At 56.4% G+C, this 118,166-nt stretch overlaps 5 protein-coding genes and 1 long non-coding RNA gene across 19 annotated transcripts; 2 read left to right on the top strand and 4 right to left on the bottom strand.

The window, feature by feature from the left end:
• Window positions 1–903: 903 nt before the first annotated feature.
• Window positions 904–16,403, bottom strand: IL27RA (interleukin 27 receptor subunit alpha). Of its 3 annotated transcripts, none has more exons than XM_039514428.1 (15): window positions 16,042–16,403; window positions 12,305–12,414; window positions 10,030–10,162; window positions 9,561–9,721; window positions 9,057–9,205; window positions 8,359–8,512; window positions 7,558–7,637; window positions 6,808–7,003; window positions 5,667–5,867; window positions 5,148–5,249; window positions 4,880–5,041; window positions 4,368–4,496; window positions 3,468–3,558; window positions 2,232–2,328; window positions 904–1,843 (listed from the first exon to the last, which is right to left on the bottom strand). In XM_039514428.1, exons 2-15 carry the CDS (start codon window positions 12,369–12,371, stop codon window positions 1,538–1,540), a joined length of 2,028 nt encoding a protein of 675 aa, XP_039370362.1. In that variant the 5' UTR covers window positions 12,372–12,414; window positions 16,042–16,403; the 3' UTR covers window positions 904–1,537. The 3 variants fall into 3 exon arrangements, with proteins under 3 accessions (XP_039370362.1, XP_039370360.1, XP_039370361.1); XM_039514426.1 differs by lacking the exon at window positions 16,042–16,403 and adding an exon at window positions 15,143–15,966; XM_039514427.1 differs by lacking the exons at window positions 5,148–5,249; window positions 16,042–16,403 and adding an exon at window positions 15,143–15,968.
• A 2,707-nt stretch (window positions 16,404–19,110) lies between these two features.
• Window positions 19,111–21,841, bottom strand: RLN3 (relaxin 3). Its single transcript, XM_039514432.1, has 2 exons — window positions 21,383–21,841; window positions 19,111–19,833 (listed from the first exon to the last, which is right to left on the bottom strand). The coding sequence occupies exons 1-2, from the start codon at window positions 21,540–21,542 to the stop codon at window positions 19,565–19,567; spliced, it is 429 nt and encodes a 142-aa protein (XP_039370366.1). The 5' UTR covers window positions 21,543–21,841; the 3' UTR covers window positions 19,111–19,564.
• A 2,794-nt stretch (window positions 21,842–24,635) lies between these two features.
• On the top strand, window positions 24,636–69,789 carry RFX1 (regulatory factor X1). 9 transcript variants are annotated; one of them, XM_039514419.1, is made up of 22 exons: window positions 24,636–25,394; window positions 34,261–34,585; window positions 40,775–40,884; window positions 41,462–41,545; window positions 47,537–47,632; window positions 50,609–50,704; window positions 52,134–52,229; window positions 53,950–54,300; window positions 55,741–55,835; window positions 57,120–57,432; window positions 60,187–60,368; window positions 60,923–61,042; window positions 61,336–61,451; window positions 62,173–62,291; window positions 64,210–64,277; window positions 65,209–65,360; window positions 65,896–65,993; window positions 66,288–66,437; window positions 67,437–67,645; window positions 67,737–67,890; window positions 69,109–69,154; window positions 69,509–69,789. In XM_039514419.1, the coding sequence occupies exons 2-22, from the start codon at window positions 34,312–34,314 to the stop codon at window positions 69,673–69,675; spliced, it is 3,096 nt and encodes a 1,031-aa protein (XP_039370353.1). In that variant the 5' UTR covers window positions 24,636–25,394; window positions 34,261–34,311; the 3' UTR covers window positions 69,676–69,789. The 9 variants fall into 9 exon arrangements, with proteins under 9 accessions (XP_039370353.1, XP_039370356.1, XP_039370351.1 ...); XM_039514422.1 differs by having other exon boundaries at window positions 24,637–25,394; window positions 54,178–54,300; window positions 64,210–64,319; XM_039514417.1 differs by having other exon boundaries at window positions 24,637–25,394; window positions 53,950–54,264; window positions 64,210–64,319.
• LOC120391095 lies at window positions 36,275–52,581 on the bottom strand. 3 transcript variants are annotated; one of them, XR_005591224.1, is made up of 5 exons: window positions 52,444–52,581; window positions 50,357–50,510; window positions 38,500–38,752; window positions 36,647–37,094; window positions 36,275–36,345 (listed from the first exon to the last, which is right to left on the bottom strand). It is a non-coding gene; the product is annotated as an uncharacterized LOC120391095 (long non-coding RNA). The 3 variants fall into 3 exon arrangements; XR_005591223.1 differs by lacking the exon at window positions 36,275–36,345 and having other exon boundaries at window positions 36,353–37,094; XR_005591225.1 differs by lacking the exons at window positions 36,275–36,345; window positions 36,647–37,094 and adding an exon at window positions 37,623–37,882.
• A 5,068-nt stretch (window positions 69,790–74,857) lies between the features above and the next one.
• On the bottom strand, window positions 74,858–92,153 carry DCAF15 (DDB1 and CUL4 associated factor 15). Of its 2 annotated transcripts, none has more exons than XM_039514430.1 (13): window positions 92,019–92,153; window positions 90,775–90,872; window positions 90,449–90,584; window positions 89,267–89,373; window positions 87,900–88,039; window positions 87,245–87,415; window positions 82,740–83,357; window positions 81,095–81,186; window positions 79,157–79,285; window positions 78,217–78,302; window positions 77,741–77,875; window positions 77,193–77,308; window positions 74,858–75,804 (listed from the first exon to the last, which is right to left on the bottom strand). In XM_039514430.1, the coding sequence occupies exons 1-13, from the start codon at window positions 92,151–92,153 to the stop codon at window positions 75,749–75,751; spliced, it is 2,019 nt and encodes a 672-aa protein (XP_039370364.1). In that variant the 3' UTR covers window positions 74,858–75,748. The 2 variants fall into 2 exon arrangements, with proteins under 2 accessions (XP_039370364.1, XP_039370365.1); XM_039514431.1 differs by having other exon boundaries at window positions 77,741–77,845.
• A 278-nt stretch (window positions 92,154–92,431) lies between these two features.
• On the top strand, window positions 92,432–115,790 carry PODNL1 (podocan like 1). Its single transcript, XM_039514710.1, is given in 15 exon segments — window positions 92,432–92,543; window positions 92,676–93,293; window positions 101,057–101,280; window positions 101,282–101,575; window positions 101,578–101,706; window positions 101,709–101,753; window positions 103,694–103,942; window positions 104,993–105,086; window positions 105,741–105,805; window positions 106,726–106,835; window positions 107,991–108,147; window positions 108,697–108,812; window positions 109,077–109,734; window positions 110,588–110,736; window positions 114,743–115,790. Coding segments are annotated over 15 exon segments (3,171 nt in total). The 3' UTR covers window positions 114,894–115,790.
• Window positions 115,791–118,166: the final 2,376 nt, after the last annotated feature.

The following is a 118,166-nucleotide window of genomic DNA, read 5'->3' as shown; positions in this document are numbered from 1 at the left end:
CTGGGCTGGGGAAGCAGAGCCCGCCCCGCCCTTGCACGCTGCCGGGGAAGGTTGCAGCATCTCACGTATTTTGCAACTCGCCCGAAAGGAAGGATGTTCTTGTGGTTTTGGCATAGCAGCCAGAAGGCCTGGAGCCCAGCTCCTCGCTCTGCCGCTCTCTGAGTCTGGGCAAGCTGCAGCCGCGCTCTCAGGGCCTCGGGCAACAGGCCTGGGTTCCCGGAGCAAGGCTGGGGAATTGAGCAGCAGGACTCCTGGGTTCCCAGCCCAGCTCTGGGGGGGAAAGTAGGAGCTAGTGGTTAAAGGAGGGGAGTGGGCAGCAGGACTCCTGGGTCCTACGCCTGTGTCCATGACTGCCATGCTGTGTGACCTTAGCCCAGTCACTCTGTGCCTCAATTTCCCCATCTGTAAAATGGGACTCAGGCTCCCTCCCTCCCAGGCAATCGACGTGAGGTGCTGTAATAAGGCAGCTCCTGCGCTGTGGCAGGACCAAGTTCCCTCGGTCCACTCTAAAGTGAACCCAGTCTCTCTTGCTGGCCAGTCCAGTGGTCAGGAGAGCCCAGCTGGTCCAACCAGGCTCCCCAGGGTCCCAGTGAATCACAATTTCCCAGTCCGCCCTGCAGGGACGTCACCTCCAGATCACTTACCCCCTCAGCACTCGGGTTCCAGGCTCTCGCTCGCCCCACCGGCTGACTCTTCCACCCACAATGCAGCCCCCCAACAGCCCCCCAGCACTGGCTCTCCAGCTCTGCAGGCCGGCTGCTGCGGCGCTCCTGCGGTGAGCTTGGCGCTTGCTGAACGCCAGGCGGGAGGCAGCGGGTCACAGGTGCGCCTGCCCTGCCCAGACCCTTTGGGGTCCCGACAGGAAAGCCGCTGCTTTGCTTGTGGCAATGAGAGGCAGGGAGCCAAGGTTAAAAACATGTCTACAGGTAAAAAATACAGTACAGCGGCATGTTATGGAGCTCCGGGCTACAGCAGGACCAGAGTATGGGGAGAGGGCTGGCCTAGGGAGGAGGGAAACTAAGGTGGCCCTGATACCAGGGTGATGGGCTGCTGGTGATTAGATGGGCAGGGTCTGGGGTCTGTCAGACGCTGGGAGGAGGGTGGTGTCTAGTGGTTGGAGCAAGGGGTCTGGGAGTCAGGACTCCTGGGTTCTCTCCCCAGCTCTGGGAGAGGAGTAGTGTGTCTAGTGGTTAGAGCAGAGGGGGCTGGGAGTCCGGAGAGGCACTCGGTCTCCATGGGCCACTCAGTCTTTGGCCTGTCTGCTAAGGCAGCCTGCTGGGGTGGTTGTCTCGGAGGGACCCATTATACCAGCAAACAGTCCACCAGTTCGCTCACTGCAGAGCCAGCACCACTGACAGGGGAAGGTCTCCGCGTCCCATTCCCTGCCCCCACCTGAGCTTGGAGCCGGCGCCTCCTACAGGGGAAAGACCCCATGTCCCAGCCTTGGGCCCCTCGAGCCAGGTGGGCCCGGCTGGGTCTCCCGCAGCGCCTGGGGCAGTGCTGGCTGGGGCTGGTGGTTCTCGCCCAGCCGCGTCCCTCAGGCCAGTCCCAGCACCTCCTCCAGGGTGGGCATGAAATGTTTCTCATAGCCAGAGGTGACCGGGGCTTGCTGTCCCCACGCCTCCTCCCGGGGGGGGCTGCTTGGCCCCAGCTCCTCTCGCCTGGGCTCGCTCCCGGTCCAGTCATCGCCGTGGGGCTGGGCAGGCACAGGAGACTCCAGCTGGGGCAGAGTTGAGTAGCCTTGGTTCACGTGGTCTGCTGGCTCCGCAATATCGAGCTCGGTGATGGGGGGCTCCTCTGCGTCCGGGTCCTGCACCAAAGGCCCCCTGTAGCTGTGGGGATCCTGGAGGAAACAGAGGATGAGAGCAGCCATCTCACTCCCTAGTGACAAGGAGCTCCCTGCCAAAGCTGGGCATGGAACCCAGGAGTCCTGACTCCCTGCCCCCCCCCCCATTCTAACCACTAGGCCCCACTGCCCTCCCAGAGGTGGGGAGAGAACCCAGGAGTCCTGGCTCCCAGCCCCCCTGCTCTAACCACTAGACCCCACTGCCCTCCCAGAACTGTGGATAGAACCCAGGTGTCCTGGCTCCCCACCCCCCCCCTGCTCTAACCACTAGACCCCATTTCCCAACCCCTGATTGTCCAGGCCTGGCTCGTCCGATCTGCCTCCTTGGCCCCGCTGCATAGGACGAGGGTGGGTCACGCACCCTAGCCCGGGCCACCCATCTCACCCTGTCCATCTCGTACAGCGTAATCCTGCTGTGGGTGGCATCCGGGACCTTCTCCCAGCACCAGCTGGGCAGCACCTTCTGGCACAGGTCCAGCAGCCTGTGGGCGCGAGGGAGAGGAAGGTGTTTTTTTTTAACACCAGGGTGAAAGCGGGGCGGGGGGGCAGCAACGTGGTACAGCGACTGCCTGGCTGAGTGGGGCCAGCCCCTGCGAGGTGTTACGCGAATCATGGCACGCCTTGATGTGCACACACGATAAATATGCAACGTCTCGTTTGCAAACAGCGAGATCCAAGGAGTGCCTCGTTTGCGTAAATTAGACCCACCAGAGATGCCGTCCCCCGTCGCTCTCCCAGGCACCCCATTTCAATGTAGTCCCCGTCTCACTAGCTCCCTCATTGCCCCACCCGCCCCAGACTGGGAGCTGGCGGAACAGCCTGGTGCGTGAAACGAGTTTGGTGGATCTCAGCCCACACTCTGTGGCTCTGGCTTGTTCGATCCCAGGGGCTCAGATACTACAGAAGAGAGGGGGTTAAGGACCCCAGTCCCCCTTGGTGCTGGGCGTGTGTCCATCCACTGCTGGGGGGCAGGGGGGGTTGTGGGCAGTTGGGATTGAACCCAGAGCCACTGGATCTAGAAGCTGGAGGGCGTCTATAGCCAAGCCGGCTCCGGTAGCTAATGCTAGAGCAGGATTAGCCACCTTGCTCTGGCGTTTTCGGCTCTCTGGCAATTCCAAAAAAAAACCAAACCCAAAACGTTTTGATTTTGTGTGGAACCAAACCTGACGTTTTTTTCAACAGTTTCAGCTAATGGCAAAGGCCAGACCCCGCCCCCCCATTCTGGGTGGGAAAGCATCATTTGGGGCGAATCGAACCCTTGCAATTGCCTTTCGTGCATCCCGGGAACGTTCCTGCGTTTGCCAAACCGACGCGGAAGGACGTTTCCAAACCCAAAGCTGCTCAGAGCAGGGAAAAAATGGACATTTAATTTGGGTGGGTTTTTTTGCATTTGTGATGTGCAGCTTGGCAACCAGACCCAGATTTGCCCGACGTGCTGGCGCCGCTGGCTCTGCATTTTTCACTGGTTGCCTGGCTCTGTCTGCGTGCCCCAGCCACCACTGAGCGGGACAGAGCACGGCACGGCATGGGCTCCCTCCGGCTTAAAAGCACCGTCCATGATGACCTAGCACCCTGCGTGGGGGCCCGCTCCCCTCCCTCACCGACTGCCTGGCATTCTTACTGCACATGCAGGACAGCTCCCAGGACACAGGCGACGAAAAGGAGGAATCCCACTGCCAGGAGGGAAGCCAGGACAGCCTCCCAGCGGGAATCTGCAGGGAGAGGGAGCAGGGTTGGGAGAAAGCCTGAGTGACTCTGTCCCTCAATCCTTACCTGCCCCCCAGCTGGGGGGAGAGCCCCACGCGGCCCAGAGAGGGCAGGGTCCACCCAGCCCTAACACGGCACCACTCTGCAACAGGAGCTGAGCAATGCAGCCCTCTGCCCTCCCCCAGCCACGTTACAGGGGCATAGGGTGAGAGGAAGGCCCAGCAGGAAAGGACAAGGCTACAGTAACCTCCTGGATCCTTTCCTCTGACAATCCCAAAAGGCAGCTACCTCTGGGGTGGAACATGACACACAGCACCAGTGCAGCTCTGCCAGTGCTGAGATGCAGCCACCTCTGGGGTGGAACACGACACACACAGCTGTGTGGCTGGCACACAGCACCAGTGCATGGGGATTGCTCTGCCAGCACTGAGATGCAGCCACCTCTGGGGTGGGGCATGGCAGCTGTTTACACAGGGATCCGTAACCCAGCGCTGAGATACTCCTGCCTCTGGGGTGAGGCGCGGCAGGTGACAAAGAGCCACACAGCTTGCTGCACACGTGAGGTGAAGGAGAATCCCGCATCTGGTTGCAACTGCACGGGAGGCTGAACTGAAACCACCTGAGGTGGAGTTTGGCTGGGACACTGCAGCTGATCCCCTGAGTGTTGCTGACGAGCCCACATCCTGCAGCACAGCAGCACAGCAGCCCCTCGCCCCATGCCGGGCCAGCATGGAGTGTGTGGGGAAAGCACCCCGGTCCCTGCAAAGGGACTCCCGTCCCAGCACCGACCCGCCGGACCCTGCTTATCCCTCACCTGGCGTGTGGAAGAGGTGGATGGAGCTGGCGTTTCCTTCCCCAGCCGAGGTGGAGCCCGTCATCCAGAGCTGGTAGGAGGTGCCGGGCTCCAGACCCGAGAGGTTGTAGCTTGTCTCTGTAGCAGCGACTGCACAGGGGATGAGAGACGCGTGAGCTGGGAGGCCTGAGGTCTCCATGTTCCCATTGCCCCCAGCCCCGCAGGGGAAGGGACAGCTGCCCTTCCTATCTGAGGCAAATGCCCCTTCTCCACTCCCAAGACTTGGCTCGGCTCCTGTCTTCACTAGCACCCCCTCTAGTGGCCAGCCTACATAGAGGATAAAAGTCTCACTACTGCTGCTGGCAGAGGGAGCGACCCCTTTAGCTCGGAGACCCCCAGGTCCAACTCCAGCTGCTGCCGCCCCTGAGATATCAGCTCAGCTCCCACCAGGCCCACGCGGCTGGGGTGTTGCCTGTTCCCACAGCACCCCGGATCCATGGGGAGGGACCCCGTCCCCACGGGGTGGCACTTACTGGGCTGGTAGGTCTGCGGGCTCCCCGTGGGCGTGGCGAGGTAGAGGGAGTAGTGAGTGATGTGCCCGTTGCGCTGCGCCAGGGGGATCGCCTCCCAAGAGATGACAGACGCCTCCTTGGAGATGCTATGATCCTGCAGGCCCTGGGGCCCTGCTGATGGCACTGGGGAGAGAGGAGAGGGGATGGGCTGTGAGTGACAGCCAGCACTACCCATCCCCCCTTCCTTAGCGCCCAGCCAATCAAGGTGGGACGGGGGCTACGCACCTACCTCCTTCCTGGGTGTAGGCTCGGACAGGGGCCGATGCACCAAAGCCCCCGGGGTACAGCCCGTACACGCGGACCTGATACGGCACCCGGGGTCTGAAGTCACCTGGGGCGGGGGAGCGAAGGGAGACAGGGTCAGGTCCCAGGGGGAGCTGCCAATCTGAGCGGTCGCTGGCTTAGGAGCACAAAGTGGAAATTCCCTGCCCTTCTCGGGCACCCCACAGCTCTGGCCTCCCCTCCCCGTCCTCGGTGCAGCAGGGTTCCGAGGCTCATCTTACAAATGGGGAAACTGAGGCACACAGCATTTTTTGTGCATGGGCCCAGGATAGGGCCCAGGACTCCTGACTCCCAACCCCCCCCCCCCACTCTAAACACTAGCCCTCACTCACACGTGCAAAGGGCCTGGCAGTTGCTCAGGCTCTGAGTTTTCCCAGCAGAGTGTCAGGCGTGGGGCAGGGTGAAGCAGCCCCCTGGCCCCATGCTGTGGCATGCAGGGGCCTCTGTAGCCAGGCTCCCCCCGTACCTGTCAGCAGGGCACTGTGGGTGCCAGCCGGCCTGCGCACCCAGTCCAGGGATGCCGCCTTTGAGCTGCTGCACTCCTCGGCCCACTCCACCAGGTACTCCGTGGGCTCCCCTTCCAGAGGGTCCGTGCTGGGCTCCCAGGTAACGCGGAGACCCTGCCCCTGCACGGCTGCAACCTGGAGCCCTGCCGGCGCAGGCAGATCTGGGGGAAGGCACAGGATCCATCACTGGGCGAGGGCCGTCGTGCTCTGGGTCCCCCCTCGCCAGGTTAGGGATGCTGCAGGATGGGATTCGGGGCCTTTCTCCTCTAAGGGACCAGCCCTGATTCAGCCCAGGGTGGGAGGACTGGCTGGCTTCGGGGGTGGGGGCAGGAAATGGGGCACAGGGCTTTTCCCCACTAGGGGGCTGTGACGAAGTGGGACTGTGCTTAATGTTTCCTCTGAATACTGGGGGGGGGGGGAGCTCAGTTTCTGGCCGACCCTCTGTGTCCTGGCAACTAATGTCCCGGGCCCTTCCCCCCTGCAAGGGGCTGCTAAAGGTGGGGGAGAACAAAGAGATCAGGTGGCCTCCTGAAAGAGAGACAGCCCAGAGAGGAGGGGCTGGAGGGGGTTTCAGTTTGGGGCTGGCTGGGGACGAGGAGTGAGGGCAGACAGAGGGGTCTGGCTCGCTGCCCCCCAGGATGGACCCGGCTGAGGGGTCCCATTCTCTGTATCTACAAGCTCTGGTTTAGACCCGTCCCTGTCATCTAATAAACCTCTGTGTTACTGGCTGGCTGAGAGTCATGTCTGACTGCGCAGTGGGGGGGCAGGACCTGGTGGCCCCCCCAGGACCCCGCCTGGGCGGACTCGCTGGGGGAAGCACACGGAGGGGCAGAGGATGCTGAATGCTCCCAGGAGAGACCCAGGAGGTGAAGCCGTGGGAGCTCCTTGCCCTGCAGACAGGCTGCTCCGAGGGAGAAGAGGCTCCCCAGAGTCCTGCCTGGCTTGGTGGGGAGCAGCTCCAGAGCAGCGCCCAGGGACTCCGTGCCAGGGGCCCCAGCTCCCATCTGACCTTGTGGCAGGGGACAGTCTGGCTCAGTGGGCAGGGACTGGGCCACGGGTCCCGATGCGGCCAGGCTGGCCCAGACCCCCGCGTGGCCGTACCCTGCCGCTCCAAACTGAGGTTGGCAGGCTGCGTCCGCCCGACGGGGTTGTTTGCCGAGATCCAGACACGGGTGGTGCCGGAGGGGAGGCTCACGCTGCAGCAGGGGGACTCCAGGCTGGCGGGGCTGTCGCTGCCGTTCCGGAAAGCCAGGCTGTAGCTGCGAATGACTCCCCTGGCCGCTTTAGAATGGAGCGGCTGGTCGGGAATCCAGCGAAGGGTTAATGCAAATGGATGAGTATCCCATCCCCCACCCCCCCACCCCGCCCTCCAGATGGGGCCACCCCTTGTGCTTGCCATCGCTAGGCCCCCAAGTGCCTGGGAATAACCTGGGCCACCCCTAGCGTGACCAGACAGCAAACGTGAAAAATCGGGACAGGCGGGGGGGGGGCGGTAATAGGAGCCTATATAAGAAAAAGACCCCAAAAATCAGGACTGTCCCTATAAAATCGGGACATCTGGTCATCCTAGCCACCCCTGCAATGCAGCCACCTCTGGGGTGGAACGTGGCCACTGCTTAGCAGCTGCACGGACACACGGTTCATCGGTTTAGGACAGGAAGTGGAGGCAACGGGCGTGTCCGGGAGGGAAAGCCAATCAGAATTTGGCCAGGGCACCAGGGTGCACGCCCCTAGTCATGTGACAGCGGAGCTTATCCAATCGGCTGGGACCTCCGGCACCAACCCCTTTGTTTCCTGCCTGCAGTGAGCTAAGCACAGGGGCCTGCTGTGATGGGCCCGGGCAGGTCTCACCTTCCACAGCAGCAGCAGGCTGGGCTCTCCGGACTCAGGGGGGCTGGTCACTCGCCACACGTCCACCAGGCCCAGCGGGGCTAAGGGTAACAGAGAAGAAACTGGGGTCCCTCCAGGGCGGGCGGGGGGGTGTACAGGGCACGACAGGAGTTCTCCGGAGCCAGGAAAGCACTGGGACCCTTTCCCAAGAGGGGTGTTCCCCTGACTGCCCGGGGCAGGACAGGCCTCTGCATTTAGCATTGTCGGGAGACCTTTTCCAGGGCTGGGAACGGAACCCCGGAGTCCTGACTCCCAGCCCCCTGCTCCAGCCACTGGACCCCCCTCCCGCCCCAGGGCTGGGAACGGAACCCCGGAGTCCTGACTCCCAGCCCCCTGCTCCAGCCACTGGACCCAACACCAGCCCCAGGGCTGGGCACGGAACCCCGGAGTCCTGACTCCCAGCCCCCTGCTCCAGCCACTGGACCCCCCCCTTCCCGCCCCAGGGCTGGGAACGGAACCCCGGAGTCCTGACTTCCAGCCCCCTGCTCCAGCCACTAAATCCCCCTCCCTCCCCAGGGCTGGGGACGGAACCCCGGAGTCCTGACTCCCAGCCCCCTGCTCCAGCCACTGGACCCTACTCCTGCCCCAGGGCTGGGGACGGAACCCCGGAGTCCTGACTCCCAGCCCCCTGCTCCAGCCACTAAATCCCCCTCCCTCCCCAGGGCTGGGGACGGAACCCCGGAGTCCTGACTGACTACACCGCGTGTGACCCTCCTCCGCAGGGCAGGCGTTTCGCTCTGGCGAGCTGAGGCCCATGCGTACCAGCCTCGGGGGTCTGGAAGGTCTGGGACGGGCTCCATTCGCTCCAGAAGCCCTTCCGGTCCTCGGGGATACAGCGAGCCTGCACCTCATAGGCCGTGAAAGGCTCCAGGCTGGAGAACTCGTAGCTGTTGGGCTCAACATCCTCCTCATGAACCTGGCAGGGAGAACGGCACACAGAGAGATGGGCCCATCTCGCAGGGGAGAGGGGTCCAGTGGTTAGAGCAGAGGGGCTGGGAGTCAGGACTCCTAGGTTCTGTCCCCAGCTCTGGGAGGGGAGCGGGATCTAATGCTCCCCTGAGCTGTTCAGCCCAGCTGATTAAGACTCAGTGGCTGACATGGTGACCTCTGGCCTGTACGCCGGCTCCACCCTCGCCAGCGAGCCTCCGATGCAGCAGGAATTCTGCAGCGGCCAGGGCATCCCAGTTTAAGGGGTAGATGGGCCTGAGCGTAACTGGGAATCAGCACCTGTCGCTCTACAGCTGCCCCCAGTCAGCAGAAGATGTAACAGGCCCTGCTATGTTGTGAGCAGGATTTGAACCCAGGACTCTGTAGCACCAGAATGCAGCCCTCCATTACTTGAGCTGAAGGAGGAGCTCTGTTATCTAGCAGCAGTAGTAGGCTGCTATTCCAGAGGAAGCCCTGTCTCTCAAACCCCCTTCCCCCCCCCCACATTTTGCAATCCTGCCACGCAGACTCACCCTGGTCCAGTTGGGGGTCCCAGACACCCGGTAGCGAAGTTGGCAGGCCAGATCCAGGGAGAAATGCTGAGGCCAGTGGGGGTTTGTCCAGGTCACCGTGACCTCAGGGGTCACGTCCACTAGGCTCAGTACAGGGGGATCCGGCTTCACTGGAACCAACACAGTGGATAAAGGGAAAGTAGGACCCAAAAGCCCTGCCTCCCAGGCCTAACCACTGGGACACACTCCCTTCCTGCAATTGGGATAGAACCCAGCAGTCCTGGTTCCCAGCCCCACCTGCTCTAACCACTAGACCCCCCTCCCTTCCCACAACTGGGAATAGAACCCAGGACTCCTGGCTCCCAGCCTCACACACTGTCGGTGAAACAGCTGGTCGAGGTCTAGAGGATTTGAAATGGAAATCATCTAGATGAAATCAAAACAAATTCCTAATGGGGCCCAACAGCCTCCCCCCCCCCATTCGCTCCTAGGGGCAGGGGAGGAGCTGGGCTGCTTGTGGGTTACCTATCTCGTGTGGGGTCAGAGTTAGCCTTGGTGTGACCCGGGTCCCGTCACCAGCCTCCACCCACACGGCATAGTTCTCATTGTGCGTCAGGCTGCTTCTTCCAATCACCACCCAGCTCTGTCCGGCGGGGGCCTGGGAACTCCGCGTCTGGTTGCGTTTGCTGGCAGATGAACCCAGGGAATAAACCGATGAGTCGGCACATACGCCAGGGCTGAGCTAGGAAGGCAGCCCAGGAGTCCTGGTTCCCGGATCTCCCACTGCTCTAATCTGGAGACCCCCCACCCCTCCCTGGGCTGGGAATAGAACCCAGGAGTCCTGGCTCCCAGCTCATGCTCTAGCCACTGCACCCCACTCCCCTCCCCTCCCCGAGCTGGGGGTAAAGCTGAGGAGCTGTTCTGGGCACCTGAGGCTGGCTGAGCAGTGGGGGGGTCCTGGGCTCCCTCCCCCCCGGCAGGGGGTTGTACTCACAACTTCAGGCTCTGGTAGTGGAGGGTGTAGGTGGTGTTAGCCTCAGGGCCGGTCCTGCTGGGCCACGTGCAATTCATGCCCCCGCTGGGGCCCATCTGGTAACACTCCAGCCCCGTGGGTTCCTCTGGGTCACCTGCACCCAAGCACACGTCAACCTGCAGCTGTCGGGGGACTGGACGCGTCCATCCAGCCTGAGCGGGACTGGCCCCAGGGCCTAACTGCTGGGTCACACCCAGCAACTGCCTCCTAGACCCTTCTCCTACCCTGCCCAGAGCCGGGAACGGAACCCAGGAGTCCTGATTCCCAGTGCCCCCCATCTACCCACTAGCTCCCGCTCTCCCCCTAGAGCTGGGAACGGAACCCAGGAGTCCTGATTCCCAGTGCCCCCCATCCAGGGGCGGCTCTAGGCACCAGCAAAACAAGCTGGTGCCTAGGGCGGCAAAATCTAGGGGGCGGCAAAAGGCTGGGGCCCCAGCTCATCCTGCCGCTGCCGGCCCGTCCCCTGCCCGGGACGACCGGACCTGCCGCAGGCATGACTGCGGAGGGGGCGCTCGTCCCGCGGCTCGGCTGGACCTCCCGCAGGCATGACTGCGGCAGTACAAGCGGAGCCGCCGGACCGCAGCTGCGGGAGGTCCAGCCGAGCCGCGCGGGACCAGCGCTCCCTCTGCAGTCATGCCCGCGGGAGGCCCGCTGCTCCCGCGGCTCCGGGGCGCCTCCCGCGCATGACTGCTTGGGGCGGCCAAAACGGTAGAGCCGCCCCTGCCCCCATCTACCCACCAGCTCCCGCTCTCCCCCCAGAGCCGGGAATAGAACCCAGGAGTCCTGACTCCCAGTGCCCCCCATCTAACCACCAGCTCCCGCTCTCCCCCCAGAGCTGGGAATGGAACCCAGGAGTCCTGACTCCCAGTGCCCCCCATCTAACCACCAGCTCCCGCTCTCCCCCCTGAGCCGGGAATAGAACCCAGGAGTCCTGATTCCCAGTGCCCCCCATCTAACCACCAGCTCCCGCTCTCCCCCCAGAGCCGGGAATAGAACCCAGGAGTCCTGACTCCCAGTGCCCCCCATCTAACCACTAGCTCCCGCTCTCCCCCACAGAGCCAGGAATAGAACCCAGGAGTCCTGGCTCCCAGTGCCCCTCTGTCTAACCACTAGCTCCCGCTCTCCCCCTAGAGCTGGGAATAGAACCCAGGAGTCCTGACTCCCAGTGCCCCCGCCCCATCTACCCACTAGTTCCCGCTCTCCCCCAGAGCTGGGAATGGAACCCAGGAGTCCTGACTCCCAGTGCCCCCCTGTCTAACCACTAGCTCCCGCTCTCCGCCACAGAGCCAGGAATAGAACCCAGGAGTCCTGGTTCCCAGCGCCCCCATCTAACCACTAGCTCCCGCTCTCCCCCAGAGCTGGGAATGGAACCCAGGAGTCCTGACTGCCAGTGCCCCCTGTCTAACCACTAGCTCCCGCTCTCCCGCAGAGGTGGGAATAGAACCCAGGAGTCCTGAGCCCCTCTCCTGAGCACCGACTTGCAGAGGGCTGGGCTGTCACTCGTCTCCGTTAAGATGCCCCATCCCCTGCCGTAACCCAGCTCAGCTCTTCCTGCTGAGCGCAGCAGGCCCAGGGCTCTGTCCCCCTCTCGAGGGGAGCGGGGCCAGGCCGGGGGCGTTTCCGGAGCCTTCCTCTGTCTGTCTGCAGCAGCTGCATCTCCGGCCCGCCCATGATGGCAGGAGCCTCTGTCATTGTCCTCCCCACCACATGGGTGTCACCCAGTCAAACGGTTATAAACCACAGGGCGCCAGTGATCCGCTGTGGTGTGGCCAGTGGGAGGGAGAGGCTGTCTGCCCGTGGGGGTAACCTAGATCCTCTTTCACTGGCTTGCCAGCTGCTGACGCTGAGCAGAGCCGGGCCTGCTGGATGGGAAAGTCAGGGAGCAGCAGGGGGTGGGCCGGGGGGGCTCTCTCCCCTCTGACAGTGCTGACCCCGGTGCGGTGCATGGGGTCCTGTGCTGCAGAGAGCAGGGGGGCTCACTCCCTTCAGTCAATGCTGAGCCCAATGTGGGGGACTGTGCTGCCGGGAGCAGGGGCGGGGCTGTTGCAGCCTGGTGGGTACGGGACCTGGGACTGAGCCTCAGGCAGAGCAGGGGTCTGATCCTGACAGCCCCCGGACTGGCTTTCCATCCGTGCGTGGCAAGAGACTCTTTAGGAGTCACTCCTGATTTACCCCAGTGTAGACGAAATCAGAACCAGGACCTGGGTGTGCTGGGACATTGAAATTGAGCTCTCACCTTCCTGAAACCCAAAGGTCTCCAGTGCCAGCAGCAGGAGCCACGCTCCCCTCCATCTCTTCCTCATGGCGCCAGCCCCGCATGGGGAGCACAGGGAGCTGGTCAGCAACCTGGCGAGCAAGGAGCAAGGGCGTCACCACCTTAGCGCAGCAGATCTGGCCCCCTCTGGTTTTGCCGGGGGTCTCCTGGGAGCTCTCTCTGCCTTTCATTGACAGGGTCCCCATCTGTGAAAGCGGGCTGGCGATCCTGTGTTTCTGAGTCATAGAGCCCAAGGCCGGAAGGGACCATTGTGGTCATCTGGTCTGGCTAACAGAGGCCAGATAACATCCCCCATAGTAACTCCCAGAGCAGAGCCTTTAGAAACACATCCAGTCCTGACGGAAAACTTGTCCGCCATGGAGAAGCCACCACGACCCTGGGTAAGTTGTTCCAGTGATCAACCCCCCTCGCTGTTAAAAAATGACAACGCCTTCCTGCCAGTCTGTCTAGCTCCAGCTTCTGGCCATTGGCTCTTGTTAGACCTTGGGCTGCTAGATAGACGAGCCAAGAGCTAATCCCAGCTGGACTCCACTGGAAACAGACCAGCTCGATGCTCATTCCTCACTTACCTTTGAGAACTGTCACGTAACCCGGTTTTCATCCATTTAACGTGGGCCATGTTAATTAGGATGAAAAGCACCAGGTAAGAGCTAGGGAGTCATTACTGATTGTTATTGTTTAATTGACTAACCTAATTGCCTTCTATGAGGAGATAACTGGCTCTGTGGATGAGGGGAAAGCAGTGAACGTGTTATTCCTTGACTCTAGCAAAGCTTTTGATACGGTCTCCCACAGTATTCTTGCTGGCAAGTTAAAGAAATATGGGCTGGGTGAATGGACTAAGAGGTGGATAGAAAGCTGGCTAGATCGTCGGGCTCAACGGGCAGTGATCAATGGCTCCATGTCTAGTTGGCAGCTGGTTTCAAGTGGAGTGTCCCAAGGGTCAGTCCTGGGGCTGGTTTTGTTCAATATTTTAATTAATGATCTGGAGGCACCCTCAGCAAGTCTTCAGATGACACTAAACTGGGAGGAGTGGTAGATACGCTGGAGGGTAGGGGCAGGATACAGGGGGACCTAGACAAATTAGAGGATTGGGCCAAAAGAAACCTGATGCGGTTCAACAAGGACAAGTGCAGAGTCCTGCACTTAGGACGGAAGAATCCCATGCACTGCTACGGACTAGGGACCGAATGGCTGGGCAGCAGTTCTGCAGAAAAGGACCTGGGGGTTACAGTGGACGAGAAGCTGGATATGAGTCAGCAGTGTGCCCTTGTTGCCAAAAGGCTAACGGCATTTTGGGCTGTATAAGTAGGGGCATTGCCAGCAGATTGAGGGACGTGATCATTCCCCTTTATTCGGCATCAGTGAGGCCTCATCTGGAGTACTGTGTCCAGTTTTGGGCCCCACACTACAAGAGGGATGTGGAAAAATTGGAAAGAGTCCAGCGGAGAGCAACAGAAATGATTAGGGGGCTGGAGCACATGACTTATGAGGAGAGGCTGAGGGAACTGGGATTGTTTAGTCTGCAGAAGAGAAGAATGAGGGGGGATTTGATAGCTGCTTTCAACTACCTGAAAGGGGGTTCCAAAGAGGATGGAGCTCGGCTGTTCTCAGTGGTGGCAGATGACAGAACAAGGAGCAATGGTCTCAAGTTGCAGTGGGGGAGGTTCAGGTTGGATATTAGGAAAAACTTTTTCACTAGGAGGGTGGGGAAGCACTGGAATGGGTTCCCTAGGGAGGTGGGGAATCTCCTTCCTTAGAGGTTTTTAAGGTCAGGCTTGACAAAGCCCTGGCTGGGATGATTTAGTTGGGGGTTGGTCCTGCTTTGAGCAGGGGGTTGGATTAGATGACCTCCTGAGGTCCCTTCCAACCCTGATATTCTATGATTCTATGAATTGCAGGGTTTAACCCACATAGTTTTGCTCCTAACTGCTCCTCGGGCATTTGAGTTAAATAGGCACTAATGAAATAAACAAATCAGTATCCACAAAAACAACAAGAAGTCCGGTGGCACCTTAAAGTTAGTCTTTAAGGTGCCACCGGACTCCTTGTTGTTTTAAAACAAATCAGTGTTTTCCCCTCTCGGTTCATCAGCATCTCTGGGGGCACAGGCTCCCTGGCCATCCATAGTCTTATCGTGGGGAAGGAAATACCAGAGGAGACAAAAGGTCCTAAAACTGCCACCAACAACTAAAGGAAATGAATAAAAATCAAGGCCACCAACAACCAAAGGAACTGCCACAAACTAGACCCCAGGCAGAGATTTGACCCCACAGAAAGGGGAAGGGCTGGAGGCACCATGAAACCCGCTCGGGCCATGCTATTGCCGTGGGTTTAACGTGGGAGGTGCCCAGAGTCCACGGTGATGGGTGGCAGGCTGAAGCTGTAACACAGAGGTGAGATCTAAATGTCGAAAGCTAAAAAAATAGTAAATAAAAGTGCAGAACAAAACATAAAAAAAACAACAAGAAATGGGGGAGTCTGACGGGAAACCGGTGACGTGGTGACGAAATGGAGCTCCAGCTGCACTTCGTCATGGCCTCAGTTTGCTCGCATGCACAGACAGCACATAGGAAAGGCCGGACTGGATCAGCACCCAGGTCCATCTATCCGGAGCCCACCCCAACGGTGCCTGGCACCTGCTGCTCCAGAACCCCGCAGGGAGGGGATCACCGGCCCATAGGAAAGGTCCTTCCTGACCCCTAATGGGCTCCAGCCCTGAAGCTGGAAGGTTGTAACTTTCTTGGGCACAATGCCCATTGGCTCGGCCAGGATTTCCCCCTTGGATGCTCTCCTTACCCGCAGAAATGTCCCAGCCGGTGGCTTGGAATCCTGCTCAGCGTTTGGAGCAATCTGGTCTCGGAGCAAAAACTAACCTTGACTTCAGTTGTCATGGTCTTTATTACCCTGGTTTCCAGCCCCCGCCCCCCCCAGATCTAACCACTAGATCCCACTCCCCTCCTTGAGCCAGGGGTAAAATGCAGAAATTCGGCACCTCAAACCACTAAAATACAGAAATGCTGCGCCTCAAACCACTAATGCCAGCTCCCCTCCCAGATCTGGGAATAGGACCAGACACCTGACTTCCAGCCCTCCCTGCTTGCTCTAACCACCAGATCCCACTCCCCCCCAGATCCAGGGATAGAACCCAGTAATTCTAACTCCAGCTCCCCTCCCAGAGCTGGGCATGGAAACCAGGAATCCTGATTCCGAGCAGTCCCAGCCCCAACGACTAGACACCACTTCCCTTCTCATGCCAGGGGTAAAACCCCTAGCATCTTGGCTCCCAGCCACCGCTCCTCGAACCATGAGCCCAAACTCCACTCCCGGAGCTGGGAATTTAATCCAGGAGTCCTGATTCTTGGACTCAGTAGAGCTGGTGTCAAGCTGCTCTTTGTGCTGCTTCTCCCCTGCTGACCTCCTCTCCACACACTCCGTAGCACGAACCAAACAAATGGACACCCAGAGAGAGCTTTCGCGGACCACCCTTTGAGACTCCCCTTCCATTGCAGCCCTCCCTGCCCGGGGGGTGGGGGAGGAAATGCAGAGCCCCCCCCCCACATACACATCTGGATCTGGGAACAGCTGGGCCCCATCACCTTAACCCAATACCCCCCGCTCCATCCCCATCCTTACCCCTCAGCCAACATTGTCCCACAATCCCCTCCACAAGGTACTTTGCAACCCCAGTCACATACTTGGCTTAAAGTTGGAGTCTGCGGCCGAGTTTCAGTGGAAAAAGGAACCGAGAAACTGACGGGAAAGGAAGCGGTGGCAAAATCAGACCACATGCCAGGGGCTCACACGGTCCCTGCTGCCTGTTGCTGGGGCCCGGTGGCCGCCCAGCCCTCGCCATCCATTGGGGAGCGGGAATGTGGACAAAGCCGCCGGCAGCAAGTGAACAGGAAAGAGCCTGTGCTGAAGCAGGAAGTGCTCGGCTGTACACTCGCTGAGCAAGCTGTACAGGACACACACACACACACACAGCCCTGAAACCAGCTGCCGAGACACCGGAACAAGCCCCCAGTCAGAGTTTCCGAAAGTTTGCAGCATCGCCTGGGTGGCTCTTCGGGGCGCACGTCCCCCAGAGCTAGCGCCGGAAGGCAGGTGGGCGGTTTGTTTAGTGTCTTTGCTAAACAAGGGGCGCAGGCAAGGAGGAGAGGCCAATGACCGGCCACCGCGCAGCAGAGCTGAGGATCCCCCAGTCTGTTGCTTTAACCACGTGCCGATCAGAGCTAAGACGAGAACCCAGAAATCCTGATTTCCGGTCACCCCAGGGGTGTCGTCGAGAGTAAATGAGAGTAAAGGCAGAGCTGACCCACTATGGATCTGGGGTCAGGGAGTTTAGTTTACCAACTTCTTTTTTTTTTTACCACTAGACCATCGAGTCACCCCTGCTCTAACTACTAGACATCACTCCCCTCCCAACAATAGGCATAAAACCCAGGAGTCCTGTTTTCCAGTTCCCTGCTGCTGCTCTAACCACTAGTTCACATTCCCCTCTCGCAGCCAGGAACAGAGTCCACGAGTCCCACTTCCTGTCCCCTCTTAATCCAACCACTAGAGCACACTCCTCTCCCAGCGCCGGAGACAAAACCCAGGCGTCCGGACCCACGAATCCCCTGCTCTAAGCACTAGCCCAGGGGTGGCCAACCTGCGGCTCCGGAGCCACGTGCGGCTCTTCAGAGGTTAATATGCGGCCCCTTGTACAGGCACCGACTCTGGGGCTGGAGCTACAGGTGCCAACTTTCCAGTGGGTCGGGGGTGCTCACTGCTCAGCCCCTGGCTCTGCCACCGGCCCTGCCCCCACTCCACCCCTTCCCGCCCCTCCCCTGAGCCTGCCCTGCCCTCGCTCCTCCCCCCAGAGCCTCCTGCACCCCACGAAACAGCTGATCGGGAGGTGTGGGGAGGGAGGGGGAGGCACTGATCCGTGGGGCTGCCGGTGGGCGGGAGGCGGGGGGAGCTGATGGGGGGCTGCTGACTATTACTGTCAGGGGCGGCTCTACAAAGTAGGCTGCCCAAGCGCGCGGCCGCGCGCTGCGCCCCCCCCCCCCCCGTCCCGGGTCCCCTCTTCTCCGGGCCCGGGGGAGAGCGGGGGCGGGAGGGATGGCTGGAGGGCGGCCGGCGCGGCGCGCCGGCGGGAGAGGAGCTCGCCAGACGACCATGCCTGCCCGCATGCCAGGCAGGTCCCGCGCTCCGGGGCTCCGGCTCCTGCATGCAGCCATGGAGGGGCGAGAGCCAGCCAAATGACGCCAGGAATTACTGTGGCTCTTTGGCAACGTACATGGGTAAATTCTGGCTCCTCCTCAGGCTCAGGCTGGCCACCCCTGCACTAGCCCATACTCTCTCCCCCAGCAGTGAGTAGAACGGGTCACTCCAGAACTCGGCTCCTGATCCAAACACTAAGCAAGGGTATTCGTTCAGTGCCACACAACGTACTAAGGCGCAGCTAGCAAGCTCCTGCATTACGGAGACCCCAGTGCAAGGAGACACGTGCAGGCAAAGAGGGAACGTCAGGACTCCTGGGTTCTATTCCCAGCTCGGGAAGGGGAATGGGGTCGAGCGGTTAGAGCAGGGGGTTGGGCACCAGGACGCCTGGGTTCTATTCCAGTTCTGATGGGGAGTGGGGTCGAGCGGTTAGAGCAGGGGGTTGGGCACCAGGACTCCTGGGTTCTATTCCCAGTTCTGATGGGGAGTGGGGTCGAGTGGTTAGAGCAGGGGGTTGGGCAGCAGGACTCCTGGGTTCTATTCCCAGTTCTGATGGGGAGTGGGGTCGAGTGGTTAGAGCAGGGGGTTGGGCAGCAGGACTCCTGGGTTCTATTCCCAGTTCTGATGGGGAGTGGGGTCGAGTGGTTAGAGCAGGGGGTTGGGCACCAGGACTCCTGGGTTCTATTCCCAGTTCTGATGGGGAGGGGAGTGGGGTTTAGTGGTTAGAGCAGGGATGGGCTGGGAGTCGGGACTCCTGGGTTCTATTCCCAGCTCGGGAAGGGGAGTGGGGTCGAGTGGTTAGACCAGGGGGGTTGGGCAGCAGGACTCCTGGGTTCTCTCCCCAGCACGGGGAGGGGAGTGGGCGCTAGCAGTCAGCACTAAGCTAACTGACTCCACCAGCTGGGTTGATCAGCCCCACAGATTTGAAGGCTGACTCTCTAGCTGCAGCCCACCAGCCAGAGAATCCAAGCCATGGGGCTCGGCCCTGCAGTCGTGGACCAGGACCCCCCTGTGCTAGGGGCTGGACAAACAGAGGACACGGGCAGGGTTTGAGAGTCTCCCTTGCGAGTGGTATTTACCAAGCTTGCCTAACCCTCGCTATTATTCATCGATCGGCAGGGTCGGACTGGAAGCGGGAGGTAAGAGGAGAATCATTCCTGGAATTTGCCATAAAACATCCCCCCACAGGGAAGTGAGGTAGAACCTGACGGGAATTCTCAGCCCAGGGGCTTCCCCAGGAAGGGCCATGGGGCATAGCTGGGGCACCAGCTACTCCACCCCCAGCCTCTCCCAGCAGCGGGCACTGCAGGAACAGAGCAGGAGAGCTGGATGCGTGGGGAGCTCCAGTCCCAGCAGGGGGTGTTGCAGGGAGCGGGGCAGATGTGCCAGCTGTGGGAGGGTAGCTCACAGCCATTGCAGTCCCGGCTTTTCCCAACAGGGGGGCGGGATAGGGAGTGGGGCAGATGTGCCGGCTGGGGGAGAACTCCTGGCTACTCCGGCCCCATCCAGCCCCCGATTTTCCAGCGTGTGCCCCTGATCCCCGACTCCCTCTCACACCATTCGTTTCTTTTGATCTTTTATTTAACCCTGAATACAAGCGCACGAAGCGGCAATGTGGGGGTGACACCACAACTGGAAGGGGAAGGGCGGGGGCGAGATTCATCCTCTGGTTCCTTATTCGTGTCCCAATTGAAACTCAGCCTCCAATCTCCATACGCCCCAGGACCCTGGAGTCCACCACTGCCCTCTCCCCAGGGGCCACCCCCACCCTGTCTGAAGTCACACACATTTCCACGGCCCGGTCCATGCAGTCCTCACTCGGGCAGAGCTCCCAGGGAGCTGAGCAACTGCAGAGCTCTTAATGGTGGGTTTCTACATGCAGCCGTGATCCCAGGGCCAGATCCCAGGGCTGGTGCCAATCAGAGCTGCTCTGACGCCAGCTGAAGGCCTGGTACCAACATGCGGTGCCCTGCGCCGAACCCTGCCCTGCCCCCTTGCCCCAACCCCCTGCCTCTAGCACAGGGAGCTGATCTCGCTTTTGCTGCAGCCCCACTTGCAGCACGAGGTGCTCAGTCCCGCCATGACGTCCCGGACGGCGCGCTCCAGAGGCCAGCTCTCCTCGGCGAGGCCGCGGCCCGGTTTGCCTCTCCACCTCTCGTGGTAGTCGGGGGAGAGGTCTTGGTGGGGCAGCATCCCGGGCAGGCGGCTGGCATCCCACTCGCTGGAGGCGGTTTCTGAGGAGTCTTCCCCTGCAGGGGGGCCGCTCAGGATATCGAGATCACCTGCAGCGGAGGAGGAGACAGGGAAGTGGGAGGGAAGGGGTTAATGCATAGAGAACAGAAAAGGAAGACCCAGGGACCTGGCCCAGAAAGGTCACAACTTCCTGTCGACAGCAAGACTAGAACTCAGTTCCTCCTGCTCCAGAGCACTGACCTCTCCCGTTTGAATTGAAGGGAAAATCTCCCTCTTGCTGTTAGCAGTATAGGGCCTATGACACACAGTAAAACCTAGATGCCTTATCATGCTGAGCATGGCACAGACACCCCCTCCCCAAGATCGACACTTCCCATCACACCAGTCACTTCACAGACACCCCCCTCCTGAGTGAGATTGGGCCCCCCCCAATCACAGTGACTGGACAGACACCCCTTCCTGAGTGAGATCAGGGGCCCACATCCCATCATGTGGGCATCGCCCCGACAACACGCCCTCCCCCCAAACAAGGCCAGTGTCTCCACTGCACCAGACCACCCCCACCCCTGAGATCGGGGCCCCCCCATCACACCAAATGCCGCAGAGAACCCTGGCTCCTGCTCAGCCAAGAGCAGGGTCCCCATTGTGCCAGGTGCTGCACGGACACAAGGGGAGAGACAGTCCCAGCCCTGAAGGTCTTGCTCTCTGAACAGATCAAAGCCTCACTCTACAGATGGGGAAACTGAGGCATGGTGAGGGGAAGGGACATGCCCAAGGTCCCCCAGCGGGGCTGGTGGCCGAGCCGGGAATAGAAGTCAGGGCTCAGTCTGGCACTTGCAGCGGGAACAACAGACAAGTCCCAGGTAGCAAATCCAACACTAGCCCCACGTCAGGACTAGACACTAGGCACTCGCGGGCCTCAGCCCAGGCAGCGGGGATCAGCTCCAGCGCTGACGCTCACTGTGGGTACACCGGGGCAGGGCTGACTGAGCCAATGCCGTGTGGTAACCCGTTCCCGGCCACGCGGGGTTCGTACGCCCCCTCACAGATCCCCCCAGCTGGTGGGCGATAAGGCAGGAAGCGCCGGCAAATTTCCCGGGGAAAAAATTGCCGTCGGCTTCTGACTTGTCATGGGAGCAAATCTGCTCTGGGAGCTGCTGGAGGGGGACCCTAGATCTGCCTTTCTGGGGAACACGGGCTCCCTGTGCTGCTCCTAAGAACTGAGCAGCGATCTACACCCCTACCCTGGCGGCGCTGGGGGGAGCAGACTCTCAGTCACGCCCGGACTGTGCCCAAGCCTCAGCGCGCTTCACTGACATTGAATTAAGCCTCACAATCCCCACCTCCGGGGAGGCCAAGTAGGGACACTGATCCCAGTTTTACAGGTGGGGAAACTGAGGCACAGAGTGGGGGCGTGAGCTGACAAGAAGTCACGCTTGAAGTCAGTGGCAGAGCCAAGAATAGAACCCAGGAGTCCTGACTCCCAAGTCCGCCCCCCCCCTCACGTACCCCACTTCTCTCCCAGATCCAGGAATAGAACCCAGGAGTCCTGATTCTCAGCTCCCACTCCCATTCCAACCAGCAGACCCCGCTCCCCTGCCATTGGGTACCCAGCAGCCATGCACCCCCCCGTCTCACCTGCCCGTCTCCAGCGGGAGCCCCCACAGGTGAAGATGACGGCCCGGATAAACTCCCTCCCGCACAGCTTGACGCCGTAGGGTGGGTTCCGGCCCTCAGCCCCCAGCCTCAGCTCTGAGAGCAGCGTCCCAAAAGCCAGCGCCAGGAGGAGCTTCTGCATGGCTGCTTGGGGCGGCGAGGCCAGAAGAGCTCCCAGCTGCCTCCTGATCCCCACGGCAGCACCCTTTATAGCATCCCGCCCCCTCCCTGCTGAGGAGCCCCTCGGAGACACCGCACAAAGGGTGGCCTTTGGCCATCGGCTCTGGCGCTATCTCCCCAATTAGCTGGCCGAGTCACTCGAGTGGCACACAGAGACCTTTCCGTGAGCGCGGGGGCATCAGCCCTGGGTGCCAGGGAGCGAGACGCTGATAACCTTTTGCTGGTTATCGCCGTGCCGCGTGGCGGAGGGACAGACGGCGGCGGCGAGTCAGAGACGGCCCCCGCCCGCTCTCTCTCACCCCCCCCTCCGTGCATGGATCATCCATTCAAACCCCTCTGTCGTCCCCTCACCCCCACAGCTAACAAGGCCAGGGGTCAGAGCTGCCCATGCAGCACTGCCGGGAAGGTGGGAAGCTCCTGAGGGCCCCGCTCTCTTGGACCAGATTCTCCCACCCCTTGTGAGGATCATTAGCCCACTTTACCATGGGGGGAAACTGAGGCACAGAGAGGTCTGGGACTCTGCTGATCTGTCACAGCCAGTCAGCAGTAGAGCTGGGGACAGACCCAGGAGTCTTGTCTGTCTGCTTTGCTCTCTCCATCCCGGGAGTCGTTATGGGGACCTAGGCTTTGTGGATGGCAGACAGGCCATTCCCTATAGGGAAAGCTGGAAGAAAGACAGTTGTGAGGTGCTCACAGCTACTCCAATCCCAGCCTCTGCCAGCAGGGGGCCCCGTAGGCAGCGGTGCAGGAACACATGCAGCCATAGGCGCATCACTCAGCTCTCCAACCTCATCCCTTCAGCGCTTCCCCCACAAGCTCATCACCCAGCGCAGGGCGTTCTCGCATCACCCCAGACAGCAGGAGCAACTGTAACCTTTGCTTATCTCCTTTCAATTATGTCCTTCCTCCTCCGATGTGAGAGGCCTTGGGCTGTGCAGCAAATGCCAGCCTGTGGTGCAGAGATAACCCCGGCTGGAGCACAGTGCAGCCCCTGCCCTGCCAGCTGATAACTAATATTTCCAAACTCAGTCACACTCCGTGCTCTCCCTGGGGGGGGGGACGCTCTCTGTGCTGGGGAGGGACAGCGCCACCATGTCTCCTTTGATGTTTCTTATTCTTCTCTGGAGATAAAGCTACACGTGCCGCTTCCCCCAGATTCATGTGCATTTCGCACAGCGACAGCTTTGGGGCAAACGCTTCCCCTCCCCAAACCTCCTCGGGCATCCACCGAGTCGGTTTTTAAAGGTGTGTTCCACGAGACATGCAGACTGATTCAGCTCTCACCCCAGCATAGCTGCACCGACTTCACAGGTGTCACTCCTGATTTAAGTGACTTCAATTTAAGTTGAAGGCTGGAGCTGTCCCTGGGGGGGTGGGGATTTGAACCTGTGATGACAGGAAGTTTCACACCTGCTGCTTCAGTGCCCTGAGCCATCTCCTCCCTCAGAAAGCACAAGCCAAGCTGCATGCATTTGGTAACTATGCTAGACTTTTACCTGAATACCAGGCCTAAAGTATCAATTCAGGGATCTTGGGAATCTGAGAAACAGGTTTCCTTCTTTGTCAGTTTCATCCAACAGGCAGGGGATTGCAGAGGCTCAGAAACAAAAATCTGTGAGATGACAAGAGAGGGGTCCCTCTGGGCCTGGCTAAAGCACATCAGCACAGAGGACCTGCCACTCCCAGGTGAGGAACTGGGGTGGATCACGCACCCTTTATGCTTTCTGGAGGCTGCTATCTCATGCTCCAAGATCTCAGTTCTCATGTTACGATCGCAGAGAAAAACCGTTGGAATGTGGTCAGACACTGGCGGTCAGGGTGATAGGCAGCAGCATAGAGCCTAGCAGGGAAACGATACAGGGATGGCTGCAGAGAACTTGATTGTCCACTGTCCGGAATTTGTTTATTTAGTCCTTTATACAGGTGCAAAGTAAGTGTCAGACATTCCTAAGTCAATACGGGAGTATAGCACTCACCAGACACCAGTATTAATGACTACACATGGGGCAGGCAAGTCAGAATCTGGCTCTGTGGCTTTCAGAAGTGTCTCTGTGTCAATGGGGCGTTCACTTTGAAACCTAACAGTGGTTCTTAAAGTGTGAACATCACTAACTATTTCAAAGCTCACCAGAAAGGGAGACCGAGGAGCACCAGAGAGTGGAATCATGTTCTGGTGTCTTGAGAGGGTGAGAGCGCATGCGTTTTGGGGAAGGGACCCTCTTTTTGGTCTCTGTTTGTATAGTGCACAGCATGATGGGCTCCTGGCCAATGGCTGGGGCTCTTGGGCGCTATCATAACAACAGCCTTATTTTTTTCCTTATTTTCCAGTTTGACTCCTGACCATTCGAGGAAAGACCAGCGGGCCATGAAATAGGTTCTCCTGAAGGTAGAGACCAATTATCTGTCTAAGATTCTCATATGGAGCCTTTGTCACCATAGCATTTGAGCACCTCACAACCTTTTAACGCATTCATTTCCCCAAACCCCTGTGAGCCAGGGGAGTGTGATTAACCCCATTTTACAGATGGGGAACTGAGGCCCAGCGAATTGCCCTTGGTCACACGGAGAGGCTGTAGCAGCGCAGGAAATTGAAGCTGGATCTCCCACGTCCTCAGCTAGCATCCTAGCCCCTGCACCATCCTTCCTCTTTATGCATCATAGGTAGTCAGGAAAAGAAAGAGTGCACCTGGCCAGGTGTGTAGTCTGGCACATGGGGAGCAGCTACAGGGAAGCTTGCCTCCCTGCAACTTGTGCTGTGCGGGATGTAATGTCCCAGGAGCACACGCCTCCCCCCTCCCCCGCAGATTTGTGATCAGGACAGCAGCCTGTGTCAATGCATTTCACTGAGCCTGTGCATGCTGTGGGCACAGCTCTGGGGATCTGCTCTATGTCGGGTGCATGCTTGTGCAGTGCCACCGAGCACCCAGTGATGTCATCTGCATATCAGTGACATCACTGCCTCACAAGGCATTGCACCACTGTGGGTTTTTGAAGCACAGTGTGATGTCACACCCCGCGCAGCGACGTCACAGGTTGGAGATAAGAGGTGGTCAGTGGCCCATCCAGCCACAGCAGAGACAGGCAGGCCAACACCCGTCCTCTGCTAGTCAAGAACTACATTTCCCATCACCCCACAGGGAAGAGCCCGCATGCGCATTTCTCCCACGCTGGGCCGCGGAGCTACAGTCCCCAACTGCCGCTTCCTCTCCAACTGACTGAAGGCGTCTGTAACCAATCGCAACCCGCCAACGCCCTGACTGGCCAATCCCAACCCGCCTCCTCAACCCCCCCCGCCCCCCCGAGACCGACAGAGGACCTGCCCAATCAACGTGGAGACAGACATGGAGAGAAGCCAATCAGCACGCTCCAAGAGAAACAGACCAATTAAAACCACAATAGGAAGCGGGACATTGAATGAGTAGCACGGCCTGCAACCAATCAGAGGGAGCAGGGTGCAGATTGACAGCCAGGGTACCCAATGGAGCAGCCAGCTCCGTCCAATCAGCCCCGGGGCCTCCCTCTCTCCCCCCTTCGGCCCCGCCCGTAGCCGAGGTGGGTAGCAACAGTTGCCCCGGTGAGGGAACACGGAGGGCGCCATAGCCACGGTAGTCGTGGCGACCAGGAAACCCGGCAACAACAACAACCGCCCCGAGCGGACCCCCTCCCCCCCACACCGACTAATCGATACCCTCCAAAAATCCGGCACCGCCGCGGCCGATGACCGGCGGCTCCACCCGACCCCGGCGCGTCGGATCCTGAAGTGAAGCCGCCTCCGCGGGGCTCCGCCACCGGGCCGCGGGGAGGGACAGTTCAGGTGGGTCCTACTCTAATTCCCCCTCCACACAAAATGGCTGCGGGGGAGGGGGGGCCGCGCCCCTGAGAGGAAAACGGGGGCGGGGGAGACAGTCGATGACTCGGAGTCTCGAGGCTGCTCGCGCCAGAGGAAGGCGCCGCCCTCGCTCGAGTGAGGGCCTGGCCGTTGCCCCGGGATTAAGAAGGGCCCAGGCCCGGTGGGCGGGGCTTACAGCGCTCCCCGGTGATTGGTGGGCGGGCGGGCCAATGAGAAGAAGCGGGGCAGCGGGGGCCACCAATGGGGACAGGGGAGGGGGAGGGGCCGACAGGGGGCGCCCCCTGCCCCCAACGCTGGGGTGGGTTTCCAAAGTGGGGGAGGGGCTCCCTCTGTGAGGTCATAAAGCGCGCAGCAGGGGCGGTGATGTCATGCGGTGACCTCACAGGGCGAGCGGCGACGTCCCAGGGCCGGGGACCCCGCTGGGGTTTCGTTGGGGCGTCATTCTGAGGCGCCGCCAGGTCAGCGAGGGAGGCCTCCCCCCCCCGCCGTGACGAGCCATTAGCACAGGGCCTCGTGTCGGCCCAGCACGAGGGCGCATTCCAAAGTCAAGACGTTACTCCAGTGCCACAGGTCTCAGAACGCCCACGCGTGGCCTCAGAACCGCTTCGCGCCGTGTAGCGGTGGCCATGTGCTCAACTATACGAGGGTGGCAAAATACGCACAGAGGATGCATTATGATATCATTGTATGATGTCAGACTCGTCCTGGCAAAAGGGGGTCTTGCCTCAGAGCAGCGTTGGGCCACAAGAGGTGATGATGATATGTTGAAAACTTCATGTCTTAACCCGATGGCCGTCGTGTGGAGTCAAAGGTGATGGGCGGTGACAGTGCCTTTGAAATGTCATCACTCCACAAGGCCTCACGCTGACGTCTCAAAACACCATCACGCTGTGGGTGACACGTCAGTATTGTGTCAAAATGGCATCAAAGCTGCCGCTGCTCATGCTTGTGCAAAATGTCAGTTTGACAGTGTGTCAAAGTATCATTGTGTTGTCACACTGTGGCACTGGACGATGACAACATAGCATCAAAATACCACAGATCAGACACAGCACGATCACATTTCCCAGGCCCTGGAAACAATTGCCAAACCCATGAATGTCCTCAGTAAATTGAATCCTGTCAACAAAATTGGAGCAATTCAGGAAAATTAGGGATGGGGACCATTCGCCAGGGAAATTATCTTCTCCCTGGCTCTAAATTACCCATTCCCTGGCTTTAAATGTTCAGTAGGGGGTGGATTTGCACCTTCTCTATATTTTCCTGTGGTTCGCATTACTGTTTCATAACTTTATTATGATGCTGCGTTTATCTTGGGCTGTGGGTCCTTTGTGTGACTTTTCCCTTGATCTCCTGCTGGGCATTTCACAAATAAATTGCAAGGGGATAGGTAAAACGGGGAGGAATGAGATGTTGTTATACATAGAGATGAGGCTTGGGGGGAATAGCTACTAGGAGTTGTATGGACATTGCTCAGCTTAGGTTGAGTGAAAAGGAAGAGGAGGCTCTTACGTTGCAAAAGTCGGGATACAGGATATAACCTTGCAAGGTGCTGAGTGCCCTCAACCTCTCTTGAAGCCAGAGGGAGTTGAGCGTGCTCAGCATCTTACAAGATCACGCCCTCTAATCAGGGATCTTGGTTGTAAATTTGTCATTCCAAAAGCCTGGAGAGTTTTAATTTGTTCCTGTCATCCATGCCCTTTTGTATCAGTCTGGCCCCAGCCAGCGTTAAGGAAATCACATGTTTTGTGAAGAGAGTCCAGCACTTTGTCTCATGCATATGGAGGGGAGGATGCTGTTCACAGGATCTAACTGGAGAACAAAGTGCATGAGAAAAAGAGACAAGCTCGGCAGAATAGTCTGTTGCTTTGATCCTTGGTGAGACAAATCTGTCGTTTAAAGGGCCAGTGGAGCTGGTGTGAGTGGACACTTTGTGTCATTAAACACTAAAATTAACACAAATAAAGGGAAACGCTCAGGTTAAAGATCATATGTTTTTTAGAAGTGTTCCTGCCTTTCTTTGAAAGGAAGAGTAGTTTTGTGATTAAAGTACAGGACTGGCAGTTAAGAGTTCTGGATTCCATTTCTAGCTATATGAGAGGCTTCCTCTTTGACTTCAGGTAAACCACATTAACCTCTCTGCCTCAGTTTCCCTATCTGTAAGATGAACATAATGATACCCACCTCCCAAAAGCATTAAGAAATTTAATTCATAAATGTTTGCAATAGACAGTGTTAGAGAAGTACAGAATAGTAGTAATTATCATTTTCTGTGTTACTCCTGACACCTTCAATTTATAAAATGAAAAGATTTTACAAATCAGATTCACATCTCACTATTTATGCTGGGTCCAGGGCTGAATTTGGTCAGTTTCACTTTTATTTCTTCACCAATTTCACCTTCAGGTTCTCAAACAGTAGCTCAGTACTGCAAAGTTGGCAGCCACTGGGGTCTTTGCTGTTGTGGTCCCCCCCTTTGTGCAGCAGACATGGGTCTTCCCGAGCATCTTTGTGTGCTTACAGACCCATACAAAGCACTTCCAGACTGGGTCCTACACATTATGAACTCTGACATTTAATCACAAGGCTCAGGCTGTTAACCTGAGGTTCCTGGCCAAATTCCAACTCAGGTGATTCCATTTTGTTTCTGCAGTTTCAGCTGGATACGGGCTTCTTCTTCAGTCCCTGTCCTAAACTATATGCTTGCTGTGTGCTGTTAAACAGCTGCCACATCCCACCCCAGAGATAGCTGCATTTTAGTGATAATGCCAATGTGTAACATGCTCCCTGGGATTCCTTAGAAGGAAAAGGCTCCACAGGAACATGGATTGTTATTGTTATTTGAGCTCATTGTGTAAGAGTTTTTAACCTTCAAACCTTGGTGAATTTCATGCTGATGAAAGGTGTTGGATTGAGATCGCTCTGCAGAACAATGACAAGGCAAGCTTCCCCTGTGCATGTACCCCTCCTCCAGCCTTGGAGGGACCCACTCGGGGGTAAGAGGCAAGTATGGCCCATTTAACCATTAGCCAAGACAGTCAGCTAGGTCCCACTGTAAATCCTAACATGCTGGGGGAATTTGTTCACAGCACTGTTGTCCCCAGATACTATAGAAGCCCGGTTCAGGCTTGCAGGGTAGATGAGAATGTTTAGATAAATCAGAAGTATTCAAGTCATCAGGGCCTGATGAAATTCATCCTAGGGTGCTTAAAGAACTAGCTGAAGCAATCTCGGAACCATTAGCAATGATCTTCGATAACTCCTGGAGGACAGGTAAGGTCCCAGAGGAGTGGAGAAGGACAAACATAATACCTGTCTTTAAAAAGGACAAAGAGGACCTGCACTTAGGAAGGAAAAATCAAATGCGGAATAAATGGCTAGGTGGTAATATAGCTGAAAATGGTCTGGGGGTTAGAGTGGATCACAAGTTGAAATATGAGTCAACAATGTGATGCAGTTGCGAAAAAGGTTAATATAATATCATATATATTCTTACTATAATTCTGGGGTGTATTAACACAAGTGTCATATATAAGACACGAGGTAGTTGTCCCGCTCTGCACGGCACTGGTGAGCCTCAGCTGGAGTTGTGTGTCCAATTCTCGGAGTCACACTTTAAGAAAGACGTGGACAAACTGGAGAGTCCACAGGAGAGCAACAAAAATGATGGAAGGTTTAGAAAATCTGACCTATCAGGACAAAATAAAAAACTGGACATGTTTAGTCTTGGATAGGTCGACGGAGGGGGGACCTGATAGCAGTTTCAGATCTGTTCAGGGTTGTTATAAAGAGAATGGTGATCAATTGTTCTCCCTGGCCACTGAAGGTAGGACTAGAAGGAATTGGCTGCATTTGCAGCACGGGAGGTTTAGGATAGATGTTAGGAAAAGCTTTCTAACTATAAGGATAGCAGAGGACAGGAACAGGCTTCCAAGGCAGGTGGTGGAATCCCCATCATTGGAGTCTTTAGGAACAGGTTAGACAGACACCTGTCAGGGATGCTCTAGGGGGCTGGATTTAATGTCTCTCTTGAGATCCCTGCCAGCCCGACATTTGTGTGATTCTATGAGATTAAACCATGAGGTGCAGCACAATTCAGGATCATTGCTTAAACACACTCCAATCCTGTCTACCGTGCACAAGCCACCTGTCCTGTGCCGTTACCCCAACCCAGTAGGAAGGAGAATGTGGACAAGCCCCTAAGGTGGTCACTAGGAATTGTCCCGTGACCACTTCCAAACTCATTTTACATGGGTCACTAAAGTAACTCTAGGTGCTGGCAACTTTTGGTCGCTACCAAATTACCAATGTAGACTGGGACCAGCAGCCGAGAGGTGACCCCTGAACCAGCCAGTTCCCCCAACACCTTGCCGCTGGATTGGGATGTCTCTCTCTCATTCCCAGTGGTCACCGAGTCTCCCAGCTGTCTGCCATTTGCATTCAGCATCTTGTGCAGAGGAAGCTTCCATAGCACATTGGTAGACTACTGTGTGCTTTTTAAAAAAGCACCATCCAAAGATCGTAGCAGCCTTGTGAGCTGTATCCTCTGATTGGGGCATTCAGTAGCCCTGAGTGTTCCTTTGCTCTGAGGGAGGAGGGAGGAGGACAGGCTAATGCAATCCGGAGGCCCTTTCAGAAGGTTTTATGTGCCTGATTTGAGAGATTGGCCTTCTTGCTCTGCAGCATTAGAAGAATCGGCAGGTGGCTGGAGCCTGGAACTTGCCTCAGAAGGGGCCTCGCACCCATGTGGGATGCAGGCCCTTCAGCATCTCGGAGAATCAGGCCCCATATTTGTTTGCTGTGATTCATTCTGGGGGTGGGGAATGGATCTAAAAACAGACAGGTTATTTCCAAGCTCGGCATGTTCCTAAAGGAGTGACCAAGGGCACAGGAACCTTTGGAATGTGGATTGTGCCTTGTGCCTTAAGCTGAGCCCTGCGGCTTTGCGCATGCTGTGGCCTCCCTGCCTGCCGGAAAGCGATCCTGGCTATCGCAGTGCTGTTGGCATGTGGGAAATGCCTGGCTAGCCGCATGTGCCCATGGCTGCAAATGATCCATAGGGGACACTTAGTAATGTCAGAAAAGAGAGGTCTTTTCATTGGCTGAGAAGCTCTTCACATCTTCAGTGAGATTTGCAGCTATTAACTAGGTAATCCTCTCTGTCCCCACAGGAGGTTACTATCCTTATCCCCATTTGACATATTGGGAAACTGAGGCACGGAGGGTGGCTTGCTCAAGGTCACAGAGATGGGTATAGAATCCAGGTGTCACCCATACCTCTCAGAGCAGGGACTAGAGGCAGCTCAAAGGTCTGCTTTAAGAACTAGAACTCCTCCTTCCGGAGGCTCTAGGCAGTAGTTCTTTCCTACCTGATGCTTAGACCTCTAAGCCAGTGGTTCTCAGCCCGGGGCCCCCTGGGGGGCCGCAAGCAGGTTTCAGGGGGTCCTCCAAGCAGGGCCAGCATTAGACTTGCTGGGGCCCAGGGTAGAAAGCCAAAGCCTCACCGCATGGGCCTGAAGCCCGGGGGCCCTGAGCCCTGCCACCCAGGGCTGAAACTGAAGCCTGAGCAATGTAGCTTTGTGGGGGCCCCTGCAGCATGGGGTCCCAGACAACTGCCCTGCTTGCTACCCCCTAACGCCGGCCTGGGCTTTTCTGTGCAGAAAACTAGTTATTGTGGCCCAGGTGGGCTGTGGCGTTTTTATAGCATGTGTGGGTAGGGGGACACCTCAGAAAGAAAAGGTTGAGAACCCCTGCTCTAAGCCAGCTCTCCCAGCTGTGATTGTGGCAGCAGGCTGGAGTGCTGCTGGGTGAGAAGACCTCAATCCTCAGCCGCTTTAGAGGTGTGTGTGTGTGTGGGGGGGGTGTACGCTCAGATACTTGTATCTATTCACACCCTTCCTTGGTGACCTGGCGGTGAGAGACAAAGGAGCAGCCCTGCCCCCGGCATGCCCAGTGCGTCCGATGGTCCAGAACCCTCACACCCAAAGGGTGGTGGTAGGTAACAATGAAAAGCTGAAGGGTCATTGATGGAAACCCAGCCCCTGCTACATGCGGGCTTGGCCTGGGCCCTATCGGGACTATTTATTCAGATGCCCAGTCTTCCATGTCCATATCCAGCTTCCTCCCCTCAGAATATCAGGGTGCCCTTATCCTGTAGGTTAAGATATTCATGTTTTTAGCTCATTATCATAGACATCACCTATTGCTAAAGCAAGTTTGTGGTTAAACATCTGCCAACGATTCTATCCTAAAATACCCACGTCCAGGCTCAGCTCAGTGTTCTTGAGGTTGCCTGGTGTCATTATGAACCAGCTCCCTCTCTTGAGCAAGCTGTTCCCAGTTCCCCAAATCTAGGGTAACTGTCAGGCCATTTTCTCAGAGCTAAGGGTCATGGGCCTGCTTTACGTATGCTAACCTGCTTGAGCCAGTGTCTTACAGGACACGGGCCTGTAGATTCCTTGCGTTACTGCCGAGCAAAATAAAAGGCTACGGTAGCTCTGTGGGCTCTGAGAGCCAGCGAGGTGGAAGGGACAGGGAGAGCTGGGAGGCACGCAGCTGGGAAGCACACCAAGGCAAACAGGCACCCCTAGACTGGCTCTGGGGTGGGAGCTTTGGCAGATCAGAGTGACAAATGATGCTTGCATCCGAAGAAGTGGGTGTTCACCCACGAAAGCTCATGCTACAAAACATCTGTTAGTCTATAAGGTGCCACAGGATTCTTTGCTGCTTCTAAATGAAAACTGTTGTCGAAAAGCTTCAGGGCAGACTCTAGGCAGTCATGACTCCTCTAACTCCGGAGTCTGGGTTGTTGTCTCTGAGAAGCAACTGATGGCCTTGGCTGCTGCGTACAGCACATGATTCTTATTACTTCTCCCTCAGAGACCCTGGTCTAGGAGCACACACACCAGAAATGTTGCTGTCTGAGCTTCTGTCCTGATCTTTAGCAGTGCGGGAAATGGATTGGTCTATGCAAAGCTGAGTGGAGTTGCTCCATGCCCTTCCTCAAAGCACTTCCCCTCTGAGGATCTCAACTCACTTTACAAATATTAATCAATCCTTAGTGTTATCTCTGTTTTACAGATGGGGAAACTGAGGCACCAAGCGGCAAAGTGACTCAGCTGAGCTCTTCCAGTGAGTCACTGATGGATTGGAGAGTGGGATCCAGGAGCTCTGACTTCCAGGCTCCTGCTCTAATCATTAGATCACACTAAAGCCAGCAGTCAGGGTGGTGAGGTTCTGCTAGGCTAGAAGGCACTGTGGTCTAGTGGGTAGAGTAAGGGATCAGGTGAAAAGAAATATGGATCTGGTCCTAACTCTGCCACTGACTCATTTGTGTGTGCTTGGGAAGAGTCACTGTCTCGCTCCGTGCCTCGGTTTACCCACTTCACTAGCATCTCCCAGAGGCTGTGAGATGTCTAATTAATTAATGCTTGTAAATTGCTTTGAGATCCTCAGTCCAAGAACGCTCGGGAGTGTCAAGGGATTATTGTAGACTGGACTCTACTGCCATGGGCTCTCTTGTAACATGAACATGCTACGTAACAGTAAGTGTGATGTGTGTCAGTAGTATGAGTGAGCACTCTCCTTCTCTAATATATCTGAGGCCTGGCACCCTTCTGCTGATCCGGCCTGCTTCAGACCTTCAGATTTCTAATAATATTTGACTTTTGCATAGCACTTTTCACTGCAAAGCTTTTTGTGAATCCTTCAACATAAACCACCAGTGAAATGCAGTCTCTTCTGGGGCTTAGAGGGGCAATCAGCAGGTGCACAACAGCAAAAAGAAGGGAAATTTAACATAAGAACATAACATAAGAACATAAGAACAGCCATACCGAGTCAGACTAAAGGCCATGAATAAGAGAGAAAGCCCTGCCTTACTCCTTTGAAAAGTGTCCTGGGATGTTTCCATATCCGTAGGAGCTGATGGACCTTGTTTTATTTTAATTTTATCCATGACTCTCCAACACAGTGAACTGCACAGGACTCAGCCTCAGAAGGGGTGAGCTGGTGACGCTGTCAGAACCTCCAGCAGGCCTGGAGACGAAATTCTGCTCTTTTGCTGTGAATCTGTGTCTTTACATCAGTGTTACTGATTTGCAGAATCTGGTCTAGCGGGTTTCATGTCTGAGTGCAAAGCTATCCTTTCCCAGGTGCTGGACCAAATCCAGCCCTGGTGTAAGAGGAGAGTTGCCCCTGGGGTTGCAGTTGATCCGTCAAGCTGAAGGTTGATTGTTTGTTATGTGGAAATGAATGCACTTTCCAAAATCCCAGTTTCATTTGGAGATGCAGGCACTCAGCACCTCTGGAAACCGGGCCCAGGGCATCTCAAGTTGGGCACCCACAATCCGAGGCCACTACCAAAAATGCCAGCTTAAGGGCCTGCTTCTCCTCTCCCTCATGCCCACTGGCTTTGGTGGAGTTACTGCGGATTTCCCTCAGTGGAAGTGAGCGCAGAAGCAGGGTGATCTCTAATTTCAGTACAGTTAAAAAGGGTGTGTTGTAGCGGTGGGGATCTGGGAAAGATAATTGACGCAGCTTCGTAAATTGCATCCTGTTATAATATGGGGATTGGTTCTGAACAGGTTTCTCCAGAACCGTTACTTTTCCAGGCCTGTTTGTGCAGAGAAAGATGAACTCTGCTACTGCTTTTTCCTACTGTAATTGACTGTAATTAGTTATTAACCATGGGGTGTAATTAAGTTATTGCTTAACGAATAGAACAGCAGGGAGCTGTTTCTATCCCCGGATCGCTTTACAATTGATTAATTGTTTTTTCTTTCTTTCTTTTTTTTATTTTGTTTTTTCCTCTTTTTTTTCTCAACAAAAGGAAGCAAAAAAAAAAAAAGCCTTATTTATTATCATTTTCCCCACTGTTGGCATGGCAACACAGGCGTACGTTACGGAATTACAGGCAGCTCAGCAACAGTCACAACAGCAACAGGCGCAGCAACAGCCGGCGGCGACGGCGACAACGGCGGCACCAGCAGCAGCCCAGCAACAGTATGTAGCGGAATTGCAAAGCCCGCAGCAACAACCAGCCACTCAGAAACAGTATGTCTCGGAAATCCAGGCCCCCCAGCCGCAGGCTCAGGCCACGGGCCAACCGACTCCAACACCAGCCCCACAGCAGTATATCATAGTCACGGTGTCCGGTAAGTCTGGGAGGAGTGTGGTGGGGGAAAGCCTCATGGCTTCTCACATGTTATGGTTGCTCCTTCAGCCTGAGTGGTTAGTTAATGCCAGGGCCTTTCAGAATTGTTTAGGCTGAGGAATCGATTATACGAGCCAGGTATATTCTTGGTGTTACCTTGTTTATTTCCAAAAAATGTCTACGGAGTGCTGTTTCTCTGACCATAGAAACAAACAGCAGCAGGCAATTTCCTTCCTCCGAAATCCCTATGCCTGCGCCTCCAGCGAGCTCTGTGCCCAAGAAGCTTAGACACTCTGCTTCACCTCAAGGTCACACACTCCTGGCTGTTTTTTCCAACACACACAGGCAGCAACCAACATCCTAGCCCCTGTGTTTGCAACCAGGGAAACCCCTCGGCCCATACAACTTAGCTCTGACCTATCATGTGACCTAGCACCTTGGGCGGTAGCTTCCATGTTTGCAGCTGTCTCTGCTACCTAAAGAGTCTTGATTGTTTCTTCTGTTGGGCCTAAAACTATGCTTGCCACAAACATAAGTTTTAGGTCTGGGGTTGTCTTTAGATACAAGATTCACTGCTAGCCCCTTTCATTAGAACATTATGTATATTTATTCCAGTCTTGCTCCCTCAGGAGACCATTGACTTCAGCGAGAACAGGATCAAGCCTAGAGGTTTATATTATCTGTCTATGGACACAGCCTCTGGGTACATGTATATAATTGAAACAAATAGCAATCACCTCTGCCTTCAATAGATGGGCATGAGCTCCTTCTTATCTGTTTTAGGTCCTTCTATGACCTGGGATCACCACAGTATCTGAGCGCCTCACAGTCTTTGTTGTATTTACCCTCAGGCCCCCTCAGGCAGCAGGGAAATATTTTTATTCCCATTTTACGGATGAATAACTGAGTCCCAGAGAGACTAAGTGAGCTGGCGGAGGTCACACAGGCAGAGAATTGAATTGGGTCTCCCAAATCCCACGCCAGTGCCTGAACTACTGGAGCCATCCTTCCTCTCTGCCTGATCTTCCCTGTCCACCTGGCCTCTTGCCATCCTCTGGATCAGCACCAGTAGTACGGTTCTGCAGGGAATCTCTGCCCCCAGGGACAGCTGTGCAGCCTCATTGCCTTTGTAACCCCCTCGGAATTAATCAGCAATTCTCTTGATGAGGCACGAGCCACAAGAGACTCTACCTTGCTCCCCCAGAGCTCTCTTGGCTCCGCAGGACTAATCAGAGTGAGAATCAGCCAAATCTGACTGTTGCCTCTACAGTCAGCTGGTAGATCCTGCCAGGGCAAAGGTCTGAGAGGTAAGAAGGAGCAATAATCACGCGTCAGAATAGAACATGTGCTTTAAAGTATATCCAAGCTGTGGAAAAGGCTCAAGTAAACAGAGGCGCCTTTATACAGTGATCTGGAGAGCTGACTCTCCACTGAGAACTAACCATACATCAAGAGACCTTCAGCAAGAGATGGACTTATTCCAATGCACTGCTGCTATTGAGAATGTTTATGCGAGGCTCCTCCTTTATCATCTCTCGGCAACTCCAGATACAAATGTACTTGCTTTTCCAGTAAAAAGATAATAATTTAATGCCACCAGACTGCAAACTCCCCCTGAGATCGGGGAGTCAAGCCAGGTTCTTTCCGGCTTACGCATCATCAATTCAGATTTGAATTTGGAATGTAGTGTGTTCCGTTGGTGATGCATGAGTCAGAATAGAATCCAGCTCATTCTCCCAGGACTGGGTTTCCTCCGCAGGTCTAACAGAAACAAGAGGTCATAAAACCGTAGGTTAGTCTCTGTAGAACCTATCTATTACCATAGCTCTGCACTGTTATAACCATATTATTTATTGGTCTAGAGCCAATCTATCAGGGTTTCATAGATTATAAAGCCAGTAGAGATCCTCTAGTTTGACCTCCTGTATAACCCAGGCTATAGGACGTCCTTGAATCAATTCCTGTGTGTACGAGTTTAGAAAAACATCTAGTCTTGATTAAAAATGGCTAGAGACGGAGAATCCACCGCAGCTCTTGGTAAATTGTTCCAGTGGTTAATTACCCGGACTGTTATAAACATGCGCTTTGCGTCTAGGCCGAATTTGTCTAGTTTCCAGCCAGCCGAGCTTCTTAGACCTTCGGCTGCCAGATTGAAGAGCCCGTTATCAAAGTTTTGTTCCCCGCGCAAGTACTTTCAGGCAGTGATCAAGTCACCCCTTAGCTTTTCTTGGTTAGATTGAGCTCCTTGAGTCTATCACTGTAAGGCAGGTTTTCCAATCCTTTAAGTCATCACTGGAGTAGATGAATGGTGAGTAAGTAGAAACTCTTGAGTGCTTGCCTGTTTGTTAAGATGCATTAAGAACTGAACTCCATCCATAGGTACCACCGTTTGTCCGGGGCCGAGTTCTAGTTTCTGTCTCAGAAGGCAGGTGCGTGAAAGCCCTTTGTCCCCTGTCAGATCATGCGAGGAAATCCTTATTGTAGCAGGTTATTGTGATTCAGGGCAGGGTCTGAATAAGCAGTACAAAGAGATACATTAATAGAGGGAACATTTCCAGTTAACTGACTCAGAACCAACCAACCATCCCTTCTAGATCTAAACACCCCCAGATAAGGAGCAGTCAGTTTCCTATAGAAAGGAAGATTGTTACTAAGTAGCTGAGGGCAGGCAAGGAAAACAGACGGATAATATTCCCGCTGACTTCAGTCGCGTGTTGCAGAGTTGCATGAAATATCATCCAAAGAAACCTGGATAGCCTGAGATAATAATCAGGCTCCACCTAAGCTGTTGAGAAATCTCTTGAGCCTTTTGATTCATGTTCCGGTTGGGAGTTTTAACAAGATTGTATTTTCCTAGCAGTGGAAAGTTTAATTGGAGAAGGTGCTGGGGATCAGATTCTAGCTACCGAGCTACTCCCTGTAATGTCCTAAGACATCCACCCACAACCAAAGCTGGAGTTTATCTTTCTAGCAGACTTTCCCCAACACTTCCCTCCCGTCCAGTTCAGTTCCATTAAGGGCTGTCTGTAGACACTAGGTTTTAAAGCTAGCTTGCATTTTATTCAGAGAAAATTCGTTGTGATTCTCAAAGGGAGTGTGAGCTAGGGCAGATTGTCCACCATGCAGACCCTGTCATAATAGATTGACCCTTCTGTTCGCAATCCTGGAGTGATGCAGGTCGGAGATCTGCCACGAATCTTATTCCTTCTAGTTCCCTGGCATAAAGGCCGTGATCCTCACCAAGTGTAGATCAATGCAGCTCTGTTGATGTCAGCTGGAACTATGGGTGCCAGAACCTCTGAAAATCAGGCCCCAATATTAGTACCTGGCTGGCTAGAGGGGGAGCGTGAGGGGTGATGTATATGCACCTAGTTGTTAGAAGACATCGGTCTCCTTCACTCTTCCAGAAATCATTTCCTACTGGGCCAGCTCAGAGCTGTGGCTGTGAAAGCCCCCGAAGCTGGCCTTGGGAGAGCAGTCATCCAGTTCCTCACTTTGCTGCCTTGTGAAGGAAGCAAGCGTGCCTCTCTCGGGCATCGCTTCTCGCTCCTGGGAAGCCATTAGGGCACTCCAGGCGCAGCATTCTCCAGCGCCTATCAGCGCTGTGCCCAGAGGGGGACCCTACCTGGGAGGCACTCAACTCCATCGGGAGAGAGATTGCCAAGAGGTGCTGAGCCTCTGCAAACTGCCACTGACTGCTGCCCTCTAGCACCTGGCGAGATCTGGTCCTTAGTCAATGACACTGACCCTGGTGCAATCAGACAAGCCTCTCTTGTTCTCTCTCTCTCCCCACCAGTGTAGCAGTGGAAACGGTTCTGATAACACAAAATGCCTTGTAATCCCAGGAACCCACGCTCTGCTGCCTTTAAAAAGAGAGAGCGAGAAGGAAAGCAATAATAATGAAGGTTTACTTACCATCTGGCCTTTAGATGAAGGAGGAGGGGGTGGGGGTGACTTGATGCACAGCTGAGCAAAGATCTCGCCACCTAAGAATTTGTGTAGGGGCCGATTTCTTTCTGCATTCATCTCCCACTTAATCTAATTGAAACAGGCACCGATATGTTTGCAGACAGCACAAAGAGCTGGTTTTCCTTTGCAAAAGTTATTTAGGCACCTGGATCTGAATGGGAGTTAGGCGTCTAAATACCTTTGACGTTCATCTCTCCACCTGCAAAGCAGAGGTAATAATACTTGTAGTTGCCTACCTCAGAGAGTAGCTATGGTGCTTAACTCAGGTCAGAACATGCTTTGTAAACTTAAAGTGCTGTCGGATCAATGGCTGTTGCAGTTTTAGGCACATTAGAAATACCCATCAAAATTAGAGGAGCTAGAATTTAAAGGGAAGGAATATTATAATAGTGTTACGTTTCTCTAAGGTCTTTGATCCTGACCTACGCACATACACACAGACTCACTGAAATGCATCTGCCTCTGGGGCAGAGGGTTGCAGCCACTTATTGACTAGTGGGGAGAGCAGGAATTTTGGCCAAAACACTTTACAGAGCATGGGATGGGATCTTTAACAAAATAAAAAGAACCATCCCTCGTTTTTATCTAGCGCTTTTCACCAGTAGAATGCATAGCATTTTACAAAGCAGCTCACTGTCATCATCCCTATTTTACAGATGGGGAAACTGAGGCATGGAACAGCAAAGTGACTCACCCAAGGTTGCCCTGTAGAGCAGTATCAGAGCTGGGAAATGGCCCAGTCCTGTGCTCTGTCCAGTAGGCCACTGCACCTCCCTTTTAATCACCTAGTGTGATGACAGGGGGCATTGTGCTGCTGGACGGCATGGGAGAGCCAGTGGAAATGGATTTGCAGAAGGCTTTTGGCAAAGTTTCACCTAACTGATCATTGTCCAAACTCCCGACATCTGGGTTAGGAAAGAAGGGGCCAGGGCTGCTCATTGAAGACCGTGGGAGTCCGGGCAGATCAGTCGAATAAGGTCCTCAGGCTCTGGAAGCTGCGTCAGAATCATTGGGGGTAGCAATGCAGCTTCCTGTGTGAAAAGTAGATTGCAGGAATCAGGCCTGGCTGGGCTAAGACTTTTTTTCCCATCTTTAATGTCTCGGATTCTGTGGTGTGCAAAGTAGCCAACACAAATATAGTCGCTATCAAGTGCCAGATACTCTGCACATTACCAGCGTGAGGGCTCTGCTCAATTCAACAGGAAATGCCAGAGCACCAGACCCATATGACCCATCTTGCAAAAGCTTCCTCAAAATCCATCTCCACTGGTCCATGGAATCATAGCTGTTAAAGTGGGAAAAGGACTTCCTGCTTAGCCAGTCCTGTCTCCCAGGGTTCCCAAGCTGTTAAACCCATCGTTAACATTGATTTGTTCAAGTGCCCTAAGGAAACAGACTAATTCACCATCCTGGAAGGTCGCTGAGCTATTTTTTTCCTCCTCTTCTGTTGATAATGTCAAACGAGACACCCATGAAACGTGATCTCCTGCTTCTCGATTAGAATCAGCCCTAGATGAGCTCCCCCTACCCCTCCCTGGAAGGATCAGAGGGTTGGGATTGCACCTTCTAGGATGGGGGATGTTTATACTAAACCAGCCTCACTGGAGCTTTGGTGAGAACTGGCAGGGATTAGGTGGCCAAGGCTCCAGGTTATAAAAGCCTTGGGTCTTTTATTACCTGTCTCGCAAGGAAGGGGAGCAAACACAAACGCACACCCCTGTGCCCACTGCACCATGTATTACGATTGTCTCTGTACAGCTCCTTGTGATCGTAAGTACCTGGCTTGCTTCGCAGGGAATCTTTGCATTAAGGGTCCATCGAACAGGCCGACTGTATCAGAGACCTCAGTCACCTGTTTTCTCACTAGTTTTTGGTAGGGGCAGTTGCTGGTTGTTTCTTTCTGTTAGAAGGAAATTCACACCGGGTGCTGCACAGTAATCAGAGGAGTTATGCGCAATGGCAGAGAGCTCCATTCTACACGTGGGCATGAAACGACTGAGCCACGGGATTGGGAGTCAGGACTCCTGGGTTCCATTCCCAAGTTTGGGAGCTGTGACTAGAACTCCCCATAGGTCCCAACACCAGTCCTGTGCTCAGTCCACTAGCCCCGGCTGCCTCTTGGGACCCCCTTGAAATATACAGGAGGGATTTGGACACCTTTTCTGAATTGCCTTCCTCAGAATTTTCATGCAACCTTTTCTTCTCCTTTTCCAAAATTCAGAAGGTGCCATGAGGCCCAGTGACTCCGTCTCTGAGTCCAGCCCGGGCTCGACGGCCACACAGTCTGGGGTGCCAACACAGGTGGTGCAGCAAGTCCAGGCCACGCAGCAGGTAGGTGGACAAGCAGGCGATCTTCCTGGGGGACAGCTGGGTGTTGTTAGACTTGTTGCAGGGGGAATAAATCACGCTAGAATTGGGCTCCTTGGATTTGTTCGTTGCTTCTGAGCCTGGTGAACATGAAATCATTTCAGCTTTAGTGGTCTAGGGCAGGCTGGGAGGCTGTATGTCTGGATTCTGTTCCCAGCTTGGGGGCGGGAAGGAGGAGCTAGTGGTTAGAGCAGGGGCTGGGAGTCAGGACTCCTAGGTTCTATTCCCAGCTCTGGACGGGGAGTGTGTCTCGAAGTTACAGGGTGGGGAGGACCAGAAATCAGGACTCCTGGGTTCTGTTCCCAGCTCTGTCACTAAGTTACTGTATGAATTTGGGCAGGTCGCTCCTGGCTCTGTGCCCTAGGACCAAACTGGGATGATGATACTTCATCCCCTTTGTGAAGTGTGTTGACGCCCTCTGCTGCCAGGTGCTTTATTAAATGCTGGGGCCTGATGATAACCGGAGACTGTCCGGGTGCCGTTGCTCTAATCACTCCTGCTTCCTCCATTCACCTTGAACTCTGGGTGTTTTGTTTGACAGAGGCTGTTGGTTCAAGCCAGCGTGCAGGCTAAGCCACCTTCGGTATCCCCCCTCCAGCTAACAGGTGTGCAAGTGCCGCAGCAGGTAAGCGATGGTTCAGAATGCCCTGTGTCCTGTGCTCTTCCACACTTCTCCTCTGCAACCCCCTGTGCTCGGCAACCTTGCAACTCACAGTGTCTGTGTTAAACTGCCCCCAGATCATAGTTGTAGGCACAGCTCCCTCACTGCACGTTTGGTTCATTCACATACCTACAAGTAGCAACCTGAGGATCTGATCCTCCTTTCCCTTCGACCAGCGCAAAGCAGGAGTAACTCCTCGGAAACGACGGAGTTTCACCGCTGTTAAAGCTCGAGGAAAATCAGGCTGCATGAGGGGCACCCGATCATGCTGACCCAGGGAAATAACAGTGCTTCTGTGACTCGCCGTGTTAGCGGATAAGAGATTAGAAGTTAGAAGTGGGTAAGAATCATTCAGATCAGTTAATCCAACTGGTGCAGGGGAAGCTTATTGTTTAGTGAGATTGGGGTCCAGATTTAGTGGTGCCTTAAATGGGGTTGCATGTTGGATGCAACGCTGGTCAGAAGAATGGATTGGGTTGGATCCAGGCCTCATTGACATCAGTGCAAGGGAGCTGGAACCATTTGTATAGTGGTTCAACGGCTCTCAGCATCCCCAAACTGTAACCCCTGTATATGATGGAAACAGCTTAAAGCTAGGGAGTGCGGGAGCACCCCCAGCACCAGTGTGTTAGTGGCTAAAGGTGGATTGTCTTACGTGGGAGCAGGATTTTACTTAGCTGATGTAAGGGGGTGTCACGGAGTGTGGGGGAGACAAGGCCCGGCACCCCCAGCTTCCTGCGATTCACCAGGACTCTCAGCCAGCCAGCCAAGCAGAAGGTCTATTTAGACGACTGTTCACAGTCCAAAACAGGTCTTGCAGGTACAGACAACCAGACCCCTCAGTTAGGTCCCTCTTGCGGGGATGGGGGGCAGGGAGGCCAGAGCCCTTTTGGGAGGCCAAAGCCACACCTGGGCTCCCCTCCATTTTTCTAGCCAGCTCCAAACTGAAACTCCCTCCAGCCGTCTTACTCAGCCTCCCCCCGGCTTCTTCTCCACCCTTTGTTCTGTTTTCAGGGCAGAGGGTGTTAGTTACTTAGCCTCCAACCCCCCCTCTTGGCTTAGGTATCCTCCCTCAAGGCAAGTCTCCCATCCCCCAATGCAGACAGTCCCTGCAACCTTTCCAGGTCAGTACCCCCCAACCAGTATTCAAAGACACACTAAGAACATTCCCAGTTCCTCACAGGGGGCATGAGGTGGGAAAAGCAAATCACAGGAGGGTGGAAGATAAAAGAGGCCCTGCCAACTCATTTATTTTCCCTACCTGTTATTTGCTTTTCCTGCCACTTGCCCAGGCCTTCAGCCCCCTTGATGTGTAATTGACATGCGTTTTGCATCTCCCTGCTGTGTAATTGTCATGCATTTTGCACAGCACCCTCTGTTCCTACATATCACAGGGCCTCCCAGCTGCTGGGTGAGTTCTGCCTCCTTTGCACTAATCTGACTCAGCCACTGGTGTGTGTAATTGACGTCTGTTTTGCATGCCCACTGAATGCCAGAGAGGTTTATAGCACCTACACCCCATTCTCCACTCACTTTACACCCCGCGTAACTTACGCCATTATTTATGGCCATGGCTGATTCTGGATCAGAGGCCATCAGAACTGCCCCGTCTTATTCCAGGTTTGAATGTAGCCCTAGGACTTAAGTGGTAACTGGACCCATTGGGCTCAGTTAATCCCTGGTCATATAGGGCCAGATCCAACTCTCCTTGACAGCAATAGGAGTCTTTTCACCTACTTTAATGGGAATTTAATCAGATCCTTTATGTAACGCTTGGGTTACCTGATCCCAGCATTGGTCTCAGGGAAATGCACAGCAGCAAAGATGGCTCATAATTGGAATTGTGGCGTGGGCATTGGAAGACACAGAGGCTCTCCCTGCAGTGCCGGCAGATGGGGAGCGGGGCTGTTTGGCCTGTGGAATGGACCTTCTAAAACCAGTGACCGTGTCTTGAGAAAGAAGGGCGGTCATGTGATTAAAGCACAGAATCAACCACACAGATGTCAGGAGATCTGGGTTCCATTTCCGGTTCACCCACAGTCTGTCTGCCTGGTGGACTTTGAGGGCATGCAAGACTCCTCAATTCTATTCCCAGCTCTCGGAAAGGAGTGGTGAGTAGTCAGAGCAGGGGGCTGGCAGTCAGGACTCCTGGGTTCTATCCCAGCTCTGGGAGGGGGAGTGGGGTCTAGTGGTCAGAGCAGGGGGGCTGAGAGTCAGGACTCCTGGGTTCTTGTCCTGACTGTCTCAGTAACTTTGAACCAATCACATACTCTCCCTACCACTTAGTTTCCCAATCTGCAAATCAGGGCTAATTCTTACCTACTTCTCCTGGGGCAGGCGGTATGAGTCAGAATAGCATGGGGGATGCCCTCTGACAGAAGGTGCTATCTTGGTAAAGCATTACATGTGTAACGAAGATGCAGCTGGAGGCATATGGACAGGCATCCGGAGACTGCAAGAAGGTTTGTGTGTCTGTCATTCATCTAGCACAGCTGGTGGGCCACTAATCATCTAACCAGTGGTTCCCTCCACGGCTGGGACAGACTGGCATATGCCCAGCACAAGGGAGTCTCAGTTCTGTGCAAACTCGGATCCGCTCTGCCTCTGGCTTTTCCTTTCCAAGGTAAAAAACACTGCCAGGCAAGTTGTCTTGCCTTGAATTTATCAGTGATTGAAACTCATGTGGATTTGACAGCTACACACAAGCAGAGGGGTCGCAGACGCTGAACTAGGCAAGATTAAGGAGAGGAAGCAACATTCCCATATTTCCAGTCCATGGTTGGTTTGGCAGCTTCTTTCCTCTACATGAAATAAATAAAATATTTCCCAAAGCAGTTCAGACTCCGCACGGTAGCACTGAAATGCAGCTGTCTCTGGGAGTTCGCTCACAACCAGATGGTGCAGTGGGAAACTTTGGCCAAGGACAGTATTAAACGCTCTCCCTTAGAAAAGAAACACACCATGAGATCGTTCCTATCCCAGCACTTCTGTTGAAAAGATGTTCTCTAAAAGCCCCTGAAGGATTAACATTTAAACGACCCCTGAATCTGGGTTGCTGAGATATTTCTAATCTGATGTTTAGACCCCAAATCTGTCGCCTCTGCTGATATCGAGGAGAGCGACTCCTGTGTGATGATTCTTCATACTGAAACCTACCAGGTTACTGGTGGGAGCATTTGCTGAATGGTGGACATTGCTGGAGATGGCTACGGTGTTTTAAAGGACGGGCATAGGAAGAGGAAGCTGCAGCTAGCACATCGCATGGAGACTCCTAGAATCATGGAAATGTGCAGCTGGAAGTGACCTCGAGAGGTCATCTAGTCCAGCCCCCTGCACTGAGGCAGGACCAAGTCAAACCAGACCATCCCTGACAGTGGTTTGTCCAACCTGTTCTTAAAAACCTCCAACGAGGGGGATTCCCCAACCTCCCTTGGAAGCCTGTTCCAGAGCTTGATTCTCCTTCTCGCTAGAAAGCGTTTCCTAGTATCTAACCGAAATCCTTGCTGCAGATTAAGCCGATTCCTTCTTGTCCTACCTTCAGTGGACGTGGAGGACAACTTATCATTGTCCTCTTTGAAACAGCCCTTAGCATATTTGAAGACTGTTCTCAGGTTTCCCGCCAGTCTGCTTTTCTCCAGACGAAACATGGCCAGGGTCTTTAATCTTTCCTCTTAGGTCAGATTTTCTAAACCTTCCATCATTTTTGTTGCTCTCCTGTGGACTCTCTCCAGTTTGTTCACATCCTTCTTAAAGTGTGGCACCCTGGAGTTGGGACTCCAGCCGTGGCCTCACCCGTGCCAAGCAGAGCCGGACAATTGCCTCCAACGTCCTACATGCCACACTCCTGCGAGTACACCCCAGAATGGCCCTACCCTTCTTCACAACTCCGTCACATTGTTGGCTCCTATTACATATTTCATTTGTGATCCATTATAGCCCCCAGCTCCTTTTCAGCAGAGCTACCCTCGGGCCAGTTATTGCCCATTTTGTAGTTGTGCATTTGATTTTTCCTTCTTAAGCCTGGTAGTTTGCACTTGTCTTTACTGAATTTCATCATGTTGTTTTCAGATCAGTTCTCCAATTGTTCAAAGTGGTTTTGAATTCTAATCCTGTCCTCCAAAGTGTTTGCAACCCCTCCCAGCTTGGTGTCATGCTCAAATTTTATAAGTATCCTCTCCATTCCATTATCCAAGTCATTAATGAAAATACCGAATGTGCCATGTGTCAGGACAGACCCCTGCAGGACCCTAGTAGATACGTTCCCCCATTTTGACAGTGAACTGTTGATAACTACTGAGGATGGTCTTTAGTCCCGTTTTGCACCTATTTTACAGTAATTTCATCTAGACCACATTGCTTTAGCTTTCTTATGAGAACGTTACTTGGGACTGTCAAAAGCCTGCCTGAAATCATCTCCAAAGCAGAAGAAGCTACAGAGGACCTCTGTGCTTCACAGCTTCTGCTGGGTTCCTAGTCCCTATTAGATCCCTGACAAGGTTCTGATGTTGATCTACGGTGACCTTAATGGGTCAGACCTCCTCCATCACAAAGCCGTCTCGATAGCGAGATGTCAGGGTGAGTCAGCGCTCACCACTTCTGGGTGAGCGTCATGATTTGCCTCTTTCTCAGACTGTCACTCAAACCATCAGAGCAGTAGAAAATCCAGACAGATCAGAACCCTACAGCCAACAGCTCACCCAAAGATTTGGACGGAGTCTTGGCTGTCTGTTCTGGACAGATCTTACTGTGTAGTGCCTAATACCTCAGTGATGGGCTGTTCAGACATGCCAGTTGAGGTCCCTCTGTTTGGACTAGCATGATGGACACTGTAGTAGGAAGAGAGCGTGAGATACAAGCCTTTGTATTAGAGGCATAACTTTGTATATTCACTAATGTTTTATCCAGTCGGCTTTTAAAGTCCCAAGTGTTGGGGCTCCCACCCCTCCCTTTGGAGAGACTCTTCCACAGCCAGATCTCCAAGCCAAGATGCTGTCCCAGACCCTAGTTGGGCCAGCTTTCATGCCGCTTCACAGTGCCCTGGGTTAACCTTTGGCCGTTTTGGCTAACGTTCTCCTTAGGAATGGCCTGAAAAGCCTTTTCCTGGGTAATGCAGCTGCCTTGACAGTGCAGTGCTAGAGGAACTGCAGAGAACCTAAAACCACATCTCAGCTTGTCTGCGTGCCAGGCAGGTGAAGAAACCACCTAGCAACTGGCTGCAAAGATTTTCTGCGTGCTGGCATCTCCTGAAGGTGGGCTCAAGGAGAAGAGAATGGGACCCAAATGCTGCATCATGCCTCCAGTTTTTGGCAGGTTGCAGTTGCATTTGGAAAGAGAAATAAAACGTCCTTGGCCAGTGTGGCGTTAGCCTGCGTGATGGAAGGCAGCCGTTCCTCAGAGCTACAGAAAGGGAACGCTACAGAATTTGCCCCATTGCATATTATTTTCACTGACTCAAAGAAAGTAGAGCTGGAAAAGCCCTTATATCCTCTACCCCATTTCCCAGCCACAGTATTTCTCTCTTTGCTTTGTTTGTCTAGCGTTTAAAGTCCCCAGGTGATGGCACGCCCCTGCCTTGGGACACAAGTGGCCAGCCTGGTTGATGTTGGCCAGACACGAGCAGATGAAGGGAGCCAAAGAGGTCATTTTGATTTAGTCATGGTTCTGTGGAGGAGTTAGTCCACATAAATACCGAACATGCCGAATGGAAATTGACTGTACTTGTGAGTTCTGTTCCCAATGACACTCTGGCTCGGGCTGTACTGGTGAGTATTGTTACCCAAAGCCAATATAGCTTCACTTACACTCTGGACTAGCGCCGGCTGCTCAGCTCGGGCGGTTCTCTGGACCAGCGCCGGCCATGACCTGCTCTGCTCCCCAGCGGCCAGCAGAACTTGGCATTCCTCTGACTGCGACGTGGTCATTAACCAGGACTTCTTTTGTATCATCCCTTTGCAGCGGCTGGTGGTGCAGAGTACTTCCCAGGCTAGCAAAGGGAGCCAAGTCTCGGTGACCGTGCACAGTGTTCAGCAGCAGGTCCATTCTCCACCTGAGGTGGGTGGTGGGATCTTGGTCCCTCCCTAGCCTGGGGAAAGCGTGACCAGGCGCCCAGACAGCCACAAGGCGGGAAGATTTGTTTGCATTGCTCTGTGTCGCTCATTTACCCACCACCTCAGTTCACCACCAGCATCCTTGTCTCATCGCTGCAGCATTTCACCTTCACAGCCAGACATCGGCCTCTTCCTGGGGAAAGATTCAGCCACCCCACTTGCATGTGTTTAGCTCTGGGTTTAGATCTGGCCCAGAGTTTGACACCAGGGTTTCGTTTGGCCCCAGATCCTGTCCAGACCTCAGGCTGGGGCAGGGGCATGTTCAAGGGATATTTGTTTGATGGTTTGATGATCCCCATTGCGCCCTGAGTAACTGGCAGGTCTGGAAAACTGCTCTCCCTGGTCACTCACAATCGCACGGCATTGATCATTCGGGCTGAAGTGTTGGTTTACAAGCGACGGGCTCAGTGCAGGGGGAACCGTCGTCTGTTTGACAGCTCCGGCTAGATGAGCCAACGGCCCCTAGGGATCTGGGCTGATCTCGGTTTTGACACAGGAAGGGGATTGGTGCGAGGTGCATGAGGCACGGCGGGAGGGGATCAAGCCACCATATTTTGTGCATGTCCTGGGCATAGACTCACCATCCTGGAGCACCTCCTCGTGGCAAGATCTGGCATTGCAGCTCCTCCGGAGGTCAGGGGTCTGTGCAGTGACTAGCTCACGCTGAGCGCCCCAGCCAAGGCCCAGCTCAAAGGAATGAAAAGTTCCCCCCTTCCCAGGCTCCACTGCCCAGGCGCTGATTCTCAGACTTCTTCCCCCCCTCAGGCCTGTTTATGAATCTCTGGCTGCCCTCTCCCTTCAGGGATGGTCCCAGATGCTCCCTTCAGGGAACAGAAATTCCCAACTTCCGGTCTCCTCCTATTGGCCGTGCAGTCCCTCCTTTATAGGGCCCACCCAGCCTGCTTCTCCCCGGCTGGGACTAATCCTTCGTTGCCCTCCAGATGCCCCCGAAGAGGCTAATTGGGCTGTCAGGCATCCTGTAACCCTGTCCCTGCCAGCAATCCTCATAACCTAAAGGGACATTGGCCCAGATCTTCCAAACAGTGCAGGCACTTCACCCCCACTGAAATCAGTCGGAGTGAGGCTCCTACGTACCTTTGAGGGTCAGGGCCATTGTCATGCTCCCCGCCTGACCTGCGCTGTGTGGAGCTGTCCTGTTGAGCTCAGTGGGACCCTTGTGGGGAGTGAGGGCTGCAGGGTCAGACTCTCGGGCTCTGCTTTGGGCACATTTTAGTGCAGGCCAGAATGTCGTAATGACGTGTTTAAATGATTCACCATAGAGCGGTTTGTTAATAAATATAAGTACTTTCCCCTGCTGTATTTGCACAACTCCCCTCCCACCCCCAGCCTTGACCGGAAAGGGCAGCTGACAAAAGAGTCTGCTTTCACTTGCTGTGCTGAGCGAAATAATGAAAGTAAAGTAGGACTCCTGGTTTCTGTTCTCAGCCCTGGAAGGGGAGTGGGGTGTAGTGATCAGAACAGGGGGTGGGGAGCCAGGACTCCTGGGTTCTGGTCTCAGCTCTGGAAGGGGAGTGGGGTGTAGTGATCAGAACAGGGGGTGGGGAGCCAGGACTCCTGGGTTCTGGTCTCAGCTCTGGAAGGGGAGTGGGGTGTAGTGATCGGAGCAGAGGGCTGGGAGCCAGTGTTAATAACTCAGAGAAGGACCTTTGGCAGTATGTGACCTTTTAGCTTGGCAATGTCTCTCTTCCCCATCCTGGTTTTTACACACCGTAGGTAAGGAAGAGCTTTGCTAACAGAACTGGCAAGGGGTGAGTGTCCCCCCAACCCCTGCCATGAAGGGAATGATTGGACAGTGTCACATGATGGAAGCATGTGACTCAGACCCAGTCCTGCTGGCCTGGGACATATGAAGGGAGCAGGAGTTCAGGCCAGGAGCAGGGAGGCTGCAGTACAGTTGTGCTAAAGGAGGCAAAGACCTACTTTGCAAACCACAGTTGGGAGCAAATTATCAAGTGTGAACTGAGCACTCAGCACTGCAGGACACTAGAATAGCTAACTCAAGCCCAGACCCAAGGAGTGCTGCCTAGTGGATAGAGCTCTGGACTGGACTTAACAGACATGGGTTCTGTTCCCAGCTCTGTCTGGGCGACCTTGGGCATGTCACTGAATCACTCTGTGCCTCAGTTTCCCCCACCAGTAAAATAGGGACATGCTATTCACCTCCTTTATAAAGTGCTTTCAGATCTACTGACGTAAAGCACTAAATAAGAGCTAGGAATTATTATTATTAGTTTTTAAAGCTTGGCAAAAATCAGGCAAGAATGCTCTTGGCGATGCAGAGGACGACAATAATATAGAAAGGAAACATTCTTTTGGTTACACATTCTGAATTAACTTGTGGAACTCTCTGCCACTGGATGTTATTGGGACCAAGAACGTAACTAGAGTCACAAAAGGGTGGGGCATTTACATGAATAACAGGAACAATTACATTCGATTGAATAACGAATGGCAAAGGGGTTAGGAGCAAACCCTGCCTGAGAGGTGGTAGCAAGAAACTTCCTCTTTGAAGCAGCTGTGACTGGTTGCTATGGAAGATGGGATAGTGGATCCAGTCTAGCAATTCCCATATTCCTCACATTGTCTCCCCAGAGGTCAGGGGGAGGGGGAAGGGTGGCATTACAGTACCGTGCTCTTGTCTACCCACTTCCTGTGTTGCTGTCACTTCCTGTTGTTCCTGTCTTAACCTGCATGCTTTTCATCTGTTCCACAAAGCACCATCCAGATCTGGCAGCTAGCGAAGTCACCCCTCAGAACAGCACACGGCTGTGGGTGGTGGGCTTGGCAGAGCCAGGAGGGATCTGAAACAGGAAGGAGGGGGTATGTGTTACGGGAACACAATCTGGGTTACTCCTTCCCACTAAGCAGCCGATAAAACACCTCCCCCTTGTTTTTCCAGCACTCCCCTGTCCAGAGCAACAGCTCCACCGCCAAACCAGGACAAGTGCAGCAGCTTCAGGTGCATGGAGTCCAGCAAGTGCCCGTCTCGCAAGAGGTGCTGTATGGTTGCAGATCCCAAAGTAACCCCCCGGGGTGTCACCTGAGCCCTCTCTGGTGGGGAAAGAAGAGCCCCCGGGGGATGATGGTAGTAAATGCTCTGAGGAGCTTGGCTTTGGAGCGCCATTGGGTGTGAGCGTGTCCCCACCGCAACAGCTGCCAAAAACAATTTGAGTGTCTTTTCCCCCCAATAGCCACTCACAGCTGTTGATGTTTCAAAGAGGCTGCAGCTCAGACCGTCTTTGCTACCTACAAACAAACATGAACCTTGCCAAGTTTTGTTATTGCTGGGCAGATACAGTCCGGGCAACATCAGAGTGATGTGGCCACTCACTGGCTCCAGCCTGGGTGCCCGAGCCCTGGCCTGTGGGGCGAGAGGGGAGTTCAGCCTCCGGGGTCTGTTCCATCCTTGGCTGCCCTCCAGGAGGACTATTAGCATTTCTAGCGGTGCCTGTTTGAGTTAGATGAGGACACCCGGGGGCTATAAATGGTGGTGGCTTGAAAACTGACCAAAGGAAATACTTTCTCTCACAACACGGAATCAGACTGTGGAACTCCCTGCCACAGGAAGTGATTGAGGCTAAGAACTTAACAAGATTCAAAAAGGGACTGGCCACTTCTGTGGATAAAAAGAATACCCAGGATTGTTATAATTAATAATAACCATTTTGGAAGAGATGTTACATTTCCTGCCTCAGGGTTTAAGCCAATCTCTGCCTGTTAGGGTCTGTCTACACTGCAGACGGGAGGTGTGATTGCAGCATGTGTAGACAAACCCGAGCGAGATCAAAATAACAGAAGCAGCGAAGCCACAGCACTGCTGGCAACAGCCATTTGAACATGTAGCCAGGGTCACTGCCCATCCTGCCACAGCTTCGCTGCTATTGGCACCTGAGCTAGCTTGATCGAAGGTAGCCTGGGCACGTCTACACACGCTCCACCCCAGCCCTCCCGACTGCAGTGCAGACAGACTCTTAGAGACCAGACTGAGATATAATGTGGAGCAGATTGTCCAGCATCTGCTTCTGGAGGGTCCTTACGCCTCCCTCGGACACATCTGGTGCTAGCCTCTCTCTGAGGCAGGACGCTGGGCTGCTCGGCTCCAGCCTGGCCATTCCTGTATTCCTGTATTCAAAGCAAAGACGGCCTTTCTGGGCCTCTCTGTTCATTGCCTTGCACTAACAGACCCCTTTGTTGGCAGCCTTAGCACTGAGGCCAAGGAGAATAGCCAGAGAAATGGAGCCCCCCTCTCACCCCCGAGATTGCTCGGGTGCAGGGCGGTGTGCATGCATCAGGGCACGTGCCCTGCCTGATTTTGATCTCGGAGTAACCAGCCTTGGACTCTCTGGGGCCATCAGGTGGTACCTTTCACCAGCACGGACCTCACTGCGGGAGGTTGTTGATGGCCTGTTTGTTTGCCTCCCCAGCGCTCGGTCGTGCAGACCACCCCCCAGACCCCGAAATCGGGCACAGTACAACAGCTGACGGTGCAAGGACTCCAGCAGGTTCACGTCACTCAAGAGGTAGAGCTTTCCTGTCACGTAGCGAGCTGCCTGGGGGCTGTGCCCTCCGGCTAGTTCTGAGGCAGACGTCCTCTGCCCTCGGCCGGGTGCTCCTGAGCTAGACCAACGGTCGTCTCTTTGCAGAGTAGCTGATCTCAGCATGGGCAGAGAGTTTAAGGTCAGAAGGGACCATTCGATCATCTGGGCTGACCTCCCCTGGAGGAACATGTCTCACCAAATCAATCCCCGGCCACTGCAGGGGCATCTCGCTCCCTCCTGGTCTCTGCCTCTGGCCCCCAGGCTCCGAGGGCTGAACCGCCTGGTCCGACCAAAGTCACTGGGCTCAATAGGGGGGTAGCTGAGTGAAAGGTGATGGCCTGTGACGACTGGATGATGTCATAGAAATAACACGGGCCATGGAATTTCAGCCAGTTACCCCGGTACTGAGCACACTTCCTCGTTCGCTGGCCACACTTACAGAGAGGGAAGAGACCTGATAGGTCCCGTCCAACCCATTCCCTTGGCAGGCCGTGCCCCACTGGTCCCTGTTCATCCCGGCCATTTTCCATTCTCTGGCAAGGGAGCTTCCAGCCTGTGCTTGGGGGTGACCTTTTCCTTGGGCTCCCTTCATCCCAGCACTTGTTGTGGGGGGTAGACCCAGGCAGGGTGCGAAGGGACAGTGCTGGCATAAGGCCCAGTGGGGACAAACTGGCCAGGAATAGATTGAGGCTGGCTAGGAGAAGCGGGTTTCTGCCCCTCCTGGGAGGGCGGGTCTGGGGCAGCCTCCTGGCACAACAACCTGACTCCTCTGCAGACGGAGTTTGCTCAGGGTGTGAATGGGACGAGGTGACAGGGTGGCCTGTGACAGCAGGGGGGCTGGACATGATGACCCAGGCGGGTCCTGTGTTCCCATTACCCTTCCCATCCCCTAAAGCGTCGCTCCTCCCCGCCATGGTTATCCCCACCCCCTAGACCTGGCGCTGGAACAAAGGAAGCTCTGCAAACTCTGAAATCCCCCACCCAGGCTCTGGTGCCACTCGGTTGGTTTTAAGATGCCCTAGGGCCAAATCCAGCTCCCGGAATTTGACTTAGATTCCTGCCTCTGTATAGCCAGCATGGTCTGATCTCAGTAGCCCCCCCTGCTGGGGGAACCTGCTCGTAACGCGGCACAGAGCCAGCGCTGCAAAAGTCTGATCTTCAAACTACAGGGTGGTAAGAGGGCAAGCTCCTCAAAGCCCTCTCTGGCTAGCAGCCACCTTGTGGGCGTCTCCCTCCTGCCCCCACCCTCCCCCAAGTAATCAGTGTGTGGTCTTGGGGTTAGAGCTGGGACTGTGAGTTGGGACACCTGGGTTCTGTTCCCAGATCACTCACTGGGTCAATTTAACCAAGGCCCTGATTCTCACAAGTATTTAGGTTCCTAACTTCCACTGAAATCTATGGGAATTAGGTGCCTCAGTACCTTTGAGAATACAGCCCCAAGTCACTTCACCTCCAGTGCCTCTCTTTCCCCATCTGTATAATGGGAATAATTCTCCTTACCTGCTGCTATTCAGCACGGTCAGGTCCTCAGATGGAAGATGCCACGTAAATGCAGAGTACTGTTGTGGTGTAAGGTGCTGCATTAGGTAGCGACTGGGTTTAACTCTGAGCAGGAGCTTCCCCCATGAGCAGAGAAGCAGTCGAACAGCTCATGGTCGCAATGCAAGCTCTGATTTCCTCAGTGTTTCTGTTTATTGTTTAGAGCGCAGGCAGTGAGTTCCCTGGTCCGGCTAGGAACAGTGAGCAGCAGCAGCCGCAGGCAGTGCAGCATCCTCTCTCCTTAGAGTGTAGCAGCGGGACGCATCCGCTGGCCAGCTGCTGTCTAGCCAGTCAAGAGCACAGGCTCCACTATCTCCACTCGCTAGAATCCACTTCGGAGCAGTGGGTGGAACTGGTCCGAATGCTTCCTCAGCACCTCCTCCTCCCGCAGCAAAAGGTGGTGATTGAGCAGCTGCCGTTCCTCTCCTCTCATCACGCCAGTCCCGACCAGAGAGTCAAGATTCAGAGAGTCCCTCAGGTGCTAGTGTTTGGGACAGCAGCTACAGCTCTTAAAGTAGGTCCTGGAGAGGTTCCCCAGGGAGATCCAAGAATGGTTGCCTCTGCCCTCCCTGCTCCTTCCAGAGAGCAGAGCTGGAACCACCCAGCATCCCCATCCCGTTGCATTAGGACACCACGGACCACTTCCTTCTGCTGAAGCCAGTAGCATTGCACCGGGGATCCCCGCTTTGCCTTCATTCCTTACCCACCTAGGCCAGTCCCTGCCACGGGCACTGATATTCTTGGACCTCTTGAACGCAGATATTTGGTTTGTGTCTCGGATTTGAGTGAAATAGGAGCCCAGGAGCCGAGTTTTGGGGGAGAGAGGGAGGAAGGTGCCTGAATTCTGACCACAGAGACAAGGCTGGGACATGGGAGAACAGGCACCAGTTCGTTCCCGTTCACAAACAATTCTGATTCAGTGCAGCAGATTTCATTGTACAGTACGAGCGAGGTAGAATGCTGAGCTCTTCCCTTCAGAAACCCACGGGCAGGGCTACTTCTGGCCATTGTAGGTCCCATTTCATTAACCCCAATGCCAGGATGGGCAGTTCACATTCTGCTTCCCTGAAACCCTACGTGTAATTTCAGGTGGATGCAGGATTCCTTTTCGCTTCCTACCGTAAACTGTCATGCAGTGTTGCCAGGCAGCTGTCAAACAGCTGCTGCACCCCATCCCAGAGGGTGGGGCTCTTTAGTGGTGGGTATAAAATGCCTGGGGATCCCTTGGTGATGGACGGGGTTGGAACAGTTTCAGAAATTGTAATAGCCCGAGTAGTAACCTTGAAGGATTTATAAAGTAAGGCGATTGCATTGTCCAGAGTCGCTGGAAACCTGTGTGTGTGTGTGTGTGTGTGTGTGTGTGTGTGTGTGTCTTCCAAAAATAGGAGCTTCGAACAGCTGACACAGCTCATTATCTAGCAGGAACCCCAGCTTCCTGGAGGAAAAGTTCATTGCCTTTTAGAGACACTGTGAGGGCTATTGGTTAGATCAGGGGCCCGGGTGACAGGATTCCTGGGTTCGATCACTGACTCGCGGTGTAATCATTAGTATTTATTATTCGTATGATCATAGCACCTAGGGTCAGGTCCCCACCGTTCGGAGCACTGTACAGGATTTATTAGGTGTATTATGGTAATGCCCTGGAGCCCCAGTCATGGACCAGGCCCCCCAGTGTACAAACACAGACCAAAAAAAGAGACAGTCCCTGCCCCAAAGAGCTTCCAGTCCGAGTGTAATTTTCCCTCCAAGTCAGTAGTTAATCACCATTACCCCTCTATGCCTCAGTTTCCCCAGGGGGCAAGAGGGGGTAATACTGGCCCACCTTTGATGGGCTTGTGATGCTCAATGGGTGCAGAGGCCTTGAGCCCCTCAGAGGAAGCATGTGAGAGCCGGGCACGGGGACAGCCGTACCGTACTCGGGCTGTTATGGATTTCTCTCCCCTGCTTTGTTCAGGTGCAGCAGCTGCAGCAGGTGCCCGTCCAGCATGTCTATCCCAACCAGGTGCAGTACGTGGAAGGGGGCGACGCCAGTTACACAGCGAGCACCATGTAAGTGACCCACGCCAAGCCCCTGCAGCCCGGCTCGTGGTGCGGGAGAGGAGAGCACCCTGTTCCCGGCCCCCTGTTCCCGGGGATTTTCAGGGCTCTTCAGCTGGCCCCCGAGATGTCAGCAGGGGCAGTTAAAGGGCAACGGCCTCCCGGCTTTGTTCTTCCCAGGCAAGGCTCCGGCTCTCTCAGCTCTCACAGAGCCAGACTCGGATGGGAGACCTCCAAGGAACAGCTAGGCCCTGCAGCCCCCCGATGGCTGTGCCTGCCCACCTGGGCTCTCCTGCACCCAGCGGGGCTGTAGGCAGGCAGCAGGCATTGCCCTGCCATGACTTGTCCTGCCCCCTGAAAGCAGCCAGGCGGCAGCTCTGCTTTTCTTTACGCTGATTCCCTGAATCTGAGCCAGAAACAGTGGAAGAGGCGGCAGCTGGGGGCCCACAATTGAGGGGCCCATTCTTGGCTCCAGGCTGTCTCTCTCCCGGCAGCCGACGGGCTCTGGTTCCCCCTCCACACTCAGCCAGCTGTCACCGGCATTCCTCTGCCCCCCAGCTGCCAGGTGTTCTCCAAACCATCCTTTCACCAGCCGCTCCAACGGCCCAGCCCCCCACCCCCCATCACTCACTTCCCCATAGCTATCCAGGGACCTCCGTCACCACCTACCTCCCGCCACCTGCTTCTGGGCAACAGGCTCCCCCCTCCTCTTTCCACTCACTCTTGCTCCCACTGATCTAGCGGGAGGAGGGGTGGCTTTATACCGCCTCATCTTTTCCTGCTCCTTGGTAGCTGTGGGGAGGAGAGAGAGAATCAGAGATGCACACTTGGCAGCTAGAGTGCTGCAGGAAGTGGTGTCAACGTGGCACTGACAAGCGCTTGTCCACTGCTTTGCAGGGTGAGTTCTGTGTCTCCGTTTCCCCATCTGTAAAATGGGGTTAACTATACTGCCCTCCTTTGGAAAGCACTTTGAGATCCATGTATGGAAACCATGTATTATCATCATCATCTTTCTGGTGAAATGAAGAGCTGAGGCCCTGGGCATATTCACCCTATCACCCCGGCCAAATTCCAGGCTGGTAACTGTTCTGCCTCGCTAAATTCACCCTGCATTTTTTGGATACAAGATTTCTCTTCATTTCCTGCCGTAGACGGTTGTGGTATTAATCAGGTGCTGTGTTCCACCCCAGTGGTGGCTGCATTCTAGTGGCGGATGAAAGGGGCTATATAAATGTGAAATGTCTGTTTGCACAGCACCAGCGGCACCTGCTCCACAAAACCTCCCTCTTGTTTCAGACGTTCCAGCACTTACCCGTACACAGAGACCCCTCTCTATACGCAGAACACAGGAGCAAATTATTATGAATCGCAAGCCACCCCGGCGCAGGTCACCACTCCTGCAACCTCCCAGACCGTGGCCAGCACTGGATCCGTCCCTATGTACGTCTCCGGAGGGCAGATCATAGCCAATCCAAGCGGAGGAGGTGGCGGCGGCGGCGGTGGCGGAGGTGGTGGCGGCGGAACGGGAACCTATGTGATTCAGGGAGGATACATGTTAGGAAGCTCCAGTCAGTCTTACTCTCACACCACACGTGCCTCTCCAGCAACCGTAAGTCGCCAAGACATCCGTTGGGCTGCTTCTCTTTTTCAGGCCACATAACTGGAAACCCCCCTTTGGAATACGTTCATCCCTCTCAGCTGTTTGCAAATGCGGAACCAGGCTGGAAGAATCGGGAGGCAGGGCCTGGCCACGTGAAATGGGGGTCAGCATGCATGGGCTAGACAATGGCCCTGGCCTTTCTTTCTGCCCAACTCACTAGCTCTGTGCTGGGTCCCAGAACGCCATTCTGCTAGTGGCTTTGCCTCCGCCGCCCAGCCCTGCCCCACAGGTGGGGGGAGGGGGAGGCTGTTTAGTTACATCGTGGCACAGTTTTGCAAAGATTTTTTTTTTTAAATATTCTGATTTTATAAAATAAACGTTCAGAAAAGCATAAAACCAAACCAGGACTTACCTGTACGCCTAGAGGGCTGTGACAGAGGGAGAGCATGGTCTAGTGGTTAGAGTCAGGGCTCCTGGGTTCTGTTGCCCCTGTGGAAGGAAATCCAGTGGATAAGGGAACCAGGAGACCTCTGTTCTGCCTCAGTTTCCCCTCCCACCCACAGTCTGTTTAGATGGTAAGAGAGTCCCTGCCCTGAAGAGTTTAGTCTTACCCGTGGCACTGAAAACAAGGATCCAAGCTGAGCTGAGGCCTTTTGGCATAACTATGGTAACAAGTAACGCTAAACGTTTACGGTAGGTGTAATGGTGCTGACTTGCCCGGCGAGGGATTGGGAAGTTTAATGAACTGCTGTTTGTAAGTGGCTTTGAGATCTTCGAATGAGACATGCTGTTGCTGGGCAAAGTGCAGGTAGGGTTATTGCTGGCCGGCAATTGTTCATCCGGGACAGCTCTGGAGTTTGAGAGCTATCATTCCTATTTACTAGGTATATTACGGTAGCATATAGGGGCCCCAGTCGGGGTCCAGGATCTCATTGTGTCGGGCACTGGACGAACCCAGAACAAAAAGATGGCCCCTGCCCAAAGATCTGCCAGCATAAGAGCTCTGGGAAAGACAGGTTGTACACGCCCCTCGCCTCAGCTATTTGGAGCATCTGATCTATTGAATCAAAGCACTTAGATTTTTTTAAAATCCTGTTTGCGTGTTTAAAGCGAGGCGGATCTTGGATACTAGTGTAAAACCAGAGAAGGTCCTTTGGTATAAAAGTGAGGTCACACTGGCTTCACACTGGTTTAACAGAATCCAACCCATAGTGTCTCCTTTACATAGTTCTGGGTCAAATCCTGCACTCCGGACTCCAGTGGATTTGCTGTGGTATAGCTTATAGCAGAACTCGGCTTGTGTTGTTACTGTGCTTCCATTACACCAAATATTTGCAGTCAGTTGCGCATCTTAACAGGACATCCACATTTGGGCTTTTAATTTGGACACTGTCGAGTTAAATCTGGCAACGAATACTTTGTGTGAATCAATTCTGACCGAACCCAAGACCAGCAGAAATCCAGTGGAAACATTTAAAGCAACAAAACAAATAAACCACAGCATTTACCGCTCAAATATTGCAGCCTTGTGCTAGCATGGGAGAGCCAGAAAGTGAAACTGATTAGAAACAACTATGAAACTGACTAGTCTGTCTTCACTATCCAAGCCCGTATCAGTTCAGAACCCTGAACTAGTGCAAACAGGGAAAAGTTAATTAGATTTTTAAAATACTATTGATATTCATCATGTCAGTTTTAATCCTTTCAAATATCAGAGGGGGAGCCGTGTTAGTCTGGATCTGTAAAAAGCGACAGAGTCAGTGGCACCTTATAAACTAACAGACGTATTGGAACATGAGCTTTCGTGAGTGAATCCCCACTTCCTCAGACGCATCCTTTCAAAGGGGGCCAAAAAAGGGTCCCTGTTAACCCTTCCAGGGCTGGAGGATGGTCTTGTCATTAAGGTGCCTTGTTGGGACTCAAGACTCTGAGGTTCTAGTCCCAACTCTGCCCTGACATGCTGTGTGTGACTTTGGACAAGTCTGGAAATGGAGACCACAACAGCACCCTGTGTCACAGGGGGGAGAGCCGGGGGCTGGATTGTAAAACTTAGGGCCTGCAAAGTACTTTAGAATTCTTGGGTGGAAAGGGCTGTAGAAGTGTATAATACTTCCCACAGTTAACACCCAGTTCTTATCTAGCAATGGTCGCCATAGAGCTCAAGGTGCTTTACAAAAGAAAGTCAGTATCATTATTCACGTTTTACAGATGGGGAAACTGAGGCACAGAGCAGCTGGGACTTGCCCAAGATCACCCAGCAGGCCAGTGGCAAATGTGTATGTCCAGCTAAAGGGTAGAACCCTGGTTTCCTGAGTCCCAGTCTAGTACTCTATCCACTAGGTCACACTTCCTCTGGTGGGGCCTGTTAGGACCCAGTCCTACTAACACTGACTACCAGGCATAATGCTCATGACTCTGTTTTAAGACAGTGGAATGTCTCCTGGTAGCGGGTATGTGCAGAACACAGCTCCCAGGCAGGGGGAGGGGCTGCTTTAATAATACATTTGACTTAAATCCACGTGTAGGCACCATTGATGTTCAGCTCGAGCCCACAAGGAGTGGCCTAGGGAGTGCCAGTGGTTGAAAACTGGGCCGACACTGGGAATGCTGACGAGGGTGACGGTGACCTGTATTGGGGCAGTGAAGGAGACAGCGGGGTCAGTGTGGGAGATGTGAGGGGTGAGGTCTGTGCCAGCGGGGGTCTGGTGGACACAGTCACTGGCCCCGAAGAAGCCCTCTCACCACTGCTGGGTTTCTTTGAAGGTCCAGTGGCTGCTGGATAACTACGAGACGGCCGAGGGCGTGAGCCTGCCGCGCAGCACCCTCTACTGCCATTACCTGCTGCACTGCCAGGAGCAGAAACTGGAGCCAGTCAACGCAGCGTCTTTCGGCAAGCTGATCCGATCCGTGTTCATGGGACTCCGCACCCGCAGGCTTGGCACACGGTAAAGACATCTCCAGTGGCTGGGGTATTAACCCTTTACAATCCACCGTGCCCTGGGTAGCATTCACCGGGAACTTCAGGCTCCATACCTGCAAGGTGCTGGTTGCCTCCTCACCCACTGAGATATGGGCAAACAGAGGGTGCTCAGCAAAAACATAGGATTAGGCCCATCATGATGAAGGTCTATGCCGGCCCCTAGTATGGGGCTGCTGCTTTGTTTCCCATTTTCTGCGGGTGCGCTGCCACCAGCCCCAGCGGGGCTCCTATACCTGCTAAGAATTGCAGAAAACTGGTTTGCATGTGAACTGGAAACACAGGCGCCTGATTCCCGTTCTCCTGGCATCCCACGCAGAGCTGAAGGGCCGGATTCTGATCTCTGCAATGCTGGCATGAATCCAGAGTAAACTCCCCTGGAGTTGATGGGATTGGGCTGGGGTAAGGGAAAGCAGAATCCGGCCCAAGGATTTGATGCAGAATGTTTCCTCCTTTATACCAGACACTTGACGGTGGGTTTCTGTTTCCCCGGAGCTCTTATCTATCCTGATTTCCTTTCAGAGGGAACTCCAAGTACCACTACTACGGCCTCCGCATCAAAGCCAACTCGCCACTGCTGCGCCTGATGGAAGATCAGCAGCACCTGGCCATGAGGCAGCAGCCCTTCTCCCAGAAGCAAAGGTAGGAGGCAGCGCGGTGTAGAGCCGCCTGGGTACCCACGTATGCTCCTGCGCACCCAGCCGGAGCAATCCCGTCTGGATCCACCATCAGTCACTGGTGACTACAGACACAGAGGGTGACTGCTCTTGTCTGAAGTGCCTGGATGGGAAATCCCCTGCGACACCCTTCCACGCCCATGTGACCTCAAGGCGCAACCACTCATACAACGACCCTCCCAGGCGCCACATTTCCCGGCCTGGTTCGCAGGCCTGCAGCTCTGTCAGCTCCTGACCTCTGGCTCCTCTGCCTTTCAGACTCAAGCCCATTCAGAAGATGGAGGGGATGACCAACGGGGCGGCGGTGGGCCAGCAGCCGGGCTCCGGGCTGTCTGACATCAGTGCTCAAGTGCAGCAGTATCAGCAGTTCCTGGGTAAGAACTGGCGGTAGAGTACGTTTAGAAGCCTGGCACCTTGAGGCCGGGACAGGAATTAATTCGGTCGATGGAAGGGAAGAGGGCGCAGTTTCCTATCCTGCTCTTTGTGTGGGGGAGGGAGGTGGGAATGGTCAGGGCTTAGAAGTTGATGCTCATGATACAGTTGTATCAGACTTGGTGGGGTCCTCACAATAGATCCACTACATTGCCAGCGGGGCACTTACCAGCGCACCCTCATGACTTAGAGATCAGTTCTGTTCACGTCCTAAATTTCAACCCAGGGGACTGAGGGGAACACAGAGATCCAGGGCATGAGGAACAGCAAAGGGGCCTTTCGCCTCTAGCTTGCCAGATCAAATCCAGGACCGGCCAGTAGTGGTCAAATCATTGCTACCCGGTGAGTGCATGAAATGTGCTTGTGGGTCTCAGCCCATTCATTTGTGTCTCCATCACAGACGTCACCACCGCTGCTTTCACTGATTGACGTGTGGTTGGTAGTGTCAGCAAAGAGGCCAGGGACTGGATGGGCCACGAAGTCCAAACTTCTCCCTCAGCCCAGGAAAGCTGGAGATACTGAGCTAAACCCTGGTGGCTGTGCCTAGGCAAAGACCCATTGAAACCAATGGATGTTAAGCTTAGTAAGGCCCTTAGGCCCTCACAGGCAGTCACGTTGTTGTTCTCTCCTCACGTTGGCTTGATTTCATCTTCCTCCCCATAGATGCGTCACGGACCCTCTCCGAGTTCTCTGAAATAGACCTACAAGGGAAACCTCTGCCTGATGGCATTGGGGCAGAGGATGTGAAGGCCTTCCAGCTGCTCTACCGAGAGCATTGTGAGGTATGGGGCCACCTGCAGAATGGGGCAATCTCCCCTGGGAAGCCCTGGCAACAGGACATGGACCTTCTCGCCTCATGGCGACTGGTTTAAATCCAGCACAGGCTGGTAGGGACAGACCTTGATCCCACTGGGTGGCCTGTATGTAGGACTGGATGGAATTTGTCCATCAAACTTGTTTTTCAATGGAAAATTGGAGGGGGAGTGTCTACCTTGTGTAGAAAGCTAAGCACCCAAAAAACCCAATCTTTTTTAAATTTGGCTATGCCACTGCAGTGCCTCATGGGAGTTGTAGGTCAGTTACCACGTTCTCATTTTCCGCTGTGGGGTGTGCTACCATTTTGTACTACATTTCCCATGATGCACCTTTGTCTCTCCTTTCCAGAGAGATGGTGCATCATGGGACATGTAGTCTAGTTGGGAGCCTGGCTCATAAGGGACATACGGCAACTGTTCTCCTCTATGGGCTGGACTCGCCAATATTTCCCATGGTGCACCACCTCCTCCCAAAGGTGAGTCTGTAATACATCATGGGAGATGTAGCCCGACACAAGAGCCCAGCCTATAGAGGACAACAGGAACATGAAGGTACTGAACTACAGCTCCCACAAGGCCCTTCAGCAGCATTTCCATATCAAAACTTCTAGGTTTTGGGTCAAAATATTTTAATTTTCATGTGGGAAAAAAAAATCTAAATTTTCCACTAAAAATTTAGACTTTTTTTTTTTTGCTTTCATCAGTGCTTCTGCACCACCTTGCCTCAGTTTCCCTTCCTGGACCCCTGCATAGCTCACCCAGTCCATGTCCTTTTAAAACATTCCCCTTGTGGTGCAGAATCCAGTTTATTTAGGCTATACAGACATTGGTCTTCCAGGCCCAACCCCAGATCAGAGTGAGTCGTCGTCCTCCACCCCCTCTCCTTCCCAGAGCTGTGTTCTGGTCAAACAGTCCCTTCATTCCCTGCAGGAACCAGTCTTGTTCCCTGTCACACTCACCTGCAGCTGTTACCTCAGACAAGCTGCAGCTTCCCCAGCTTCTCAAGAAGCTTAGTCTGTTTAGCTTAACAAAGAGACAGTCTGTGAGTACTTCCCTGGGGAACAGAGGTTGGATTATAGAGGGCTCATCAATCTAGCAGCCCAAGGTCTAACACGATCCAATGGCTGAAGGTTGACGCTAGACAAATGTAGAGTAGGAATAAGGTGCACACTTAACCGTTGGAACGACTTACCCAGGGCTGTGGTGAATTCTCTGTTGCTGACAAGTTTTAAACCAAGCGGGGATGTTTATCTGACAGATCTGCTCTGGGAATTTTCTTCAGGGAAGTTCTCTGGCCTGAGTTACGCCGGTGGTCAGACCCGATGATCACAGTGGTCCCTTTAGGTCTCAGAATCCATTGAATCTTCTGCCTAGCTGGAGTTGTAAGATCTCCCTCAGACCTTACATCCCTGGGTCTGGCCTGAGTTAGTCACATGATCTTCCGGACACATGACCAAAATCATTCTCCCATCTGGGAAGGTGAGCTGATCTGTCACAGGCCACCCCATGACTCTCCTCCTTCAGGGAGATACTGGTACCGTTCTGCCCCTTTAAAATTCCTCCAGCCCTGCGTGGTGACTTCCACTGAGCTCCTGTACAAATTTAGCTGCTCCTGTCCAGCAGCACAGGGGGGATTTTAAAGGGCCAGGGCTGCGTTAATACAGATGGATCATTGAATGCCCCATTGGCCAGTTCAGTGTGAGGTTCCCACTGGTCTTCTTCATCTCAGGCCCCCCGTGCAGCTGCTCCTCCTGGGGTGTGCTCTGAAGGGAACATCTTAGGAGGACCAGGGCAGAAGACTGGGGACAAGGGGTCACTCACCTTATAGCTACTGACCCATGACCTACATCAGTGCTGACCCTCCGCTCCCGCTCCTCCTCTTCAGGCCATCGTGGACGTGATGATAAACCTGCAGTTCACTCTGGTGGAGACCTTGTGGAAGACCTTCTGGAGGTACAACTTGAATCAGCCCAGTGAAGCCACCCCCATAGCAGTGTGAGTTCCCGCGAACCGTGCCTCTCTTCCCTGCCATGGCAGCAGGGGCTGGCACTTGCTGGGGCACTGCCCCAGCCCCTCTGCAGTGGGGCTCTCGGTCTTGGCAGAATTAAAGATTCAGTTCAGGAAAAAGTTGGTTTCTAGCCCTTTAATGGTGTATGTGGCGGGGTTGGGGGAAGACTGCCTGAGTCTGCAGCTAGTACCTGGGAGGTGTGAACCACCCCATTCAGCACCCCCGGAGACAGCTGATGACTGTTTATCATCATCACATTAACTCCTTCCCTGCTGAGCATTTTGGCAAAAACAGCCTGCTAATGCGGATGAGCTAGTTCTGGGGACTTCAGTGGCAGATAGCAGGGCAGGGGCAGCTCATTGCAGTCAAGAGATGCTGGGCTGGGAAAGGAGACGGAGAAGCCAGTCAGACCCTCTCCATAACCCAAGACTGCCTCCCCAAGCACTCTACTCCCAACCGCTAAATGCTCCTGCTTCCCTGAGTGCAGCCGAGCCTTGTCCGGAATAATTCCTAGCTCGTGTGTGGCGCCTTTCATTGGTAGGATCTCAAAGCTCTTTTCAAGGGAAGATGGTATCATTCACCCCCATTACTTATGGGGAAACTGAGGGACGGTGGCAGTGACTTGCCCAAGGGCATTTAGCAGGCCGATGGCAAAGCCAGGAATAGAACCCGGGATGCCTGGATCCCCAGTCCAGTGCTCGAATCACTAGGCCAACAGAGCTGCTCCATAGAGTTTCTAGACTGCTGTGCAGCCTAGAAGGCCTGACTGTAAGACCTAGTTCTTGCGCGGTATGAAGCACACGGGGCCTCGGCTGTAGTGAACTGATATGTGGCTGGCTCTTATATGCACTAACTGGGGCAAACGTGTCTGTCTAGTCACGATGAAGCAGAGAAGCGTCTCCCAAAGAACTGCCTGGTGATACTGTCCAAATACGAACCTGTCCTGAAATGGACAAAGGACTGTGACAACATGCTGTACCAGGGGCTGGTGGAGATCCTCATCCCCGACGTTCTCCGGCCCATTCCCAGTAAGTGCGGCAGGCAGCACCACAGGGCTGTGTTAGAGCACCCTAGCCTGGCTCCTTGCGCTGACTCCACAGGGCTGTAGGCTTGGACACTGGTCCCAGGGTCACCACACTAGAGTTGTGATGGTACCTCCACAACACAGCCGATCCTGCCCCCTCCTACGTAGGGCATCTTCCCATCTGGGGATCTCAAAGCACTGTACAAAGGACGTCAGTATCGTTAGCGCCATTTAACAGATGGGGAAACTGAGGCACAGCGCAGGGTGGCAACTTGTCCAAGGTCACCGTAGGCCAGTAGCAGAGCCAGGAATTGAACCCAGGTCTCCTGAGGCCTAGGTCTAGGCCTGTACGCTATCCTCTAAGCCACACTGCCTCACCTGGTCAGGTTTTGTGCTCCAGGCCTAACTGCTGTCCCCTGGGGTTAGATTTTTAAGCCATCAGTCCAGTGCCACGCCAGGGAACGGGCTCCTCCTCCTAGTTCTGAGCAGCTGGCCAATCCGTGGCTGTGCGAGGGGCTCACTGCCCCTCTCTATCCCAGGTGCCTTGACGCAAGCGATCCGAAATTTCGCAAAAAGTTTGGAAAGCTGGTTAACCAACGCAATGATGAATATTCCTGAAGAGATGGTCCGAGTGAAGGTGAGATGCGGGAGGGACGTGGGGGGGAGTGGCCTGGGACCCAGATCTCGGCAGTGTGACTCCTGAGCAGTGCCAGGCTCTGGGCTCTGGCAGTGCCAGGCTCTGGGCTCTAGTCTCTATGATCCTTGGACTGCATTGTAGCGTGGTCTGTGGCTCTGTGCCCCTTGGGCAGAGCTGGGCAGTGATTTCTGGCTCTCAGTGCCCAGCCGTATGGCACGGTGCCTGTTCTGTAGCTAGGTCGTGTGCGTGGAACCTGCCTGCTCTCTGGGGGTTTGACCCCTGTCTGTTCCGCAGGTGGCAGCAGCAAGTGCCTTTGCCCAGACTCTGCGGCGATACACCTCCCTGAACCACCTCGCCCAGGCCGCCCGGGCCGTATTACAGAATACGGCCCAGATCAACCAGATGCTGAGCGACCTCAATCGGGTAGACTTTGCAAACGTCCAGGTAACAGAATCCCTCCTCCTCTGGCCAATTGCACCATGAGCCATTTTTTGGTGCTTACCTGTCTGCCCCAGTGCTGTGCAGGCAGAACCCTTTGGGCTGGGTCAGAGCTGCCGACCCACCTGCCAGCGTAGCTCAGAAGGAGCTGAGTGAAGTGAGCTGGGCCATCAGCTTCTCTCATCCTCTGCAGTGGGTACAGCTGGTAGGTGATTCCCAGGAGACTGGCCCAGACTCTCTGTGCCCATGAAGCCGGGAGTCCTGCTGAGTGACCTGGGGGACTGAACAGTAACACAACAGCCGACCCAGAACACACTGTCTCCAGAACCCTTTGGCACCAGCCTCTTATCCCAATGCCGTGGTAACGGGGGCAGCACGGTCTAGTGGTTAGAGCGGGGGACTGGGGTTTAGGTCCTCTGAATTCTAGGCCCAGCTCCATCCCAGGGCCCTGGGCTTGTCACCTCTCTGCGCCCTCTGGAAAATGCGGATAAAGACGCTTCGCTGCCTAAGCAGCAGGTTGTGAATCCTGATGATCTAGACTCAAATTCTCTAAAGCTGCCTCTGCTGCTGGATGCTTAATTTGAGACACCTCCGGGATGCTGGTTAGAGGTGCCACGTGCCAGCCATTCCCATTGGCGTGGGGGGGGCCTCAGGTGGCCAGGGCACCCCTGACAGAGGCTGGCTCGTCGCACACCCCAGGGGCTCCTTCTGTCCCTCCCTGTGTGCCACCATCCCATTGAATCTGCTAAGCTGAGGCCGGGACTCCAAGTGTCCCTCTTCCAGTCCCCCCCAGCTCCTGAGGGTTCTGCCCATTGGCAAGTGGAACATTGCTGGGGACTCCGAACTCCCCGCATTCTAGGCAAATGGAGCTGGCCCCTCGGGGGTCACAGTGTGGATGGGGCTGAGCTCACAGGATGTGACTCCTCCAGTGGCCAGCCCGGTCCCTCGGCCATGTTGCTCCCCTCTCTGAAGGTGCCGGTGTCTCTCTCGTTCCCCCGCCCACAGGAGCAGGCCTCATGGGTATGCCGCTGTGAGGACCGCGTGGTGCAGCGCCTGGAGCAGGATTTCAAGCTGACCCTGCAGCAGCAGAACTCCCTGGAGCAGTGGGCGGTGTGGCTGGACGGGGTGGTCACCCAGGTCCTCAAGCCCCACCAGGGCAGCTCCAGCTTCCCCAAGGCCGCCAAGCTTTTCCTCCTCAAGTGGTCCTTCTACAGGTACGTTCCTGCCCTCCCCCGTTCCCAGTCTGGGACTGGATGACTGACCCAGGGGGAGGGGTAATCCCAGAGCCGGGCTCTCTTTCCACAGCTCCATGGTAATCCGGGATCTGACCCTGAGGAGTGCCGCCAGCTTCGGCTCCTTCCATCTCATCCGGCTCCTCTACGACGAGTACATGTACTACCTGATAGAGCACCGAGTGGCCCAGGCCAAGGGAGAGACCCCCATCGCTGTCATGGGAGAGGTGGGTGCTGCTCCGTCAAAGCTTCACGGGGAGATCTCAGAGCAGAGGGCTCTGTAATCCAGCAGACAAGGCAGAACCCCCCCCCCAAAACCCGGGGGCACTGGGTAGCACCAGCTTAAAAAAGGGAAACTGCCATGACTCAGTGCTGGGTTCCTGCTCCAGGATTTATGAGGCTGGATCAGGTCAAACTCGACATAAGAAAGGGCCGGAGAATTTCATCCTGGCTGGGAACGCTGCTGGCAGTGCAGGTGCAGAGAGGGCTAAGGCGACTGCAAACATCTGGGCTCAGGAAGGAATTTCCCCCCCTCCCCTGTAGAGCATTAGGTCAGCTGCACTGTAGGGTGGCAGGGGCCTTCCTCTGAGGCACCCGTATCACCCTGCCTTTCGACACTAAGGACTAGATGGGCCAAAGCAAGTGCAGCTGAGAGGGGGACACCAGTTGAAATGGGCCGTTGCTCCGATCCAGTGTAGTGGGGAGGCGGGTTTACCAGCCGAGATGGGCCCTTGCTCCAATCCAGTGCAGTGGGGAGGCGGGGTTACCCGCCGAGATGAGCCCTTGCTGCAATCCAGTGCAGTGGGGAGGCGGGTTACCAGCCGAGATGGGCCCTTGCTGCAATCCAGTGCAGTGGGGAGGCGGGTTACCAGCCGAGATGGGCCCTTGCTGCAATCCAGTGCAGTGGGGAGGCGGGGTTACCCGCCGAGATGAGCCGATCCAGTGCAGCGGGGAGGCGGGGTTACCCGCCGAGATGGGCCGACCCAGTGCGACGGGGAGGCGGGGTTACCCGCCGAGATGGGCCGACCCAGTGCGGCGGGGAGGCGGGGTTACCCGCCGAGATGGGCCGACCCAGTGCGGCGGGGAGGCGGGGTTACCCGCCGAGATGGGCCGACCCAGTGCGGCGGGGAGGCGGGGTTACCCGCCGAGATGGGCCGACCCAGTGCGGCGGGGAGGCGGGGTTACCCGCCGAGATGGGCCGACCCAGTGCGGCGGGGAGGGCTGGTGCCCTGGACTAGACGATCCCATACAGGAAATGGGTTTCTCTGAAGTCCCGCCGCCCCCTTGTCAGAGGGGAAGGTGGAGGTGCCCATTGCGATGGGGAAGAGGGGGAGCGGATGCTGGTCTCCCCAACCCACCTGCTATCGTCCTGCCTCCATGGTGGGGAGACGGGGGGGGCCTGCGGGGCTGGGGCTCTGAGCACTCATCCTCATGTGTCTTTCCAGTTTGCCAACCTGACGAGCTCCTTGAATTCTCTGGACGCAGACAAAGGTAACTGCCCACCTGCCACGTCTCTCCGAATGGGGCCATTGCCTTTGCCAAGCGCCACAGTTCCCAGGGGGTCCAGCTCGCTCAGTCCACCCCCCATATCAAGTCCCCTCCAGTCGGGCCGCAAAGGGGTTCAGAGGAGACGTGGGCCCCAAGTCCCCCATCAGCTAATCTGCGCAGGCCGCACCCATGGGACAATGGAATAGTTAAAGAAGGGACCATCCTGATTGGTCAGGACCGGGAGGGGCGTGGGGCCATGGGGGTGGGGCCAGAGAAATACAGGGTTTCGGGCACAGACAGTGCAGCCCCCGGATACTCAGCACCCTCCCTCTCCCATCCCTGATCTCTTTGACTCAGATGAGGAGGAGGAGGAAGAGGAGGAGAGCGACGACGAGATGCAGCAGGAGATTTCCCTCAACTCCAATGACTCCACCAGCCTGACAGCCGAGCCCCTGGAACCCCCCTCCAAGCTCTCACGGACGGACTCCAGGGGGATCTTTGTGCAGGCCCTGCCTTCCAGCTAGAGGCCAGAGAGACGCCTGCGTGGGCCTGGAATCAGAACCGCTCAGCCAGAGCCGAGTCCTGTGTCCAGTTCCGTCCGGCTGCTGCCTAGCGATAAAGCTGAGCTATTCCTTGTCTCCGAGTGGTATGCAAAGCGCTTTCATTTCCGCCCCCGGCCCCGCTGCCCTCGCTGAGCCCGGGCTCGCCCCCCTCCCCAGCGCGGGTGCTGTGTGGGCTGCGGAAGGCTTGTGCAGGGAGAGGGCCCCGTTATGGGGGAGGCGAAGCAAGATGCCATTTCACACCGCTACACCCCTCTCCCCGCTCCAACCCCCTGGGCTGGGTGGCTCCTGCAGGGCTGCTATCCTGCCATGTGGGGGAGCAGCTCCCTCCCCAGCCGGGCACAGGGCTGCTGGCCTCCAGCTTCGCTGCTTTTTACTTTCCCGAGATGCAGCTTCTGCCCTTTCCCAGGTGTGGCAGAGAGCATCATGGGACTTCTGAACAGGAGGCAAGTACCTGTCTCCACCCCTCACCTGCCAGCCCCTCTTAGCTGTCAGAGCCGCCGTCCAGCGGGACGATTCACTTGGACTCACCCAGGCAGCGATTGAACCAGCCCCCGTCTACACGGGCCCAGGCTGTCCGGCAAGCTCCTTGCACAGCCAGTCTGGCTCCCAGCTTCCCCCTGCCAGGGAAGGTACGGCAAGCCAGTGCCAGTGGGCGGAGCTGCGGCTCCGCGGGAGCAGGTGTACCGTCCTTTAGAGGCTTTTCCTGGGCCCAGCAGGGACGAGAGCTGCACAATCAAAGGGCCGCGTCCCCTCGTTTTTAGTGGCTAAGGGACTCGTGCAGGGCAGCCCCCAGCGGGGCTTGTGGGGGCTGGCCATGCTAGCCCCTGGTGCACCTCACAGGTCATTTATAATGACTCCCATTGGCAAGGGCACAGTGGCCAGCTCTGTGTCATCAGTGCGCTCAGCCGCCCCGGGGAAGGCTCCGGGGCCCAGCCCCTTCGCTCCCTGCACGGCTCAGCGCTGCCCTCTCCCACCTGCCGGCCGGCCGGCCTGCACGGGGCTGAAACCTGGAGTTCCGGGTCAGCTCCTGCTCTGTGCAGCGCCAGGGGTCGCTCGCCATGCAGGGGACGTGCGGCAGAACCCACGTGCCTTAGGGAATATGCATTTGTTGTGCCATACGCTTCAGCTGCCGGAGCAGCCCCGGCCAGGAGGCTCCTTAGAGAACAGGCTGGGGCGGGGGAGACGGACGGGGGCTGAGCGGATATTTCTCCTCTCAGCCACAGTGCGGGATTACGGCACAGAACCCGTGGAACTGGCAAAGCCACGGCCAGAAAACCAGCGGCGTCTCTCAGTGGGCGAGAGCAGGAGCCGTGGCAAAGCTGCCCTGGCAGTGATCTGAGTCTGTCGCAGCCCCCTGGGGAGTTACAAACCCCCCCGTCCCCCCTGCACAATCCCTCGCGGCTTCGTTCTTCCTCTCCCGCACATCACGCTGCCGCTTGGTCCTGCTGGTTCCAGGAAGGGGGGTGAGGAATCTCCCGCCCCCCTGGCCTATTTCATTCCTGGTCTTGGATCTCTTCTCTCGCTCGTGTATTTTCTCCCCTCTCGGGGTTGGGAGCTCAGCCCTCGACATTCCCATCCTCACACAGAAGCTGTTCTCCCAGCGGCTCTGCTTAAACCCTCCCTGGTCGACCCAGTGAGCTTTGCCTGCTCGTGCTAACAGCTGTCGCAGATCCAGGCTCTGTCTGGGGCTCCTGCTCCTGGTGTCGTCCCAGCCGGCAGGCAGGCCCTGGGGGAACGGGAGACTCCAGAGAGCAGAGCTGTTTCACGGGCAGTTCTTCGCTCCCAGAGCCTCTGGCTACGTGCGCTCGTTCCGGGACGGCAGCTTCGGCTGCAGTGCAGCCCCAGCGCTCGTGCCGTCTGCCCTCTGCCTACGGTCCTGGCTCTTTAGATCAGCCCACGAAGGGGCTGGGTCTCTGCTTCGTGCTCCAGCGGCCACGAGACACAGAGACCTTCTCCCCCGGCCCTCCCCACAGGGATCCCCAGGCTCCTGGCCTGCATGTGCCAGGCAGGGCAGAGCGCTGGCCGGCCCCAGGGAGGGGGCTACCCAGCCATATGGCACGCAGCCTCCCGGCTCTGCCCCGTATGCAGGCTGTGTCATGGGCCCCGCTTGCCCCTGCTGCTGGTGCTTCTGGCTGGCAGCTGGCGCATCGCAGCTCAATACGCTTGGCCAGTGCCCCCAGTGAGACATACCGGGGGCCTCTTAGCATCTCCGCCACAGCACCCCCTTGTGCACTGTCCCGGAAGGACGCTCTGCTCTTCGGTCAGGCAGCCGGCCCGGCCTTTCCTAGTCCCCTTTCTGCTGGGGGGCAGGCCGAGGGGCAGCCCGCCGTGCTGCCAGCAAGCCCCGGGGCAGCTGGAGCACTGATCTCCGCTCAGGCTGTAGGAGCAATGCAGTAAAGAAGGGAGGGTTCTGAGCAGCATTGCGGGACCGGGGGGCAGGTTAGAATGTCTGAACCCCCACACTGGGGGCTTCCTGGCAATCATGTTCAGCCCGACAGCTCCCCCCAAGATGGTCAGATGACCTCTGACCTCAGGCAGCTGGAGGGGCCGAATAAAAGCCCGTTCCCTGCTCTGGAGTCCTGCTGCGGGGTTAGAGCTCAGCTGCTCTCTGCCGGGGATTCCCGCAGCCCCAGCCCCCGTGGGCAGGGCTCAGCCAGGCAGCCCAGAGCTCCTGCTGCTCCCCTTCTTCATTCCCACTGTGGCTCCGCTAAGCTCCCTCGGGGCCAGGGCATTGCTACCCTGGGGTCCTGGAGAGCTGTGGCAGGCAGGGGCCTCCCTCAGTGACCTAGGGACCCCCCTGCCAGGCCCCGCCCCAGCACTGCCCGAGCCAACAGGGCAAAGGGGAGTGAATCCGGACAGGGCATCCGGTTAGGCTGGAGTGAGGCATGGGCAGGGTGCAGCCCCCCAGCAATCGGCAGCGTTTCTCCAGCGGGCAGGGGGCTTCGGCTGCTGGGGAGGATACAACCCGGCCCTCGCTTTCCACCAGCCAGGCAGCAGGAGGGGCCGTGTTCTGGGGAACGCTGCCCTACACCCCCACCCCAGGCCCCTCTCAGCCTGCTCCCTCACGGCTCCCAGGAGTCCAACCCTCCTGAGATTGCACGGCCCAGAGTGCCCCCGGCTGCACCGCTCGGAGCACAGGCCAGGCCTGGCTAGCGGAGTGCAGCTGGCTTTGTATTTCACCGACTCCAATTGCAGCCGGTTCTCTGCCCTCGTCCCCGCCCCAGGGCCAGGCTCTGGGCTCCCCTGCGGGGCTGGTGGCTCCTTTCGCCCATGTAACAGGAGCCCACTCCTCGTTCAAGTGCAATTCCAGCTGGGTGCTCCTCAGGCTCTTCCATAGGAGTCGCCACCTCCCAAGGACCCGCCCCGGGGGCCCAAGCAGACCCAGCACCTTCCCTGCCTGCTGGAGCTGCTGAGTGTGCTCGAGGGCTCCAAGGCAAGGCCCTGCCCACGTGCCAAACCCCCAGCAGGTGATTTGCTGAGAACTGCCCCAGGCTGTAGCACCCAGGGCAAGGCCCATTCACGCCCCCTAGCGGAGACACTCAGGAGAGCTGCAGTCATTGCCCATTCCCCCGGCCACCAGCCCAGCCTCATGCAGCTGCCAGCCAGTTTCCATTGTTGCACAGTTCCAGGCCGCCCCCACCGCGTCTCACAGCAAAGGGTCCTTGCTTGGCAAACACCTTGTTGCTGCTTGTCTGTGTCTTCGACAGCTTCCCCCTCAGCTAGCAAAGTGCCCCCGTGTTTCCCATTGCAAACCCTGCAAGAGGTGACTCGACCCTCCCACTGTGAAAACGGCTGACGTCACCCCGGAGCTCTCACGCCCACCTGGGACCCTGACGGCCACGTGCCAGAGCTCAGAGCCCCTGAGAGCTTGGGGCCAGCGAGAACGTATCGGGGATAGAGAAACACACACTAGCTCTGGCATCCCCGGTCCAGCACAGGGAAGAAGGCAGCGGCCAACAAAAACGTCAAGAAATAGGTAGTGTCACTGTTAGCTTCCAGCCGAGGCGTTAGGACAATATGAGGGTAGCTGCTCCCACCCCCTACGACCCTCCTCTGCACTTGAGCTCCCCCCCGGCTTTGGTTTAGGAACATTCAAGTCCTGTCCTGTTGCCATTCAGACTTGTGGCATGACCCCCCCTCGCCCCCCCCAAAAGCTACCTGCACCCCCCCCCCCAGCAGGATGGCCAGACATGATCTTGCCTTTCTTTTGAGTTGCTGCCTTATAAAAATACCCTCTGCCCAACCCATGAGAGATGCCCTCCGCTCGGGTAGCTTCTGCTCTGGCTGGGAGACAGCCGAGCACAAGGTCAGTCAGGGGGTGGGTCTGGGATCTTGCTTAGCCCCCGGCGCTGCTCTAAGAGAACAGAGCAAAACGCTCCCTGGCGTCCCTCCTCTCCGCTAGTAACCAAGAGCCCAGCAGTCAGGCTCGGCTACTCTCCGCGCGCCAGAAACCAAGCTCGACTCTACCGGTTTGTAACTGAACATTAGATATTCTAGTTTTAAAGAGGAAAAGAAATCTGTGCTTTTGTATGTAATGACTAATCCTTACTCTATAAACCACTTCAATATTGTGAGATTGGTGAAGCTATAAATTACTTGATATTTTTGGGTTTTTTCAACCATCATGGCCTTATTTGTTCACTTTTTCCAGTGGTTTAAACCTGTGAGATAGATGTTTATTGCAAAAATCTACATATTGTATAAAATATATATTTTGTGTCAATCTTCTGTGCAGCAGCAGCTGTGGGCTGCGCTGCAGCCTTCACGTGGAGTGTGAAGAGCTTTTGTAGGTGTCCGGCCCAGGAGATGGGCAGTGCCTGTGATGGGATGACGTAGACGTGTGTAGTCTAGAGTGCAAACGCTGTTTTCTACCTTTTGTAGTTCTTTCTTAAGAGAAATAAATTCAGCCGTGTTCTTTGCCTCCGGCGCCACTTGGTTATTGGCAGCGGGAGCCGTTTGCCCGGGAAGGCTTCTCGCTAATTCCTGAGAGCACGGCCCAGTCACGTGGTGCTCAGCACACCTGGCCGGCAGCTCCGCTCCAGTCTGCAGTGGGGCTGGGAAGTGACCCCAGAGCTGCACGGCACACGCACTCCATGCAGGCACCTTCCCCCGCGCCCGCAGCAGAAAGCGACGCAAGCCCAAGTCTTGGAAATTAAAACGTTTATTACAGGGAAACCAAAGCCCATTTGAGGAGAAACTAAATGATTAACAGTGGGGCTGGGGACTGTGGAATGATCCACCAAGTGTGCGGGCGGGGGAGAGGTGTGTTATCTGGACAAAGGAAAAACCTCCTCCACTGGAAAAAGTGCCTTAAACACTGAATGACACTTAAATAGACAGTGAACAGAACCAGGCAGTCTGGCCCCCTGGAGGGCGGGGGATTTGTTCGGCCACAGGATCACGCTATGCCCGGGGGAAGCTGGAATGCTGTTCCCTCACCCCCTCAACACCACCTGAACGGTCCCGGGAGAGGGGCTGCGCGGGTCCTTCTCCCCAGGGCCAGGCGTGCTGCTGACGGCTTCGGCAGCACGCGGCCGGAGCAGTATTAGAAGAATTCACCGTCTCCAATAAGCAGGGAGACGGTTAAAGTGGTGTCCCGAGCCGGAGGAAGAGGCTGCCCCGTCGCCCGAAAGGGAGGACCCCGCCCTAGCAGCAAGTGCCAGGGCATGTTACTGCGACGTCACCGCAGCTCACGGTGACGGGGGTCAGGTCCCCTCCCACAGCATCCCGCTAGCCCGACTGAGCACGTGCACCACAGGAAACGCCGCCGGCCAGCAGAGCGGCCTGTAGCCGTTGGCGGAGGCAAGAGACTCGTGGTCCAACCCCAGAGGAGACGCTGGGCCGGGCCCTGGGCCGACAGGTATTCCCCCTCCCCTAGGGATACTCCTACTTACAGCCACTTGCAGCAAAAGCACGAGTTACTCTAATTAAAACAAGGATGAAGAGAAATGAAAACCCAACGAAACTCAACCAGGAGGAGGTAGTTAAATCCGACGTACAGTACGGCAGGAACCAACCCGGGCTCGCCTCCGCGTCACAAGACGATCCAGGTGTAGCGCTCGTTGTCTGCTAGCACCTTCAAGGAGCAGCCTAGAGATGGAAGAGCAGGTGGGTTTAAGGAGCTGCTCCTCCGTGGCCATTTCCCCACTCCCAAGGCTGGGCGGATGAGGGCGGGGGGGGGTCGCACCCGGGGCTGCGTTGGGGGTGGGGGAAGAATCCAAGTCTCTCCACTACACCGATGGCAAAGTAAGGTGGCAGGATCCGCGCAGGGCCTGGGCCAGGAGTCAGTGTGGCTACAAGCCACCGTGCAGCAAGCGGTCAAGCCAGGGGCCCGCTCAGTGCAGATGGTCCTGCTGGGGGTTCGCGATTCAAGCCCAGCATGGCATGCCTGCCATGCCCACCCCCATCCCCCGGCACGGCTCTGCCCTCCCTGCCTACTGACACGGGCACGGCTCTGCCTGGCTCAGCTGCCAGCCAGGCGCGGAATCCCGTCCGTGGGCCAGGAGTTCTCTGGCCTGCCCGTGCTCAGCTGCGGAGTCAGGAGACGCGGGGCGCAGGGGGAGGGAGAGATGGGACAGGGTCCTGCACCCAGAGGGCGGGGACCAAGCCCCAGAACAGCCTGGGCAGCTGCCCCTGCTTCCCCCCGTTCCCATTAGAGCTCCGGCTATGGGATCAGCTGGGTCCAGGCTGGGAGGGGTTTGGTCGGACACCATCTGCACCAGGACTGCTGGGCGTTTGGCTGCTGTGTCTAACCCATCTGCCCAGGCTTAGCCATGGGCCGGCTGCAGGAATCCTGGGGGCGAGGGTCTCGGCTGCGTGATCCCAGCGGCCCCTCCAGGCCTTCACTGATACACAGGGATCGAGGAGCACGGGGGGAGTTTAACCGGGGGCCACGCAGGAAGAGCTGTGACTGAGCAGTTAGCCTCCCCCATCTGCACCTCCTGGGGTAGCTCGAGATTAGAGGGCAGAGAGGGACGCCCCACACATGGAGTCTGGGGCAGGACGCGGCCTAGCAGAAAGTAACTGTCCCGCAACACGCCAGGGAGCTTAGAGGCCCCCCCGCTGGGCTCTGGAGGGGACCCCGCCCTTGGCAGCACAGCCCAGACACGCTTCGCCTCCTCTGGGCTGGAACGGGGAGCAGCTTCCCCGAGATCCAGCCTCCAGCAGCACAGCGCACGGCTCGCCCAGGCCCCCGGCGGCTGCAGCGCCACGTTCCTGCTGGCGGGGGGCACAGAGCACAGGCCTGGAGCCAAGTGAAGGGTTCAGGGCTCCATGGCCCTCCCAGGCAGGCTGGCGAGGCTGGGAGCGTAGCGGGTCAGCGGACTGGGGAAGCCGCGTGCGGAAGGGGATCTGAAGCAGGCAGCCAGCCGTGCTGCGTCACCCTGCCCAGCCCCGTCTCACTCACGCAGGCCTGGCTAGGAGACCCCGGAGGGGAAGCTGGGCAGCCCCTTCCTCCAGGGCTCAGCGCCCGGCAGTACCTTTATGAAGTGCCTCGTTCGTCATCCTGTTGACGTATCGCCCGCTGCTCTCCGGCACCAGCCACTTCATCACCATGTCCACGCAGCTCTTCCGGTAGGAGCTCCAGACGCTGCCGCTGCGGACGGGACAGCACCGTGAGTGGGCAGAGCAGGGGCCCGTCCTGGGGCGAGGCCCCCGCCTGGGATTTCCCAGAGGCAACGCCCTGGGCGGTTTGTATTAGTGCTGTCAAACGCAAGCGCCAGGCGGTTCTGGGGCTGGTCAGATCCCCGGACGCCCCACAGCCCCAGGCTCGGAGGCCAACGGCGGCAGGGCCCTCCGGACGCAGACGCCCCAGCTCAGGGGAGGTGGAAGGGAGGGAGCTGTGTTCCCAGTGGAGAACGCTGGAAGGCAGGGCCACTTTGGTTCAGAAAAGGGAGGTTTGAACTGGGATGGCAACAGGCTCAGCGAAGGGCTCGAGTCTAACCAGCAAAGGTCTGATCTCGCTCCCCAAGCCCAGCTCTCCGGAGCGAGCGTCTTTCCCCAGCAGGCACCGGCCATGGCCACGCACCTGGTCTGCCCCTTGACTTCCGTGAGGTCTCCCACGCTGACGGTGACGAAGGTGCCGGTGTTCAGATTCCAGGCCACTTTCAAGCTGGTGTGATAGGTCTTTGGTCTGGAGGGGAGGCACAGGACACACACCGGCCTGGGCAGGTTAGAATAGGGGTCGGCTAGAAATTAACCATTTCCTCCCCAAACCCCATGGCACACAAGCCCCACGGTCAATCTGGGCAGTTACCAGGCCCCCTGGAGCCCCTAGGGACGGAGGTTGGGTGGAGGGGTTCTGGCAAGGGGGTCGCCCTGTTGCTGCTGGAATTCCTCCCAGACACACACCCCCCACCACACACACACTCCTCCGGCATCTGCTCCCCGTGACCTCCCCTCACACCAGTTCCTGCCCCTTCTGTGGGGAGTGGGTCCCCTAAAAGCAGCCGCCGAGGGGCTGGAGAGACGTCGCGGGGGGAGTGCGGCAGCGGCTGAACTCACCTAAGCTGGCCCTCTTCGTCAGGAGACGGGAAAGCCAAGAGCAATAATCCGATATTGATGATCACTTGGTTGGTTTCTGGACACACCTAGAGGGAGGGGATTGGACAGTTGACTCGGGGAGATTACAGAGCCTGGCAGAGATCACGGCACAGCACTGCTGGGCCGAGCGGAAGGAAGGTGGCCTGGTTGTATTTAGCCCTGGATGGTACCTCCAGAGCCCAGGGTCTCTGTTAAGCCGCACACCGAGCACAGCCGCAGCCCGGGCAGCTGATGTGCACAAGAGACACCTGCTCACAGGCACTGCAGAGTCAAGACAGTAGAAACGGGAGCGAGATCTGAAGCAGCAGCACCAAAGGGAGGGGCCTGACCCCTCCTCTCCCTCCCCCTCAGATTAGGTTAGTCAGGAGCTCCAACAGCCACCCCCAGAGCAGTCAGCCGCCAGGTGCTGCAGCAGGAAGTGAGATCTCCACCCCCCAAAGAGGCAAGGTGCCAATCACTCCCCTCTGACCCCCCAGCCCAGTGCAGCAGCCAGGGGAAATGCAGAGGCTGAGACCTGTTCCTTCTCTGGGTTCCTGGCCAGACCATCTCTCCCTCCCCACCCGGTTCCCCAAGGAGCCCCCCCAACTCTGCCACGTACAGACAGGACCCAAGCAGGATACAGCTCCCAGGCATGCGATGCGGAGCGCCCAGGGCCTGGAGCCCACTGGCCACACCCTGTCACAGAGGAGGGCTAATGCAATCGGTTTCATTTCAGCAGCAGCACTACGGCTTCTGCCAGTTCCTTGCTCCAGTACGTAGCAGCCAACAGAGAAGTTTGCTGACCCTGCTGGAGGAGCCACTGGGGGTTACTCCCAGCCCAGGCAGGGCGCTGCGGCTCTCAGGTCACGCAGCCGGAGGCTCGCCTGGCTCCGCGGGGGAAGGGACGCTCCCGCGCACTCACCTCTAAGATGACGATGTCGTAGTCGCTGAAGGAGCAGAACTGCCTGGACCAGGAGGCGTCGTTCCGGATCACCTCATTAATGACATACTCAAAATCCAGAGTCAGCTGCTCCACAGTCAGGTACTGGCCCTGCAATGGGAGCGGAGAACCCAGACGCCTCAGCAGCTGTTTCTCCCTAGTCCTAAGGGCCGGTCACTTTAGTTCCCACCCTCAGCCCAGCTGTGCTAAGCGGGTCCTGGCTAGTTAGAAAGCTTGTGTCTGAGCCAGGGAACTCACTCCTCACAGTCCAGTCCCACCCCGCGATGGGACTCCGCAGAAAGGGCCCCTTTTCTCACCCCACAGCTCGGCGCTGACACACACAGACACAGGCTGCTCCAAGTTTCTAGCTACGTAAGACCAACCCGGCTCCGAGGGCACACGCTAGAGTCGACTCAGCTCACCCATCACCAGAATCGTGAACCAAGTTTAACTGCGGGCTGGAGCTCTGCCCCCATGCACGAGCCCATTACCTCCTTCAGGGCCGGCAGCCAGGTTACAGGGAGTCGCTGGGACTCCAGATTCCCAGCCCGGCCAGACTCCCTGTGTGACCGGGTGGGCGTCACCTCTTGTGCCCTCTATCCGGGCTGTAAGCGCGTCAGGGAGGAGCTCTCAAGGGGTGTTTGTTCAGCGCTTGGTGCTCTAGGCCCATCTCAGCTGGAGCCTGTAGGCCCCATACCAAGTCCATCAGCACCGAGACAGGCAGGACGGGGGCACCTCTCTGGCTGGCAGAATCTATTACAACCAACGGTGGACAGAAACCTCGGCCACGAAGCCTCACGGTGCTGAACTCAGCAGCCCTCCTCAGAACAGACCTGCTCCTGAGCAATCCCCCCTCCGAGTGCTGGTCATCATTTTACAGGGGTGATCGGGAACAGCCCCCCCAATGCTGCAGACAGGGAACATGACTCGCCCAGTCACCCAGCAGCAGAGTCAAGAATGGAAGCTGGGTCTCCTGACTCCCAGGCCAGTGCTCTGCCCACTAGAGCAGTGGTTCTCAACCAGGGGGTCCAGAGGGCCTGTCGAGCAGGGCCAGCATCAGACTCACTGGGGCCCAGGGCAGAAAGCTGAAGCCCGAGGCCCTGAGCCCCCCAACCTGGGGCTGAAGCCGAAGCCTGAGCAGCTTAGCTGCATGGGGCTCCCTGTGGCGTCATGGGGCTAACGCTGGCCCTGGCTTGGATATGCAGAAAAGCAGGTGGGCCGTGGAGGCCTCCGAAAGAAAAAGGTTGCGAACCCCTGCACTAGAGCACACTGCCTCTCCTCCACACTTCCCTCTCCCAGCAGATCCCTGGGTAACCTCCCCTCTCCCAGGGAGGGATCTGCCTCCAGCCCATGCAGAAAGGGAACAATCAGAATTCTTGTGACTGTAGAAAGCGTTGGTGAACTCAGCGAGGTTCGGCTGCCTCTCTGGGGAAGGCTGCCTGGAGGTGGGGCAGCGTGGTCAGTTTGCGCCCCAGGGTGTTACTCACAGCTGCCAGGTTCGGAATTGACACCTTAAAATGCGGCACTTGGTTCCGGACAAAGCACTGCATGCTGGGACTTGTAGTCTCCATGGAGACTACAGCTCTGGAACAGCAGAGGCTGATGAAAGCTTTAGAAAGGACACCCACTTCTGTCTGCAAGTCTCTCACCCACCATTGTTACGCCTGACACCTAAGCTGACAGCACTAGGTCAGACACTTCTCCCTTTGCCTCGTGCATCACGTGGCCAAATCCTCCATTTCCAGCAACGCGGCAAGATCAAATGCATTCAGCGGTAACAGAACATGGCTGCCAACCCCCCGAAACCGGCTGGGCGATCCAGGGGCAGCTGCAGGAGCGTCAGCTCATTATTTCAAGCTGAGAGTGTCCCTTAAAGTCCACCCCCCTACGACCGGGCCAGAGCCCAAGGCCACGCCTGACCTGGAATATGGCTCTCTCCTTCAGCGGCTTGAGGTTTCGCCCTCTCAGGTCAGTTACGACAAACGGCAGCGAGATCTTGTCATCCTCGTACTCTGAAAGGGAAGGTGGCGTGAGGCAGAGGCCACGTGGCTGGCGAAGGGCCTGGGCCTGCAATCCCAAGGAACCAGAAAAGGGGTCTGCAAAGTCGCCCCCCCGTGGAAGAGGCTTGGGAAGTGAGATGGCTGCTACGGCAGCAGGAACAAACCACCGGCCTCAGCCCCCTGCTTTAGTGCGATATAGTACAGAGAGGGGCTCTGCCTGCTCAGACCCGCTCCACGTGCATTTCCGGGCCAGCTTTGGTGACCAGAGCTCTTGCTCCCATCAGCCCTAGAGTCAACCCAGCTCCGGGGGAACGAGCCAGATGCTACGACTCCCGTATTGCAAGTAGGCTCTGGGGGGGCAGGGACTGGCTTTTTGTTGTGGGGTTCTGGCCCAGGCCTGGGGCTCCTAGGTGCTACCGTGGCACAAACAAAACCTGCCTCCAGTTACACCTGGGCAATGCAATCAAAGGCACCAGCTGGGCCAGTGGTTGGTGGAGAGCGGAGATGGGGCAGTGAAAGAACCTAATTACAAAAAGCTGGACCCGCCGCAGTGAACTGGCACCTTCCCAAGAGGGACAAGGGCAATTAACGAAGGCGTCCGTCCTTCAGTCACCGGGACAGGACCATTTAGGCAAGTCAGGGAAGATTCTGGCAATTCAGCTGGTCGATGTGCTGCGGAGACCAGGGTGGAGCTCTGGGGCAGCCAAGTGCTCTGGTCTCTCAGAGCCTCATTAACCAGCCTCCTGCTCGCTGCGCCAGGGAAGAGACCACGTGCCAGAGCACATCTGTGCCAGCTGGCACGGGAGGGACAGGACCAGAACTGCTCTGGCAGCCTGGGGCCAGGCGTGTGCTGCACCAAGGAGCTGAAAGGGGGGGGACCTTTCGGCACCTGTGCAGAGACTGGCCGCTCAGGGCACACCTACACTGCAGCTGGCAGGGAGCTTCCAAACGTGGCTCAAGCTGGAGCTCCGGCTCCCCCGCCCCAGCCCAGGCGTCAGAGCCTGAGACGTGCCCCGAGGCTGCTATGGAGAGATCTCCCCAAGGGAGGGGACAGGGCCCCACTGGCCAGGGGCCCCTTCTGAGCATTACAGAACCAGGAACTAGCGAGGGGGGTGTCTCAAGCCCACAGCACTGGAGGGATGGTGGAGAAGAGAAGTCCCATGAATGCAGAGCGGGCACAGCTGTGCCCTGCAGGGACCCCATACAGGGGCAAGGGGCAGTTGAGTCTCCGTAGCCTATTCAGTCCTCAGCTGCTCCACTGAGGCTTCCAGCAAAATGGCCTCGTGGCACTGGGGGGTGGAGGGCTTGGGGTGGGGTGGGGGTTAGCAGCATGGACGCCTAACTGCTGGGAACCAGAGGGAGACCCAAACTCACCGCGCGGGCCGGACACTCTCAGTTACAATGCACGCAAGTCCAATTACGAGCAGACTGAGGGGTGAAAGGACCCGGGCTCCAGCCGAAAACCCCTTGAGTTCCCAGTCAGCTCAGCCCTACGCGCAATCCCAGCCCCTGGGCGAGTCGGTCCCTGCACCGAGAAGCAGACTGGCCTCCCTACGGCTGCTTACCGTCCTCCGGCTCCGCCAGGTCGCTGGGCTCCAGGCCATAGCGCAGCTTGGTGTAGTTGACGTAGCCGGGCTCGGCCGGCTGGCTCTCCAGCTCCGCTCCGGCAAGGGGAGAATCTTTTGGGGGCTGATCCCCTTCTGGAGTTCGGTCTCCCCTGGGAGACGAGAGGCCATGATGCAGGCAGCAGTAACTCCCGGAGGGCCCCGAGCACGGCCTTGCCTCCCACGCTGCATCAGCAGGGGGGCCCTGGGCCAGGGATCTGTGTGGGCCGGCTTCCTGGGCAGGCCGGCACTCAAACCGGCCGCCACCCACCTCCTCCTCTTCCGCTGCGGCTGGGCCTTTAGCCTCCTTGGCCCGCCGGAAGATATCGGCCACAAACTCTTTCGCCTTGGCCACGGCTGGCGACAGCTCCATGGGTCTGACGGGGCTTTCTGGGTCCTGGGAAGTGCTGCAGGTGGACGATGGCGCGGCAGCCATTCGGCAAGGGCAGCCATCTCTTTCCATCCGCTCCTCCGCACCCGCTGGGCACCGCGTGGCACCTGCAGCATCACAAGCCCCGGCGTGGGGCGACTGGGGCTGGTTCCTTCTGTCGTAGAGGATTTGGCAGAAGTTGCTGTCCTCTAAACCAGAGAGAGGTGAGGAAGGGGTTAAAGAGGCCATGGCTACACAGAGAACAGTTTCCATGGAGACATCCCTCAGCATCGTCCACTGGCTAAGTGGGAGCAGCAAGGTCTAGTGGACAGAGCACCGAGTGTCCCAAAACCAGAGTGATGGGCACGGCACACAAACCATTCCCCCCACAGGCTCTGCCACTGCCGTGCTGTGACTCAGCCTCTCTGCGCCTCAGGGCCCAGACCCTCACCTGTAACACGTGCCCTCTTCTGTCAGACGCTGGCAGATACTCGGATGAAGAGTATTCGAACTCTGCCTTCGTTTAGACAGTCAGGATCCGGGGTCAGCAGTACCACCCGGCTCCTGGCAACGCGTTCCCATCAGTGCATCTGACAGTGCTTCGCAAGCTTTCATGGATTTCCCCTGCTAACCCCCGGGGAGGCAGGGCAGGGGGGTCACACACGGAGTCTGAACTCAGGTCTCCCAAGCCCTAGGCACATCATTTCAGAGTTTGGCTGAGATTCGGAGAGCCATCGAAGGGGGTCGGCTGCCCACTTCCCATTGGTTTTAAGGAGAAATGAACACGCAAAGCCTTAGTTCGCAAACCAGCTGCCCGCTCCCCGAGGCCGGCTCTCTGGGATCTGACGGTGCTTTAAGCCTCCAGAGCTCCTGCACAAAGGAGGCAGGTCCTGGCCGCAGAAACGTGCACACAAATGTGGAGTGACTCGCCCCAGGTCACCCAGTGAGCCAGTGGCGAAGGCAGGAGCACAGCTGGGAACAGAACCCAGGAGTCTCAACTCCCAGCCTCCTGCTCTGGACTCTCCAACATGCTTGTCGATACACCAGGATTTCCCTAGAATAACACAACTCAATCTCTAATATACCCCCCACAAGCCCCCCCGCCCTGCCCGCGGGGTGTGGGTTTCACCCCTTGGCCATTTCCCAGCAAGTTTCTCTGTAAAATGAGACATTACACACATCGGGCTGCTCTCCTGGAGGAGGCCAGGACGGCTTTCCAGTACTCGCTAACATGGGTCAAGTTTACCTCTTCCAACGTCTAAAATGCTGGGAAACCAGCACGTCACGTGCTTCCAACCGCCCGTAGGTGAGTGAGAAAGAGACTTAATGTCCCTGCATCACATTCTCCCCTTTGAGGCCCTTCCCCTACGTGCCTTACAAGCCTCCCACCTCACCCACCAAATCTCTGCTCCACTGTCAACTTCTCTCACCCAAACATAGAATCCTAGAGCTGGAAGGGACCTCGAGAGGAATCTAGTCCAGTCCCCTGCACTCATGGCAGGACTGAGTATTAGACCAGGGGTCGGCAGCCTTTCAGAAGTGCTGTGCCGAGTCTTCATTGAAGGTTTCACGTACCAGACATACACTGTAATGTGTTACAAGGTCTCTTTCTATAAGCTTATAATATAGAACTAAACTATTGTTGTATGTAAAGTAAATAAGGTTTTTAAAATGTTTAAGAAGCTTCATTTAAAATTAAATTAAAACGCAGAGCCCCCCGGACCGGTGGCCAGGACCCAGGCAGTGTGAGTGCCACTGAAAATCAGCTCGTGTGCCGCCTTCGGCATGTGTGCCATAGGTTGCCTATCCCTGTATTAGACCATCCCTGACAGGGGTTTGTCTAACCGGCTCTTAAAAACCTCCAATGCTGGAGATTCCACATCTCAGCATGTCCTTCCACGCTGCCCTTAGGCAGGGGACACCCACCCTGAGCCAAGCCGTGAGGGCCTCATAAGGCTCCCAGGAACAGCACACGCTCCCATTGTGCCAGGCTGCGAGATCTGGACAACATACCTGTGCATTGCTACAGCAGCTTGCAATCAAGGATCTCAAAGCACTTTACCATCACATATTAACCCTCGCAATCCCAGAGGGTAGACAGAGTGGATAATCACTAGCTCTAACTTTTCATCAGCAGATCTCAAAGCACTTCTCAATCCTTCTAATCGGTGATAAAAAGTGATTCTTTTTAAAAATTGCATTTACTGAAAACAGCTTATTTAAATTAAATACATTTTCTTTTTAAAAATACACCTAAGATTAAATTTGAAATGACAATCACCCATGTTAAAACCTAATCTCACTATAATCTACTCAAATTACTTAAATAAATTAAAATATGCTGTGTCGATGAGCTCTCCTCAAATTTGAATGAGTTGGATTATACACAGCAGTGGTTTTCAACCTTTTTCATTTGTGGACCACTAAAAAGTTTCAAATGGAGGTGCGGACCCCTTTGGAAATCTTAGGCTGTCTGTGGACCACAGGTTGAAAACCACCGATATACAGAATCGGGGGAAAACCAACTCTCTTTTGAGGTCAACCCAAGCTTTCTAAATATGTCAGTTTCCTGTCCTGCACTAGGGGTACGTATTATTTTCAGTCACTACAATGGGGCGAATGCTAGTAGGTACATATTTCTCAGATGTACGTTCCTTACAAAGGAAGTTGGTACCATCCTTCCCCATTTTACAGATGGGAGAATTAAGGCAGGGGACGAGGAAGTGACTTGCCCAAGGTCAACCAGCAGGTCAGTGGTAGAACCAGGAGTAGAACCCGGGTCTCCTGGGTCCCAGTCCAGTACCCTAGCCACCAGACCACACTGTCTACTACAAGAGATCAAACTCAAAGGACCATGAGGGCCACATGAGGACTAGTACATTGGCCTGAGGGCTGCATCCCTGCCCACCTCCCCCCGCTGCCCCCACCCCATCCCTTCAATGAGGCTCCGCCCCTGCCCCGCCCCTATTCCAACCCCTTCCCCAAAGTCCCCACCCCTGCCCCGCCTCTTCCCCGTCTCCCTCCTGGAAAGCGCTAAGCACTGCCAAACAGCTGTTTGGTGGCAAGAAGCACCTGGAGGTAGGCAGAGGAGTGGGGACGTGGCATGCTGGGGGGGAGGGGAGTGGCAGGGGAGGGGAGCTAGGCGGCTGCAGGAAGTAACTCTGGGGTGCGTGTGGCGGGGAAGCGCAGCGCGTGCGGGAAGCTTGGCAGGCTGCAGCAAATAACTTTGCGGGCTGCGTGTTTGAAACCCCTGGTCTACTACGTATAAACAGAGGCTCACTCCCCCCCGCCCCCACACTTCCTCTGCTGGTTTTCTTACATTGCAAGCTCTTTGGGGCAGGGACATCTGATTGTGCAGCATCTGGCGCAACAGCCCACTGGGCCCTACCGCAATAGAAAGCAGCCATAAGACCCTCCTTCCCTCCCTCGAGGTTAGTGCTTGAGACCAAGCTGGAAATCCAAACCCCAACAAGGCCGAGGGGGTTGCTTTGTTCTTAGGTGGTTCAGCAGCTGTTAAGTGGGGGAATGAGAACCTGAGGTCTGATGTATCTTGAACCCACCTGAGGCGACAAAGGATGCCCTACATTCCCCTGGGAAGCTGGGCCTGCCAGCTCTCCCGTGCACCACTTACTCATCTCTAGGCCCAGTGACTTGCAAGATACCTGACCTTCCACTGACCCCGGTCCCTCCCTCTGAGCAGCGGTTTCACAGCACTGCACTCATTCTGAAGCCAGGGAGTTTCCAACCCCTGGCCAAGCCACAGGCCTGGGGGTTGCTGAAAGCACCACACTTAGTAGCTGCGATGCTCAAGCCGGTTGCAAGAGAAGGATGGCAATGAAGTTCTCTGGCCTGTGTTATACAGGAGCTCAGACTCGATGAGCTAATGGTCCCTTCAAATCCAAGATAAGGGAGAGAAGATACCCTGGCTAGACAGACTAAACTGAGCAGCCATTCTCACACATCCAAAGCCTCGCCGTTGACCTTGCTGAAACACCCAGCGAGGCCCGGAATTCCCAACACGGCGTCTTCCCAGGAAGAAATCCACGCACGTTAGCGCCCTCTAGTTCCAGCTGCCCCAGAGGCACGCGGTTCTTACCTGCGGTGTGTACGGAAACAGCACATGCTACGAGAGAGTAGCTGGTGTTCAGCAGCACCACCTGGTCCTTCTTGAGCTGGAAGGCTGGCTGGAATGTGGGGAAAGGATAGACCACCTGGTACTTTGTGTGCAGCATGAAGCCGTGCTGCAGGCAGTGGGCGTTTGGGTCCCCTGAGAACACACAAAGAGAGGGACAAGTGAGATCATCCCTGCCCAAAAGACGAGAACAGCTGGGGGTCAGACAGCCCGTGGGAGACAAGCAGTCAGTCCCAGAGTCACCCACACTGAACGTGCCTAGCACCTGGCAGGGTAAGAACATTTCCTTTACTAACACTAAACGAATCCCACCGGGAGTCCGATTACATTACCCTCATTGTGCGGACCTATGAGGAAACTGAGGCACGGAGGATGAAAGCTTGCCCAAAGATCATGCAGCAAGTCAGTGGAAGAGCTGGCAAGAGGACCCAGGAGTCCCAACTGTCCACTAAACGAATCAGGAAACCTCACTCTGTCCCATCACCAAGCTTATCACCCCACCTTCACCAAACCTCCGAGCGTCACGGCTTGCCTCATCTGACCCCCCGTTAGGAAGATGCACATCAGCTTTCCCGGTGAGCATATTCTCTACAGCTAGGGAACCGTCCCCCTGGCTCACCTGGATGTGCGAGGGCCATATCCCTGCAGCTGGGACAGTACATGAGTGGGGGCATGGCCACCGTGCTGATGTAAATATCCCGATGGTTTTCATCACTCATCATCATCATGTTCATCAGCAGGCCGTTTGCAGAGCGTGTGCTGCCAGGGAGACAGGAGACACCTTTGGTCACTTTCAGAGAAGTTCAGGGATTCAAACCCTCATCTCCCTCTTTTAAACCCACATCTTCCATCCGTGGTCTCTATCCTAGCTTGCAAATCAGGCCTTTTAGCCAGTCGTTAAATGGGAGAGGGGGCAATGAGATTCTCTCCTCAAAGGGTTTAATCAAAACTGGAGCCGCTACTAAATTAAACTGTTGTAAAAGAAAAACAAGAGCCTCGGGGCTAAGAGGCAGGACTGAACTGCTCTCGGATCTTTAAGAACATGTTTCACGTGCAGTGACATTACACTGAGAGCTCCCAGCCCCACTCCCAGTTACTGCTTAGGTGATTAAAATGTCACCATTGACTTTGATTGCAAGCTTTCTGGGGCAGGGACAGTCTTTTGGTTCAGTTTGTGCAGCGCCCAGCACAATGAGGTCCTGGCCCATGACTAGGGGTTTGAGGCACTATCGTATCACAAACTAATACAATGCAGAGGAAAAAGCAAAAACACACACGTCTTTGCCAAAACTAAGTATTTATAGTAATTAAAAACAGATGGAGAACAAAACAGGTTTTTTTTTCAAAATGTGAACAAAGAAACAAGGGAAGTCAAACGATTTCAACTGATAAGGGGCCTTATCTGGAACCCTGCTGCAGCCTCTTTCGACAGGAGTTTGTATTCTGCTAACCAGCCACAGTAGATGCACCCACCAGCCTCTCTCATTTGCCAGGTCAGGGCATTTGGCTCTTCCAACCTTAGATTCAGCTCAGGAGGAGGTGGGAGTGTAACTGAGCCATAGCTCTCCCTCAATATCCCAAAGCACTGCTTCCCCACTCCTGACAGCCTCAGACACGCCATCTCCTAGGGCTGGGGTGAGCTGACAGTGTGTGCCCGCATGCAGGGGGAGGCTGAAGCGAAGGCTTCGCCTGCGCTGACCTGGCTGCACCCAATCTGTGGATAGGACGAAGACGTCAGTTTCCAAGGCTGTCAGTCCTATACTTGTGTGTTAAGTGAAGTATTTATAACTATTTTAAAGAGGCAGGAGTGTATCACCCAGAAACCTCAGGGAGGAGGCTGGCAGCAGCAATGAAGAATTTGCTATGGGTCCCTCAGTCTTTAACCTTTTATGGGAGGATGTGAAGTTGGGAGTGCAGGAGGGAACTCAAATTCTGGCCAATTCACTCCCTCATCCCTCAAGACAAGACTCATTCAATGGAACTCACTTGAAGCCAAAGACAATGACCTTGGAGGAGTCACTGGGCCATTCACACACAGTCAGGTAAAGGTCACTGTAGATTTCTTCATCTTGAAACAAGCGAACCTGCCGCACCTATGGGCACAACAGAGCAAATCAGATTGAAACCTGATGTGAGAAAACAGATGACCAAGCAGTGGGATCTGGAATCAGAACCGCCACCAGACAACTGTAGGGCCTGACGAAGTGGGTATTCGCCCACAAAAGCTTATGCTCCAATACTTCTGTTAGTCCATAAGGTGCCACAGGACTCTGTCACTTTTCATAGGGCCTAAGTTACTTGGGAAGGTCTTTTAAGAGGCTTAGCCCTGGTCTACACTATGAAGTTAGGTCGAATTTAGCTGCATTAGGTCAATTTTATAAGCAATGTGTCTATACAACCAACACGGTTCCGTCAACCTACACAACTGACTGTATAAAATCGTTTTCTAAAGATCGACTTCTATAAAATCAGGCGTAGACATTGCCTGATCTCGGCTAAGGGTGTCTCTGAAAGATGTTTGGTTTGGCACAGAGAAGATAGGTGACTTTACATTTTGGATGCCCCTTTCACTCAGAAGGGTCTCAAAATGCTTCATCGTTACAAACTGATTCCATACAAGAATCACTGCATACAGCTGCCTCTGGGGTGAAGCACGACAGTAGTTTGACAGTGCACAGCAACACTGCACTAGCATTTAGCACAGGAAGAACTGAAACCGTGGGGGAAATTTAGGGAGGCAAAATGTGATGAGCTGATTAGGGATCTGAGGACAGCAGCTCCTCAACTCTAGCAAAATGCACCCGATTGAGAGATCAGTGTTATGCCTTGTTTAAAAGGTGATGCCTCTTGCACCGTAGTACCTCCTACAACCGGACTGGGCAACAGTGGTCAGCACAGCACCCTCTAGTCTCATACAGGGGCAATGACTCAAAGGAAAGAGTGTCCCCTACTGAATCCTCAATCCCCCTTCTGGGTTTTCCCGTGAAGTCTCCCTTCCAAGCACCGGCCACACCTAACCCTGTTTAACATTAGATCCCTCTGGATCACAGCCCAAAGGGGGAATATCTGCAGGAAGTGGGTCTTCATTCCTTGTGAACCCATTCACCACGCTCAGTTGCTTCAGGAGCCATCCCTCCCCCAGGGCCAGACTGGGGGCATCATACGTACCAGCTTCAGCTTGCTGTGCACGTTGAATTCCCACCAATAGAGGTGGTAGATGTAGAAGGAGAAGTCGTCGTCGCCGCTGTTGCTGGTATATGACAAGACGTACCTCCCGCACTTGGAGAAGCCGAGGAAGATGTGTCTGGAAGATAAGCACAGGACCATAGCTCAGCCCAGAGCACTCACATGCATTCACATCCCCATCTCGCCAAACTTGCTGGGCATGGAAACTCCCCATGAGTTTGTCTGCCTCCCACCTCTCCCCAATGGAAGTCAAGCTGAGAATGATGGATGGCCCTGCCAACCTGCCAAAGAGAAATGCCACATCTTACCCTGCACACAAGAAATCTTCGTCAACAATATTCTTCAGGGAAACGCACACCCTTGGGGGCAGCTTGCGGAAGAGGCGTGGAGAAAGCTGCCCGCTGATCTGGAAAGAAGGGAAGTGTCAGAGGCTCGGGGGTACATCCAACAAGAAGCGGGCTCAAGACATCCCAAAACGTGTCCTGAATTTCTACCCGTAGATGCCTTCTGCTTGCGACCCCAGTGTGAGGAAGGAGCTGAGCTAGACAAGGGCTATGTGAGCAGATATCGCAGTCGGGGTGTTTATTTCTGGTAATGGTCACCATGTTAGTTGCTGCCCTTGGGCTCTCCTGACAAGTCACCATCGCAGCCCCCAGGGCTGGGACTTTTGGGGCAATGGCTGCACGGAGCAACCTCGCTGCAGGGTCAGGGCAGCAGAACAGAGGCTGACATAGAAAACTAAGTGCCAAGACTCCTAGGTGAGTGGGGTCTAATGCACTGGGGGTGGGGAGAGATGTCGGGAGCCAGGACTCCGGGGTTCTATCCCCAGCTCTCTGCTCAAATCATTTCACCCACTTCTGTAGAAACTGCCCTTTCTTTCAGAGCCTCGTACTGCCCCCCCGAGACCCTCCCCTCTCCCACAATCACACCCCAGTCCCAATCAGTCAGACCCCCCCTTCCCTGTGCAACTGTCCCTCGGAGCCCCCGTCCCCCTCCCCTCAATGAGCTCCCCGTGGGAAGCCCCCCCTCCCCTGCAAAGCAGCCCCCTCTCAGTGAGCTCCCCCCCTCCACCCAAACTCCCTCACAGGAGCCTCTCCTCCCCACTCGTCCCTTTCAGGGCTCCCCATCAATGAGCCCCCCCCAACCTTCCCTCACAGGACCGCCCCAGTCCTCAATTAATCCCTCTGCCCCTGCCCTGCCCCCAGGTCCCTCCCACAGAGCCCCTGCCAATGAGCCACCCCACCCCCAATGCCCCCAGACCTGCCCCCACATCCCTCCCCACAGAGCCCCCGCCAGTAAGTGCACCGCCCCAATGCCCCCACAGAGCCCCCGCCCCCAATGCCCCCACAGAGCCCCCTGCCCCCAATGCCCCCACAGAGCCCCTCCCCCCTGCCCCACATCCCTCCCCACAGAGCCCCCGGCCAGTGAGTGCCCGCCCCCAATGCCCCCACAGAGCCCCTGCCCCGCCCCCACATCCCTCCCCACAGAGCCCCCGGCCAGTGAGTGCCCGCCCCCACTGCCCCCACAGAGCCCCCGCCCCGCCCCGCCTCACCTTGACCCGGTCGAGCTGCCGCACCACGTGCTCCCGGCGGCCCCGGACCCCCCCGGAGGAGGATCCGCCCCCCGCTCCAGCCGGGCCCCGCTTCCCCCCCGGGCCGCCCCGCTCCGATTTCGAGCTGGGCGCCATTTTCCCCCCGGCCCCCTCAGCTTCCGGAGCGGCCCGGCCCGCCACCGCCTCTTGCGCCCGGGCCCGCCCACGCTGCTTTTCCATTGGCCAGCCCCGGAGCCCGCCGGGATTTAAGATATCTCCGCGATTCTCATTCGTCCGATGGACGGTCAATCATAGGCGTCCCGCCCCTTCAGGGCAAGCGCACCAATCAGAATTCGCCCCCGCGCCCCGCCCCGTCAGTCCGCGTTGTCCGGTTGGTGGCTAACTCCTGTCAGTTTCTATCTCGTTTGGTTGCTATGGAGAAAAGCTATGAGCTAGGCCCCGCCTCCCGGGCTGGCAGGCGGCGAGACCACGGGCCCTTGGGCGCAGGGGGTCTCCAGAGCGGGGCGTCTAAGCGGTGCCTGAGAAGTACCGGGTGCTGGGCCGTCGTCATGGCAACAGGGTCTATGTGGCCTCAAGGTGCCTGAGGCCCAGGCATCCCGCGGCAGTGACAGCCCAGCCCTGGCACGAGAGACGTTGTAGCGCCCGGTGGGGCACCAGCCAACAGCGTGGCGCCCAGTGCGGCCACAGCCAACAACGTGGCACCCAGTGGGGCACCAGCCAACAACGTGGTGCCCAGTGCGGCCACAGCCAACAACGTGGCACCCAGTGGGGCACCAGCCAACAACGTGGCGCCCGGTGCGGCCACAGCCAACAACGTGGCACCCAGTGGGGCACCAGCCAACAACGTGGCGCCCGGTGCGGCCACAGCCAACAGCGTGGCGCCCGGTGGGGCCACAGCCAACAACGTGGCGCCCGGTGCGGCCACAGCCAACAACGTGGCGCCCCGTGGGGCACCAGCCAACAGCGTGGCGCCCGGTGCGGCCACAGCCAACAACGTGGCGCCCGGTGCGGCCACAGCCAACAACGTGGCGCACGGTGCGGCCACAGCCAACAGCCTCGCGCCCAGTGCAGCCACAGGCAACAATGTGGCGCCTGGTGCGGCCACAGCCAACAACGTGGCGCCCAGTGCGGCCACAGCCAACAGCCTCCCGCCTGGTGGGGCACCAGCCAACAACGTGGTGCCCATTGGGGCACCAGCCAACAACGTGGCGCCTGGTGCGGCCACAGCCAACAGCGTGGCGCCCAGTGGGGCCACAGCCAACAACGTGGCACCCGGTGGGGCCACTGCCAACAGCATGTCGCCCAGTGGGGCAGCAAGCCAGGAGCATGGCCCACAATGGGGGGCAGCGAGATGGCACCATCTTGCTCAGTTGGGCTGACAACCAAAGCGTGTTGTGATAGATGGTGGTGGAGCCCAGTGGTAGGAGCAGCTCAATGCCCCAGAGTGGTGCAGCTCAGCGCCAGCCAAGTGACACTGTGTCCAGTGGGGTGATGCTTTACACCCTCAGTACATCCCAACCACATTGTGTTGTCGCCCTGCACGGAAACGTCATCCAGCTGCACTGAAACACTCCCCGATCTATAATGAGGGAGATTCGTGGATGCTGAGGCCAAATGAGACCATTTTGATCCGCTGATCCGTCTTCTGGCAGAAAACAGACCAGAGACTCTTACCCGGTGATTCCTGAATCAAGCCCAAAACCTCTCTATGAGTTTGAGTGTCTCCTGTAGAAAGACGTCCAGGCTGGATTTATGTCCTGGGGGAGTTCTGAAGAGAAATTCCTTCCTCTCTGTGACGTGCTCACTCTGGTGATGAGCACCACCAACAAGACCATGAGGAAATCATCTACCTGCCTAAAAATGTCACTGCTTCCGCCCAGTGTCCTCTTGTCTCCGCTGAACATCATGTGAAATCATCTGCGTGTGGCATGAAAACGAGCTCTGAAGCCGTGGACGTGAACGAGGGGGCACCCACCCCTTGTAGAATCCCAGGCGGCTGGTGATAGGCAGCATCCGCCATCCTCATTGATGCCTGACTTCAGTAACTGACCAGTGACTTATTTAGGAAGGAATCAGTCAGAAAACGAGCTGAGAACTTCCCCCTTCTAATCAACGTTGGGGTTTCAATAATATTCTGACCATCTCCAGCGTCTTCCATCCAACGCATCCAAGCAGTTTGCCAGCGTGAATGGATTGAGCTTCCCAACACTCCTGGCAGGTAGGTCGCTGTGATTAACCCCTTTTATCTCATGGAGGGGAACTTGTGACATGGAGCAGGAAAGTGAATTGGCCAAGGTCACAGAGCCTGGGATGTAGCGCAGCGCTTCGGACTAACCACTAGGTCACACTGCCTTCCGGTGCCTGCGACAGAGACAGACTCCCTGTGCTCTCACCATTAGGCTTCTCCCATAGCCAGAAGTAGCACCCAAGAGTCCTGACGCTCAATCCTGCCGTCTACCCAGGTGTCTTGGCTTCCAAACCCCTGATCTAACCACTGCAGATCACTCTCATCCCAGAGCCAGGAATAGAACCCAGGAGTCCTGACTCCAAGTTCTGGCCTTTTGCCACAAGACATCTTTATCACTATAAATCCTTAGGACCAAATTCATCTCATTTGGCATGAGGAGGCATTTCAGATCTCGGCTCTGCCTTGGCATTGAAATTCACCTGCCAGGAGAGCAGAGGATCAGCAAGGGGGGAAATACCCCGTTCCCCAGAACCCCGGCTAGCCCAGAAGCTTCTCATGTTGAAATAGTTGGGGCCTGATCACAGGCTGCAGGACAGAGGCAGAGTCATGGCTCCGTTCCCTGTCTGACTCAGAAGCTGGCAGGACTCTTAATACACTGGCAAATGGTCAGAATGTGGGAATTGGAAAAGAAAAGCCAGAAAAATATGTTTACAGTTCTATCCCGGCCTTGAGCCAGCCAAGCCAGGCTGGAGCCTGGACCTATAAATAGGCTTTTAACACTAGCTTCCAAAGGTCAGCCAGTCAAATACCAGAAATACTTTTAAAACGGGCTTGGGAATCTTGCTACCATTATAGCATTGTTAGTAATGTAAGGCAAGAGAAGTGTTAATCCACTGTCATGCTACAAGGCATCATCTGATAGCTGCAGGGCTCAGGAAGGGTGTTGTTTTTTAAACACCTGTATTCCTACAAAGAAGTGGCCGTGGGCTATCAATGTAAAACTGTGGAGCGCAGGAGCTGGTCCAAGAGGTAACTATAGCAGGACCGCTTGGAAATAGTGACCATAATACAATAACATTCAACATCCCTGTGGTGGGAAGAACACCTCAACTGCCCAACACTGTGGCATTTAATTTCAAAAGGGGGAACTTTACAAAAATGAGGGGGTTAGTTAGACAAAAGTTAAAAGGTACAGTGACTAAAGTGAAATCCCTGCAAGTTGCATGGGCCCTTTTTAAAGACACCATAATAGAGGCCCAACTTCAATGTATACCCCAAATTAAGAAAAACAGTAAAAGAACTAAAAAAGAGCCACCGTGGCTTAACAACCATGTAAAAGAAGCAGTGAGAGATAAAAAGACTTCCTTTAAAAAGTGGAAGTCAAATCCTAGTGAGGCAAATAGAAAGGAGCACAAACACTGCCAACTTAAGTGCAAGAGTGTAATAAGAAAAGCCAAAGAGGAGTTTGAAGAACGGCTAGCCAAAAACTCCAAAGGTAATAACAAAATGTTTTTTAAGTATATCAGAAGCAGGAAGCCTGATAAACAACCAGTGGGGCCCCTTGATGATCAAAATACAAAAGGAGCGCTTAAAGATGATAAAGTCATTGCGGAGAAACTAAAGGGATTCTTTGCTTCAGTCTTCACGGCTGAGGATGTTAGGGAGATTCCCAAACCTGAGCTGGCTTTTGTAGGTGACAAATCTGAGGAACTGTCACAGATTGAAGTGTCACTAGAGGAGGTTTTGGAATTAATTGATAAACTCAACATTAACAAGTCACCGGGACCAGATGGCATTCACCCAAGAGTTCTGAAAGAACTCAAATGTGAAGTTGCGGAACTATTAACTAAGGTTTGTAACCTGTCCTTTAAATCGGCTTCGGTACCCAATGACTGGAAGTTAGCTAATGTAACGCCAATGTTTAAAAAGGGCTCTAGGGGTGATCCCGGCAGTTAGAGACCAGTAAGTCTAACGTCGGTACCGGGCAAATTAGTTGAAACAATAGTAAAGAATAAAATTGTCAGACACATAGAAAAACATAAACTCTTGAGCAATAGTCAACATGGTTTCTGTAAAGGGAAATCGTGTCTTACTAATCTATTAGAGTTCTTTGAAGGGGTCAACAAACATGTGGACAAGGGGGATCCGGTGGACATAGTGTACTTAGATTTCCAGAAAGCCTTTGACAAGGTCCCTCACCAAAGGCTCTTACGTAAATTAAGCTGTCATGGGATAAAAGGGAAGGTCCTTTCATGGATTGAGAACTGGTTAAAGGACAGGGAACAAAGGGTAGGAATTAATGGTAAATTCTCAGAATGGAGAGGGGTAACTAGGTGGTGTTCCCCAAGGGTCAGTCCTCGGACCAATCCTATTCAATTTATTCATAAATGATCTGGAGAAAGGGGTAAACAGTGAGGTGGCAAAGTTTGCAGATGATACTAAACTACTCAAGATAGTTAAGACCAAATCAGATTGTGAAGAACTTCAAAAAGATCTCACAAAACTAAGTGATTGGGCAACAAAATGGCAAATGAAATTTAATGTGGATAAATGTAAAGTAATGCACATTGGAAAAAATAACCCCAACTATACATACAACATGATGGGGGCTAATTTAGCTACAACGAGTCAGGAAAAAGATCTTGGAGTTATCGTGGATAGTTCTCTGAAGATGTCCACGCAGTGTGCAGAGGCGGTCATAAAAGCAAACAGGATGTTAGGAATCATTAAAAAGGGGATAGAGAATAAGACTGAGAATATATTATTGCCCTTATATAAATCCATGGTACGCCCACATCTCGAATAGTGTACAGATGTGGTCTCCTCACCTCAAAAAAGATATTCTAGCACTAGAAAAGGTTCAGAAAAGAGCAACTAAAATGATTAGGGGTTTAGAGAGGGTCCCATATGAGGAAAGATTAAAGAGGCTAGGACTCTTCAGTTTGGAAAAGAGGAGACTAAGGGGGGACATGATAGAGGTATATAAAATCATGAGTGATGTTGAGAAAGTGGATAAGGAAAAGTTATTTACTTATTCCCATAATACAAGAACTAGGGGTCACCAAATGAAATTAATAGGCAGCAGGTTTAAAACAAATAAAAGGAAGTTCTTCTTCACGCAGCGCACAGTCAACTTGTGGAACTCCTTACCTGAGGAGGTTGTGAAGGCTAGACTATAACAATGTTTAAAAGGGAATTGGATAAATTCATGGTGGCTAAGTCCATAAATGGCTATTAGGCAGGATGGGTAAGAATGGTGTCCCTAGCCTCTGTTCATCAGAGGATGGAGATGGATGGCAGGAGAGAGATCACTCGATCATTGCCTGTTAGGTTCACTCCCTCTGGGGCACCTGGCATTGGCCACTGTCGGTAGACAGATACTGGGCTAGATGGACCTTTGGTCTGACCTGGTACGGCCTTTCTTATGTTCTTATGCTCAGTTGTGGGTCATAGGTTCTATATTGTTCCTGGCTAATGGAGAGTCGCCTATAGTTCAAGTTGGCAATGGTGATTTTGGAGCAGAGACTCTGAGGTCTCTCCTAATTCGTTATATGCAGCAGAGTGACATCTGTAAAGTCCCAGTGGTGAAAGGAGGCTGGTGGACCAGCGCTCCTGGTCTGATCCAGGGCAGCAGGTGTCAGGGATATGGGACTAAATGGCGTTTTGGTTTAGGGGTCAAATTTTTATAGTGCCTAAGTGACTAAGGAAGCTAAATTCCATTTTCAAAAGTCCATCTGGATTTGCAACAGCGTGTTTGAAGATGATGCACAAGGGCAGTAGATTATGGGACGGGACAGAGGGAGTTGTGGGCCTTTGACCCCAAATTCCCACAATTCCCTGAGAGATGTACGGCTATCCCACCACGCAGCCTAAAAATGCCCCACAAGGCAGCACGCTTGCAGGTGGGACACACAGGATGCTGGGATGCCTACCCATAATTCAGCACCTTTTTGCCCATACACCCTGATGCCATGTGTGGCCTCAAGGTGCCAGCACCCATGTGGGAGTGTGCGCTGCCAAAATATTTTTTGTCAGCTGCAGAACTTTTGCCAGTAAAAGTCACTTAACCTTTTAACAAAACCTGTGCAGCAGGAGCTGAGATATTAGTAGGCTGACCAGATGTCTCAATTTTATAGGGACGGTCCCGATTTGTGGGTCTTTTTCTTATATAGGCTCCTATTACCCCCTACCCCGTCCCAATTTTTCACATTTACTGTCTGGTCACCCTAGATGTTAGAGTAGGTGGATGTTGATCCAATGCACTAGGAAAGCAGGTGTACTAAATTACATGGGGCAGTGCTCTGAACGGGTACTCTAAGAAGCTGGACAGAGGCCTAGCTGGACGGATGGTCAGATTGGATATAGCAAATCCATAGTTCCTTCCTGTCCTCACCGATCAACCCCATGAGGAGCAAATTGCAAAGTACACAAACGGCATGAAAGTAAATTAGATTTAAAGAAATTGGGCGTTGCCAATTGAGAGCCAAGGATGACTCTGACCTTGTAAGGAGTTTGGGTACTCCTCAGTTTTGCTTTAAGGATGGTGGGGTTCTCTGTTGTACTACATGGTGGTATTGGAAATCTGGCCCCATGGCTTTAACAGTGTCAGTGCTTTCCAGGGACCTGGCTTAGTCTTGAGCGTCTGTAATTATAGGAAGTGTGTGGCACTGAAAGGAGAGCTTGGGGTTTCTTAAAACACAGCTAAGGCTTCTTAATGATTTGCTTTTGGCAGTGGCTGGAGCACATTCTAGCATCCTCCTTGGATTTCAGTTTGCAAGGAATGAAAGAATTGAAGCTGAAACATGCGAGGGGTTGAGTTGAAATGGGATTGAGTCTGATACTTCGTTCTCAGGTAGCGCATTTCATCTGCCCCTTCTCGAAGCAGCTTTAAATGAGGTATCGTCATCCCCACATCACAGATGGGGAAACAGAGGTACAGAGAGGTGACGTGGCCTGTCTGGTGTCCCCAACAGGACAGAGCCAAGAATAGAACCCAGTATCCTGAGTCCCTGTCCAGGGCTCTAGCCACTGGGCCATGCTGCCTTCTTAGATGACACATTGTGGCTGGGCCAAGGATGGCTTATGAGAACAAGCCCAGGGCAAAGGCACACTCAGCCACGTGCAGCCTTGCCCAGTCTTGTGATATTTGGTGGTTTTCTTGGAGTCATGTTATTACGTGAGAATCTTGGCTTTTCTTTTTTTAAAGTTTTCCCATTCTAGCCCGGCGCAGCAGAGGAAAGCCTGGAAACACGACCCTTGTACGGCTCAAAAAGGGAAAGGAAAAGAACTCAAACATCTGCTGGAGTTTGACCGGTTGGGGCTGGCAGTATTGCATGTGTGTTGTGGAGCTGTGCATGTTACCCCGGACGGGGGGGGGGGGGGGGGCTCCAGGTAGTGTAGCCCAACAGACATTTCCTGTACTAAGAAGTACTGTAATGAGAGCTGCCACTAGAGGGTGTTCAGAAACATGACGGTCGGCGTCGATTCGGTTTAAGACTTTTGCTGCAGAGGTACCTCAGTGCCCCAGAATCCTTTGCAGTAGTGGCTCTTCAGTGTCCCAGAATCCTTTGTGGCAGCTGTCTCAGTACTTCTGAAGTGCTAACTCTGCAGGAGGTGCAAAGAATTCTGGGGGCATGTTTTTAAATCTCGAAGCACCAGCTACAGACGTATGAGCAGAAACCAGGGGGCCCCTACAGGCGAGGGGGAATGACACAGACAAGGGGAGATTGGGAGGAGATGGAAGCAGCAAGCCATCTGGGTTACGGGGTGCCAATCTCTGCCTTTGCCTAGAGCAGCACGTAGGGCTGGGTTGGGATGAGCTGTCCTTCCGGTGCTAGAAGAGACAGAAGCCCAGAGGCTTGACTCCACCTCCTGTCGTGAGATCTGCGTAAGGGGCATGAGTTATGAAGGGTTTGGAGCAGTGGGGCCAGCAGCAGCACTGAGAATGGGAACCAGAGAGGAGTTCATCCTTCTCTGGGATGGATGGGCCCAGAGAAATAGCTGCCTTGAATCTACGATGGGGGGCAATCCTGGGGTGGGGGACGGTTTGGGAGCCAATCCAGGGAGTCAGCCCCTGCTCCCTGCAGAGCCCCTGGGGCTTGTCCAGACGGGCTCGGAGAAAGCCCCTGTGGTCTCTTGAATTTGCACCCAGCCTGCTGAAGCAACTGTGTAGCGGCTTACAGCTGGCCGGGTGACAAGTATTTCAGTTACGGTAATTGGCCATTACCACTGACTCCGAAGCACAAACACTGCGATTCCCAGGGAGGTCTTTGAGGCCGGACAAATTACATTCTTCATGGCCCATTGGGAGCCAGAAATGTTACCCCATATGGGAATCAGGCAACGTCCCCTTGCTGGCCCCCCGGGCGCTGCCCCTGGATAAGTCAGCATCAAGGCGTGAGCAGCCGGGAAGCTGAATCCCAGTGTTTGGCAGAGGGGAGAGGGGAATCTGGGAATTCCCACCTCCCATTGGTTAGTGGGAGAAATCTGGAGTCCCTAGTGGGAGCAGAGACTTGTGGTCTAGTGGGCATGATCTGGGGGCTTAAGTTTCCTGGGGTGGGGGCTGGTCTCTGCTTGGGGTGGGGGAAATGTTAGTCCGGTGCTTACAGCAGGAAGACTGAGAGTCAGGACTCCTGGGTTCTATTGCTAGCTCTAGGATGGAAGTGGGATCTAGTGGTTAAAGCAGGGGGGCTGGGAGCCAGGACTCTTGGGTTCTGTTCCCAGCTCTGGGATGGGAGTGGGGTCTAGTGGTTAGAGGAGGTGGGGCTGGGAGCCAGGACTCCTGGGTTCTGTTCCCAGCTCTGGGGTGGGAGTGGGGTCTAATGAGGGATTTTGAGGAAGAACTCCTGACTTCTTTCCAATGCCCTGGGTGACCTTGGGCAAGTCACGTCAGCTCATTGTGCCTCAGTTTCCCCCGGGTTATGTGGCAGTGCTAATACCAAGCCAGCCTGCGTGGAGGGCAGCTTAGCGATTGAGTGCGGAGCAGCACAGGATTGGGGCGGGGGCAGAACATGGCGGTTCCGTTTTAGGAAAAACAAACAGCAACAGTTAAGTTTCCCCAGAGTCCTATCTGCCTCTGTACATGGTTGGAATACCAGACTCGGTAAACGTGATCCCTTCCAAACATTCCTTCAGGACCTCTGCCAGCCCCATTATGCAACCCCAATTGCAGCAGACACAAAGCCCCCCTACTTGCCCATAGCCCGAGTCTCCCCCCATCCCACCTCCCTCCCTCGGCTTTGATCAGATGTGAAGACAACAGCAAGCGAAGACACAGCGTCCCGGCTGCAGTTCACGCCCAGGCAGCGTGACAGCTCCTGGCAGGTTGCTTTCTCCGTTTCCTTTTCCAGTGCTCCGGGAGGCGAGCGTGGGGGTGTGTGTGGAACGCGACTGTTCCTGTGGGGACCATGTGAGGACGATCTTTATTTCGGAGGCGAAGACAGAGCAGAGGGAATCAGGAGCCCTGCGCCGGTCTGGCTTCAATTAAAGATCCTGAGAAGACTCTGCAGAGTGGAGCCTGGGAGACTTGCAGCCGGGACCTGGCTATGGTGAGGGAGAGCTTTGGCTCCGGCGTTTTTGGGGACCCAGCGGAGTTCAGGCTTGTTGGCGACGAGGCTCCGGTGACGCCTGCTTGGGCTGGGGACAGGCGGGTGACTCACGAGGGCAGCTGGGGGCCATCCCACTCTGAGCTGGGAGGGAGGAGATCTCCCAGACCCGCTTAGATGCATTGGCACTGGCCAAAAGGGGGAAATCTTAGGAGGGATTCATCCCATCCTTTGGGGCCCGGCCCCCCACCTGCTCTGAGCAGGGTTCATGACACAGTGGTTCAGCTGCTAGTGCTCTCGCTGGTGGGGCTGTGTCCAAGGGGATTCCCCAGGCAAGGCCCAGGGGAGATCCAGCTTTCGACCCCAGAGCCGATTCTCCGCTCTTGGAGGGGAGTGGGGTCTAGTGAGTAAGCAGGGGCCTGGCATTAAGGCGAATGTCCCCAGACCCAGCAATCAATGCGCCTTAGCCCTGCCCTGCTGATACAACCCCCGTCGCCCCAGTCAGAGCAGAGCTCCTTCTTTGTGGCTGGTTTGTTGGAGCTGTCAACAAGGGGCCATTTACTGCCTGTCAGGCTGGCAGGCTTTGACCTGTCTCCCAGCTGGGAACCGGGCTGGGATCCTGCCTGCTCATTTCACACTCGGCTCCCGAAGGGGAAGGGGGCAACTCCCCCGGTCCCGGCCAATTTCGAACTACGTCACAGTTGGGTCCATTTTGGCAGCCTCAGCGGAGAAGCTGAAGACTGAACAGATCCTGTTCTGGTGGGACAGGACAGGACAGGAGTGTGTCCGGGCCGCACCTGTTCTGTGGGGGATCTGTCGGAGCCCAGCGAGCCCTGCAGGGCCATTCCCTCCAGGCCGTTTTCCAGGGCTCAGTCCCATCTGGGGGTAAATCACTCCCTGGAATACCGAACAGAGCTCGTGGGAGCCCTGTAGCATGTCTCTGTTGTTCCACAAATGTACATCTTGCTTCCGAAAAAGCACGTGGCCAGGGAACGAAACAGGCAGCGGGAGAGTGGGGTTTTTTTGTATTATAGTTAGGGTGACCAGGTGTCTGGTTTTCGACTGGAACACCCAGTTGAAAAGGGACCCTGGCGGCTCCGGTCGGCACTGCCGGCTGGGCCGTTTAAAGTCCGGTCGGTGGGGTGCGGAGGCAAGGCAGGCTAGTCCCTACCTGTCCTGGGGCACTGCCCCCGCCCCGGAAGCGGCCAGCAGGTCCGGCTCCTAGGTGTGTGTGTGGGGGGGCATGGGGCTCTGCGCGCTGCCCCCGCCCCATGCACCAGCTCCGCACTCCACCGTGCAGCTCCTGCCCCCCCTGCCCCCGCCTAGGAGCTGGACCTGCTGGCCACTTCCAGGGCGCCGAGCAGTGCCCCAGGACAGGCAGGCGGCCTGCCTTGCCTCCGTGGCACCGCCGCCCGGGAGCCACCCAAGGTAAGTCCGCGCCCCAACCCCCTGCCCTGAGCCTCCCCAAGCCCGGAGCCCCCTCCTGCACCCCAAAGCCCTCATCCCCAGCTCCACCCCAGACTGCAGCCCCAGCCCGAGATCAGGGCCCCGTTGTGCCAGGCGCTGATGTGTTAATTTCCAGACGCACACACCCGTGCACACGCAATCCGGCTGGCGTGCTGAGGCGGTGAAATGCCGGCCTGTGCGGCTGGGGGCAGCTGATCGGCTGCCAGGCCGGCTAAAACAACAACTAAGGCATTTCAGAGCTGCCAAGTGCCCTGTAAACCGACCTGCCTGGATCCCCAGCGGGCTCCGCTCAGTGGGGCCCTCCATCCCCCCGCAGCAGTGGCTGGTGCTCTGGAGACAGAGCCTGCATTGATGGGGCTGAGCAGCGCCAGGCCTGGGCTGGTAGGAGCCCTCGGGCTCTCCACTCCGCAGGCCTGCAGCATACAGACAGTTCAGTTCGCTCCAGAATTCACCAGACCCTCTCCCGCTCTCCCCAGCGGCTGAGCTGCGGCTGTCTCCTGGTCCTCTTTGTGAAGATCCCCTCCTTCTGCCTGCTCGGGAGCCAGGATGACGAGGACGCCCCACCATCCCCACCGTTTGGCGTGGGGCCTCTGCCCCCTAAGAACACCCCAGGCTGCCCGGCCAACTGCACCTGCCCCTCAGAGGAGACGGTGGAGTGTGGGGGGCTCGACCTGCACGTCTTCCCCAGCAACGTCTCCAGAGCTGTCCAGCATCTTTCTCTGCAGGTAACTGTCCCCGGCCCCCAGTGAACCCAGGAGCCCAGCCAGGGCCAGATCTCAGTTACTGAGGAGGGTCTAAAGAGCAACCCAGGGGTCAGAGGGCAGCCGGGGGCCGTTGGACACGGTGCCCCAGGGGTCAGAGGGCAGCCAGGGGCCATTGGACATGGTGCCCCAGGGGTCAGAGGGCAGCCGGGGGCCGTTGGACACGGTGCCCCAGGGGTCAGAGGGCAGCCGGGGCCATTGGATGCGGTGCCCCAAGGGTCAGAGGACAGCCGGGGCCATTGGACACGGTGCCCCAGGGGTCAGAGGGCAGCTGGGGGCCATTGGACGTGGTGCCTCGGGGTCAGGGAGTACCTGGGGGCCATTGGACGTGGTGCCCTGGGGTCAGAGGGCAGCCGGGGGCCGTTGGACGTGGTGCCCCAGGGGTCAGGGAGTAGCTGGGGGCCATTGGATGCCCCAGGGGTCAGAGGGCAGCCAGGGGCCGTTGGATGCGGTGCCCCAAGGGTCAGAGGACAGCCGGGGCCATTGGACACGGTGCCCCAGGGGTCAGAGGGCAGCTGGGGGCCATTGGACGTGGTGCCTCGGGGTCAGGGAGTACCCGGGGGCCATTGGACGTGGTGCCCTGGGGTCAGAGGGCAGCCGGGGGCCGTTGGACGCGGTGCCCCGGGGGTCAGAAGGCAGCCGGGGGCTGTTGGACACAGTGGCCCAGGGGTCAGAGGGCAGCCGGGGGCTGTTGGACGCGGTGCCCCGGGGGTCAGAAGGCAGCCGGGGGCTGTTGGACACAGTGGCCCAGGGGTCAGAGGGCAGCCGGGGGCCGTTGGACGCGGTGCCCTGGGGTCAGAGGGCAGCCGGGGGCCGTTGGACGCGGTGCCCCGGGGGTCAGGGAGCAGCCGGGGGCTGTTGGACGTGGTGCCTCAGTGGAATCCCTTCCAGAGCCCAGAGCAGCCCTTCCCTGACTCTCCACCCCCCGTCTCTCTCTCTCACTGCTGCCCTCCGGCCCTGGGCAAATGCCTCCCACTTGCCCAGGGACTGAGGTGAGCGGGTCTCCTTCTGCAGAATAACCAGCTGCGGGAGCTGCCCTACGACGAGCTGGCCCAGCTGACCAGCCTGAAAACCCTCAACCTGCACAACAACCACATCATCTCCGATGGTGAGGGAGCCGTCGCGGGCAGGGGGCTGGGACGCCATCGAAGGGAGGGGCCCTGCCAACGTGACCTGGGTGTGTGTGTGTGTGTCAAGGGAGAGCTCTTCCGGCCTCCTAGAGAAATCCCCACGGTCCGGTATCAGAGCCCATCATCTCTTTATCCTCCTCTCCTTGAATCCCAGAAGGATGCACTTGCAGGCCGTCCCCCTGTCCTGCAGTTTCAGCTGGATACAGGAATTTCCTCCACGCCTACTTCTAAATTCTTGTGCAGCCTTGTCGCATGCTGTTAAACAGCTGCTGGTTCCTACCCCAGAGGCAGCTGCATTTCAGCACTAGATGAACGGTCCCTATGCAGTGTTGTGCAAACAGCTGCCATGCTCCATCCCAGAGGCAGCTGCATTTCAGCAGCCTGGGAAGTTTTTTGGGACCGTTATAGAAAAGCCTGGTGGGAAGCTGGATGCAAAGCATTCTGGGTAGCTGGATGCCAGTTACAGGATGCGTAGCTCTGTGGGTGAGTGGAAGCAGCCCCGGGGCCTTTCAGGGAGGGAGGCAGGGTCTGAGTTCACTAGCTGGATGGAGCAGGTTCACGTACTGGCCTCCCTTCTGTGCAGGGTGTGCCTGGACTAGGCAATCTCCGCTCTTCTCTCTGCTGCTTTCTAGGCCTCCCGGATGAAGCCTTTGAGTCCCTGGACTCGCTGCAGTACATCTACCTGGCCAACAACAAGGTGTGCGCGCGGCTGTCCTCTGCCCCGGGGGTGGCAGGGCGGGGCCCGGTGCTCAGCTTTAACGAGCAGGGATGGTGCCAGGAGTTTGCGCCCAGCTAGCTGGAGGGAGCTCTGCACGTGTGCGTGTGAGAGAGGGATTTCCCAAGCTAAACCATGCTGAGCGTGGTCGCCAGTGGGATGGGATGGGACCTCCAGGGGAAGCCAAGGGTGCTGCAGGGGGTGGTGGGGTGACTCTGTCATGTGGCGCTAGGGGGCGCTGCGCGGCAGGGAGCAGGTTGGTGGACTCGGTAGGCAGCGCTGTCCCTTGAGTCAGTGCAGCACTAGGGGGCGCCATGCTCCCTCTGAGTTGTGCTGACCCCGGGGCCCAGCATGGCACTCAGGGGCGCCGTGAGGTGCCGCCTTTCAGAGGAGACGGGTCCCACGTGGTCATTAGAGATGCTGACACATTTCCCTCAAGTGTCTGTGCTAACCCTGGTGTGATTCCATCCTGTCTTCCTCCCCTGCTGCTGCTGTGCTCACTGGAGAGAGGATTCCTCTCCACTTCCTGTCCTAAACCTTTGTGTGGTGGCCCTGGGCACTGTGAAACAGCTGCTGTGTTCTACCCAGACCAGATGTTGAGCAATCCCTGTATAAACAGCTGCTGCCTCTGACTAGGGGGACCAGGCAGCAAGTGTGACAAATCGGGACAGGGGGTGGGGGGTAATAGGAGCCTATATAAGAAAAAGCCCCAAATATTGGGACTGTCCTATAAAATCGGGACATGTGGTCACCCTACCTCTGACCGCAGAGGTGGCCGCATGCCACTGGCCAGTGACGCAATCCCTGTATAGAGCCTGGCCAGGCCATGTGGCGGCAGAGGGTAGATCCGGGGCCACACTGCTCTGCTAGAATGGGCCTGTTCCCCTGTTTTTTTTTTCCAGCTCACGGTAGCACCGCAGATCCTTCCCAGCACAGTGCGCATAGTGGACCTGGCTGCTAACCTGCTCACCGAAGTCTACCCGCTCACCTTTGGGCAGAAAGCCAACCTCAGGTAGAGCCGCCCTCCAGCCCCCTGCCTCGGCGTGCGGGGGTCCGACGGGCGGGGCCTCATTAGCCTGGGCCTCTTCTTCAAGCTGGGTAGGGAGCTCAGTAGGGGGCGCTCTCCCCTCTGGGTGACCTCAGTGTCCCAGTACAGTGCTAGGGGGCGCTGTGCTGCAGGGAGCGGGATGGGGGCTCACCTGGGGGAGCTCTCCCCCTGCAGTCAGTGCTCACCCCCGCATGGCACTAGGGGGCGCTGTGCTGCAGGGAGCGGGATGGGGGCTCACTAGGGGTGCTCTCCCCCTGCAGTCAGTGCTCACCCCAGCATGGCACTAGGGGGCGCTGTGCTGCAGGGAGCGGGATGGGGGCTCACTAGGGGTGCTCTCCCCCTGCAGTCAGTGCTCACCCCCGCATGGCACTAGGGGGTGCTGTGCTGCGGGGAGCAGGATGGGGGTTCACTCGGGGGGGGGGGCTCTCCCCCTGCAGTCAGTGCTCACCCCAGCATGGCACTAGGGGGCGCTGTGCTGCAGGGAGCGGGATGGGGGTTCACCTGGGGGCGCTCTCCCCCTGCAGTCAGTGCTCACCCCAGCATGGCACTAGGGGGTGCTGTGCTGCAGGGAGCGGGATGGGGGCTCACTCTGGGGGGGGCTCTCCCCCTGCAGTCAGAGCTCACCCCAGCATGGCACTAGGGGGCGCCATGCTGCAGGGAGCGGGATGGGGGCTCACTAGGGGCGCTCTCCCCCTGCAGTCAGTGCTCACCCCCGCATGGCACTAGGGGGCGCTGTGCTGCAGGGAGCGGGATGGAGGCTCACTAGGGGCGCTCTCCCCCTGCAGTCAGTGCTCACCCCCGCATGGTACTAGGGGGTGCTGTGCTGCAGAGAGCGGGATGGGGGCTCACTTCGGGGGGGACTCCCCCTGCAGTCAGTGCTCACCCCCGCATGGCACTAGGGGGCGCTGTGCTGCAGGGAGCGAGATGGGGGTTCACCTGGGGGCGCTCTCCCCCTGCAGTCAGTGCTCACCCCAGCATGGCACTAGGGGGCGCCGTGCTGCAGGGCTGGAGGGCTCACTAGGGGGCGCTCTCCCCTGTAGGGTAATGCAGGACAGAGGCATTACCCTACCCCAGAGACTCTGGTGTCAGCTCTGTTTTGCTTCCCTCTCTTCCATGCAGGTCCGTGTATCTTCACAACAACCAGCTGACCAACACCGGGCTCCCCTATGACGCCTTCAACGGCTCCGACGCCGTCAGCACCATGATCCTCTCCAGCAACCAGCTCAGCTACCTGCCCCAGAACCTGCCCCCTGCGCTCGTCCGGCTCCACTTACAGGTGGGGCAGGGCTTGGGCTCATGACCGGGGGCAGGGCGGGGCAGGGGATCTGCCCCTAAACGTGTGGTTGGCCTGGATCCCCGAGGCATGACACATCCCAAAGCCCCACAGCCCTTTGCCTTTGATATGGGGAGAGGAGGTATAGGCCAGTGGTTAGAGCAGGGGGCTGGGAGCCAGGACTCCTGGGTTCCGTTTCCAGCTCTGGGAGGGGAGTGGGATCTAGTGGTTAGAGCAGGGGGCTGGGAGCCAGGACTCCTGGGTTCCGTTTCCAGCTCCAGGTGGGATGTGGGATCTAGTGCTTAGAGCAGGGGGCTGGGAGCCAGGACTCCTGGGTTCTAGTCTCAGCGTGGCCTTTGACTCACTCTGGGACCTTGGGCAAGCCCATCGCCTCTCTGTGTCCCAGCTCTGCCATTCAGATGGCAGCTGGGCTGGGTGGCCTAGTGGTTACCTTGGTACTGTATCGAGGGCAGTCTCCCCCCCAGGCCTGCTGACGGTGACTGAGGCAGGCTCGGGGGCATCTCTAGTGGCCGCGACCTCCCGTCCCTGCAGAACAACCGCATCGCCCGGATCCCCAGGGGGGCGCTGAGCAGCCACTGGAAGCTCCGAGAGCTCTACCTGCAGAACAACAACCTGTCCAACCAGGGCATGGACCCTTCCACCTTCAGGTGAGACTGAGGGAGGGAGCTGCAGAGTGGTTAGAGTGGAGGAGATGGGACTTCTGGGCAGGGTTGGGGGGGTCTAGTGGTTCTAGCCAGTGGGGCTGGGAGTCAGGACTCCTGGGTTCTATTTCCAGCTTGGGGAGGGGAGCAGGGTCTAGTGGTCAGAGCGGGGGGGGCAGCGCATCAGGACTCCTGGGTCCAGTAGAGCAGGAGGCTACGGCACGAGCTGCTCACCCCAAGCCAGCACCCCGTTCCCCTTCTCCTTTGCAGCAAGCTGAAGAGCCTGGAGTACCTGGATCTGTCTAACAACAACCTGACCGAGATCCCGGCTGGCTTCCCCCCGAACATCATGATCCTGCACCTGGGCAAGAACCACATCGACTCGCTGCCCCGGGACAGCCTGAGCCGGGTGCGCGGCCTGCAGTACCTGCTGCTGCAGAACAACCGCCTGACGGCCGCCGGCGTCCACCCCGACGCCTTCCTCAAGCTACGCAACCTGCACACCCTGCACCTCTACAACAACCGGCTGGAGCGGGTGCCCCCGGGGCTGCCCCGCCGGGTGCGCTCCCTCATGATCCTGCACAACCAGATCACGCACATCGGCCTGCCGGACTTCGCCAACACCTACCTGCTGGCCGAGCTCAACCTGAGCTACAACCGCCTCTACAGCGCCAAGATCCACCGGCTGGCCTTCCGCAAGCTGCGCCGGCTCGAGAGCCTGGACCTGTCGGGCAACCAGCTCACCCTGCTGCCCGCCGGCCTCCCGCCCAGCCTCCAGGTGCTCAAGCTGCACAAGAACCAGATCAACTCCCTCTCGCCCGAGCTGCTGGCCAACCTGACCGGCCTCAAGGAGCTGCACCTGGCCCACAACAGGCTGCGCATCGGCTCCATCACCCCTGGCACGTGGCAGGAGCTGCAGGGGCTCAAGGTGAGGGAGGGGGATGATTGCCCTAATGATGTAATCAGAGAGGGCAGTGGGGTCGAGTGGTTAGAGCAGGGGGCTGGGAGCCAGGACTCCTGGGATCTATCCCGGCTCTGGGAGGGGAGTGGGGTAGAGTGGTTGGGGGAGGGGGCTGGGAGCCAGGACTCCTGGGTTCTATCCACAGTTCTGGGAGGGGAGTGGGGTAGAGTGGTTAGTGGGGAGGGGGCTGGGAGCCAGGACTCCTGGGTTCTGTCCTGGTTCTGAGAGGGGAAGTGGCTCAGTGATTAGAGATGAGGCACCAGAACTCCTGAGCTTGTACCTTCATTGCTAGGTTAAAGAGCCCTCTGGCAGCATGGCAGTGTCAGACAGGATCAGGACCAATGGCCAAGTACCCCCTTATCCTGTCTCTGAGAGCCCCACCATTAGATGTCTCAGCTGAAGGTTCAGGAACTCCCACAGGGATACTCAGCTCCCCATGACGGTCTCCTAATAGTCAGAGATTGGCTTAAAACCATGAGGTTTAATCTCCCTTCCAGAACTGTTCTAACTCCAGATCTCCTTGTCATCCATACAAACATCCAGCCCCTCTTCGAGTCTGACTCTGTTCGCAGCCTCATTGACTTCATGTGGCAGGGAGTTCCACAGGCTAACGACATGCTGAATGGAGAAGTGGTTTGAGTTTTCTCCCTTCTCCCAGTGTAGGGACTCGAACGCTGTGATCAAGTCCCCGACCCGCCTGCCCTGCAAGAACCTTGTCTAGAGCAGTCAGGCCTGGCAGGGTGTTACCAGCGATTAGCGGCGTAGAGTGAATCCAAGAAGCTGTTGAGAACTGGGTAACCCTGTCCCTCCTGCTCCCCAGCTCCTGGATCTCAGCAACAACGAGTTGTCCTACATCCCCCCGGACTTGCCAGAGTCCCTCGAGTACCTGTATCTCCAGCACAACCGCATTGCTGTCATTGGGGCCGAAGCCTTCCACACCATCCCCGACATCCGAGCCATCGTCCTCAGGTAACAGCCAGAGCAGGGAGGTTAGTGCCGGGAGCACAGGCAGGCTCCTGCCCTGCCGTCCTGCTGACCGGCTTTCCCACCGACCTTTCCGAAAGGTGGCGCCAGAGCAGGGGGGCTGGGAGTCAGGATTCCAGGGTCTCTGTCCCTGGTTCTGGGAGGGGTGTGGGGTGAAGGGGTCAGAGCAGTGGGGCTGGGCCTCAGGATTCCGGGGTCTCTTTCTCTGGTTCTGGGAGGAGTGTGGGGTGAAGGGGTCAGAGCAGGGGGTGCTGGGAGTCAGGATTCCGGGGTCTCTGTCCCTGGTTCTGGGAGGGGTGTGGGGTGAAGGGGTCAGAGCAGGGGGTGCTGGGAGTCAGGATTCCGGGGTCTCTGTCCCTGGTTCTGGGAGGGGTGTGGGGTGAAGGGGTCAGAGCAGTGGGCTGGGCCTCAGGATTCCGGGGTCTCTTTCTCTGGTTCTGGGAGGGGTGTGGGGTGAAGGGGTCAGAGCAGGGGGTGCTGGGAGTCAGGATTCCGGGGTCTCTGTCCCTGGTTCTGGGAGGGGTGTGGGGTGAGGGTCAGAGCAGGGGGTGCTGGGAGTCAAGATTCCGGGTCTCTGTCCCTGGTTCTGGGAGGGGTGTGGGGTGAAGGTCAGAGCAGGGGGTGCGGGGAGTCAGGATTCCGGGGTCTCTTTCTCGGTTCTGGGAGGAGTGTGGGGTGAAGGGGTCAGAGCAGGGGGTGCTGGGAGTCAGGATTCCGGGGTCTCTGTCCCTGGTTCTGGGAGGGGTGTGGGGTGAGGGTCAGAGCAGGGGGTGCTGGGAGTCAGGATTCCGGGGTCTCTGTCCCTGGTTCTGGGAGGGGTGTGGGGTGAAGGTCTGAGCTGGGGGTGGTGGGAGTCCGGTTTCGGGGGTCTCTGTCCCTGGTTCTGGGTGGGGTGTGGGGTGAAGGGGTCAGAGCAGGGGGTGCTGGGAGTCAGGATTCCGGGTCTCTGTCCCTGGTTCTGGGAGGGTGTGGGGTGAAGGGGTCAGAGCAGGGGTGCTGGGAGTCAGGATTCCGGGTCTCTGTCCCTGGTTCTGGGAGGGTGTGGGGTGAAGGGGTCAGAGCAGGGGTGCTGGGAGTCAGGATTCCGGGTCTCTGTCCCTGGTTCTGGGAGGGTGTGGGGTGAAGGGGTCAGAGCAGGGGTGCTGGGAGTCAGGATTCCGGGTCTCTGTCCCTGGTTCTGGGAGGTGTGGGGTGAAGGTCAGAGCAGGGGTGCTGGGAGTCAGGATTCGGGTCTCTGTCCCTGGTTCTGGGAGGGTGTGGGGTGAGGGTCAGAGCAGGGGGCTGGGAGTCAGGATTCCGGGTCTCTGTCCCTGGTTCTGGGAGGGTGTGGGGTGAAGGGGTCAGAGCAGGGGTGTTGGGAGTCAGGATTCTGGGGTCTCTGTCCCTGGTTCTGGGAGGGGTGTGGGGTGAAGGTCAGAGCAGGGGGGGCTGGGAGTCAGGATTCCGGGGTCTCTGTCCCTGGTTCTGGGAGGGGTGTGGGGTGAGGGTCAGAGCAGGGGTGTTGGGAGTCAGGATTCCGGGTCTCTGTCCCTGGTTCTGGGAGGTGTGGGGTGAAGGGGTCAGAGCAGGGGTGCTGGGAGTCAGGATTCCGGGTCTCTGTCCCTGGTTCTGGGAGGGTGTGGGGTGAGGGTCAGAGCAGGGGTGCTGGGAGTCAGGATTCCGGGTCTCTGTCCCTGGTTCTGGGAGGGTGTGGGGTGAGGGTCAGAGCAGGGGTGTTGGGAGTCAGGATTCCGGGTCTCTGTCCCTGGTTCTGGGAGGTGTGGGGTGACGGTCAGAGCAGGGGGTGCTGGGAGTCAGGATTCCGGGGTCTCTGTCCCTGGTTCTGGGAGGGGTGTGGGGTGAAGGGTCAGAGCAGGGGTGTTGGGAGTCAGGATTCCGGGTCTCTGTCCCTGGTTCTGGGAGGTGTGGGGTGAGGGTCAGAGCAGGGGTGTTGGGAGTCAGGATTCCGGGGTCTCTGTCCCTGGTTCTGGGAGGGGTGTGGGGTGAAGGGGTCAGAGCAGGGGGTGCTGGGAGTCAGGATTCCGGGGTCTCTGTCCCTGGTTCTGGGAGGGGTGTGGGGTGAAGGGGTCAGAGCAGGGGGTGCTGGGAGTCAGGATTCCGGGGTCTCTGTCCCTGGTTCTGGGAGGGGTGTGGGGTGAAGGGGTCAGAGCAGGGGTGCTGGGAGTCAGGATTCCGGTGTCTCTGTCCCTGGTTCTGGGAGGGGTGGGGGGTGAAGGTCAGAGCAGGGGGTGCTGGGAGTCAGGATTCCGGGGTCTCTGTCCCTGGTTCTGGGAGGGGTGTGGGGTGAGGGTCAGAGCAGGGGGGGCTGGGAGTCAGGATTCCGGGGTCTCTGTCCCTGGTTCTGGGAGGGGTGTGGGGTGAAGGGGTCAGAGCAGGGGGTGCTGGGAGTCAGGATTCCGGGGTCTCTGTCCCTGGTTCTGGGAGGGGTGTGGGGTGAAGGTCAGAGCAGGGGGTGCTGGGAGTCAGGATTCCGGGGTCTCTTTCCCTGGTTCTGGGAGGGGTGGGGTGAGGGTCAGAGCAGGGGTGTTGGGCGTCAGGATTCGGGGGTCTCTGCCCGTGGTTGTGGGTGGGGTGTGGGGTGAGGGTCAGAGCAGGGGGTGCTGGGAGTCAGGATTCCGGGGTCTCTGTCCCTGGTTCTGGGAGGGGTGTGGGGTGAAGGGGACAGAGCAGGGGTGTTGGGAGTCAGGATTCCGGGTCTCTGTCCCTGGTTCTGGGAGGGTGTGGGGTGAAGGGTCAGAGCAGGGGTGCTGGGAGTCAGGATTCGGGGGTCTCTGTCCCTGGTTCTGGGAGGGGTGTGGGGTGAAGGGGTCAGAGCAGGGGGTGCTTGGAGTCAGGATTCGGGTCTCTGTCCCTGGTTCTGGGAGGTGTGGGGTGAAGGGGTCAGAGCAGGGGTGCTGGGAGTCAGGATTCCGGGGTCTCTGTCCCTGGTTCTGGGAGGGGTGTGGGGTGAGGGTCAGAGCAGGGGGTGCTGGGAGTCAGGATTCCGGGGTCTCTGTCCGTGGTTCGGGGAGGGGTGGGGGGTGAGGGTCAGAGCAGGGGGGGCTGGGAGTCAGGAGACCGGGGTCGCTGTCCCTGGTTCTGGGAGGTGTGGGGTGAAGGGGTCAGAGCAGGGGGTGTTGGGAGTCAGGATTCTGGGGTCTCTGTCCCTGGTTCTGGGAGGGGTGTGGGGTGAAGGTCAGAGCAGGGGGTGCTGGGAGTCAGGATTCCGGGGTCTCTGTCCCTGGTTCTGGGAGGGGTGTGGGGTGAGGGTCAGAGCAGGGGGTGCTGGGAGTCAGGATTCCGGGGTCTCTGTCCCTGGTTCTGGGAGGGGTGTGGGGTGAAGGGGTCAGAGCAGGGGGTGCTGGGAGTCAGGATTCCGGGGTCTCTGTCCCTGGTTCTGGGAGGGGTGTGGGGTGAAGGGGTCAGAGCAGGGGGTGCTGGGAGTCAGGATTCCGGGGTCTCTGTCCCTGGTTCTGGGAGGGGTGTGGGGTGAGGGTCAGAGCAGGGGGGGCTGGGAGTCAGGACCCCTGGCTCGCTGTAGGTGTGTCGACATTGCAGCTGGGCGCATGCCTTGCAGCGCAGGTAGACAGACTCACACTAGCTTCGCTGGGGAAATCCAGCTATGGTGGGGAGCAGGGGGGGCAGCTCGGGCTAGCCACCCGCGCTGCAACCCATGGGGTTGGGCGGGCTAGGACTCGGGTGGCCAGCCTGAGTCCTGCCAGAGTCACAACAGCCACACGGCTAGCGTCAGCGCAAGAGTGACCTCGAGCCAAATCGCTGCTCTCCGCACCCCCCCCCCCCCGCGCTTCAGCAACACTTACGGGGTGGGGAGGGCCAGGCTGGAGCCCAGCAGAATGGGACTGTCCCGTCCTTGCTCTGACCTGAGGGGCCCACTGCCTAGGGCAGGGGCCTGGGTGCCCTCTCCCCGGAGTATTCGGCCAACAAATGCCGTCTCAGGAGGCCTCTACCCGGCAGAGGACCAAGTTTTTCCCCTGTCCTCCTGCTCTTTCAGATCCAACCGCCTGCTGGCAGCCGGCGTGTCTGACCAGGCCTTCGCGGCCCTGAAGCAGCTGGAGGTTGTGGACACTACGGGGAATCCAGAACCCATCAGTGTCAAGATGCCACGAGCCGGGCGCTGGCTCAGATCTCACCCAGGCGCCTAACAAGCGGACAGCTCAGCCTGAGCTGGTCAGTGTCTGCCCTGGGCCTGGTTTGGCAGGGAAGCTTGAATAGCAGCGAGGAAATGAGGAACCAGGGCAGCTTTGTCCTTCTCCAGCTGCGCCGCTCAGGTGCTAGACTCTGTTATCGCCAGGGGCTCGGGTGGTCCTGTCAGGGAGCGGCAGCTAAGCAGGGCTGGGAAGGCCCAGCACTTGGACAGAGGAAAATCCAGCCATGGGGGGGAGTAGGGCGGGTGTCTCCGTAGGGAGCGCTGAGAGTCAGCACAGTCCTGGGGGCGCTGTGCTACCGGGAGCAGGGGGCACGCTCCTGCTCTTTCAGCCAACCACAGAATTGGGGTCCTGCCCCTTGGTCAGCCTGGCAAATTCCATCTGCCTCCCTAACTCCCCCTTGCACTTTCCACCTCTCGTCCAAACCATCACGTAGAACTGCCATGTTCCACCCCAGAGGTGGCTGCATTTCAGTGCCAGGGAAGTTATTTCCCTCTGCATATGGCTAAATTCTGAGCTGCTATCAGCAGGTGCGATTCCTCTCAGACCTCCAACCAGCTCTGAACTTGGCAGGTGCTTTGGGATCTCTTGGGCTGAGAGGAGCTCTGGCAACATCCCCTGCTGAAATCCCTCTCTCCTGCTGTCATTTCCTGCAGCCGCCTTCCCTCACTCCCAGGCTCTGACGCGGCCCGTCCCAGATCACAGCGATAACATGGTTTCAATATCCTCCCTGCACTTCCCTGAGGCAGCGTTCCAGAGGGATTACGCTGCCTGCTCTTCTGGGCTCGTTCAGCTGCACGGGGCGCCGACACACCCCTGCAGGCCCTGCCCCGGCCTCCCGAGAAGCAGCACATCCCCTTGGGCACTTAAGGCCTCGCTCCAGGGGCGGCTCCAGGCCCCAGCACGCCAAGTGCATGCTTGGGGCGGCAAGCCGCAGGGGGCGCTCTGCTGGTGGCCGGGAGGGCGGCAGGCAGGCAGCCTTCGGCAGCGTGTCTGCGGAGGGTCCGCTGGTCCCGCGGCTTCGGTGGACTTCCCGCACGCGTGCCTGCGGAAGGTCCGCTGCCTGCGGGAGGGCCACCAGAGCCGCGGGACCGGCGACTGGCAGAGCGCCCCCTGCGGCATGCTGCCGTGCTTGGGGTGGCGAAATGTCTAGAGCCGCCCCTGCCTCGCTCCACTTTAGTCAAGCATTTTAACCAGCCTTGCAGGGGCCAGGAGGGCTGCCCGCTGCTAGGCCTGAGTTGGCCAGCTGGAGGCATGCGTCAGCCAGGGCCTGAACTCCAGCCCAGCTGAAAGGGCCCCTCCCTGTCGATTAGTGACTGTCGTGCTTGCAGCATAGGCACCATGGGGGCTGGGGTAGGGGTCTAGAACCTGCGCCTGCAGGGCTGCCAGGTAACAGACACCCCGCAACAGTGCTGCTGCAAAGCGCTGCTGAAGCCAAAGGAAGGTATTTAAGATACTGGGATGGGGAATGGGCCTGGACCCAGGCAATGGTGCCAGCAGAGCCGGCGGGTGTCTCCACATCCCTGAACCCGGGCGGGGTGACACATTTTGTGACCGGTAGCAAGAGACCCCGGAGTGAATGGAATAACCAGGGCCTCTTTCCTTTTGCAGTCCCCAGTTAGCTCCCATCCCCAGGAACGAATCCCTAACAAATAGATTTCATCTGGCCCCAGTGCAGGCTCGAGGAAACGACTGTAAGGTGGGTTGAAACCCCCCCACACTCTAGTAGCTCTCAGTGGTTTATGTCGAGCTGGAGGGACGGAGCTAGCGGGATCCTGCAGGGCTCTGCCCTGGAGCTGGACCTACTCAATATTTTTGTTCAGGACTGGGCTAATGGAGCGGAGTGTGCGCTTATGGCTTTGGCAGAGGACACCATGGGAGGGGCTTGCAGCACGTTGGACAGGGTCAGAATTCAAACCAACCCTGACTCATTGGAAAAGGGGCCTGAATTCAACAAGATGAACTTCAATAAAGTGCAAGTCCTGCACTTGGGAAGGAAATGAAACGCACGGCTACACTCCGGGGAACACCTGGGTAGGTGGCAGGACGGTAGAAAAGGATCAGGGGGTTACGGTGGATCACAAATTGGATATGAGCTAATGCTGTGAAGGCGGCTAATATTCTGGGGTGTATTAACAGGAGTGTGGCCTGTAAGACACGGGAGGGAACTGTCCTGCTCTACTCAGCACTGCTGAGGCCTCAGCCGGAGGGCCGTGTCCAGGGCTGGGCACCAGCCTTTTAGAAGGATGTGGACAATTTGCTGGCAGGACAGAGCAGAGCAACAAAAATGATTAAAAGGTTTAGAAAACGTGACTGTGAAGATTAAAAACACTGGGCCTGGTTAGTTGTGAGACAAGAAGACTGAGGGGAAGCTGGTAGGTCTGCAAGTATGTTAAGGGCTGTTCCAAAGAGAACAGCAACCAACTGTTCATGGCAACGGAAGGCCCAGAAGGAATCGTCGTAAGCTGCAGGAAGGGAGATTTGGGTTAGCTAGTAGGAAACACGCTCTCAGGCTAGTGAAATACAGGACTGGGTTATGCGGGGGAGGTGGTGGCATCCCCCTCACTGGAGGTTTTTAAGAACAGGTTAGACAAACCTATCAGGGATGGCCCAGGTTTACTTGGTCCTGCCTCAGTGCAGGGGTCTGGACTAGGCAACCTCTTGAGCTTCCCTCCAGGTCCACGAATCTAACCAAGTCGTCTACAAGTCCCTGAGCTGTTTTAAGCCCGATACGAGGAGCTGGCAGCAGGAGGCGGCCATGGAATGAGTGGTCGACCTGCGCGGAGCAGCGCCGATAGCACGCCCCCATCAGCATGCTGCTCCTCGGCTCGCACGAGAAAACAGCGTGACTGCAGCTAGGCTGAGAAGCAGGGTAGCCTAGAGGACCTGCTCGCCCATTAGTACACGCTGCCTATAGACCTGGCTCTGTGCCTGCGTTTAGTGTCTGAAATGGGGCTAACTCATCCTGGGGCAAAGCGAACGCAGCACTTTGAGCCGGTAAAAGGGCAAGGGTGTTACTGGGGACGCATCTTCTTAGGCAGCGCCTGGGGCCATCTCCAGGCTGCGCTCAGATCTCCCCCTTTCAGACCAGGCATTCGGCAGCCCGCGTGTGCAATGAGCGCACTAGATCTCGGTCCATTTCATGGAGGGTGGGGCAGGCAGCCCCATTCATAATTGTTGGGAACGAAGCTGAGACGACTAGAGCAGTGGGCTCTGAGCGATGCCCACGGGGTGGGACTCCCATCTCCAGGGCGTTTCACCCACACTGGC

This window comes from Mauremys reevesii, linkage group 25 (genome assembly GCF_016161935.1).
Source record: "Mauremys reevesii isolate NIE-2019 linkage group 25, ASM1616193v1, whole genome shotgun sequence".
Lineage (NCBI taxonomy): Eukaryota > Metazoa > Chordata > Testudines > Geoemydidae > Mauremys > Mauremys reevesii.
Note: the sequence above shows the minus strand (reverse complement) of the source record. Positions and strands in the feature narration are given on the sequence as shown.

Bases quoted from the DNA above. Each gene is read 5' to 3' on its own strand.
- RLN3 (XM_039514432.1), bottom strand. From the start codon at position 21,542: ATGCAGAAGCTCCTCCTGGCGCTGGCTTTTGGGACGCTGCTCTCAGAG. The intron at 19,834-21,382 runs GTGAGACGGGGG...CCTCCGCTGCAG, and splicing joins CTCCCGCTGGAGACGGGCAG to GTGATCTCGATATCCTGAGC.
- DCAF15 (XM_039514430.1), bottom strand. From the start codon at position 92,153: ATGGCGCCCAGCTCGAAATCGGAGCGGGGCGGCCCGGGGGGGAAGCGG. The intron at 90,873-92,018 runs GTGAGGCGGGGC...CCTTCTTTCCAG, and splicing joins GGCAGCTCGACCGGGTCAAG to ATCAGCGGGCAGCTTTCTCC. The intron at 89,374-90,448 runs GTACGTATGATG...TTGTGCCCATAG, and splicing joins TGCACAGCAAGCTGAAGCTG to GTGCGGCAGGTTCGCTTGTT.
- RFX1 (XM_039514416.1), top strand. From the start codon at position 34,312: ATGGCAACACAGGCGTACGTTACGGAATTACAGGCAGCTCAGCAACAG. The intron at 64,320-65,208 runs GTGAGTTCCCGC...GTGTCTGTCTAG, and splicing joins GAAGCCACCCCCATAGCAGT to TCACGATGAAGCAGAGAAGC. The intron at 67,891-69,108 runs GTGGGTGCTGCT...GTGTCTTTCCAG, and splicing joins CCATCGCTGTCATGGGAGAG to TTTGCCAACCTGACGAGCTC.
- IL27RA (XM_039514426.1), bottom strand. From the start codon at position 15,237: ATGACAACTGAAGTCAAGGTTAGTTTTTGCTCCGAGACCAGATTGCTC. The intron at 12,415-15,142 runs GTAAGGAGAGCA...CTTGCTCGCCAG, and splicing joins CGGCTGGGACATTTCTGCGG to GTTGCTGACCAGCTCCCTGT. The intron at 5,868-6,807 runs GTACGGCCACGC...GCCTTCCCCCAG, and splicing joins CCTCAGTTTGGAGCGGCAGG to ATCTGCCTGCGCCGGCAGGG.